We start from the raw sequence: 138,228 nt of genomic DNA on the forward strand, positions 1-138,228 counted from the left end.
CTGGTTTCCTTGAAAACCTCCAAGAAATACAGTCAACTTTCATGGTAGTTGCTCGGCCGATCGAGCCACCTAGTGGCTTCCTTGAAAACTTCTCAGGTATACCAGTCAACTCGTTGGTTAATTTAAGCTCATGGTGTTTCTGCTTTCCAGCTCTCTCTCTCTCTCTATCTCTCTGCTTTTTGTCTTTTTATCGACTGGTATTAACCAAGAGTTTGATTAAATAAACCTTATTTTGACAGCACATGTTCTTGCCTCGACAAATTAAATATACATCCTTAAACTAGTTCTGTGCGTCAATTAAAATCAGTTTTTTTAATAATTTAAAAAATATATTCTTGAATTATAAAGCTTATCAATGGCTAACCACCTAAAAACTTGTAGCTCTATGATTCAGACGCTGCAGCACTAGTCATGGAGCCAGTAGCTCATCACATTTTAGTATATTAGCCCTAACTTTTTTCTCTTTTCCCATGAGCAAGGATTGGACTATCCTCGAACCAGCTTTCACGTGCAAAAACTAGTTTATTCTCTCTGTTGATTTTTAAACTATAGTTAAAGCCACAAACGTGTCCTCCTCCTTTTTTCTTTTCTAAGAACGTATCAATTCAACTTGGTTGAATTGAACAAGACTAAGCCTTTACGTAGAGAGGCTCGAAGTTTCAATTTAGGTCAGTGCACTGCCAGGAAAGTGCACAAACAAATTGGAATACGGGAAAAAAAAATTAGGTACAGAAGTGGGCAAGAATTCAAGAGTACCATGAAGAAGAACAACAAGGGATGCAAAATATTTTTTTTTTTTAAAAAAAAAGAATAATTAAAGCTTAAAAAATACACATGACTAATGGAGCCTACTTGCGGATCCCTCAATAAGATCACAATCCAGAAGCTCATAATTTTCTTAAAAGAATTTGTTGTTATCTGCTGTTTTATCTTTATAAACCTGTAGAATGGAAAACCAGAGGAAAAAGGACAAAAACCAATGTAGGCAGCAATTGACTAATTAGTATCCATTGTCCACAAGCAGCATGGACATGAGAACTGCTAGCATACAGATACAAAAAATTTTACATGGTATAGAGTCTTCAAGTACATGCCTTGACATGGACTCCAGATGATGTAGGACTCCATCAACAAAAATGACAAGAAGAAGAAGAAAACCAATCAACCAAACAAAAATTTCAGATCAATGCAGCAGTCAAAGACAGATTATAAGAAGACACCAGTTCAACAAAATGGGTAGCTGCTAAAAAGTTCGAATGGAAAGTTGACTTCATTAATAATTCAGTTTTCTTCCTGTTATGTGCTCCTTCTTATTGGGATATTAGGTCCCAGAGCACCACAGGACAACTCTGCAGCTCGTTCAAGCGGCAAACTACCATCGTAGCAACTGAAATATTTGCCTTGGAAAGCAAATATGCCCCTTAAAAGAGGTCGGATGCAATTTGAACAATCAACAAATCAAGTTAAAACGACAAAACACCATTAGTTTAACAGCTATATATGCTCATGGAATGCAACGAGTGCCGATCATAAAGCAAGGATTACACTTAGAAGCCTGATATGTCAATGCAAGGACCTTCTTTTTTTTTCTTTTTGCTTAGGCCAAGATGAAGCTGTCAGCATAAAGAATGTAAAAATTGATTAGGGATAAATTGATCACTTCTTTTTCAACACAACCATGAACACTTCTTCAATGTAATTGATTAACAAAAGGTTGATTAGGACTTTTGGGGGAGAGAGACTGCAGAGTAGATAGGCAGGACAGTTACAGCACTACTATGCCTCCATACCAAAGGGTAAACGAAGAAAATATAATGATTTAAAATAATATAACTTGGCATTTTTCCATTCACTCTCCCTCAATGGCTTCTCTTCCGGTCCCAGCTTAAAGCATAGTGTTTGACTGAGGTTGAGGCCCTTAAGAGGAGAGCAAAAGGAAGCCATGCCTTTCCCTCAATGAGAAAAAGGAAAGGGCATAATTCTTAACTGTGAAAGGAAAAAATAAGGCAGTAAGTAGAGCGGAAGGAAAACATGGTAACACTTTCTTTTTCTCATTCCATTGGCAAGTGTGAGCAAAAAAATGTAAACCTGACCTTTACATGGAACTGTTATATACCTCATTTCTCTCTCCCTTCTCTTGTTTTGTCCATAGACCCTCGTCAATGTGATATCATTTCTAAATTCTGACTACCACCAAGCAATTTCACTTCTGCTGACACCTATATATATCAACTAAGTTGCCTGAGCTCCATCCATTAAGGCCACTTTCCACCTATTTTCAATCAATGAACTGCTACTAAATCATGGAAATGTTTCTGTTTGTGCCAGCCAGTCATCACAGACCATCCTGCCTTCCCTTTTATCTGTTACAAAGTTCTGGTGCTTTTCTGTCAAATCCCTGGTGGTTTCCAATGTTAGCAAAAAATCAACTTGTGCAAATCATTCGAGGAAACAAGAATAGAAGAACATCAAGAAGACAAACAAAACCTAGACAGAAGATAACAAGCATAGGTCAACTACAAAAAAGTCATATCCATTACATGTCTGTTATAACATCTATTATGGGTAGATGGGTCCAATAATATACAAACTCAACAAAAATCTTATAAATTGAAAACGACAGTTTACATCATTTATAATCAGACATCCTGGCAGTGGTAACATAAAAACATTGTTGTTCCCTTATTTGCAACTTGTTGTTCTAAAACTTAAAACCTGTCCTTCCAATAACATTTGTAAATCCTTCCGATAACTTTCAAAATTATTTTATGCTCAAAACTCGAGCATTTATCCCCAAGATTAAGGCTGCCTTCACATGACAATGATGTTTGTGCCGTCACCATTTAAAGAGTTATACAGAGTCATTGAAACCCTACTCAGAAAGTTCACCTTGTGTTTTTTTTTTTAATCATTAAAAGACACCCATAATAGTTCTCAGCTTCTTATGCCTTGAAGGTCAAGTCATTCAAATTCAAACAAGAAAGCAAGCTAAGAAAACTTCAAGGCTGGCAAATGTCACAAGAACCGATCAGATTAATGTCCCTTCGGTTTTGATCTGGGCCTTATCGTTCCAGAGTCTGTTCAAGTAGGAATTTTTGAATGATCAAAAAAGTTAAATTTATGATTCTTGTTTCCACATCTACTTGATTTACATGGCAACATGATTCAACTCAGCACTCCCTTTACATCTACAAGGAAGGTTTCTGATGTTCACCAAAGCATTTTTTAAAAGAAAAACAAAATCAAATTAATGCACCATCAGATAATTTTTAACACTTTTACTGTGAACTAATTAAGAGTAAGCATGCACTTACCATTGAGCTTAACAGCTTCATGCAACAGGAAATCCAGAGAATGGATAACTTGATGGGAGCCATCTTCAAGTGTGTATTTCCACAAAGTAATTTACATCTCAACTGGAACCTCCAACAGGTTTTGATAACCAATAATCAGGTCCTCTTCTCAGTATCTCAGCTTCTCTTGCTATTTGAATGTCCGAAGGCCAAAAATGATGGCGTACAAGTTTAAAAAGAAAATGAGGGAGCAATCCAATAACTATTGTGAGAAAAATGGTAAGCCAATAGGTAGGTGACTTTGCCAGATGGTAAATGGTCCTGCCAAAGGAAAATTGCATGCATTAGCTTATGTGAATAAAGCCCAAATAAAAGCAAAATTTATACTTCTAATGACACCAATAATACTAACCCATAATTAGGGAAGATAGGTATAGAATCCAATACCACCACACAAGCAAATGCAACTATCACAGATCCCCAAACAGCAATATGAGTAATAGAAACCCAGCGTCGAACATCCATTGCCAGGTGTACATTGACAATGATAACAACAGCTACTGTCCACAAATTGCCCATGCTCCATATATCAATTGTGCTCTCCTTATAAACGATGACAGGTATGCCAAAGAGAACAAGACTCTGCCACAGTGTATCAGCCATTGTGACCCAGAATAGGCGTATATTGTAGGCCTCATGTCTATACCCCACACCATAAATTTTTGGATACCGTAACAGTGTCCGATGGCTTAAGTCCTTGTCCAGAATACCAACAACAATAGTAGGAACAGAAGTATAGACAACAGAATAAAGAACACTGCTCCAATCTGTCAATGCTGAAGTTGTTGAAAAAGCTGTGAACAATATATACCTACAGGTGCCAAAAACAGAAAGACACAGTGACTTAGGACACAAACTCAGATAGTTATGCATAATATACAATTCAAAGAAAACAAGAGTACGTAGTTTAGAATTTTAAAGATAAGACAAATTCATAGTTTAGAATTTATTCCAAAACAGACATCTTATTCAAAGTAAATTCTACACAAAGATAAGCACTTGAACAGCAGATACACAAACCCCAAGCAATATAGGACTTCAACCATGAACTGTAGAAGTGGTACTAAAAAGCAAAGAAACCTCCAATCAACCTACCGAGAAAGGAGTTCTAAATAGGCCCAGCCAATGAACCTAAAATTAGAATGAGTGGAGGGGCAAATTTTTGGATAAACAAAGAATAGAACCCTGTTTCAGATATCTTCTAGACCATGCAAAGTGATCTCGAAAAATGGCAAGGAAATAACAAGCGCCAATATCATCCAAGAATGGCGTCTTATTCCTTGTAGTTGCAAATAATTGGGGATTAATAGCTTGATTCTAAGCTATTACATGATTTAACCCCATGAACACCAGAAATCTATCCCATGAACAAGCATGAAACAGAAAGAAATCAAGAAATAAAGGGCAACGGACTTAGGTGTACCAGAATAGCATCAATACAAAAACAGCATTGCGGTAGAAGTTGTAGAGAACCAAATAACCCATGCGTTGATAATTCCAGTGTCCATGTACCAAAAGTAGTCTGTTCAGAAACCGAAACTGTCCCATAGCAAAATCTGATGCCATAACAGCTTGACGCCCTTCCTGGCCACATATTCCAACACCAACATCCGCCATTTGGATCATTGAAACATCATTAGCTCCTACAAAATGCCAATATTCAGAGGGAGTAAAAGAAAATTCATTTGCTTGTGCATCCAGATTAAAGAAAACAAATAGCTCAGAGACATAAGCATTCAACCATTAATAGCAGCTTAATTAAGGGTGAGTTCTTTGATTTGGTTCTGAATAATTTCAAGGGATAATCAATAGCTGCAACGACAATTAAAATATCTAACCATCTCAGTTCATAGTGATTACATCTTGCTTTGTCTCCTGGATCTAGATACTTCTGTCTGTCTTAAAACAACCTATTTGTTTTACATACCTTGTTATCCTATCAAAAACACAAAAAAATTCGAGGTAAAAAACATTATTAACCTAAAAAGGCCTTATTTAGGAAGCCTTCAATAGTGCCTTCAACCATACCTGAGATAAGAATCAGGAAGAGAGGTGCAATTTTATAGACTCCTACCATCTCCCTCAATGGAACATTTTCCATATGAAATGAAAAATGGTCTCATGCATCATCTATCAGCTGCCACCAAAACAGGAGTTGCCCCAAAATGAGGTAGCTTGCCCTAACATGAAAACCTAACTAAGATGTTGCACGCATTATAACCTAAAGTTGCAACATTTTCCTAAAAAATTAATTATTAATATTCTAGATAAATCTAATGTAGAGACTAAGAGATTAAAAGTTGACCAATAAATTCAGGTAATCTATTTTTACTATACGAGAAATTGAGTTTTGGAAAGAGGATTTGACATCAACAATTTGCAAGTCTCTGATTCCTTAAACTCATTGTCTAGAGATTTTTTGGCCTAAGGATTACTCTTGACCACCTCTTACGGCCATTAGGCTGAGCATTAAAATAGGTAGTTATGATGAATAAGGGAAGGCAGTTCTAAAAGAAAAGAAAACACTTGTAAAGGGTATACTTGATATTCTTAGTCTAATTACATTTATGTCCCTTACAGAGCTGATGAATTTTCTATTATTAAACTTCAAATATCTGAAGTGTGAGTAAATGAGTTCTAACATATGAAACTAGCAACCACGAATAGAGGCTTTGTGACATTTAATTAACCCTTCATGTTTCCTTCCTAGTATGGCATTAAGCTCACTAAAAGATTAAAAAAAAAAGGTTGAATAAAGCACTATTCTTTCTGTCTGTCAATGAAAAAATCTACTATTTCCTATGAAAGGGAGGCAAAAATCTACACAAATATACTTTCCATAACACAAGTGTATATCCTCCTAATCTTCTACTGTATAGAGTGAAAAAAATGAGACAAATCAAATACGCAAGACATTTGACAATATGGCCAGAAAACTGACTAGGGAGTGAGTTCGGCTGCAGGGTAAGGTAATAAAATACATGTAACATTTAATTTGAGCACCACATTCTGGACAGAGGAGACAAACCAAGCCAAAGCCAGATGTTAAATGATGGAGCATTACCCCTTGCTGTTATCTTAAGATTTTGGGCCGCGCAAAACATGGAGACCCACTATTTTTTTTTTTTTTTCAAATGACATGTATTAGTAGTTAATTAATTGAGAAAAAAAAAGCTTAAAATAAAACTGATCCAGATCTTAGATGTTGGAGCATCACCCCTAGTTGTTATTCTAAGATGTGGGACCACAAAACACTAGATGTTGTATTTTTTTAATTTTATTTCAAATGTTAAGACATTCGTAGTTAATTAAAATGAAAAAAAACTAACTAATAATCAAGCTGAACAGAGCTTGCCCTGTACTAGGAGAAGGACAGGAAGTGCTCAAATCATCTTTCCATGACAAAGGACACTGCACTTGCCTTTCCAAGCAAGCCTAAAACATTTTCTTACAAAATAAAATTCTGCAAGATAACTCACCATCACCAATAGCCAATGTCATATCATCTGTTCGGCTCTTGATTAGATCAACAATCCCTGCCTTCTGTAATGGCGCAACACGACAGCAAAGCACAACCTTACAATAAGTTGCGATGTCAAAAAGCTGTAAAGGGATCATAAAAGAACTGGTTATTAACAATATCAAATTTATACCAAATAGGCTAAGTTCTACAAATATAGACATGGAACTCAAAGTATCAAATGCCAGAAAGTATAAATTGAAGTACGAAATCAAATCCAAATGTTGTATAAGATGTAGGAGAATAATTTTTACTTCTGACTCTAGTTCTTTCTCCAAAATGTACACCAAACTGTTCCCATCAATTATGAGAGATATTGGCGCTTCCTCCTTCCTTTCTGGCCTCTCAAGGTGGTCCATTTCAGCATTCTTGTTGCATGTCAAATATTGGCTTCCTTTGTTTGATGGTTTTAAACCACACTTGGCCTTCGCTTCTGCCAAAAGTTTTCTGCATTCATTCTCTGAGTTGCCATTTATAATAATTTGTTCCATATCCGGCGCCAGGAGTTTGCAAGAGAGGCCAATAGATATTGCTGTCTCTTGCTTATCACCAGTCAGAACCCAGACCTTTATCCCTGCTTGCCGGAGGGACTCAATGGCTTCTGGCACACCTTCCTGTAGCTTGTCTTCGATTGCAGTTGCACCAAGTAAATTCAAGTCGCACTCTACGAGGGCTGCTGTTTGACGTAGCTTTGCTGCTCTGTCAGTCAAAGACGTGCTTGCATCATCAAACTTGCATTGCCACAGCTCAAGTTCTTCCTCTGTAAGATCCCTTGCAGCAATCACAAGTGTGCGTAAACCTTGTGATGAATATTCAGTCAAATGACTCTGTGTTGCTGCACGCCTGGCGCGATCATCCATTCCTGAGTCTTTTGCTAAAATACTTAACACTGAAGTATCAGCACCTTTGACCAGCACCTTTACAGCATTGTTAGGAAATCTGATCACAACAGACATTCGTTTCCGGACACTATCGAATTCATGCATGCCCAACACGCCAAACCTAAATTTCACAGAATACTCTTTATTACCATTTTCTCCATTGCTAAGAAATAAAAAAGTATCTTCAAATGACAGGAGAGATGGTTTGAGTTTTGTTCTTCAGAAAAGCAATTAATGCATGATAATAAGAGAATGGTGGTGTGGACTCAGGAGAAATTCTGTACCTTAATTTCTCACCATTAACATCAATTACTATATGTCCAGATGTTCGCTCGAAGAGAGTATAACCATAAGCAGAGGCTGCAGCAACTAATGCTTGCTCATCAGGAGATTCACCCTGATAGTCAATGGTTTCTACATCCTCAGAAAATTGACAGTCTGTGCTGCTAGAAAATCCATCATGAGTACGAATTGGGACCACGGTGTTACAAGCAGCTAGTGCAAGGAAAAACTCATGTGCAGCAATCCTTTCATCTCCAACTAAATCTTTGTGCAACAACTCCAAGAGTTCTGAATCAACAGCAATTGTAGATTTAAGTTTCCATCTCTTATTGGTGGTTGCACCTGCAAGTGATAAAAGGAAAATGGAATATCATAAAAAATGAAATCCTAACATGCATTACGATGATGAAATCTATTCTAATAGCTCACTAACTGAAAAGTACACAGTATTTACACGATCATCTTTGATAAGTATGATAAATGCAAAATGCAATGATAATGCATTGGCTAGATCAATATATGCCATAACAAGGATAGACAAGCTTCAGATTAAGAATTACATTTTAACAAGTACATAGTGGGAAAAAAGAGGTGAATTTGAATGACCTGAATCCATAAAGGAAAACCGAAATATAATAGACTGCCAGTGCAATACGTCAATGTCGCAACTTCTGATTAAATGGCAAAGGGTACAACATATTCTCAAGGTGTAATACATGATCTAAAAGCAAGACTACAACAAACTCTATCCTGTACTGAAGTTGATAATCAAGTGATGCAGAATTTACTACCTGAAACATTCTCTTCCTGCATTTGATCAGCGGTTAGCAAAGAGCCTCCATAACTTTTCCCATTTACACTTGCTCTTTGAAATTCCATTTTGTTCTCGGTAAGTGTCCCTGTCTTGTCTGAAAAAACATAGCGTATTTGACCCAAATCCTCATTTATATTCAAAGATCTGCACTGAAACCTTGAGTTAGAGCTACTGTCATACATGTGCCTGTCTCCAATCATGAAATAGGACTGCCCTATACGAACCAGCTCCATTGTAATATAAAGAGATATGGGAATCATTATCTGAAATACTATGATAGAACTCAAAAATGAGAAAAAAATCTCCATAGGAATCCCATAAAATTTGTATCTTTTCCCATAATCCTTCCCAGGGGTTAAGTATCTCTTTCTGTAATAAGGCAAATAATCAAGCTGGTTCTCATATCGTGCAAGCCAAAGACCCATTCCTACTGCGACAACCAGACACATCATGAACAGAAAAATAGACAACCATAGAGTCTCCCGGTTCATGTAAGCTTCAAGTTTGCTTCTTTTGGAAGGAGAAGCTGCGCTATTCAACATTGCTTTTGTTTCCTGGCCAGCATACACCACAACACCAATTATCCAACCAGTGTTCTTCAGCTGACAGCCACGCAAAACAATGTTAGATTGACTAAGGGAAAACTTTTGCCCATTGAACTCCATGTTGGCTGTGAACTCATAAATATTCCTGTTAGGCTGCTCACATCTTATAAGCCCTGAAATTGCACCCCCTTCCAATACAGCTAAAGATGCTTCCTGCTTAGCAAACCTTGTCTTCAAGTTTGACTCACCATCCAAATTCATTGTTTGTATGTAAGCAACACCACTAGGATCACTTGTCCCTAGCAAAACCATGTCACAAGGAATTGTCTCATCAGCACTGATCTTCAAAACTTCACCAGCTCGTATCCTTTTCCATTCCTTCGATCTAAATTGGCCACATTGTAGAACTAGAGCCTCTCGGTTATTCTCGTTGCGGTCAGATCTATGCCTTCTCCAATCCTCATAACCATCTTTTATCGCCGTGACACAAAGTACAAACAAGAGAGGAAAAAGGGACACTGTTCTCCCAAAAACTGCAAGAGGAGGAAGCTGATTGAGAGCAGCAATGGCCAGAAAATACAGATAAGCAACCCGATGGAACTGAATGAAAAGATTCTTTGGCAAGAAGGTAATCAAAGTATATTTGCTGGTTCGGATCTCATTGCCAGTGAATTCATACTGGTCATTGGTTCTCCTCGGATCATTAATGTAGATGAACCGAGCATCTTCTTCCCGCAACACACCTTCATCAAACTGCACACTTTTCCGGCGGCTCCTCCCTTTAGGCTTACCCAGGTTACCAGAATCCCTTGAAATATCAAAGCTAGCAGAAAAGGTTGTGTTATTGTCGTTGTGCAGCATTTCCTTAGCACTTGAACCCCACGATACGAGGTGTTTGCTTGGTTGCGTGGCGCATTGCAATGAAACTTCCTCAAAAAACTCAGAGTCGAGAGAATGGAGCCTCTTCGTAGTCACAGCCGAATTGAAACTTTCTCCAGCTGTGTTCACACTATGGAGGTTAGTATCACCAACAAATCGAACCTCGCTTTTATCCTTCTCCAAACAATCTACCTCAAATGGCTCTCCTCGTGCAAGATGGAGGATAGAAGTATTGAAAGAACCATCTGGGCGAGATATGCCCAAAGCACCAAAACTGCCTGAAGGATGAGGCAATGGCTGCCTAGATGCAGGAGAATTATCCAGAGATGAAAGCAATTCCCGGCCTGAAGTCATAAATAATCCTCCAATGACCACATTGGAGAATCAAACAAAAAACATTGCCCACTTTCAGTCACCATTAAAAAACAAATCCCTTATCGAAATCCAATCAAAACAACCGTTCATTTCCAAGATTGGCAACCCCCATTAACACCCACAACAAACCCGTCGTTCTTCTACCTCAAACATCCAAAACCTACTAAAATTTTCCAACCCTTTTTTTATACAAACAAGCCCTCCTTCCTCTTCTGTGCCTCTATCACCTCGGAACTAAAACGCAGGGTTGATAAATAAGCAAATGGGGTTTCAAGAAATAACAAAACCTGTGATTCAATCCAATGTTGACAGATCCCTGATCGATCCAGACAATACAGTCTCCACTGATTTGTTTCCCTCTTACATAAGACAAAACTGAAGACACAAATGAAACAACGCTACCCCAGTTATTATCGAAAAAAGAAAATCATCATTACAGCTAACAAACAACAAAATGTGATTAATAAAACAGGAAAAAAAATACCGGAGCGAGGCAGAGAGGGGGGGGGGGGCGCGGAAGGGAAAGGGTTTTATCGTCTTGGGATTAGAGAAAGGAAGGTGATGAATGCACTGAATACTAAATGATGGTAAAAAATGGCAGAGCCAGAAGAGAGACAGAAACAATGTGGTTAGAAACGGGTCAGATCTCTCATTTATTACGCCATAAACGACGATTTCTCGTCGTTGCTGTCTCTTTTGTTGTCTATTTGGTCGATCATTTATATGTTGTCTGTCAGAAGAAAGAAAGAAAAGAGGAAACGGAAGGCGGATGGGATGGCCGATGATGGAGATAGAAGAGAAGAGTACGAAAAACGAGGAAATCGGAGGGAGAAAAGAAGGATTGAATAAAATGGTGTGATGGTACGCGATTGATTATTTATTCCTAACACAAGATATAAAACCACAATCTCTTACCTTCCCTCCGCTCCTCTCTCTCCCTTCCTCTTTTCTTCCTGTTTCTTTCCTACATACAAGGAGACATGGTTGTTCCACGATAGACTTCGAAAAGAAAATGGAACATCTTGGTTAAATATTTTTATTAAATTAATTGTGTTGTTTTATTATTATTATTTTAAAAAAGATTATTATTAGTTTAACCCCGTTTTTAAAACGGTTGAGTTATCGTATTTTATTGAATTATTTTTTTAAATATTAAAATCTTGTTTATTAAAGATTAAATATTTTATTATTTTAAAGATTAAAATCTTGTTTAAAAAAATATAATATTAAAATCTTGTTTATTAAAGATTAATGAGTTCAAATATTATTATTTTATTTTAATTCTATAATTAATATTTCGTTAGTTGTCTCATAAGAAAACATAAGATGAACTCAACCCAGTAGAAATCATAGGTTAATGTAAAGACTATAATATATAATTATATTCGTAAGAGTATAGTATAAAATGTTGTTACTTTTTTATATGGGATTTACGTATAATGCATCCGTACACGTATATTATAATGAGTGGTCAGATTAATCAGGACATGGTCTTAGGAATTCAGAGGGCTAGGGCACATGACAAGAAGAGTGACCTGTGCAGTGTCAAGGGTTGCTGTCTTGTGACGTTTGACAGTAAAGGGAAAGAGACCCTTCAGATTCTGGGGTTGTCCTTTCTCTCTTTTAGTATAATTGTTTCTGTGTTGAAAATTAATAATTTTAAAAATTTTAAAAACATTATAACATAATACGTTAAAAACAGTGCCCTGAGCAGACGATGTGTTGTAAAGTCAGCAAGGTTTGTCTGATACCTGCTGGAGAATTCCTCCCTTCTTCCATGCATTTTGGCCGTTGATGCTTGAGAGTACAAAAGTACATCTTAGATCGTGTGGTGATGCAGAGAGGATTCCAAATCTCTTTTTGCTGTATTATTTTACTCGGAATAGAGCCTCCTCCGACATGGGACATGGGCGGCGTCAGCAAGTTTTCTGTGTGATGATGTCTGTGCTCAGTTAAGTTGCACAGAAAGAGAAGGCTACTTGTTCCTCAGATGTTTTCCTTTGCTGTACCCTTGTAACTTAATTTGGTAAATGATCTTGCTTTTGCCCCAATTGCTTATGCTTTTTGGTGAATTCTTTTGAGTGTAGCACGGTTAAAATTTTTTTAGAAAATTAACATTGTTTTGAAAATATTAAAAGAAATAACATGATAAGCCGCATATCTTATTTGGCACTTGTAAAAAAAAAAATCTTATAGTATTAAAGCATTTAATTTAACTACATCTAAAAATTATCTACACTACATAATATTGTCCAACTCGAGAATGAGTCCGTAGCGTCCATGCAATAATCAATACCAAAATCATCATAGCTTATAAAAGGATCTAGAATACTCAGGGACAAGCCTGGTTCACTTATGGGCAGCCATACCTTCCTAACTATATGTCCTCGATTCGACTCACAAGTCGCAGATGAGGCATGTAACTCATCAAGGAGTTTTTTTCAACCATTGAGCTTTAGGTATATTGGCTTGTGCTATAATTGTTGATCAATTCTTTAACATTAAAAAGAAGAAGAAGAAGAAGAAGAAGACAAGGAAGAAGAAGGCATTGTTAACATGTCTTCTATCAGGAAAAAAAAATTTAATCATGTAAGGATTAATAAAACATGAACTGATTGACTTTGTGAGTCCAAAAATAATTTGGACGACAAAAAAAAATAACAATAAAAATAAATGTTTGCAAAATTAAGCATCAATAAAAAATAGTAGGATGTTTTATTTAAAATTTGATAACTACATGAATAGGAAAAAAATTATAAAAGAGTCCAGTTGAAAATAAACTAAAATATTTAATGATAAAATTGAAATAAAAAAATATCAAATAATAAAATCAAAGAGAAAAACAAAAATACTATATATATATATATATATATATATATATATATATATATATATAAAAGCACATGCACGCAAACTTAGGTGGCCTCCAGTGATTAGGCCTTAGTAGAGAAAAAGTTGAGAGGTGCGTAAGTCTATTAACCCATTTCACATGCTTAGACCTTCATAGTTTTACTTTTTTAAGAGGCGGGTAACATATTGTTTTTACTAAGCTTGTTTTGAAAAAAAAAAAATATATATATAGCAGGTGACCCAGATTTTCTTTACAAGGAGGTCACCAAAAAGTTAGGGTAGGGTACACCCATTTATCAATTTTCAACATTTTTTAACCCAAAAATACCTCAAAAAAACACCATAGAACCTAAACAAACTTATTTATATCTTCAAACAATCCAAAAACAAGAAATTTAAAAAACTTTTCATTCTCCCGAGAAATTTAAAGGTGAAAAAAGACCATCAATGAAAATCCTTTTCATTGAATGAAACTTATTGATATTAAAATCAATTATTTTGATGGGTGAAATCAGTATTGACAAATATTTTTCTCTCTCTACCCTATGAAATTCAATGATTTTCTTACTCCTAACTCAAATTAGAATATGACAAATAAGAAAAATGAAGTTCTGGACAAAAAGAGAGTTTTTTTAAAAACTAAATGGGTTAAAAATGGATAAAAAGTTGTTGAGAAGACCAAAGTCGACCTTTTGGGTCAATTTTGAAATAACAACCTGATTTCTCTGTATTTTTTAATTTGATCTTACGCCTTTTAATTTTGTCCTTGTTTAACAAATTAGAAGCAATTAACTTTCAATTTAACCATAAAAATGATCCAATTGAGGAGGAAAAAAAAATTAATGATCAAAACAAAGAAAAAGAAAAAATAGCATTGTGGATTTTTGCAAAAAAATGTCCACGAGTTTTAGTTTATTTTTTGATTTGTAATGTAATATGCATAATTTTTCAAAAAATTTTTTAATATTTTAAAAAATAGATATTTGTTTCGTCTGTAGCAAAATGTTGCGACATTAACTGGTATGATTTATTTTTTTCTCTCTAAAATAAGGATGAAGAATTTTTTTTTTTCAAGCCCAAGTATTGTTTTCTTGTGTTATAACCAGGCGATGTTCTTATATTAATCCATGCACATTAAAATAAAATACTAGAAGTATTCTTATTTTTTTATATCTTTGTACATCATTCACAATATATTTCGAATGATCTTCATTTCAAGACTACATTGGCTTTTTTTTTTAATAGATATCTTTCGGGATGTAAATCTCTTTTTAAACAAAAATATGCACAAAGTTTTTTAGGAGGTGTTGATGTGTAAAAAGACTTTAAAAAAAATCAAATTGATGCAATTTGGTTAAAAAAACATTTGAAACTTGATCACATGCTAAATGCAAAGACCTCCGTCAACATGACTAGGTACACAAGATGTTTCATTGGATCAATAATATATGTGCGTGTTATTTTTTTTAATTAAATATAGAATAGAAAAAATATCTTTGATGTCAAATCAATATTAATTTCAAGGCTCTTTGAGCTGTTTCAAACTTTATTTCATAGAAGTAGAATTATGTTTCAATTTTTTTTTTTTAAAAAATTCAAGTATCTTAAAAAACGTTTAAATGTATATATCTTATACATATATTTCAAATATTTTATTCTTATTTATAAGTGATATTATTTTTTTTATTTAAATTCAGCTAATGAAAAATTATACAAATAATTGATCAGATTAATTAAATAAAAACGTATCTTTAGATTGAATAAGTGCAATGTAAGATGATTTTATCTATATCATCATGATCTTGTTTTGTGATATAATAACATGTACTTGAATAAAAATATTAACATATTTCTTACCCATAAAATATTTAACATAGATTTTATATAATTTTTGCAGTTTTGGTTTTTTCCAACTTGGTATCAACTAAGTATTTTATTATTAATTAAAAATGAATTTAGAAAATTTATATCCCAAAACTAAAATCAAAAGGTAATAATCTTTTTAGAAGAAAGTATGATATATTTTATTTCTTTGATGCCTATCAAATTTAAAATTTTAATTATTCTTGAATTTTTTTAAAGCACTTCTATATCATTTGATTTTTTAATTTCATTAAGAAACATGCCTTAATTAACAAAAAATAAAGAATAAAATAACTCATAGGTGAACTTTTATATTATAATAACTTTTGAATAACTTGAAGGATCTTAATATGGGTTGATTTGTTTTTTCCTGTTTTTACATCTTACCAAAAATATATTCAATATGCATCTTGGATTAAAGCTCATGACATGAGCTTTTTATTGGTTTATAAAATATTATGGGTGATAAAAAAACAGAAAAATTAATTAAACCGATAAAAATGGAAAAAAAATAACCGAAAAAAACCGAATTGTGAAAAAAAAAACCGATTAAAATTTTAAAAAACTGACTAAGTTCAGTTTTGTTTTTTAAGCTTGAAATCAAAAAAACCAAACCGAACCAAAAAAACCCAAACCGGTTTGAACTATTTTTTATTCTAAAAAAACTGAACCGAATAGAAACTAGTAGGTTTGAACTGGTTTCGGTTTTTTTTAAAAAAAAAATTTGGTTTGATTTTTTTTATATAAAAACCGAACCAAATAAAAAATAATCATCTCTTATAAAATATTAATAAATTGTGATTTGAATTTTTTATTTGATAGATTTTCATCATATATTATATTTTTTTTTTATTTTTTGTGTTATTTTTGATATATAAATTACATATCAATGAGTGATACCAAGAACTTAATAAATGTAATTTATTCTATGTAAAAAATTCAATAAGTACGATTTGAAATTTCAAATATTTTTAGCTATTTTGGTCAATGAAATTGAAAAATTATGTGTATTAATGTATGGGATTTTACATAATCATTATCCTCTCACAATAGAGATAAAGAATTTTAGAATTTTAACTATCTTGTGCTCAGTATAATAATTTCAAGGAGAAAAACAACATTATGGAAATCATAATGAAAATATAATACCTCATTGTTATTTCCCTAATAACATAGGATTGGAAAAGAAAAGACTAAATCATAAACAAATCTAAAATATAAGGGTAATATTTATAATTTATGAAACTGAATATACTAAATAATTACTTATATACAACTATAGGGACCAAGTTATAATTTGCTCATACCTATTTCGGTATTTCCCACCCTTCTCTCATTATCTCCCTATATATGTGTCGTCGTTAGCAAATAACCACAGCAAAACACATCTTAGAAATCTTCAAACCCCAAAAGCCAAGGCCTCTGGAGACAGACAAGGGCTTCTCCAAACTGCACCCGCCGTCAAAAATATCAAAAACCCACCACTCTATAGATCCTTTTATTCTGGTACTGTTCAAAGTTTTTATATTTTTTTTTTCAGATCTCTCCTTTTTTATCGGGTTGCAATCTCACCTACCTGTCAATTTAATACTGTTTTTTGAAGAAAGAATTTATAAAGTTTGATTCTTTTTTTTTTGTGCTTTTAGGCAGAATCAATTGAGAATGGAGAGGGAGTTGGTGGAGTTATTTGATAAAGCAAAAAAAGCTGCAGATGCTTCTCTCAATGACGACACGTCGTCTAGTGGACCGGAGGTGTCTCGGTGTGTTGATTCGTTGAAACAGCTCAGGAAGTTTAAAGTTACCAGTGAAATTCTGGTTTCCACTCAGGTAATTAATGAAGGGTCTCTTTTATTTTTTATTTACTTGATTTAACTTTAGTTTTTTTTTTTGTTTATTTTGTGTAAAACGAGTTAAAATCTTGTTTTTGTGTGGATGTAATCGATGTTAGATTGTGACTTTAGTTGTTAATTAAGTGATTAAGCATGAAATTGATTGGACTGGACGGAGTTTGATTTAATTGAAGAATTTGATTAGAGTTGTGAAATTAGGGTTTGGACGTGGTTATGGATGATTTATTGGATTATGGAATCTGGGGGTATTTTTTTTTTATTTTTTTTTTGTGATAGATTAGTGAAAGAGAAAAAAAGTAGTAAACTTTTATTTCGAGCAAGGAATTAGATCTCGATTTTTTTTTTCTTTGTTGCTTTTTGGTGTAATTTGAATTAACCTTGAACGGGTTGAAATATGAAAAGTCTCACAAGGATTATGGATTGAAATCTTGTTAGTTTCATCTGGAACCGATGTTGCCTCTTACTGTACATGCTCAACCCAAGCAATATTATTGTGTCACACACCTTTAGTTGTTGATGCAATATGTAAAAAAAAGCTTAGTGGTGCTGTGCTTGATGTCTCTCTGGAATCATAAGTTTCATGAATCAATGGATTATCTTAATTTGCATGATATTGGCTTTCATTCCCTTGATTTCAGTTTATTGGTTGGTGGCTGGTAGCCAAGAGTTGAGTTGCTTTGCAGGATAGAAATTGTGTGGCTGTTTGATGGACTGAATTTTGTGTAGCATTACCAATTAATGCTAAGGATTTTTTGTAAAGCAAGCGTGGTTCCTTGTGTGAATATTGAATCATGCTGCAATGTTATCTTTTGCTTGCCTAATTGTGTTGTTCCAGTGATTTTACTTTGGAATGGTAGGTGTCTGCTTTGGTGTCAAATGGTAGTGGATCTAGTTGTAGATAATCCATGAAAATCCACCTTAGAAACAATGCTAGTGGAAATTATATGCCATTATATTTGAATTCAGTTTTTGGTACTTTCCCAGCTCAATATGATTTGCTATCTTCATTCACTGTAATTGCTCTATCAAGTTTTGTTAGACTCTACTCAGGTAATTTTTGTGTCTATCTCCTGTTTTTGTTTATTTGTGGGTTTAAATTTTAGGTTTTTTTTTAATATATTGTAGAAAGGAGTTCATTTTCTGTACTTTTTTGGGTCCAATTGATATTAGTATGTCATGCTAATTGCCAGGTGTTGTTGATCAAGTAATTAAGTATGGAATGGAGTGAGATAGATTCTGTGGAGACTCAGTGAGATGTTTGCCCTTTAACCATACATACTCAACTCAAGCAATATTGTGTAACATGTATTTGTTGTGGCAATGCATGAAAAGAGTGCAGTTGCATGTTAATGGTCTATCTATAGCAATCAATTCCATGAGTTTCTGAAGTATCTTCCAACCTGATTTCTGCATTCTCTCGCAACTTTTTGTCCTCTTTTCCATGTTGCACAACAGGCAGCCAAAAATTGAATTGAAGTAGTTAATCTAGTTATTACATGGTTGTTTTGTTGGATGGAGAGATATTTGTAGTACTCAAGTGTAATATTGGCTGTTCTGGGATTGGATATTGAAATTGTTACACAGTTCCTTTGATGCATTATGATACTGAAATTTGTTACACAGTTCCTTTGATGCATTACCTGCACATCAAATCATGTTGAATTGTCGTATCTTTTGGACCTACTTTGGTTGTTCACTATCTTTACTTTGGCGAAGTGGGCATCGGGTTTGATATCTGCTAGAAATGGATCTTGCATGTATACAGTCCATGTAGATCTAGACTAGAAAACAATGTCAATGAGTGCTAGATGCCATTCTATTCGACCTCTTAATATAGGTTTTTTTTTGTTTGCTTTACAATTATGTTTCTGAAGCTCATTATGTTTTTGGTTCATTTCCAACTGACTTGTACTCTGCTTTCTTGTACTGCAATTGCTTTACTTTTCAAGTTTTGTTTTTGTTAACCTTAAACTTGTGATTGAAGTGGCTATGTTGGTATGCTTGATGGACTGCCTATGACATTGTGCTTCTCTATGTATCTCAGGTTGGGAAAAAACTTCGACCCCTTGCAAAGCATCCTAAGGATAAAATCAAAGCTGTGGCCTCTGACTTGCTTGAGACGTGGAAAAAGATAGTCATTGATGAGACTATGAGAAAGCAAAATGGTAGCATTGACAATAATAGTTCAGTAACAGCTGAGGTATCAAAATCAGCTTCTGTCAAAGTTGAGAAGCTTCAAAAGACTAGTATGGTAAAGGTTTCAACCTCAGAAACTGTCAAAGTTGAGAAGATGGATCAGGATAAGACCGTCAAGGTTGTGAAGACATGCCAGGAGGAAATCCTGACTTCAAGTGTGAAGAAACCATCACAAGCACCTACTGGTCCACCAAAGCTGAAGACACTGGTTAGATGCAATGATGCTTTACGCGACAAAATTCGTGAACTTCTTGCAGAGGCTTTGTCCAAAGTTGCCAGTGAAGCTGATGAGGACATCAGGGATGAAGTAGAGGCATGCGACCCAATCCGAGTTGCTGTCTCAGTAGAATCTGCATTGTTTGAAAATCTGGGTCGTTCAAATGGAGCTCAAAAATTGAAGTACAGGTCCATAATGTTCAACATCAAGGACCAAAAGAACCCGGATTTGAGGAGAAAAGTTCTTCTTGGACAGGTTCAACCACAGAGGCTTGTTACAATGCCCCCTGAAGAAATGGCAAGTGAACAACGGAAACGTGAGAATAACCAAATTAAAGAGAAAGCATTGTTTGATTGTGAACGTGGTGGTCAAGCGGAAGCCACAACTGATCAGTTTAAGTGTGGTCGTTGTGGACAGCGCAAGTGCACTTACTATCAGATGCAGACCAGGAGTGCGGATGAACCTATGACAACTTATGTAACATGTGTAAACTGTAACAACCACTGGAAGTTCTGCTAATCTGATCTTATTAGGTAGGACTGCTTTTCTGTAGAACAGGCATGGAGCTGGTTATCTGGGAAGCTCCTGTTTATAACGAAGTCATCATTTCAGTTTGTTGTCTTAGGTATTTGGTAGTGTATTTCATTCATTTCCATTTCTGTAGCCTGCAGGAACATTTTGTTTTGAGGTCTGTCCGGGCTTCTGGTCTTGTCATTTGATGACTTTAGCCAGACCTGAGATTGGAACATTCTGGTTAACTCAACTTATTATTTTAGTGTAATTTTATTTGTTGTTTTACAATTGAAGCTTTTCTTCCTTTTATTTACTTTTCTTTGGATAAAAAGAAAGGCCTAGACCTAGATGACATTATACAAGGATATGATAAAAGGCTGCCACTATATCCGTTCTTTGTTAACGCGCTAGTCCCCTCTTGTGCATCTGTTTTCCCTCACCGTTGCCTCCTTTTTCTGCTCGGTTGCAGAAGCTTTGCTGAATGTGCTCATGGAGTTTTTTACGACAAGCCTGCAGGCAGTGCCATGCAGAGTCCCTCCCCAAGCAGTCTCAGATTTTATAACAGAACTGCGATAGTGTGAGATTTTTTAAAACTTCTAGGAGCGTATAAAAAAGAGATTTTCATAGTGCTCAACATGTTAAAATATCATTAATTATAAAGATTTATAGCAGATGACATAAAAACCAGGCAACAGTGTCTCCTCTGCATGTACTTTCCCAGTCACATTCCTAATGTTTTTCCTTCTTTTTTTTCTTAAAGCTAATCCCGTGCCACTAACAGTAGCTGGAAAATTCTCCATCCATTTACCTATCTTTTGAAAATTTTCTAGATTGCTTTTAATGGGATTTAAAAGGAGTTGCGCCATGCATGCAGTAGGCTATCATCACCATATTGGGGGTTTGATATACAATAATTGCAGGATGATAGGTGCAACTGCTGCTGCTAAAGCTTTTACAGGCAGATATTGAAACACAACAAGAGTCACAACCAAAATATTTTGCTGGATAACTTCGAGTGCAATACCTGAAAAACCCTCATGCTTTCCAAACAATTTTGTTAAGCAGAATGCATAACCAGAAGCAGAAGCAGAAGCCGCACAATAAAACTTTCTGTCGTTGTTAGTAAGGTGAGCTGACAAATCATGAACCCTGAACACAACCAAAATCATTTTGCCATGTCATTCTCGATGTTCTTGAGATGAATTTCCTGAACATGCTTGCGTGCCGCAGGTTCCATAGCACTAGGATATCAAGTGTAAGAAAGGAATCGACAAGTGCAAACAACGCCCACAGAGTTCAACTTATTATAGTATCTCGAGAAAAATAGATCACTAGAAATTTGATTTCCTTGTTACAATGCTTAAAGACGAGGTAGAAAATCCCGAACAGTTCTGAACAGGACAGGGGAATCCAAGTCCATGCAGCATTTGTTATAATACATTAATAATGGCGCATAAGGATGAGTGACACAACATTTTTGCTTGCCATAACAATATGAGCAAATATTTCATAGGTGGCATGTAGGCACAGGGCTACTTCTTAACCACGAACTGTTCTGTTTGGTTAGCACAATACATCAAGCTCCATACAACAAAATTATCTAGCATTGCAAGCGTACGGCTAATTTCTTCTTATTCTTGTATCTATCTTAGCAAGCTCCATGAGAAGCAATTTCTTCAATTTAGTAAGATCATGCCGTCGTGGATGCAGTGGCCCAGCTGGAAACATAAATCAAGTTATATGAAACAACTCCCATGTATTGTAGCAATTTCTTTGAAAGAAGGTCTTAATTTGAGAAATATCAAAGTATAAGTTCTATGATGGTATCTTGAACATCATAAAGCAATTCTAAAACAGATACCAAGTGCAAGGAATTAAATTTCGTGTTAGTTAAAGGTTTTTTGATTCTCTGAATGACAGGAGCAGGACTTGAAAAAAACTTCAATCCCCCTATTGTAAGAGAGTACTGATGAGCTAAGCACTCATTGCTCAAACAAGTACTAGCATGCATCCACACAAGCAAAATAGGTGAATTACCTTTTAGTTCCAAAGCTTTCTCTGCAACCTGACTATATTCAACACAGTTTTCACATATAGCCAATCTTGAATATGGGTTGTGAAAAGGAAGAAGGCATGTCTCCATGGTCCGTAGAGCAAAAAACTGTAGAGCAAAAAACTGCCTTGAATCCTGTTGCAAACCCAAGCCCCATACCCAGATAGAATTCCTGGCTTATTTGCCCATCATTAGTGACATTTTTTGTTCCTTCAAAGATCGATGAATGATGAGCTTGTTCTTCAGGAAACTTATTCAGAAGTTGTTGCCCACAAATTTGTGGATTCTCCATGAATGAAGTGTTATCAAAGCTTTGGAGTTGAGTGTTCAAGGGAATTTTTCCTGACAAGTTGTTACGTGAGACAGTTAGACGCCGGAGGAGATTCTAGTCCCAAGGCTGTTGGAAATAACAGAGTTGATTTGTGGACAAATCAAGAGATTCTAGTGATTTCAGCAGGCCAATGTTGGGAGGAATCATCCCTGTCTACTGGTTATGTGATAAATTTAGTCCGATCAAGCCTGGGAGGCTTGTAATTCTATCAGGGATTTCACCACTCAAGTTATTGCATGAAAGATCAGAAAGCTCTTTACTAGCCAAGAGTGTTTCCATATTTAAGCTCCTTTCCATTCAAAACAGCAATAATGCTGTCAACATATTCTAGTTCGAAATAAGCACCAACGTTAAGAAACCTGCTATGAGAAAAGGTGTTGAAGGCGCTCCAATAGTTTGCCACTGCAGAGAAATTACTCAAGCATATGTTGCTATAGGAAAGGTCAGGTCCAATGTTTATAGGTAATCTAGATGGAAAAGGTTCAAATGCATGGTTCCATGAAAGCGATTTGATCTTAGACGAAGAACAATCAACTGTGTAAGATTTTCTCCTATCCATGCTGACATTGTACCAGACAATCTGTTCTCCTCAAGGTCTAGAACTTCCTTTCTTGTACAATTGGTTAAGGAAGGAGGTAATTCTCCAGATAAGTTTTTTCCCTAAACTCAAAGTTTGAAGGTAACCTAGTGACCCAAGTGAGGCAGGGATACTCCCAGAAAAGTTACTGTTTCTCAAATTTAGGATGCCTCATTGCTCCAACTACATCCAGCAATCAGGAAGTCGTCCTGATAGAAAATTATCAGAAAGGTCTCTAAATAATATACCTTTTCAACTCCTCTTGGACATGAGATGGATACTTAAGGTACATGACCTCATTGTTAAGGATTCAATCAGGAAAGGTGAAACCCAACTCGAGCTCAAGGTCAAGTTGAATGAATTGAAAGAAACATCCAACTCCTTTAACCTGACTAGGTTTGAAAAGTGGATCACTGAGATTACACCAGTCATGAAATTGCATGATAGATCCAATACTTCAAGATTGGAAAGTAGGTTGTGTTAAACTCCAGTTTAGTTTATTATATCCAAGTTCTAACTCTCTCATCAAAGAACAATTCAGTAGACTGGACAGACCTCCTGTTAGTCTGTTAGAATACAAAAATAGATGATCCAAACTATAAATATTCCCCAAACCTCTCGGAATGTCACCTTCAAGGTCAACCAGAGAAAGATCAAGATGTTTAAGAGAATCCATTGCTATAAATCCATCCGGAATTGGACCTTGTAAGTAGTTCCATTGCTATAAATCCATCTGGAATTGGACCTTGTAAGTAGTTCTCACAAAGATCAAGATATTCAAAACTATTGTTAAGGTTAAACAAACTTGGAAGATGGAAGACTGTTGATAGAAAGATCAATGTCTGCAAGTGAAGCAGAGGTGTGATTGGCATGGGAAGGGGTTGAAAGAGGAACAACCAGAGAGAGTTGACAATAACTTAAATGCAAGCTGAGCTGAGAAGGAATGCTATTAATTGCTTGGAACCAATCTACTGCCTGACTGAGATTTGAACCGCTCATATCAAGATGCTTCAAAGAAGCATCATAAGAAAGCCTCATAAGACATTCAGCTTCGAGAAAGTCGGTGTAGCTGAGATCTAGAAAAACCAACCTGGAGAGATTTTCCAACTGACGAGGAATAGCTCCTCTAAATGCACAGTGGGACAACCTTAGATACCTCAAATTTTGTAGTGAACCAATGAGCACGAGGTTGAAGGTTCCCAAAATTATACCCAGGTCTAGGAACCTCAAATGTTGCAGCTCTAGTAATGAAGAGTCTATCTGCCCTCAATTGTTGACCTAGACGTTGACAAGAGTCTTGTGATGAACGAAAAAAAGAAAAAGAAGAATTACAGTGAAAATGATTTAAGTTAATGTTGGGCACGAACCAGTTGGACCTATATATCTTGACAAGAAAGAGTGTAGAGAGAAAAAATCCCATCAACAAAACCTTATTGATGGATTTTAGTAGGATATGAGTTCTGTAATTTATCAAATCAAAATTTCGATGGCTGACACTGGTTGCAGATCAATCTGCCTCGGTGTTTCATCTCTTTTCAAGCTTTGCCATTTTTTGTTATCGTAACAATGAGTCGCATTCATGTCACAGATTGACTTGATACCTCCATAGAAGAGTTTGATGGAATTCTGAGAAGTGGCATCAATGCAAAGCATCTTTTGGTTGGTAAAAGTTTCACGTTGCCTGGTTATTACTTCCATTGTGCCCATGTCTTGTGACAAAATCAGGCACAGTTACGAGTGAATGCCAGTATACAAGTCCTGAGTGCCATATGTAGCTGGCTTCAACACTGCCTTCTCCACTTTCTTTCACTAGGCAGCCTATATAATTCTTGTTTTTCAAAAAGAGAAAGAAAGAAGGAAAAGATGGCGTGTCTCAATCCAGCAGTGTCGGGTCCCAATTTTGAACAGAAAAGGAAAAATAATGAAGCTCTAAAAGTCAAATATAGCGGCTAATCATGATTTCAGAATTCAAGATTCAAACTATTAACTACTATTTTTGCTTTTTCAAAACCATCTTCCAATTCTACAGTGAAGCAGTGTAGAAGTGAAAGAACAGAGAACAAGAAAAACTTGATGATAGAATCCACAAAACCAAAAACCACAAATCAAAACACAATTACAGTTGAGAAAAATCCTCACTTCACAGCAACAAGTTGAGACGAAACAGAATTTGCTGAATCCCAACTTGAACTTGGACTCTGCATTGCATTGTCTCCCACTGATTCCTCCAATTCCTCAGTTTCCTTTTCAAGTGGTTGCGCTTCACTCATCTTCTTTTCATGTTCCTTCTCCCTCAGCGTTCGAATTGGTGAAATTCTCTGCTTCAAAATATAAACAAAACAATGAGATATATGTACTAGTTACTCCACGGTATTTTCGTGTTTCACACTCATCAAGCAGAAGAACTTACCATAGAGTAGGAATGGAGTTCCTTCAATCTATAAAGTCTATCAACTTCAATCTCTAGCCTCTTCTGAACTTCCCCTCTCTGCTCCAGCTCCTCCTTTTGCAAATCCAGCACCATTGCCCTCTCTTCAAGCATCTTCTCTGTTCTCTCTTTGTCCAACCTCAACCTCTCTAGCTTCTTCTTGATGGCACTAAGTTCTTCTGCAAGAGAAGAATCCAATGGCTCAACGATGGGTTTTGTTGGGGTAGTGGTGTAGATAGGATGGTTCTCTTTGTTGGAGTCTTTAACAACTGAGAACTCAGTCCACTCTTGCTTTGGTTTCAAGATTTGAATCTGGGTCATTGGAGTTGCCAGTGAGTTCTTTGGTTGGAGTGGTTTCCGGCCAGATTTTGGCCGGAGGTCCTTGTCTCCGGTGAGTGGAGATTGGAGCTTAAGCATGGTTTTGCTGTTTTTGTGTCAGATGAGAAAGATGTGTGTGAGAGAAGAGAGGGTTTTGGTAAGAAGCAGAGAGTAAAGCTTGGTTTGAATTTGAACGAAGACAGGCGCTAACGGCTCTTAATATTTATATATGTGGCTGGGGAGGGTCAGAGAGGCTCCTTGGTGACTAACCTCGATGCCCGTGTTCTTAACGCGGAACCTTTTTTTTTTTTTTTTTGTAAAATATAATATTTAGATACTGTAAATATATTTATTTTTAAAAATGTGTGATTCAGAGTTATAAATCATATTACATCTGATAAATTGATTTTATTTCAATTAGATTTAAAAAAAAAAAAAAGCAACAGTAAATTAATTAAATTTAAAAAGAAAAATAATTAAGATAACTCGAGAAAAATTTTTTTTTTTAAAAGGATAAATAATATAACTCAATTTACAGTCCATTTAAAAATATAGAAGAACACGATGAGATTAAAAAAAACATAAAAAACCAATCTTGATCTATCTAAATTAGCATGATAAACCTATAACTCTGATAATTAGGGCCAAGACAACTCGGGATATTCTACCAAACTCGCAGTTCAGATAATAAAATTGAAACAACTCGAAAAAAAAAAAGGAGCTTTACAAAGCCATTTAAAAAAAAATAACACGTGTTAATTTTTCAAACATGTGACCCGAGTATTAGACTCGAAACCCGAGTATTAGACTCGAAGCACTTATTTAGAAAAACTATGAAATCCAATTTCAAATCAATTAAATATTGAAGGATAAAACTAAAATTAAAATACAAAATAAATTTATATTTGATTAAATGGTGAACTTGAAAAGAAAAATAAATTTAGTAAAAGGAATAAAAAAATCAAAAGAATGAGATCAAAATTGACATAAATAATAAAAACAAGTTTTTGATTGAAAGGTGAAAATAAAAAAAAATAATAACTTTTACAAAAGAGTCAAGAAGAAATCAAAACAACGAAGATCAAATTGAAAAATATAATACGATCAATTTGGATTGAAAGATTATATTGAAAACTAATAAAACTTTTACAAAAGGATAAAGAAAAAAATTAGAAATCAAAAGATTAAGAAAAAAAATACAAAAATATAAAATTTAATAAATGGAGATTGAAGAATAAAATTGAAAACAAATAAAACTTATATAAAAGTGCCAAGAATAAAAATTAAAAATCAAAGAATAAGTAATGAAGTTAAAATATCAACAACAAAGAGGACCAAGCTCTAATTTTTAGGGGATGAGAGAGAGAAAAAAAGTCAATCGGTAACAAATCAAACTACCACTACCGACATAAACCACACCATTAGGAAGAAAACACAACAACTCTAACAACTACATGGAGAAAGAGCATTTTTGGACGCCACGAGGTGTCATATATGTTATCTGAAGTGCACAAGCACCTCCCACACATCTCTAGGTGTTGTACATGAACCTTTATGAAAATATGAGAAAGCCCTTTGAGGCTAGGTTTAAGTTTTTGATTTTTAAGAGTATTTTGGTCATTTCACTATATTTCTAATTATTTTATTAATTTTTATATTTGATCAAATACAAAATTGTCCTTCATCTTACATGACAACAACAAAAACAATCATTTTGAGAATACCAAAATTTTCTTTGATGCTAATATTGAACTTTTTGTTTGTTTTTGAGGGTATTTTTATTTTTTCATTGTGCTTTTTTTTTTTTTAAAAAAAGACCATGCTTGCCTTTGATTCATTTGATAATAACTAATAACCATATGAAAAGATTTTAATGCCCTAAAAACTAGTTTGAAGTTTTTTTTGTGAGAGTGGCAAATGCAACATTAGACTATTCCAGTGAATAGTGTTAAAGAGCTTGCACCTAAAGCATTTTTCAATCCATGTTTAGTTTTTGTTAATTATAATATTTGATGTTGAGATTTAATATATGTTTTGTATTTGTAGTTTTTGCATGTTATAATTTGAAAAAATAAATTTTAAAAAGGTGTAAACTATAGATTTTTGGTAACCAACATTTCATGAGAGAGATTTAGAGAAACTTATGCTAAATTGTGATATATTAATTAACCAAATACTTTCAAAACTATAAACATAACAAAATATATTTTCAACCGCATCTCATCACAATACTAAACGAACTCTTAATAAATAAGGGTTTACTATAAAATATTAAATATTAGATAAAAAACAAATTAATATTTTCATGTTTCAGATGTATGGTAAAACATATAAAATTTTAGATTTTTAATATGAAAGACAATGTCTAATAATTTTAAATTACACCATAAAATAATTATTTTGTTGACTTATTCAATTTATAAATCCTTGTTCATCTTAAGTGAAGAGGTCTACATTGCTTTTATTGTTGACTATTTCAATGATTCTTTCCATTCAAAAACCTTCTACCCAAAACTTATTAGGCAACTCCTTCTCAAGTAATATATATCTAGCCATCTTTATTGCATATTTGTTTCTTCTTTTACTAACATTATTTTGTTCTAGAGTATAGGGGCAGTGAATTGATGTTCAATCTCAACTTCTTCACAAAACATATTTTTTAAAAAGCAATACAGAATCTTCCAATTCAAACCTTTTTTTTTTGTATTTCCAGAAAAAAAAAAAAAAAAAAAAACTGATGCTCTTATTGTGGCACAACCACTGGCATATCACGTTGTGAAACGGTGCCTAAATCCAATCAATATACAGACCATGGAGGTCCACAGCATTGGCAAAATCATATGTATGGAAGTGTAGAAACCCACAATCTTTCAGACGATTTTGGCTCTAGATCTGTATGCTCTCCGAGCCAGTAATTACTCTCACGAGAGTCGGCGGCGTCTTGCAGGTCCCGGACCTCGACGGGTCATATTGCAGAGATGAAAGCATGCACACTTCAAATAAACTTCTGGAAATGAAACTGTTGGAAACATATCAAAGGTATAATGCATGTTTTTTTACAAATAATTACATGTATACACACAGAAATACAGCATATATAGCTCGAGCTTCAGGGACAAGTCCTTGAACATGGTGGGCTGGGAGTCCTTGAACTTTGCGAAAGAGAAGGAAAAAGAAATAGACACGAGACTTGAGGAACTGCAGTGCGCCGGACGGCAATTGAGTGCATATATACATGCTGGGAGCAGCATCAAAATACTGAAATATCACAAGAAATCCACTGGAATTTCCCAGTCATTTTCATTCCTATATATATACATGTTTCTCGTCAATACTGACCAACAATGGAGTATATACATGATGAGAGCAGCATAAAAAAACTGAGATATCACAAGTAATTAATCCACTGGAAGTTCCCAGCCATCCTCACTTCTGTTTCTTTATCTTTCTGAGTTCTTGATGGCTGTAATTAATTCAAAGTTCTTTCCTCTCTTCTCCTTTTTCTTGAAACCCCAGTTCGCTAGGATTCTTGTTGGCTTTTGTGCTTGAAAACTTTAGCCTTCCATTTCTGTTGACGCTTAAGAAGTTAACAATTGAATAAGGTGGTTGTCTTAATTTTCGAGGCTTGATGACAGAGAAGGGAGGAGGAGTAGAGGGAAGAGAAATCATACATGGTGTTAACCGGGCTTAGGATGAGAGACCTAATGTTGCTGTCAAGAAGACTGCGCTAATATAGTTTCTGGATAAAGCTTCAGAAAAAAAAGCAAAAGAAAACAGATAAATGAATAATTATAATTTGAGAAATAAATCATTCATTGATGGGTTGTTTAAGAGGGGAATAAATGTTATACATTAAAATTGACAAAAAAGTTATGAAGTCTGGACTAGAAAGAATATATCAAACTTGATTGTAGTCCAAACTTGAATGTAAATGGTGAATAAAAGGTATAAAGAATCTAGTTGGTACAAGATCTTATCTTTAAAACAAGAAATAAGTGGGCAGTTACCTTGAATATAGTGAGTGGATAGCTATTAGAAATTATCTTGAATAAAGTGAGTGGATAGCTACTAGAAGTTATCTTGAATGTTTTTATTTAAAGAAGGAGGCAAAGCAATTGTCTTACATATAACTTTATAATTTTTAATATTGGAACAAATAAAATATTGTTTTTTGATATTTTTGAAATGCAGGCCATGTTCTCATGACGTTAATAAACTGGTTACTAAATTTAAAAATACAATTAAATATAAAAAAAAACTATTTTTGTGATTTTTTTAATATGCTAAAATATAAAAAATATAATTTATTTTGAGAGAGTTGACCATATGCAAATTAAAATAAAAATTATATTTTGAAAGAAAGATTTTTTTTGTTATTGTTTTTATGAAAGGGAACCAATTCATGTAATACCAAAAAAAATATCTTGTACGTAGGTCATAATTTCAAATATTAAATATGTGAGGGTAGAAAAGGTGAAATAATTTAAAATTAATTGTAAAATGATCAAGAATTTATTAAAAATTGAAGGAAGATCGTGTTTGGTAAGACATAAATAACAAGTTTTGTATCAATGCTATTGTAACCATGATATCAATTCCAAACAAATTATCTTTCATGAACTCAAAACCGAACAATGCTAAACATCCACACAAATCTTATTAATTTCACGAGCTTCATTCAAATTTCATGCTAATTCAAATAAATCAACACATACTCAAACATAAATCATGAACCAATATTTAACGTCCGAAAAGCAATCACAACCCAAAAATAAACTCGCAATTCAACGTAAATTATCAAACCAAAAACACATATGAACTCAAATCAAATAATCTCAAAATAGTCTAAAAACATAAACAATAATAAATAATTTGTCACAAATTTAACAATGTTATAGCAATTTTTGCAAAAAAAATAAAAAGTTTGAGTTTATAGATCGACCTTATGAAGCGTTTGAGATATCCAGGATACATTAAAGTCGACAATGAAAGACCATTGGAACAGTGGCACCATCATTGTTGGCGTGTGAATTCTAACACCGTCGCTACTAGAGGAGCATGGGTTAGTGGATCTAGTATGCCTTTGTCTTCTCTTTGCTCTTATACTGACGATGAGACAAACAAACATAAGAGGAAGAAGATAGATCTATTCCATTGAAGGTTCAATCATTTCTCTCTTTTCCTTATCTGGGTTAATTTCTTTAAATCCGTCACTTTTACTTGCATTTATTGATTATTGTAGAGGTTGAAAGAGAGGATTTCAATTGTGTAGAGACTGTTGGTCTTATTTTTTAGCCATATGTGTGAAGGTTGGTTTTGGATTGATTGAGGGGGTTGATGGGTTGAGAGAAATGAAATTTTAAAGAGGAAATCTATTGGGTCTTTGACTAAAGAACACTATGATTTTAAACAATGTATTTGGATTTTGATGCTAATGAGTAAGGGCTACTGGACTAGTGGGTGTTACCGTGTGTAGGCTGAGAGTGGTTGCTGAGGTTCTTAATTGGAAGAAGAATTACTATTGGTTATGACAGCTTGGTGTTAGCTAATAGCTATAGAGAAGGATGGTTCGTAAAGGCATTGACATGGTGGGAGGAGATGAAGAAGAGATTATTGATAGTGGTTGCTGATTGGAAGAAAGAAACGATTTTGCTGGTGGAGATATCTTTGGCGTGTGTGGAAGTCAAAAGCAAGAGGTTGTTGTAGTTTGTTTGTTACTGGTGGCTGGATTTTATGGTGGTTAGCTGGAACGACCATCAATTTAGGAAGACAATCCCCTTCCCTTATATGCACAATCCTAATCTGCTTTCGTAGTAGCTTACAAGTAGAACTACTAGATAGAAAGTACTACTTCTCATTGATATATGATATTGCCATGGAGACGCACTAGTAGGTCCTAGCGAACCTTCTTTTGAAATAACTCACTGATAAGGAAAGGGTTACATCTACGAGAGGGGTCCTCCCTGTGAATTAGGCTCCTTTGATTAGGGGCCTCTGTATCACACTATATGTAGCTCTACGTGTAAGCCTTAAAGAATGTAGAGCTCACAAGGGAAAGAATTTGGATCTAAACATTAATTGGTCGTGTATTAGCGGACAATATATGGGTCTACGATGCATTGCCACGTGAAATCAAGATATTGGGATTGGACTTACCAATCGATTTATAACCTTTCAAACACAACCACTATCGATTCGAACTCCTTTTACTTGTAAGAGTACGTCTTGGATCTGTCGATTATTTTATGGCCAGAGTTCTACTCACGGTGACCTGGTTGAATTGGCAACTCCAACATCAGTAGCGTGGAAATGAAACCCACCAATTTGGTGTTTTTCGGTAGCCATAATAATAGAACTACAACTAAAAAGACCTGTTATCCAAGATATAACGTTTTAAGGAGTTAATGCCTTTTTTTCGGCATGACTCAAGGTTATCATAATAAAGGGTCGGTTTACCAATTTATCTTTCTTGATGATGTTAAGAGTGCGCCAATTAATTTGAAAGTTGGTTGTAACCTGTACCAGTTCTTTATGAGATAGGTCGTTTTAGAGAGAGTGGGAAAGTTAGAAAAGCTGGTGTCTTTCGCCCGAAGAATAGAGAGAAAATCCCTTTTCTTTTCCTTATTCGTATGATTTTTTGTACCTATATTGGTTGGTAGTGAAGAAAAAAATGGTGAACGGGAAATTTGGATCGACAAAGTCTTTGTTTGCAGGTGTTTTGGGTTTTGTTGGAAAAAAAAAATGGTGGTTGCAACTAGTAGGATATGAGATTGAAGAAAAAGAGACAACGAGAATGGAGACAAAGAAAAGCAGGTTCACGGTGGTTCAACTAAATAAGGGTGGCTCCTAGTTATTTTGGTAGGAGTTATAGCTCATCTTTTACAGCTGGGTGATCCCTGTTATTTCTTTGTAGTTGATGACTAAGTTGTAAAGATAGGGTTAAGGTTGTTTTTTTTTGTAGTTGTATAAGTGTGTGTGAGTTGGAGAGAGTTTTTTTTCTAGTATTTTTTTTATTTTGTTTTTGTTATGGTCTCATCTCTCTCATTGTGTGAGATTCCTTCACTATTTATAAGCAAAATTACATGTTCTTTTCTTTCCTTCCCAATTGCTTAGCCTTTAAGCCAACTTGTTGACCAAACAACCAAAAATCACTTTGGTTACACATTTCTTTTCTTTGCAATTCGGTCTTCTTGTCTAAATATCTTATGTATTTTGAAAATGTTTCGAAAAACAAGGGGTCAAAATTGAGTTATGACAGAAATCAAAAACTACACAACTCAATAACTCAACAAAATAACAACAATTATATTATAGTTCAATTAAGTTCACAAGATCTTCAAAACTTGTTTATCAAGTAGGCATATAATTGTAGATTGATAACTAGTAAATGATAACTTGTATGCGGTAATTTTATTGGTGATTAAACAATAAGAGATAACTATGTAGACAACAATTGAGTATATTTGCAATTTACTTTGTAATCAGCAAGCTTGCAATTTCAATTTCATAAATTAAAAAATACTAAAAAGATGTTCCATTATCCAGGAGTTTCAATTTATGGATGTAAGCAGAGCATGAATCACTATATGAATGTAAGTATTTTTTTTTTATAACTTATTGAGTTTATTTTATATTCAAGTTGTTTTAATTATTTGGTTACTTCTTTAGTTGAATTATTATATGTACGAAAGTGAATCTAATCATATTGATACTCTTGTAACCCTGTAATATAAATTTGAAATTATATGAGTAGATCTAAGACTGAATCTGGAGTTCAAATCAATTAACTTAAAACTCCAATTTTAAGTTACAAAATCTTCTTAACTGAGACAAAAATAAAAGAACTTATATCAAACAAGGGGTTCATTGAAAAAATATTGTTTAGGATGAAAAATCATAGATTTTTTACAATTTATTTTTCACTTAAGTTTAAGCATAGGGAAAGCTTTACAAATTAACCTCTAAATTATAGATTAGTTTGGTTAATAAATAATTAAGAGTTGGTTAAGATTCATTTAATACATAATGAGCAATTAATTAATTTTTTTTAATTATCAAATGAATTGAAGTTGAACACAATTTTCAAAGTATGATATTTAAGATACTTATACCATATAATAATAATAATAATAATAATATAGAAACAATAGGATATATTATTGACATGTGATAATTTACATATATTTAAACTTGAGAACTTTTAATGTTGTCATACGCTCTATCATGATATCATGTATGCTTCTTTTTATCGTTTTTAAATTTTTGGAGAGTTAGATCTTGATTGGCAGGGGATGCATGCAATTTATGTATACATGCATTTGCTTTTCTCATATTATTCTGAGAGGCATGCCATGGTCATAAATGAATTGAAAAAAAAAAAAATAGAACACACATGCCCCATATTATTTACTTATTTATTTAAATAATAGTTATGAATTTATAATTTTTTAAAAAATTACGTGTAAAAATATGTTTTAAATACCCATTTCAATGAATATTAATGAATCCTTATTTGTACCTTCTTTATTATTATGAAGTTAGATTATCATTAATTAATTGAGAAAAAAAACTCTTGCCAAACAATATACTTATGGTAAAAATGCAAATACTTGTTTTGCATTTACTAAATTTATTGCACCAACAATATACATACATATATAAAACAAATCAATGTGAATAAACATTTATTGTTTTAAATTAACAAATTCATTGAACCAAAACTAAAAACACTAATAATTACAATGTTTTTTAAGTTAAAACATCATTGTTTTGATGTTTTTATTTTCTAAAAAAGAATTTAATTCTCTCTATACCTTCTCAAATTCATGATTTAGATCATATAAAATTTTATATACAAATCTTATTTAATTTGATTCACAAAACATATCCATTTCTTTTGGAATTCAAGAATTTTGAGGGAGAGTGATCTACACACTATGAGACTCTTATCCTAATAAAGTAATTATTTATGTTTTATAATGTATATTGACATTCCACTACAAAATAAATTGTTAATTTATCATAATATTATATTTTCATATTACATTGATATTATAAAAAAAAAAAGTACTATTTGCATTAGTAACATACTTATTTAGCATATTAGTAATTTGTATGACTTTTAAATATTATAAGATTTAAATATAAAGAAGGAAATTTGGTTACTTCATGAAACTTTGGAAAATAAAAAATAATAATAGAGGAGTGCAAAGATAGGGTAACAGTGGCTGTCATCCACCAGCCCAAGCGCAGCGTCGGGTCTCCAAAAAAAGCATATTCCCAAAATCCAAAGTTGGGCCACAAGGTTCGTTACGCCCCCGTTCATCTACTAAAATAACGCCACGTAATAGCTGTAAAAAATAAAGCATCACCCGTCACCGCTTGTCGACTACAAACCCTTCACGTAAGCATTCAACGCGCAACCTGTATAAATAATAAAAAAGGAAAGGTTGGTTGCCTCACGCTTTCTCCTCGAGAGCTCTCTCTCCTTTTAAATCCTTCCCTAATTCAATCTCCCTCTGCATCCTCTCTAGGTTATCAAAATTCTCTCTCTTTTTTTAATCAAAGTTGAGTTTTTTGCTCCATTTATTTATGTATTGTAATTACAGAGAAACTTGATTTTTTTTTTCTTTTGCTTAATTTTGTAGGTTTAGGTTTAATTTGATTAATTTTTTAGGATATCTTTTTGGGGTTTGAATATGATTTTTTTGGGTTTCTCTGGTTTGTAAAATAGAAAATAATATTGAGAATTATGTATGAAATACGTTGATTTTATACATAAAAAATGGTCAAAGTTTGCAAATTTTGTTATTGTGGATCTAATTGGGCTGGCATTTGATTTAATTGAGTTTTATTAATAAAAAACAGAAATTAAATCTGGGTTTTTTTTTCCTGATTTGGCATGAAAGTTTTAGTCTTTGTTTTTTTTTTGGATTTTGTAACCTAATCCGGTTTGGAAAAGACTTGGAGTATTAATTGTAGAGGAATTTATCTTTCGTTTCCATTGTTTGGTTTTATATTAGTGATTCCTGTTCAGTGTAGGTTTTTTCGGTTTCAAAATATGATTTTTGGAGTTTTCTATGATTAAGAGAAATTAATATATGAATGATGAGTGGATCTAATTAAGGTTTAATTTGATTAATTTTAGAGGATTTTTTTTGGTGTTTGAATATGAAGTTTTGAGGTTTCTTTGGTTTGTTTAATAGATAATATTGGGAATTACGTGTGAAATATGTTGATTTTTATATATAATACTGGGAATTGATTGACTAATAGAATAAAATTGTGGTTGTGGTTATTTTTTAATATGTTTTTTCTTTCTTGTGGGTGTTGTGTTGAATTTTGCAGAATTGACGGACTGATCTTCATGAATTCAAGTACCACTGGAGCATCAACCGTTTCCTGCAAATCAGGAAACAAGAACAACCTTTTCTTCTGGATTCTATTTTGCCTTTTGCCAAAGTTTCTCGGGGCTTATGTTGCATACGTCAACTTCCTTTTGATTAAGGCCATTGATAGGTGTCCCTCAGTAGTTTGTGTCTTGGATACCTGTGGAGAAATCGTGCTTTAGCCGTTATAGATTTGGCCTTCTGCAGTTGGCTTCTGTGGTAGTGGTAGATTTAGGTCAGCTGCAGTTGGCATCCTGGTGATATTTGGCATTTTTGCAAAATGGTTTCCTCTCAATTGCCTGGTTTGACAAAGAACCGGTTGTTGTTTCCTGTTAATCCCTCTGATACTGTAGTATCAGATCACGTTGAACTTGATTTCACTGATGTGTTTGGCCCTTTGCCATCAATAGATGTGAATTGTGGTGATCCTCTGTCTGTAGGAGATGGTAGTGAGCTTATTTTTGATGACCCTGTTGTTGTTCATAACCGGTCACATTCGTTGGTTGGCCCCTCTTCTTATGTTAGCCAATCATTGAAGCTCAGCAAACTTAACTTGCAAGAGACGGAAGATTCATTGGAACTGGTTGAGTGTGTCCTGGTCGAGACTATTAAAGAACTAGAGGAGTCTTTCATAGATGATGATGCTGTTGAGAAAGACATGGAGGATGTCAGTGGAGATACTTTGAAGGTTCAAACTGTTGGCATTGAAGATTTTGAGGTTTTGAAGGTTGTTGGGCAGGGTGCATTTGGGAAAGTTTATCAGGTGAGGAAAAAGGGTACACCAGAAATATATGCAATGAAGGTCATGCGGAAGGACAGAATTGTGGAGAAAAATCACGTTGAATACATGAGAGGTGAAAGGGATATTCTAACAAAAATAGATCATCCCTTCATTGTCCAGCTCAAATACTCCTTCCAAGTAACTATCCATCTGATCGTCTGATTACTGCATTGATTTTCTTTAGATCTAACATGCTTCCAGCCTTTAGTGATGAAAGAGATTCTTTTTTAGGAATTACATTTTCATGATAATCTTTCCAGACAATAGAATCTTAATTAGTAATTATGTATTTTCACATTTCTTCTCTTTCCCATTGACACTACTGAACAATTTATTTTGTCTGTCACTGCTATGCAGACCAAATATAGGCTATACCTTGTGTTGGATTTCATAAATGGGGGCCACCTTTTTTTCCAGCTCTATAACCATGGCCTTTTCAGGTATCTGAAATCTTGTTGATATGGATACTTTTTACTGAAGATTAGAAGTAGATTGATAAATATTAAGATGTCGTTATTCTATTTCAGGGAGGATCTGGCACGTATATATGCTGCTGAGATTGCTTCTGCAGTTTCTCACCTTCATGCAAATGGCATAATGCATAGGGATCTTAAACCAGAAAATATCTTGCTGGATTCAGATGGCCATGTAATCTCCCCCCCTCTCTCCTTATATGGACCTGCACGCTCACTCATTGACACATTCATTTCAAAATTAAAAAAGCAAACAGATTGTAATGTTTTATACGATCTCTTGTATAGGCAATGTTGACTGATTTTGGCCTGGCAAAGGAATTTGATGAAAATACAAGATCAAACTCAATGTGTGGAACAGTTGAATATATGGCACCTGAAATTGTTCAGGGAAAGGGTCATGATAAGGCAGCAGATTGGTGGAGTGTGGGAATTCTGTTGTATGAGATGCTAACTGGCAAGGTTGATTCTCCTCACTAAATCCTATCTAATTTCTCCTCATGTTACCCTCCTTCTATGACATACGCTTGTCTCTCAGTTGCTTGCTGAAATTGTTGAAACTTCATCCTGGTGTGTCTTTGTGCGCACCTTTGCTTGCAAAGCATTTTCTTTAATGATTTTGACCCAAGGGTTAGTTCAGATGCGAAGTTTTGGATGTTGTTTGAAAGTGTAAGATGTTGAGAAAATCGCTTGAAATGGCAATGGTGAAAAGTTTATTCTATCATGTGTACGTTTATGCATATGTTGGATACAAGGTAGTATCCACATTTTCTCCTCATCTTGCTGCCTGTTCGTTGTCAGTATGAAGTATGAACATCTATGTGTGTGGGGTCTGCCATGTCTTTCAATATCAGTTACAGCAGGTTATGTTGCCTAATTATTATGTTTGCTGCCTTTTGCTCTTGCAGCCTCCTTTTACTGGTGGGAATAGAGACAAAATTCAACAGAAAATAGTCAAGGATAAGATCAAGCTGCCATCGTTTTTGTCAAGTGAAGCACACTCTCTGTTGAAAGGGGTAAATGTTATGTTCTTATATATCATTTTTGGGGCTTGAATTTTGGTTGTAGTTTGCATAAAAATAAAAGAAGGGAATGAAATAAAATGAAAGATCAAAAAGGAGAGAAGCAAACGTGGTTTTGACATAACTGTTTTTCTTTAATTTTCCTGTTTAAGATGTACTGACACCCAATTCTTTATACGGGAATCTTACCGATGGTGTTTGGTTTTGGGTTGGGGGGGGGGGAGTTAGGATTGGAAGGGCGCCTGAGGTACTGATTATGATATTCTTTACTAACACTAAAGCTAAGAGAACTTGTTTGGTTTTGTTTTAGCTCTTAAACAAGGATGCCGCCAAGCGCTTAGGAAGTGGATCATTGGGAAGTGAAGAGATTAAGCGACACAAGTGGTTCAAGCCAATCAACTGGAAGAAATTGGATGCCAGGGAGATCCAGCCCAGTTTCCGTCCAGAAGTGGCTGGGAAGCATTGCATAGCTAACTTCGATAAGTGTTGGACTGACATGAAATTACCAGATTCTCCAGCTGCCAGTCCCAAGACGAATACCAATCCCTTTGTGAACTTCACTTATGTTAGGCCTGCGGCCTCTTTCCTTAAACAGAATAGCCCCCAATGTTAGAAAGCCATACATCAGATCACTGCTTCATCTCCCAAGATATGTGGTTTAAGCTTGAAGAAATTTATTTATGAAGTGTCAAGATATCATTTCGTGAGTTTTTGCAAAGAATGCTTTGCCTATGGACAGAATGTATTTCTTCTGTTGGATTGTGTTGTCTTGTATCTGCTAGTTCTTTTGAAACATGTAACCAAATCATGGTTTGTGGATGTTGTCTCGCCTTTAAATTAATGAATTAAAGCGCTAATGCTAGGGTTCCTGCTTCCCAGTAGGCTCTATCTTGTTTTTTCTTTCCCAATGGTAAATTAACGGTCTTGTTTGCTTATTCATATGTTTTAGCTATGTAGTGGACTATAAAACAGAATTGAAGGCATTTTATACAGTGAAAAGGTATGATTTGCAAGTTTACGAGTTTATCCTTCATGGGTAAGCCCAAAGTTGTCTTGTTCAAAGGAAAGAAGGCAACCAAACAAAACCTTTGGCCCATTATCAGTTTGTGAAATACAATAGGCATGGAACGTGGGGGTGTGTCTTTGTCCACGAATTTCCTCCTCAGTGGATAAATTTGTGTATGGCATGTTGCAAAAGATCAGCCTTTGCTGACATAAAACGTGTTCTTGAGAAACTGAGTTGAACTCACAACATTAGAGCTGTCTCCCGTCTAAAGTAGCACCATGGCTTCTCTGATATCTCCAGTGACACCTGCACCTCAGCAGAATCCTAAAATTATTTGCTTTTCTGCTTTCAAGCCCAATTTCCATAATGATATATCCTTATTCACTAACCGTTTGAAAGGTAACTCAGGCAGGTGTAAAGCTTTCTTTGGCAATATCCCAGATGATTTATTGGAGAACACTCTTCAGCTGGACCAATTCTCAGTTTTTCAATCTGGGTTGCTGCAATTTCAGAGTGTGACTGAGGAACTCTCAGATACTCAGAAATGGGGTCTTCTGGTTTTTGCTGGGGTGGCATGGATTTACTTGACTGCAAGGCCTGGTATTCTCATAGGTGCCATCGATGCATACCTTCTGGCTCCTTTGCAACTTGGTTTGGACAGTTTGAGTGGAAGGAGGAACCTGAAGAGGAGTGATTTCCTGGTTGGGGATAAATTGGGAGAAGGTTCTTTTGGTGTTGTTTATTCTGGGGTGGTTGTTCCAAGGAATGCAACTGTAGACGAGAAGGTGCCGAAGAGGGGGACAGGAAGAGCATTGCAGTTGAGTACGAGGTTCAAAGAAAAGGTTATACTAAAGAAGGTAACTTCTATTTTTCCTTGCATAATTGAACACGAGTACACAACTGCTTTCCCTTATCTATCATTGATATACATCCTTGCAAGATTCCAAGAATTTAAGTTCTTAAAGAGTAAACTGCAATCAAAAGATGAGTTCTTACTCTTATACCTGGTCTTCTCCATGTATATAATTTCTCAATTTTTTGAAATGTGTAGATGTGATGGTGATATTAATGGGAATGTGCAGGTGAAGGTTGGAGTCACAGGAGCAGAACAATTCGGCGAATATGAGGAGTGGTTTAATTACAGGCTGTCAAGAGCAGCTCCTGAAACTTGTGCTAACTTCCTTGGAAGTTTTGTTGTTGAATCTGACAGAACAAGTTCACAATTTACAAGGGGTGGAAAATGGCTTGTTTGGAAATTTGAGGTATTTCAGCCAGCTGGAAATCTTCCAAGAACTTTCGAAACACTAGATAAAAAGTCTTTCCTGTTCAACTTCCTAATGTGTTGCTAGTTTTTTACATAGGAGTTTGAACGGTGTTGATATTCAAATACCAGTGAACTTCTGCAGCTTCATTTATTTTGGATCTTTGAATATTTTCTAATTCACTTAGCTTCATCAATTCAATCTTGATGCACAGAATGTTTTACAGTTCTAGATCCATTAAATGATGCAACAGTTGCCCCATTCACTAATTACAGGGTTGTTCTTCTGACAGGGAGATCAAACCCTTGGCGATTACATGAAAGATCGCAACTTCCCTTTTAACTTGGAGTCCATCATGTTTGGAAGGGTCCTGCAAGGAGTTGATTCTGTTAAACGAAGTGCATTGATCATCAAACAAATAATGCGCCAAATTATTACTTCGCTTAAGAAAATCCATGATACTGGGATTGTTCACAGGGACGTAAAGCCAGCCAACTTAGTGGTGACAAAGAAGGGAAAGATTAAGCTCATAGATTTTGGGGCAGCCACTGACCTCCGGATTGGCAAGAACTACATACCTGATCAAAGTCTGCTTGATCCGGACTATTGTCCACCTGAACTATTTGTGCTGCCAGAGGAGACACCAAGTCCTCCACCTGAGCCAGTTGCTGCCCTTCTTTCTCCAATTTTATGGCAGGTACTCAACTATCCAATCTCTTCTCCACATGAAACCAGGTGTACCGATTTTTCACTAACTTTTGCAAGTATATTATTGAAATCACAACAAATGCTGTTAATTGATGAGGTTAAAAAGTTCGTTGGTTTTTAATGTATCAAAGTCATCTATGTCTTAATGAGGTTTCAGATTCTAAGCTGATCTGTTGACAGACTTTGTCTTTTAACTGAAATTTTCTAGAATGCTGAATGAGATTTGCAACCATTGCTGCAGTTAAACAGCCCTGATCTATTTGATTCATACTCTGCCGGGATTGTTCTCCTGCAAATGGCAATACCAAGCTTAAGGCCTGTATCAGGCTTAAAGAATTTCAATACAGAAATAAAGAAAGCTAGATATGACTTGAATATATGGAGGGAGAGCACTCGATTGAGGCCAGACGTGACAATTCTTGAACTTGACTCAGGTAGAGGGTGGGATCTAGCTACAAAACTGATTTCAGAAAGAGGTTATCTTGGAAGGGGACGTTTATCAGCAGCTGCAGCTCTAAGGCATCCTTATTTCTTGTTGGGGGGTGATCAGGCAGCCACCGTTCTTTCGAAGCTTAGCTTAACAAAATAGTTACCGTCTTGATGATTTGAGTCTATATTCTGCTCCATTAAATCTTTTATTTTCATTTCTCTGTACATATTTTGTATCTTTTTTCCTTGCATCAGTAATTCTCATAGCACAACATGTCAATCAGGCCTGCCATATACAATTCTGGGGTCTCTCTGATGGATGTTACTTGGTGTATCATCCACCAAGAAAATCTCAACGAATTAATGAATTGAAATTGGTGATATATTGTTAATCATCCGTTTGTCTTCATTTTGATTGAAGGTTTTCCTTGGGATCTCCTAAAACCCAGAAACAATTTACCTCATGGTTCTGCTGCTATCCAGACCCTGTGGATCTGTCTTAAATCATTATATTGCTAGCATTGCATGTCAGAAGACTCAAGAGAAAATGCTTCTAAAAAATCCAGGTTATGAGACCAAACTTTCACATCTTGTTCCCTTTTTATTCGATAATGAGAACGTGGAAGAGGCTCAACACTGTGAACTGCTTGATTTATATTTTGTGAACATTGCTGTTTCTGCAGTCTGTGGCCATGGTAATTGATTACTTATTGTATGCACATAGCTATCTCAATTTTATTTTTTTTTTGTGGCCCTTGGGTGCTATAAGAACAGCCTAAAAGGCCACATTTCCATTTATAGATATCTAGTTAGGATGGAGTTTTCTTAAGATAAAAAAAAAATTCTTGTCTCTTTGCAATAAAATTGCTCATTCCAGCTTCTGCTAATCTTCTGGCCTTCTGCAATCTTGTTTGTCTTCTCTATGTATATCATCGTGACCATCATTAACTAAGTAATATCAATTTATGTATGAGGCCTACCATGCTTTTTTAATAGTCTATCATGCCATGTCTGAGTAAAAACTGATTTATGCTGAACTTTACCAGCCAGTGCGAGCACATTGTAATTTTTTAGTGGACATGCGATAAAACAATTAGGAATATATTAGAGATAACTTGCAAACATACAAAGAAAACAAGTGCTGGACTATTTTTCTGAGAAATTCAGAGGAAAATCAATTGAATCGTTTCTTGCTAAATCTGACTAATCTATAATGGTTTCTGTATGACTTGCTGGAAACAGCTATCAATTTAGCTACTTAATTATCTCTATTCATGCACAACTGCCTGAACTAATACAACTGACAAAAACCAAGGACATAGAAACTAAAGAACATCTTAGAAACAATGGTGACTAAGACAGCTGAGCATAAGGTGCCAATCCTTAGCACTGGAATCACACAGCTGATGGGTTAAAAGCGCGGCGGAAAGAGGTAGTAAAATCCTAGACACAACCTGATGAACATCAGCCAAACCGTCGGGCAGTCCTAGTATGCCCATATGGCAAGTTTATTACTAATATGCACGTGGTAATGTCAATAATTTCATTAAGAATCCTCCTTCCAGATGCTCTGTGAGCCAACCAAGGAAGATGAAGATCATCCTTTATGATAGATTATTATGATGGAAGATACTTTCAAATTTAGGCTGTGGGAATGGATTGTGGGTCTGTTTTGTTGAGTTCTTCATCTTTTTTAAGCTTTTAATCTTGCAGCATGAAAGCCGGAATATGTTTTTGTTACTAGTGACTAGAATCCGAGGAAGCGGGACATAATACAGAGACTGACAAGAAAGAACTTTGTAACAGACAACTTTAAAGGAAAAACCCAAGTGGAGGAGATAAAATTGCTTGTCTGATAATACAATAACAGCTTATAAAGCCATTTTCTTTATTTAATACCACCAGTATTCATGTTTTTGGAGGTACAAAAACAAGGGTGTATTATCATAACCACTGTACTTCTTCCTTTTCCTGTTGTGACCGATCAACTACTTTTACAAATCATCATGGTAGAGGAATGCCTCTAAAGGATTCCTCTTCTTGCAGCCCCATTTGCATTTCCATGAACACATGGAATTGACGATTGCGACTCGTGTTGAATGGAGGGAAATGATGTTTGATGTGGAAGGAGATTTTGATAGAACAATTGCATATCCATCATCCATGTAGTCTGTCCCGTCAGGGAAAAGCTGCCACAGAAGGCTCCCAGCTCCACTCCCACCTCTCTTGGTTGAGTTCAAGAGGGTCTTGTACACTGTGTTAATTAGTGTGTCGCGGAATGATGAGTTGTATCCAGGATCTTTTGAAGATACACCAAACTCAGCGAACACAACCGGCATTCCCAGATATTTCTCAGCATCCTCTATGTGAGCTTCCATCCATGACTTGGTGAATTGGATATGAGAATCCGTAATTGTTTGCGAAATCCTTCATCCATAGATTTAATCATTTGTTTAGACCCTAAATGAGAACAAGTTTTCTTTGTCATTGCTGTGCAGCGAGTACTTACCAGGAGTCTGCATATATGTGAACAGAAGCAAAATCAACACCGAGAACCTGATGGTTCCTGATAAAGTCGGTTCCAACTTGCGTAGCATATGAGTTTGGATTGAACTGAGCCCTATCAGGAGCCGATGGTCCATAAAATCCCTCCAATCCAATCTCTACCAAGTGCTTTGCATCCAGGCTCTTCACATAAACTGCCATGTCTGTTATCCATGACTACAAAAACAAAGACATCCATTTGCTTCAGAATCGATGGCATAAACAGAATTCTTCCTCAAAGCACTACCAGCTACAGGAATATATTGTATAGCTGCAATGCAAAATCAAGTGTCGAAGATCAACAAACCTGCAGTTTATCGCCAGAGGGATCTGAGGTGCATCGAGGTTCATTCATCAGCTCCCAAGCAAATATTGTAGGGTCATCCTTGTAGGTTATGTTCGTGATCGTGTTGACTCTATTCAATACCGCCTGCATTCAGTGAATAAAGAAACTGTAAGGCCAACTGTCAGATGGATTAATCTTCGGAATTCGATTAGATTGCACAAAAGAAATGTTGGTTGGAGCAGTGGTCTGAAAGTTGCCTTGACATGAGCCTTGTAGTAGCTTCTGAGAGCTGGATGAGAGAAGAAATCATCATCAGATGTCAAATTGAGGCCAGAAGCTTTTCCCCATTTAACATATTGTGCTTTTCCACCATATGCATCCCAATTGTTAGCCAATGATAATATGAGCCTGATCTTGTACTTATTTGCTTCACTGACCACAAAATCCAGGGCCTACAGCTCAAACAAAATAATGACACATAATAAAGAATGCATACCAAAATAACTTGGCATCCTAGCTATCAGTAGCCTTTGTAAGCTCAGAAACCAGGTAGCAGTTAGAAATACCTTGAAAACATCTTCATCATAAACACCTGGAGATTTTTGAAGAGCTCTCCATTGACCATCGTTAAAAGCCCAAGTCCTGCAGACTGATAGACCAACTGAGGATGCTTTTTGGAAAACCTCAGTGACCTTTCCTCTGGTAGATTGATCAGCAGCAAACACCATCAGCCAGTATGTGTTAAATCCATTGACATAGAAAGGTTGGTCATTGATCACAAACTGGTTTCCTTTCTTTGCCACCATTAGCCATTCATCTTCTTCCACATCATTCAACTCATAAACCCTGCACATTTGAATAATCAAAGCATAAACGTAAAAATCATGTTTTACAGAAAAATGGATGAATTTCTTTTTTTTTGTCTTCCTTTATGGTTACCCTTGACTTGAGCTAGAAGATGGTAGATGATTGTCTACTTCCTCCACCATTGTTTTAAATTGTTCATCATCCATAACACCAAAGCTGCTGCATTTTGAACTTTCATTAAGAAGAATAAAAACGGACACCAAGAAAATGATCTTGAACCCAAATACCCTCTTGTGGGTATCCATAGTATTGAGTCAGCAAACCAAGGGTTGCACATCCCACTTCACTGGACCCCCCATATTTATATGCATGATCATCTAAGGCTGTAGCAGAAACTGTGATATGCAAGAAGAGTGTTGAAGAGGGGATCTACACCATGGCTTTAAATCCAAGAAAACTTCAATTCATATACTCTCTATGCCATTTTCTTTTCTTCCAAACGCAGATACATAGATGGATTTACACAAGCAAAAGCTACAGACCTAGGTCTAGTTGCATACTTAAACAAGGCTTCAGGTATGACTCCTAAGGTAAGTTTTAAGGGTCCTACAAGACAATGAGACCCTTTTAAACCTAGATAACTTGTAGTTCAGATGACACTGACATTACTTCAAGGTCACTGCATCTTTCCTGAAGAACATGTTGACATGTCCTAAAACCAACAAACTAGATTGGTCTCTACACACACATATACATGGACAAACACGGAAAAAATAAATCCATGGAAAGAAAGACGAAATCGATGCAAGCCATTTCTCTGCAAAAAGCAATCTGGAGAGAAGGAGATTGAAGAAGTATAGTGGAGCTGGTAAGCAGGTAAGCAGAACTAAGCTGATCTGTTGCAAGCTTAACTTGAATGTTCTGTGACACATCATATATATGTGGCAGACCTAGAAAAAATCCTGTTAAGTAGCCTGGCAACCTTTGATTGTCCAAACACATAACCTGTCTGATTTATCAACTATCATATGCTTTTTGTTTCTGTCCTGTTTTTGGGTCAAAGTAACATATTTGTGCTCTGTTGCAGTCTCAAAGTTCCCATTAACAACTGGAGAAAACTATCTTTAACTTTGAAGTAGCAAAAGGTAGCTCCCAAGGAATCTAAGGTCCTGCTTTAATCATAACAATGTATTTGATATCATTATGTATCCTGGTATGCCTTCAAGAGTTTATATTTTGCATCATTTTGCTTTGGTTTTATTGAATCAAAAACCTAATATTGGATTAATCAAACTTGAAATTCAAAATTTTCATGGAAGATATGAGCTGAATTCAGCCATCAGAAGCTTAGATTTCGATCCCTTGTTTTTTTATAATTAAAAAAAAAATGTCTACCATGCAAAATGTTGTATCTTAGCCCAGTTTTTTTTTTTTTTTAGAACTATTTTTGTTGGCCCATTATGAAGCACTCATCTTGCATGGCTCTGGTTTTTTTCTATTTCTATCTGGGCCTTGCTAGAATTGTCACCCAAAAGTTCAGGATTTTTATTATTTTTCTTGTTCTTATCAAATTAATGCACCCCTGTACTGCCACTTGAAGGTTGATTTAATCAAATTCCATTGACTAGTTGATGGAGTCAAATCCAAGTGATAAATGTTGAGTAATTTTTAAATAAAAAACCATATAATTTTAAAGTTGACCTAATAAAACAATTACCCAAACCTTAAATGGGACTTATTATTGAGACTCGTGCGCACCTGTGTTCTGCCTATTATTAACAATATCAATTAACATGAAATATAGGTACTAGGGAGAGGGTTTTTCACGGTAACAATTGGTATAATTTACTGTGGATTCCTATAATGAGATTACAATTTTATCCTTGAGTGGAGCAAATGGAAGGTTTTATGATAAGGGTAGTTTGGTCTTCAAAACTATTGACAAAGGGTTTTCGCTCATATGTTTTTTTTCTCTCGGTCCTCATTCTTTGATTTTTAATTTTTTTTTTGTTTTTTTGTTAAAGTTTTGTTAATTTTTAATTTCATCCTTTATTCAAAATATATGTTGTTTTATTTTTTACAATTTGACTGTTATTTTTTTTATTTTTTTCTTGTCTTAAAGTTATTTTTCAATTTCATTTAACCCTCCAATTGAAATTTTTTATATGCCCTCAAATTTATTTTTTATTTTGATTTTTATCATCATTCTTTTAATTATAATTTTTTTAGATCATTTTGTGTATTTAATTTTTCTTTTTCTTATTTTATCATTCAACATTTGATTTGTTAGGGATTAGGCTTTACATATTTTTTCATTTCTAATGCTTCCGGTTTAATGACCCGAGTCGAATTTAAAAATATAATGTCGTTTGATATTTTTTTCTAGATCATTTTCTTTTACTATCTTATCATTTTACATTATTTTTTTAATTGATTTTGTTATTATCTTACAAAAAATTCTAAAAATTTATCCCGATATCATGATTTAGATGATTGATTTTGCAGGCAGAATTCAATCAAGAAATGCTACTACTTTTTTTTTCAATACAAGTTTTTTTTTAAAAAAAAAAATTATTTGAATTTTTAAGATATTATTTTAATTTAGCTATAATTATTTTTTTTTTATAAAAATGAACTTTTTTTTTCAAAATAAAAAATATTTATTTTTAAATAAAATTTCTGATATGTTTGGCCTTGTGTAATATATTTTTTAGGGTATGAGTTTATTTAATTAGTTTTATTTTTTTAAAATTTCTATTATCATTTATTGATTTAAATAAATAAGTTTCACAAACACAACTGAGTAAATATCTTATTTTATATAATTAAATATCTTAATTTACATTCATTTTTAACATTTTTCAATTTTTTTTAGTTATTGTTAACTATTTGTTTTTTTACTTTAATCAGATACCTACATATACATTTTGATATACACTTTGATTTTTTTATATATAATAAAAATATACTAAAATAGTCTATATACCTGATTTTTTTAAAAAATAAAATTTATATCCCGCAGATCACGGGTTAAATAGCTAGTCAAGGATTAAAGTTAATCTGCTGAGTGCTATTTACTTAAGTTGTACATCAATTTTATTTTTTTTCCTTTGGCAGGCCCATGATTAATAGAAACTTAGCCAATTTGTTCAATATTTTACATATAGCGTACAAAAAAAAATAAAAAAAAGGCCATTAGTCAATATTACTTACACTACAAGTTAAAAATAAATAAATAAATAATCATCAAAGTTGAAAACCACTTTCAACTACTATTTATCATCATATGCACAATAAATAAATAAATAAAAACTTTTCGTGGTTCCTATCAATTGCAAGAGGGTGGAGCCCTCATGGATGATGACTAGTGGCATGCATGTCTAAGAAGATGGAATTTTCATTTTCCTACATTCATGCAGTTTTTCCAAGTGTATTTAATATTGTGTTGTTTTTTTATTACGGTTTTAAAAAATTATAAATTATAATATTTTTTATAATTAAGGTTTTAAAAAGAAGTTTTAAATATAATCTACATATAAATTTAATTGCGTTTTAATTAACAAAACACTTTCAAAATTATGATTTAAAACAAGATTTAATTTTAACCACACTTCACCATATTATTAAATAATTTTATATCGGCAGATATTAATAGTAATATTAATCTATTAAAATTTATTTATATATAAAAAAACAGGGTTTAATGCATTGAATTTTATTCAAGATTCTCAAAAAAAAGGCCAAACAACTAATCATCTATAGAAAAATGATAAAGGAGCAAATAATTCATCACAGCTTGGTGGGGGAAGGGCCTCAAAAGACCAAACGCGTTAAAACGGTCTGATTTGAACGCGTTTTAGAGAATCTCTCCCTCCGCTACGACCCCTTCATCAGTGATCTGTCATCCAATCACAATTCCATTTTCCACCGTAAATGGCAAATACTGTAATTACTACCTCCTCCAAGGTTATTTACGTCGTTTTATCTAAACAGGCTAGCACCAAGGGAAACTACAAAAACAATAAATAAAACATGAGGAGACTTCGGTCCCCTAACTATCTACGTACTTTCAATTTAGTTCTCAAACAAAACATTTTCACGATCTCCCACCCCACTTCTCTGATATCCCAAATCAAATTCCCTCTCCTATCATATTATTAAACCGACCCGTCAAACTAATAACTCACTAGATTATCGATTTAAATAGTGGGTTATTAATATTGTAATATAGATATATTGTGTGGTATTAAGCCTAAAATTAAAAATAACAAAGTGGCAGGTGTTTAATTTTTGAAGGAGTTATCAAATTTTGAAATATTTTATCTCAAATTTAAATTATTATTTTTTTGAATTTTTTTTTTTTTTACATGTGGACTCAACAAACTAGGTTTAATTATTTTAACCGGTTTTATTAAATCCTATGAATTTATTATTTTTGATAGTTAGAACTTAAGCTTTTAAATTAGGTCTTGCCCACCCTATTAAGAATAGTTTAATTAGGAACTAAATTGTTAATTAGTTAATAGTACGAGGACTAATTTGAAGTTACAACAAAAATCCATTAAGAAGTTATTACATCATAATCATATGAAGAAACCCCCCACAAAACTAAGCAAGCGACTTCAAAAAAATTAATTGACTGGCAAGTGGCAGCTACTAAAAGCCAATACAAGGTGGTCTCTTTCTTCTAGTTTCTTCACCTTCATATTCAGGCGATCTGTCCGAATTGACCCAGTGAGTCCGTTTCTCTTTCAGGTTCTTTTCAGCTGAGTGTTTCTAAGAAGGTAAACTTTCACCTTCACCGACTCTAATCTCCGTTGTTTTGTTCCCCTAGAGCTCAAGAAAGATGGCTTGAGTTCTCTTTCTTTCCCTCTCTTGGAGTCCTTTATTAGTAGTGCTTCCTTTCCTTAAATGTCTTTGGGATTCCAGTGCTGGGATCTTAGCTTCTTGTAATCTGGTTTTTAGCTAGTTTTTCTTGTTTAGGAACTCGGTTTTTGGTGTTTGTTTAGCTTGTCCTTGATCTGGTCACATAAAGGTTTGAGCTTGATTTGAGTGCTTAATCACCTAGATCTCGGCTTTATTTATCCTTGTCAAGCTTCAGTTTTGAGCTTGCTTTGTTTCTGTTTTGGGTGTTGATTTCGTGGGTTCTGATAAAAAGAGACTTTATAGGCTGTTTTGTTGAGGTTGAGTCCATGAGAAGCATGGATAAGTGTTTCTGTGCTTCTGTTCTTGTTCTTCTTTGCTTGTTATCGTCAATTCAAGTTATTTTTGCTGCAAATTATGTTCCCACTGAGAAAACCCTCCTAGACTGTGGGGCCAACTCCGATGAACGTGATTTGGATGGTCGAGTTTGGACCTCAGATAAGGGTTCTTCATTCTTGTCTTCCTCTGGAAAATCATCCATAGCCACTGCTACTCCAGATCCTGCCGTTCCCCAAATTCCCTATCTAACAGCTCGCATTTTTCAGTCAAGTTTTACCTATAGTTTCCCAGTGGTTTCTGGTCATAAATCCGTTCGTTTGTACTTCTATCCTTCTTCATACAATGGCCTTAATGCGTCCGATGCTCGCTTTTCTGTTACTGCTGGGTCTTATACACTTCTTAGCAATTTTAGTGTTGCTCAAACCACGGATGCTTTGAATTTTGCTTCAATCATGAATGAGTATTTGATCAATGTGAATGGTGATACATTGAACATAACTTTTAGTCCGTCTTCAAATCCTTCAAGTGCTTATGCATTTGTCAACGGGATTGAAATTGTGTCAATGCCGGACATTTATAGTAATGCTAATGGAGTGATGATTGTCGGCCAAGGTGTCCCATATGTCATTGACAATACTACTGCCCTTGAGAATGTATATAGGTTAAACGTGGGAGGTAATAGCATCACCCCATCTGGTGATACAGGTCTGTTTCGATCTTGGTCTGATGATCAAATATATCTTTATGGGTCAGCATTTGGTGTTCCACAGAGTGCTGATCCAAATGTGACGATTAGATATCCTCCAGGGATGCCCTCATATGTTGCCCCAGATAATGTGTATCTCACTGCTAGATCGATGGGGCCAGCTCCTAATGTCAACGTGAATTACAATTTGACTTGGATATTTAGTGTGGACTCTGGTTTCAATTACTTGGTTAGGCTCCATTTCTGTGAGGTTTCAAATATAACCAAGATCAATCAGAGGGTATTTGACATCTTTCTCAATAATCAAACTGCTGAAGAAGGAGCGGATGTCATTGCCTGGGCAGGGGGGAATGGGAACAATGGAGTTCCAGTTATTAAAGATTATGTCTTGCTAGTTCCTACTGGGCCTCCACAGCAGGATATATGGCTTGCACTTCATCCTGATCTGAAATTAAAGCCCCAGTATTATGATTCAATATTAAATGGTGTGGAAATTTTCAAGCTAAGCAGTCCAAATGGTAATCTTGCTGGACCAAATCCAATTCCTGCTCCTGAACAGGACATCATTGATCCCTCAAGGGCCAGACCAGCTTCTGGATCTGGTCATTCAAAGAGCCAAACAGCGATTATAGCTGGAGGTGTGAGTGGTGGGGTTGTTCTAGCCGTTGTCATTGGTTTTTGTGTTCTTGCTGCATCCAGACGCCATAGACAAGGGAAGGAGGCAAGTTCAAGTGATGGACCATCTGGGTGGCTTCCTCTTTCTCTTTATGGAAATTCGCACTCTGCGGGTTCAGCCAAGACAAATACTACAGGAAGTTATGCTTCCTCTCTACCTTCAAACCTTTGCCGGCACTTCTCATTCGCTGAGATAAAGTCTGCCACCAGCAACTTTGATGAGGCTTTGCTCCTTGGGGTGGGAGGTTTTGGTAAAGTTTACAAAGGAGAAATTGATGGTGGAACAACTAAAGTTGCAATCAAGCGTGGTAATCCACTCTCTGAGCAAGGAGTGCATGAATTCCAGACTGAAATTGAAATGCTTTCAAAACTTCGACATCGTCACCTTGTTTCACTGATTGGTTACTGTGAAGAAAATACTGAGATGATTCTTGTTTATGATTACATGGCTCATGGAACATTGCGTGAACATTTATACAAAACCCAAAAGCCCCCTTTGCCATGGAAGCAAAGACTTGAAATATGCATTGGGGCTGCTCGTGGTTTACACTATCTCCACACTGGGGCAAAGCACACTATTATCCACCGTGATGTTAAGACAACTAACATTCTTTTGGATGAGAAGTGGGTTGCCAAGGTCTCTGATTTTGGGCTGTCGAAGACAGGCCCTACTTTGGATCACACTCATGTCAGCACTGTTGTCAAAGGTAGTTTTGGCTATCTGGATCCAGAGTACTTCAGGAGGCAACAACTAACTGAAAAATCCGACGTGTACTCATTTGGAGTTGTGCTGTTTGAGATCCTGTGTGCTCGACCAGCCTTGAACCCAACACTGCCTAAGGAACAGGTGAGCCTGGCAGAATGGGCTGCTCATTGCCATAAGAAAGGCATTCTTGATCAGATTCTTGACCCCTATCTGAAGGGGAAGATCACACCAGAATGCTTCAAGAAGTTTGCTGAGACTGCAATGAAGTGCGTCTCTGACCAAAGCATTGACAGGCCTTCAATGGGTGATGTCCTCTGGAACCTAGAGTTTGCTTTGCAGCTACAAGAGAGTGCAGAGGATGGTGGCAAGGGTATTGTAGGTGCAGATGATGAGGAGGTGCCATTCAATGTTGCCTATAAAGGGAAAGCTCCTGATGCTTCCCCTGGTTATGATGGTATTGTGACTGATTCAAGAAGCAGTGGAATCAGCATGAGCATAGGCGGCCGGAGCCTCGCTAGCGAAGACTCTGATGGCTTAACACCAAGTGCTGTTTTCTCGCAGATCATGAACCCGAAAGGACGATGAGCTGATCAAAATCCAGGAAGGCAGTTTGCAATCTACTGTCAATCGTCAAACAAACTCAATTTGGCATTTTTTTTTCTATAGTTTTTTCTTGTCTAATTCATTTAGTTACCTTCCCCCCTCGATCTGATATGTTTTGATCAGATCAGTTACTATAATTTGTATCTACAATTTACCTGAAGAGTGTAAAATAAAGTTGTGTAACTTCCTTTGGCATTTGTGATAGTAGCATCTACATGCTATCATATTGTTTTTTCTTGTTGAAACTATTTTCATGCCTTACCATATTTGAAACTCAAGTGGATGGATTTAGATAGAACAACAGTCCATGTATTGTGATGTATGCTTGCATGTGGTATTTTTTAGTCTTTGATGGTCTGAATTGCTGTAAATTCCGGTCTCTTACAAGTGGTGGGGTCCAAGCAGAGTGTTCTTAATACAAGGAAAAGGGCAGGGCAGGTTTTTTATGCCCTAAAACTGTCTGGTTCAACGAGTCATTTTGAATCGGCTGGCAAGAACGTGGGGAAGTGCAAGTGGAAGGGCTGTCGTAGGGTTTGTCGATAAATTGACTTTTGTGAGAGAATAAAATTTAACAAAAATATTTTATTATGTTATTATTATTCGCCAAAAGAGACGTTGGTTAGACAGATGCCACCCATTGAATGAAATTATGCACCCTGTAACATATAATTCAATTTTTATACTAATAAAATCTTTGAAAAAAGCTTATAAATCATGTTGTGGATTGATCCAAAAAAAAATAAAAAGAAATATTTTATTTTTATATATAAAAAACATATTTGATACGCATTTTAAACTGAAATCTTTAATATAAAATTTTAATTGTTTTGAATAAAAATAATTTACAATAACTATATGATAAGAAATTGTAACTTAAAGTTTCTAGTTAATTTTTTATTTTATTTTTTCAACTTTGTTTTAATCTTTTTTATATGTATCATGTAATAAGTTTTTATTAAATGCATGACATTATTGGTCAAAATTTAAAATTTTTGACGCATAAATAAATAACTAATGTGTAATAACTATAAAAATATACTTAAAATTGCACCGTTTTATGTTTTATTATTGTAAATAAATACGAAGATAGTTATAGAACATAGCTTTTTCTTCAAGATGGTCCCAAAGTGGCTAAGGTCCAAAATGTTTGCAATAAAATTATATCAATAAGTTGATAATACAACATTGATGCATATCCAACTAATCTTCTTTTGTGCAGAGAGATTAAATCTTTTTCGAGTTAAGTTTTATCCAAATCAATACATTTATGAAAATTTTATATTTAAACTAATGTATTTTTGATAAATTTTTCTTCACAGCCTTTTATTTATTTGAATCTCAAACAAATTCTCAAAGAATTTGTGATTACAGTATGTATGAATAAGTGGTCTAACCCAACCCTACAGATTAATTAGGACTCTTAGAACTCTTTTACTAGCTCCTTGTACTTACCAGGATTTAAATTAATCAGGTTAGAGTTTACCTAATTAACCTGACAGGTTATTCCATAATTTAATTCACTCGGTCAAAATCTAGTTCAATTTATTTTTTTAAAATAATATTGTTTTATTTTTTTTTAAAAAAAATCTCAAAACATCGTGTTGAATTTGATCAGGTCAATCAAGTTCATATCATGGGTCAGATCAAATTTATAAACTTTTGGAATGAGCACAAAGCATACATGCTTTAGGTATTTGGCTTGTTGAACATGTACTGCAACCATGTAATTTTTTTAAAAAAATTTCTTAAAATAACCTTGTATTGGGCTTAATTAGGTGAATTCGGATTAACCCACTTAATTAATTAATGATCCATATTGTAAATTATACAGAGTTTAATAACTTTTGGTGAGCACAAAACATTCATGCTTCATGTATTTGACTTGTTCCATCTGTATTGCAACCGTATAATACGTGAAAAATAACAGAAGCTCCAAGACACCAAACGACATGATTTTAGGATGCTAGAGGAACCTGCACGACCATATGATACGAGGGAAGGGTCCACACGGAATTGTAGGTTCAGTTGTACAGCTTGAAGTGCCAGAGAGGTAAAGATAGAACAGAAAACGTCATCCAACTCTTGACGACTCTTTCATTGTTCTTTCACATGCTCAACTTGGTCCCAAAAAGCTACAAGAGAACGTGGTGGTTGAAGGGGAGAGAGTCCAAATTTGTGTATTCTATTGCTTTCAAGGCATTCTAAAGATTATCAAGATATTCAGAAAGTGGGACTTGCTGTAGTGGGCACTAGGCGCCGGTAAACGGTGGAAAGTGCGTCCACAACACCGCTTTCCAAGAAAGATCTCCAGCCAATCATTACCAGTTCCTGGAAAAAGTTACGAAAACAGCACTGTGAGAATACATATTTCCATAGACTTTCTGGAAGAATTGCAGTGAAGTTGCTGTTCTTGGTCCTAAATATCTGAAGCAGAAACAATGTTCTTCCAAATGGGGTCATATTTAACCGACAAAAATCGAACTTATAGTCTTCCCATCCCTACTTGCTTCTGACAGCTCTTGATCCTGACTCTCTTTGGAGGCACTGAGGAGAAATATGCATGCAGTAGGCACTCATTTATACCAAGTATGCATTGATGATTTGCAGAGGAAAAGACACGATTTAATCCTTTTAAAATAGCTTGCAGTAGGCACTCATTTATGGTAATTTCCATCAGAAACACTTACCTTAGCCAAGCATTGCCCCATATCTCATATTTAGACAGCCAAATCAAAGATTTCCTACAGTTTAATTATATGATAAGGTGTCAGCAATTCATCACCAGGTGAGGAGAGGAGAGAGAGAAAATAAACTTTAAAGCAGAAGTTTATTGATGAACAGAGCTAACATTAGTTAACAACACTATAATACAAAGAATGAAAAGCAGAGGAGTTAGGACTATGTTCTGTCTACAGACATACACTTTAGTTTTCTCCTTGCTGCTTAGATAGAAGATAAGATGACTGTTTTTTAGACCATAGAGAGAAGACAACTGGAAAACCAAACCCAGAAAGACAACCAACAAGATGATCTAACCTGAAATATCCTGGTGGAGATTGGGGGTATGATGAAACCTGAGCAATCAACTTGGTCTTAGGAATTAGTATAGGAATTAATCAAGTACTAATCATCTCAGCAATTGTATTTTATTTTGTTTTACTACTCCCAAGTAAAATTTCTCGGAAATGAATTTTAAAAATTGATTGTTTTAGTTTAGCTTCTTTCATGTAATTTATTAATTTGAGTTCGTATGAAATAGATTAGAGAATTTTAAAGGGTTTTTTTTTAGTTTATAAAGTCAGCTTAAATTTTTAAATTGAGATTATTTTTTGGTATGATATTAAAATTTTAAAAATCAAGAATCACAAGTTTGAATTTTAATATTCATATTTATTTTATAAAAAAATCAAGCACAAGATAATATAAACCTGTATAAATTTCAAAGTTAAAAATTTTTTATTCAAAAAAATATATTAAAAAATAATATAAATCATCTATTTAACCTTATTTATCAACTTAAACTTTCAAGATAAAATTTTTAGGATGAGACTTGGGCTTTTCTTCTCACCTTTCATCTCCCTAAATTCTTGACTTGTAAACGGTTTCAAAAAATACCTCAAATTGCTATTCACGCAAGGTAACTTTTATTAATAAAAAAAAAAATAATACACCGAGATCTTCCAAAATGTTTCACAGCCTTATTCCACCAACAAAGCCTTCTAAAACAAAAATCCAAAGCTAAAAACATCAAACTCTTAACAGTATTCATTTGTGAAATTTCTCATTCTGCCGAAATATCAACAACAAAATGCTTGCATCAAATTGGTCATATCTACATGACAGAACAAAATTCACAGGCGGAACCACACGATTGAAGGGCTTCAATACTCAAAAACATCGACAGGATAATGTTCAATAGGGTCTCACAGACACCAGGAACCATCAAAGCAGTCATTTGGCACTAGGGGGCAATGAGTCTAAAATAGCAGCTATCTTCTTCTGTAACTCTGGCTTGTTGGCTCCCACAAGCTTGTCCAGCTGCTGCCCATCTCGAAGGAAGAAGAAAGTAGGAGTAGCTTTGATCTCCCATGAAGCACTGAAGTCCTGCAAACACACATAGTAACACACTAATTTTAACCATCATCCAGTTCAACACATTCCGCTGTAAACAAAACTTGTAGCCATATCAATATATGACGAGTTTCAAAATCAGGATTGAATTTCTTTTTTTCTTTTTTTTTTCATTTATATGACTTTTTATTCAATATCTATTGTGAAGACTGTACAATAAGTCGAGAGAGAGAGGGAGGGTGCATGTCATGCAATTAAAAGGATAGTTATGACAGTCCAACCTATGTAGATGAATGACAAGAGAAATTGGGATATCAGGAAGCGAGAATATAATTTACAACTTACAGATAGTTCATCAACATCAATCACTAAGAACATTAGAGAAGGGTAGTTTTCCGATAGCTCAATGTAGTATGGTGCAATCTGTTTACAAGGACCACACCATCTTGCACTGAAATTTGCGAGCACCTGTTAAACATCCATATTCAGTTCAAAATGAAAACAGATTACTAAAACACACTAGTCAGAAGATCAAATAAATTTTACATGAAGTCAGCTCCAAAGCCAGCCAACATGGTTGTATTGTATACGCTGCAAAATGAGAGCTGTGGGAAATTTTAGGGTGTAGGGTGCATCTATTTGATGGAGACATCATACCCAAGACGTATGATCTATTAATGAGGAAGGATAGTTGAACTTTTGTGTTATTAGATTTTATTTAGGTTTATTTATTGGGCTTAATTTAACTATTGTTTGATATTTTATTTGTGGGCTATAAATCCAATTATTTATTCTAGTTAGGTTTTAATATTTATATCTTATTTATCTAAATGTTAGACCTCTCCTTTTTAATTCAAATTACTGTTTCCAAAAAATCTAAATATTACACAGTTTTTGATGAATTAAATAAAAATTGCAAAGTTGTAGATTTTCTCTACCCACATTCTTCTCTTCTTCAGCTTCTTTGGCTTCTTTTTTTAAGTTTTTTCTTTTTTTTAGCTTGAAATCTCTTTTGTTCCACAACAGTTTTGGTATCACACTTTCATAAGTTTTATGATGATGGAGAATAGTCAAAACCTTGTGTTATTGGATTTTATTTAGGTTTATTTAGTGAGCTTAATTTAACTATTGTTTGATATTTTATTTAGTGGGCTATAAGCCCAATTGTTTGTTTTAGATTTTATTATTTATATCCTATTTATTTAAATGTTAGATATTTTTTGATAAATTAAATAAAAATTGCATAAGACTTTTTTTAATTCACATCCTTCTCCTTTTCAGCTTCTTTGGTTTCTTTTTTTCTGAGCTTCTTCTTACTTTTTTTATAAGCTTTAAATCTTTTATATCCCGCATCAGCACTATTTCGTCTCTTTTGGTTCTCAATAAGAAATTCGCTAACCTCAAGTTATAATTCTCAGTCAAAAGATATTAATGAGTATTGTAAAAAAAGGATATTGGAAGAAAAAAGAAATCCCGTGGATGGATAAAAGTCAAACTTACAATTTTGCCATCCCTGCTTGCTTCTGACAGCTTCTGATCCCATCTCTCTTTTGTGGTAATGAGGTGCACATTACCACCAGCAAGCTCGATATGTGGCTCATCATCATCCGCGTCATGGTTACGCTGCAAATAGCATGAACACTCAGAAAAGTGGAAGCCTAAAAGATAACCAGGGAATAATAACATAACAAGTCAGCTATATCTATATACAAAAAGAGTCCATTTTAGAAAAAATATTTAGCCAAAAGAATTGATTCTTTTTTTTTTTTTACATGTGAATAGATTCACTCGAGTGCCATCAGGCATAAACGAAGTAGATGGATTTGTTTTTTATTCTTTATTTCAAACAGAGTAGAATGCAAATTTCTATCCACAAGTTTAATATTTAAAGTTGAAAAGTCTCTGTTATTGTTTTACTACTTTTTAAGTGGTTAAGAGAGTTCATTATTCTTTGTTTTAGCAGCTCTATCCTCTCTAAAACAATAGGTAAAAATATAGTTCCCCTTTGTGGCTTGACTCTTCACGGACTACTTTAAAAGTTTTTAATCGTGACCTCAACATTTTTTGGACAGATGATACTGATTCGTGTTACATATTCTGTTGACATCTCAATTAAAACTGCCAGGGTGTGAAACTTGTTATAACTATACATGATGTCTCTTCCTGAATGCATAATGCATCTGACACAGACTTGCACCATTTTAACCTGGAAATTTTCTAGAAGCAATCAATCATTGACTTGACGACATTGTATCCATCTTAGTCTTCACCATCTTTTCCAGGCCGCAAATGAAAATCACATCTGCTGGGGAGCCTTTACTGAGAATCTGAGTAAACTAAACACTAAAAGGTTTCTCTTTTCCTAACTGACTACCATGGAAAAAAAAAATGTTAAAAATCAAATGAGCAGTCTCCTGGACAATGTTACTCCTGAAACTAACAGTATATTCAATACAATGAAATCCCAGAACACATGCTCTCCTATCAACGAAAACAAGTTTGTAAGTCTCTAACTTAAAAGTAATATAATTGCTTAGGTTGTCTCAATTTCCCATGAAAATGTTTTTTTCAGTAATTAGATACTTTCAGCCACGTTATCCCATGTTACCAACTACTTTAAGATCAGCCTGGGGAATCCTTTTCTGCAGTATCATACAAGCCAAGGACCTAACCTTCATTTAATCATAATTCAATACTACCTTCTGCTGCAGTCTTACAGACTACTATTTTGATCATTTCTCCATTCTAAACTATTCACAGTCCCTTCAAGAGAACCAGATTACATTGATAAGCACGATCTGTTCCAAAGTAAATCTTCCTTGTTATTGTGAAAGCAATATGAAGACAACAATATACTTAAATCCACATGGAATCTTGCACAGAAACCACAACACCAAGCGGGCATTGGTGGTTCATGATGGACGGGGTACAATTTGATTCCTGGGAACAGTGCAATAACATAAATTGGAAGCCTTAAGGATAGGTGGGGAGTAAGCCATGGAGTCAGCTAAATCTACATTTGAGTCCATTAAAATACTAAGCCAAACAAACTGATTCGTTTTTCTTTACAAAATTGAATAGATTCATTAGGGTGCCACCAACAGAACATAACAAAATTGACAGATTTGGTTATTGTATAACAAAAAAAAAATGCAGAATTCGATCCCAAGTTTCCTATTCAAAGTTGAAAAGATTTTGATAATGTTTTAAGAGCTTCAGAGGGTTGAGAGATTTTGTTATTCTTCATGTTAATAACATTTATCCTTGCACGGCAAATCCCTTCTGTGGCTTCACTGGTCACCCACAAACCATTAACAAAATCCTTAACTGTTATTGTCATGTTTTTAGGACACATAATAACAGTATGTTTTTTTTGCATACACAGTTGATTTATCTTAACCAAAACTACAAATTATGAGAAGCTTGTGATGGTTTTAGGACATATAATAACATTATGTTTCTCTTACTCAATGCATAACCATGACATTGATACAGAATTCCACTATTCTTAGAACTTTTCTACATGTAATAAAATGACAATAACAATGTTGTATTTATTGCATATCCTCTTTTTTCATTATTTTTTCATGCCACAACATCATATCAGCTGATGAGCCACGACTATCAAACCTTAATACATCACCTACAAAAGGATACTATTTCCCCCTGGTTACCACAAAAAACTGATACTAAGAATTGGATGAATCAAGTGACAAGTACAAGTGCAGTCCAAAGAACGAGGTTGCTCCTACAACTAACAATATACACCAACACTGTTAAATCCTATAGCCAATGCATGCTCCCCTATCAGCAAAGATAAGACTCCAAGTCTCTAACCTAAAAGCTCTTCATTTTTAAGGATACATCTTAGGTATCGTCTCATGTTCCCAAGAGAGTTTCAGCGAGAGAATATTCCGCCACATCATCCCTAGTACCAGCTAGCTCAAGGTTAGCTGTGGAATCCTTTTGTGCAAAATTATACCAGCCAAGTTCCTGACCTTCATTAAATCAATAACTCAACTATATCTAATGCTAAATTATTACAAAGAACTATAATTTTGGAAATGGCTCAGTTCTTAACTCCTCGTAAAACCTTCAAAGAACCAAATCCCATCAATAAACTTCCATTTTCACGACTATCTAGTAATATTTTTCCATTTGCAGTATCTAAAAACAACAAGAAAAACAATAAGAAACCTGAATTCCAAGCTTCCTCAGACACAAACAAAAAAGAGTAATCGGTTGCAATTATATGTAAGAAGATAAAATAATTAATTTCCATAGAAACTCTTACCTTAGCCAAGCAAAGTCCCATATCTGATTTCCAGACTTTAAACCCAAGCAGATTGATGTAATGTCCCAATTACCCTGAAAATGGAACGAAATCCAAAATCTTCAACACGCCTAAAGAAAAACCACTAAAATGCATATTGTTCTTAACAATTCACAGCAAGAACAAATAAAAAACAAAACGAAAAAGAATTTAACCCCTTCAATTCAAAACTGTGAAGCAGAAGCCTCTAAATCATATCAGTAAAATTAAATTTGGGTAGCAAGAAAAATGAAAAATCTTTCAAAACATTTCTCTTTAAATTACAATTAAGAACCAAAAGTAAGATCATTTACTTCAACAATCAGAATGTTAAAACTCTCTTCTTTCAATAACATTAACAGCACTATTCTTAAAGAAAAAACATTAAAAATAGAAATAATGAAGCATGGAGAGAAATTAAGACAAGAAGGGGGTCATCAATTATGATTACCTTCTTCTTTAAGATTCAAACAAGGAGATTATGAACCCTAGTCTTGATTTGCTGAGTAATGAAGGGGGGAGAGAGAAGAATAATGTTTACAGGTAGACGAAGGTTTGTGCTTTTTCTGATTAAACTAATGAAAAGGAGACAGAAATAACAAACAAAGGTGAAAGACATTCTTTTGTTGTTGGGTAATTGGAGTTGTTGCTTTGGTTCTTACTGTCCTCATATTTTGCTCCCTTTCTAATTTTAGAGAGGAGGTTGCACTCTAATTTATTACTTACCGTAATGGGCCATTAAGTAAGTGTTTAAGGTTATAGAAATGATTATTTTTTATTTGAAAATATATAAAAATAATTTTTTTTTATTTTTTAAAATTTATTTATAAGATCAACATATTAAAATAATAAAATTTAATATAAAAAAATTCAAAAATATTATTTGAATGCTAAAATAAACGCACTTGATCTAGCTAATATCATAATTTTTAAACTCAAATACTGAAAATACTTTTAATAAATCTCATTGAAAACTTTATTTCTTAAAAAATATTGATTAGATAAATATAATTAATTTGTAAAATTTTTTTTAAAACACAACCATAAAACCCACCTTAATATACAAAAACTTACCTCAATATCGCGTCCCATAAAAAAGAAGAAAGTAGATAAAGTTATGTAGATATAGAATCAATAAAAAAGTATTTATCATTTTACCTCAAAAGAATTTATTGTCTGCTCTTAAATACTAGTAGTAGTAGTTTGATTGTAATATTATTTATCAAGTTTAATTTGTTATTCTTAGTAACATAAATAAAAATAAATAATAAACTAATTATCTAGTAGATGATCTAGTTGTAAAAACTTAAGACTAAGAAATTTGCTTCCTTGTGGTTCTTAAGTTTAAATCATATGGTTGCTAATATAATGGTTACTGAAAACTTATATGGTCATTAACTTCAGGACTCGTGAGATTAGTCAAGGTATACGCAAACTGGTCCAGACACGCATGTTAATAATAATAATAAAAAAAAAATAACTAAGATTTAGATGTTACTCTTTGTAAGAAAAAGAAAGAAGAATTTTAACAAAAAGAAAGTTTTTGGAAAGATCAGAAGTGATGTCAAAATTATATATAGATAATTTTGAAAGTTAAATTTTGATGTTATTTTTAAAACAAAAAAGAAACGACTCTATTTTAAATTGAAATTCCTATGCTGGATTTACATGCTCTTATTGGCAGGTATTTGGTCAGTTTGAAGATGTCATTTCTTTTGTTTTGTCTCTCGCCAAGCATCACAAATATCCTAGATAGTTGTCAACAACAAGAGACAGCATAACTGATATCTGAGAGGTGAAGAACAAGAAGCTTGATTCTTCATGAAGTCGATGGTGCCTCTCATTCATATTTCACAGGAATTCACCTCGAAGGTTTTCAGTTGGAGCGCAAAACTCCACCCTCGAGAACCTTGAACAGAGATCCTTTTATCTGTGCCCCATAACAGGGTAAATGAAACAGAATCGCCATGACAATGAAATATCATTTTGTTCTATTTAAACATTCAAAGAGACAAGCCTAAAGTGATTTAAGCTTTTTCTGCCTCCATTTCCTATGATAATCTCTCACATTCAATCAAAGAACCTTCACAATTTGGTCTGGTGAGCAAAGTTGGGCGTGTTTGTTCATGAGGTGCACTACGCGATGCATCTCGTAAACAAACACACTTGAACCACAGATGGATGTAAAAGCTTAAAAATACTAGTGGAATGCCTCTTTCTATGTCTACACTCTATAGACAACTCGTATAAAACAAATGGCCTGGCTTTTACAATGGGCATGCAAGGTAGGATACAGAAAAATAAATGAAATGAAATGCCCAGAGGGTAAACAGTTAAAAAAGGCAGCAACAAGAAACGTCTAGATTAAAACGACATACTTTCCATATATTATTTCCATGCAACCCCCAAATCATAGTTTGGAGCTGCACAAAATATCATTCATTCTTATGAAATTCAAAACCTCACAAAACCAACCCCAAAAGAGTAAACAGACCATGTTTCAACACATAACAATAAACGCAAGCCATTTATACATTGTTTCCATAACCTCAGCCCATGGCATACTTCTGTGTCCAACTGCGAGCAGTGGCTTCATATTTGGCTCGGTCAGTCTTGTACATATGGGCAATCTCTGGTACAAGAGGGTCATCAGGATTTGGATCGGTCAGCAATGAGCAAATGGAGAGCAGTACCTGATATGCATCCATCAATTAGCAGTAATAATTAACAAATCTTTCTTTGACTGTGGTAGCATGGGAGTAAAGTAAAGAGACTTATGTGTTAGTTTCAAGATGAAATCTAAAGCGTCATGCTCACCCAACCAACCCACTGAACCATTCTGCTTTGACAGCATTGATAAATTAAAGAAGAAGAAGAAGAGCCCTGTTTGAATTTCAGCAACAGATAGCCTCGTGTTCTTAATCTATGGAACATGCAGCCAACTCATGTTTTATAACCTAAGAAACATTAACTGCAGGAGAACATTCAAGTTGCTAAGCAGGAGAACAGGACACGCACCCCTGCTATCTACACATACAAACATAGACTGGCAAGCAAATTTTACTGCCGTAACATTACACTGGGTCATTTCAGAATAACATTCTAGATTCTTGATGGACACATTTTGCAGACAATAAACATGGATAAAAATCTATAAGATGACAGACTCTTAGCAATAAGCATAACTAGTAACAATACATTTGGAAGAGAGTGATGTGAATGCCTGTATTCTTAAACTACTGCCACATAAACTATGTGATCACAAACTCTTCCATTCTCCATTCATACTAAAACAGATGAAAGTCTACAAACTTTACTCGAGCAAGCCATTGCTAGTAATAAACGAGAACTGCAGCACATTAAAATGTTATCAGCATATATTAACAGAGCAAAATCAAACCTTAGAAATGGTAAGAGCAGGACTCCACTGCTCTTTGAGGATATCAAGACAAATGCTTCCATTACTATTAATGTTGGGATGAAAGACCTTGGTCCTAAATGCAACCTGAAAAGAGTGTAAAAAAAAACATCATTATCCCTCCGGGGGGGGGGGGGGGGGGGGAAGAAAAGGGCGCCGGCGCGCAACCAACCAAACAAAACAAAGCCTTTTTATCTAACCACATACACAAGTCAAAATCTGAAATTGCTCCATTGACAGCAAAACAAATTACCTTTGGAGGCTTGAAAGGATAATCAGGAGGGAAATGGATGGTTACTAGAAACACCCCACCTGCATATGGACTATCAGCAGGTCCCATTATTGTTGCTTGCCAGTGAAACATATCTTCAGCTACAGGACCTATATATCCAATCAAAACCCAGGATTTACCAACCTCCAGATTTGAACAATCCCAGATAAAACTAATCATCCATTGCAAAAAAAGTTCAAGCAGAGTGGGCTTCAAGCCACAACCAAGCACAGTGAAGTTCACATAAACAAAAAGGAAAAAAAGCAGAAAACTGAAATTTTGCCAAATCAGAATAAATAAAGAGCTGGGCTTTCAGAAATTTTTTTAAAAAATTATTGCACACCTGCACTGCAAGAAGTAGGTGGATCCTTCTGTAAATCCTTGAGTTCCTTCAAGATACGCTTTGCAGCCATTATTTTTACCTCTCCTCTTCACCTTGTTAAAAACAAAAGAGAAAAAAAAAGTTACAAACAGCAGAAAACAAACAAAAAAAAAAGAAAAAGAAAGAGTACCTGAAGATGAGTGGTGGAAGGGGAAATCTGCGATCTGGAAATAAGTTGACGGTGGACCTACACAACCGCTGATTTCCCACTCCCCTGTTATCTGACAGACAAAGAGGTAGCCGCGGAGGAGGAGGAGGAGGAGGGTCTGCTTTTGGTTTTTTTCGGAATCTCCTTATATTGTGTTAGGGTCTGTTTGGCGGTGCTGAAATAAAAATTATGTTACCTTTTTAGTGTTTTTCCTCCGCATAGTCTTATTCTTTAGGGTTAAATAAATTTTTGTCCTTGTAAATATATTAATGTTACACTTCGACTCCCGTAGTTTAAAATTTATTAATTACTATTATGATTTTAGTGTTTATTTGCTAATATGGCGGGAAATTAAAAGGGTGGTATCGATAAAAAAAATAAAAAAAATTGAACTATAAGAGTAGAAACTGGATTCTTGCTCGTTGAACCAATACCTTATTTGCTTTAGGAAGGGTAGTCTGCGGTTGAGTTGATTTTTTTCTTGACTTGAAAAAATAATGTTAAAGTCATGCAAGCATGTTTTAAAGCAAACAAAAATTTTGTGACTCAAGTTATAGACATAACGAAGATGAGAGGACACTGAAAAAAGAAAAAAGTTATCTTTTATTTCGTGTTAATATAATAAATTTATAATTTAAATTATAAGACTATAATATCTTTATAGAAAGCATATATAAAAAAATAAAATAAACTCAATATTTAATAAACTCAAAGCTAAAAGCTGAAATCAATAAAGAAAATATATGTAAAAATAGATTAAAAAAAATATCAATATCAATGAAAGCTAACATCTTATAATCGTAACTTGTGCTTAAGATAGGGTTGACTGCATAAAAAAAAATGATAAAACTTAATTTTTAAAAATCTAATGCTAAAACTTGAAAAATCAAATTTTTAAAATGATAAAATAAAAATTAAGTAAAATAAAAAAACAAATTTAACATAAAAACAGTGAAAAAACTCCAAGTCAATCCGAGCCAATATGATAAATGTATGACCTGGACCCCAATACCAAAAGCGAAAAAAAAAATTGACGCTTTCTTTAATAAACTTAATGTTAAATTATAAAATCAAAAAATAAAATTGTTGAAAAAAAAAAGACCAATATCAATATAGATTAAAATTTCATACTTGTGACCCGAGTAATGAGATCGGGATCACAGCACTAAAAAAATTAATAAAGCCCAGTTTTACAAAAATTAAATATTGAATGATGAAATTAAAAAAAAAATAAATTAAGACAAAATATATTAAAAGAATAAAGGACAAGCTCGACATGAAAATTAAAATTAATCTAGTGATAATGGATGAAATTGATTTTTTTATATAAAATAACAATCAAAATAATGAAGATCAAATTTTATATTAATATAAAATATGAAAAAATGCTAAGGGATGGAATTGAAGAAAATAAAAAAAAATCAAAACAAATAAAGAGCAATCATAAAAATAAGGGACATAATTGAAATAAAAAGAAAATTGAGGATATCTTTTAATTTTGATTGGGCTAGCATGTTTTTTTGAAGGGGAAAAATAGAAAAAAGAAAAAAAGAGGAGATCCAATTGTTTGCCTAGCCACCTCGAAAAGCCTCATATGAGCCGCCTCGATGGCTCAAAAGGCATAAAGAGTGTGTTTGGTATTGCGGTAGCTATTGTGGTTGTGGTTTAAAAAAAAATTGTTTTTATAAAAAGTGCTTTTAGTTGAGTTTGATTTGAGAAAATAGGTGTTTGGTTAAAACTGTGGTTGATATTGAAGTTGAAGAAAAAGTAATTTAATGTGTTTGATTAAGAATGATTTTAAAATTGAGGTTATAAAATATTTTTTAAAATATATATTAGTACTTATGATTTTTAATTTAAATATTATGGATTTAACTATTGCTATTATATCATGAAAATAAATTATACTTTATATAAAATATTTTTTATTATTCCATGAAACCATTTATAATTCTATTACGTACGAAATTTATCTAACAAAAACTACAGTTTTCATAATATTTTTAGCATGTAATAAAATTAGATAAAATATTATCAGGTATAAAACTAACTCTAAACTAATTTTTTTAATAAAAAAAATAACTCACACTATAAAAAAAAAAAAAAAAAAAAAAAACACAGGCAAGTGAACAGTGCAAGAGAATTGCACAGTTCACTATTCTTAAGTGAACAGTGCAACTCTTCAGCACTGCTCACATCAACAGTATATAATATATATGAAATTACTGTTCACGTAATTGCACTGTTCATTGAACAGTGCAATTAACGTGAACAGTAGAAAAAAAGCATGAAATAGTTGCTTCTCATTTACTGCGTTAGAAACGCAGAATTTAAGTGGGGCCCATGAACAATAAAATGATTTTTTTCTTAACCAAACAGCTACGAGCTGCGTTTTAAATAAAACGCAGCCGCAGCCGCAGAGCCAAACGGATTCAAAGTGTCTCTCACATGCAAATATATGTGTTGCATGTCCTAATAATTTTTTTTTTATTTAATTTATTAAAAGACTCGACCTCATATGATATCAATAAGAAAACCATAGAAAAAATACAAAACAACCTCTTGATCTAAGCTATATATGTTTTGCTTCTAATAATATTTTAGTAATTATATCATGCTAAAAAAAGATAAAAAATCAAATTTGTCCCTGCAGATAAACAAGTTTAACTTTCAAGGATATTTTAAATATTATATTATGCAAATAAAGGATTTAAAAATCGCTCCATCCTCCTTCAATCTTATAATGAAAAATGAGTTTCATGGAGAAGGCAATTTTTCCACTAGAAGCAAGTTACAAGGTTTGAAGGGCAAAATAATAACTTTACAATATGAATTCATAGTGAACCGTGAGAGTTTATATGGTGTATTCTACTCTCTTTGAGCTTTTATTAAACAAATAAAAATAAATACTTAAAAAAATAAAATATTATTTTAATATGTTAATCATTTTTTTAAAAATAAAAATCTTCTAGTTCACTCAAAACCTAAATTGACTTGCCGATATCAACTTATAAAAAACTTCACCTAAAACAGGTGGTTTTAACCAAAAAAAAAAAAAAAAAAACCGTTGATTTTTTTTCTTCTTCCAAAGTACTTGTCCTGATACTAGAAAAAAACGAATTTTATTACAGCTATGCACGAAATAAATACCAAGTTTGAGCAACAATCACAGCCACCTGATTTGCATACCTGTCTTTCATCAGCCATCAGAACATCTCTCCTCTTCTTATTCCATCAACGAAAAGAAGCCGTTACCGCTGAAAGACGACAAGTTTTCAGCCTTTTCACTCTCCTTGAGAAGAAGGCGAATTCTTCAGTGCATCAGTATGTATTAGAGATCATTGCATCCGATCTCTATCGAATTTACTGATTTTTTTATTCAGATCTGATTGCAAGAAATGAAAGCGAGATCTTATATAATTAATTAATCAGTTAATTAATTTTGATCTGATTGCAGGTTTTCTTTAATTTATTAAAAATGGAGGAAGAGAAGAAGAAGAAGCGAAACAAGAAAAAGAAAAACAAACAGAACAATCATGCTAATAGTAATAGTAATCAAGCAGCGGAAGACGACGTGCCGGTTGATCATCATCACAACAACAACAACAACAACAATGGGCAGAATCATGGTAATGAGAATGATAATCAAGTAATAGAGGTATCTTCAAATGGTGATCCTGTGGACGTGGAGGATTTTAATACACATAATGATAAGCCCAATGGAGTAGCACCACAATCTGTAAGTTTTTTTTTAATCCAATTTTTATTGTTTTTTTGTGTTGTCTTACTAGGTGGGTTTGATTTGTTCTTAGTTTATTAATTGATAAATAAATGGTGAATTAACCACTTAGTTTTGTTAATAAAAAATGGAAAAAAAAAGATAAAGAAATTGTTAGACCATATGTATGATTTGATTACTGATATGTTAGAGGTGAAAATTTTGTGTTTTTTTTTTTTTCCATAAATTAAGTTAAGTTTTGATTAATAATGATAACCCGAGAATCGCATTGTCATTTGCTGTAGCTCTGCCACGATCACTGTAGTTTTGCTAGCAAGGGGTCTGGAAAAAAGTTTTTATATATGTGTTTCTTGCACTGATTGGTTTGGGTCACTCAGATGAACGTTTTGGTTAATTCAATGTAAGTGTGGCTGGCATAGTATTACTGCTCTATTTTGTGTACGATTCTCGTCTTGAAGCTCCCCCTCCTTTTTTTTTTTGTTGGCTTTCAGTGTTGTGATTATAAGAATTGGATCCATGATTCTCTTGATTTGATGTGATTGTAAGAATTGGAACCATGATTCTCTTGATTTGATGTTGCGGGAACTTCTCATTATGTCAACAAATTCAAATTCAGAAGCCTGGCAGCTTGCTTAAATTTTTGTGGCTCTGTCTAATTTTTGAAATCATTATTATTCATTTTTTCGTGTGGAAAATTTGTGGGAGTAGGCAAGATGTGACAATTTGTATTTTTTGTATCCCTTAATGTAAACTTCTGAGATTTTGGTTCATAGTGTATTTTAATGTCTTTTTGTTTACTTTTTTTTTTGTCTTGTGCTAAGGAAAGATTGGATAATACGTGTGACCATTTTCCAGTTGCTACGTGTTTTCAGATTCTTCTTCATTTTGCTACTTACATTTAGATTTTCTGTAGGATTGACTGCTGATAATGATCCCATCGTTTTAAAATTCTGTTTTGCAGTCCATCTTGGCTGAAGCAGAGAAGCAGTGGTGGCTTCAGAGAGAGGTGACACATTCAGTCAGCTGGCTTTTCATTCTTAATTCTTTCCCTCTTCTCTCTATCATTTATTTACATAATCGGATATCTTTGTTTTCAACATTAGTTTTAAATAGGAATTTTTTTCCCTTTTGTACAGGCTGCTTTACAAGATACAATTAAACATTTACAAAATGAAACCGATTCACTCATAAAGACACAGGTGCTGAATTATATTTTGTGAAAAACCATGTGCATGCGTGCTTGTGCAAAAGACTCTTCCTGGTGTCATGTTGACTTTTTCTTTTTTGTTTTAATTTAAGAAGTAACTTACTGCGTTTAACAGGCTACCTTTGAAGAGACAATCAAACAATTACAAGGTGAAAATGATTCACACATACAAAAAGAGGTACTTTGTGGTTAATCTAACTGTGGGAATGTACCTGCTAAAATTTTCTGAATTACTTCACACATTTTGTGTTGTAGTATTGAATTAGTTTCTTTGTATTAACATTTATGCAAAGCATGAAGAAACTCGCTGCATTCTTTTTTAATTCATGCAAGAAGTAACTTAATGCATTTAACAGGTTACCTTTGAAGAGACAATCAAACAATTACAAGATGAAAATGATTCACACATACAGAAAGAGGTAATATCAATGCATGTAATGGTGGGGATGAAATGGATTAATGTCCTGAACTTCTAAGAGGCTAGTTTTTTCTACTTTTTCCTAATCATGTAAGTTGTGTCCTTGTTTTCAATATTTTTTTTGCAGGCTTCCTTAGAAGAAACAATGAATCAATTAAGAAGTGTAAACAATTCGTTCGTAAAGAAAGAGGTAGCATAATTGTTAGATAGATGGAGAAACGCTCTGAGTTTATGTTTAGATAGAAAAATTGTGTTGAGAAATGTATTATGTTTGGATAGGAAAATAGTGTTATCTCTCCTCTTTCAATCATGTTACTAAAGTTCCAATCTTTTATTTTTTATATTTGTTGGGAAGAGGAAGTCACCTGACTATACCTTTTACAGGCTACCTTTGAAGATACAATCAAACAATTGAAAACTGAAAATGATTCGCACATGCAGAAAGAGGTGATATAAACAGGCAGCTAAATCTTTGTGAATTTTATATTCAATGTACTTTTACAGTCTGGCCTAAATGGATAATTTGCAGGCTGGTTTAGAGATGAAAATCATGCAATTGCAGAGAGAAAAAGATTTCTGGCTTCAGAAAGAGGTACTTTTGGTTTTATATAAGCTTATAACAAAATCTTCTCTCATTTGGAACATTTAACACATTCAAGGGCATATCTCGTTAACGTGATAAGCCTTGGAACCATCATTGAAAAACCATGTTTAAATATGCAAGTTGACTATATTCAGCTTCTTATAAGATTGCCAGCTGTGTTTTCATCTTAAGCATCAAACCATGGAATTTTAATACTGAATGCAGGCAGCTTATAATATGAGCTGTTAATGTATAGCCACATCAAATGCAGGCTGGCCTGGAGGAGAAACTTAATCACTTACTGGATGAGAAGGCTGCTCTGGGTTTAAAAGTGGTATATTTCTTGCCTGACAAGCTTTTTTAATGAAACCATATAAGAAGAGTTTAGATGATTGGCATCACATATTTCATTTTTGGTCTTTGGTTGTGCGCTCATGAGAACTATTGGTCGATTATTCTTTAGAAATTTTGTCTATATAGTTGAATAGCTTTGTGATATGTTCCACAGGCAAGCCTAGAGGAAAAAATTGGACAGTTAGATAGTGAGAAAGATTCTTGGGCTGTATCAGAGGTACCTCTTATTATGTGCATTGTGTCTGCCTTTTCCCCTGTTTTTTTCCCTTCTCGAAGGATTTTGTTTGGTTAATTAGTGAGCTGAGCTCTCACATACCTGTTGGATACTGGGCTGTTTCATCTTGTATCATATGCATTCAAGCGTGCAGGTGCTGGAATTGAAATGTGGTTGCGTGGAGATTTGTACTTGTTTAACGTTTCTTGGGTTTTGGTATATCTAGACCACTAGATGATGTCTACAGAAGGGCCTACCTTTTCCTTTGGTTTTTTTTTTTTTTTTCCATTGAAAATACAATGCATCACAGCATATTTACATATGGCCAACTTCAACTGCACTGCTTCCATTATAATGGAGTGTCTTGTTTTTCTTTTTTTGGTTTGTTCCCAAATATAGGTTCTGTTATTGAAATGGCAAAGTAGTATTTCTTTACTCTTTTATTTTACTTCTTATTGAGAATCAAATAGAATTCTCTATCTTCAAAAGTTTCTAATTTAGAAGGGTGATTTTGGAAAATAGATCAGGTGCTAAAACATTTTCATCAGCCATGCTTAGTGTATGCAGTTGGCTAGAAAGTAAAGCTCTTTGGGACAACTGCCTCTTATTCTCTTTTGATAAATGAAAAATCTCAGTTATATATGCATATAAAAAACTCTATACATGGCAAAGGGATAAAAAAGTGGTTAGGTGCTCATTGTATGTTGTTTACTTGGAAATGGTCCGAGGGTTCTTGCACAATGATGTTGTACTCGGAGAGGGATTTAGTAAGTAGAGGAGGGAATCAAGGGTAGAGAATTAGAGCAAATGAAATGGGAGAAAACTAGAAGAATTGTTTTAGAGGATAAACTGGTTAAATTTTTTAAGTTGGAAATGAGTTGGAGGGTTCTTCCACAATGATGCTGTACACACAGAGGGATTTAGGTAGGAGAGGAGAGAAGAAAGGATAGAGAAGTAGAGCAAATGAAACAAGAGAAAACAAGAATAATTGTATTGGAGGAGAAACTGTTTTCAATTCTTAACCCTTAATAATCAAAGTGATGACTATAAGAGATAACGTGGGCGTTCTCTTATAGGCAGCAAAAATGAAAGGAGGAAAAGAGAATCCTTACAGATCAATTATCAAAACTTAATGGGAAATAGAATAAAGTTTTAAACAGTATAACTTCCGACTAAATAAATTTGAAGGTCATGGTAAACTATAATAACCATAATTTCTAAATAAGAAATAACATGCAATAAGATTTCAAGAAAAACGAGAACAAATATTTTGAAGATGTTCTATTACTCCTGTATTGTTGAAGCATGTATCTACTGCAGTTTGTATATTTCCTTTTATAGTCGTGAGATTGAATTACCAAGCATTAATGTATATGCTTCTAATTTTGCATATCAATGATTCTACACAGAATACAACCAAAGAAATTGTTGGTAGAATGAATATCGACATCACAAGTCTACGAATGCAGGTATATAGTTTTATCCATGTAGTTATGGTCACATCACTGCTTCTGTTGTTGCAGCCTACTGACCTTCAAATGTGTTTGTAAATGTGGTTCTCATGTGCTATTCTTGTTCAAGCTAATTGTTGATATATTTGGTTATATCCTAGAGGCAGTGTGTGTAGGGCACGGTCATTATGCAGCATAACCTTGTTTTTGTTCTGATATGGTAATTAAAACAAAGCCTGGCAGGTGGTGGAGTTGGAATATTCCAGGAATAGTCTCGTGAAAGAAAACCAACAGCTGAAGGAAAGTGTCTCTGACCTGAAGTTACAGCTTCAAAATGTTGAGACTCAACAGAGCATCTCCTCTGCTAACACATCAGAACTTGGAAAGGTTTGTCATCCAGTGCCCTGCTTGTGAGCTTATTGGAAGTCAAATTTATCCGAGTTTTTGCTGCTGAACACTTCTGCACTGTACACTTTCATTCGTACATTGAGATGCTAAGTTCTTTTGTTGTTAACATTTCTGATGAATTGTGATTAAACATACTGAAAATTCGCTGTTTCTGATGTAGAATGATGCTGAAAAAGAGGACCTGAACTCCCAGATTGAAGCAGCTTGTGCACTGGTGGACAAATTGATCACTGAAAATGCAGAACTTGTTGAGAAAGTAATGATGAACCGCTTTCCTCTTTCTTTAATGAATTCCAATGCTTTTAATGAGGCTTTATGTATAGTCTTTAAGTGGGTTTTGACGATGATATGCATCGACCAAGTTTGTCATGTCCAAGAATGTGTGTGTGTGGGTTTGGGTGCGCGGTTTGCCTTTGCACTCATGTGGAATGTGTTAGCAAGCAGGTATCATGACTTCAATCATCTAACTCTATATTTGTTTCTCAGGTGAATGAGTTGTACATTAAACTTGACCAACAAAAGACAGCAGCTACAGCTAGTCTGTCTTCATCGGCCGGAAGTGATGTCATTCTTAGAAGTTCTGAACTTGCCAATGGAACTCCTCCCATGTCTGAATCAAGCGAGTCCGCATTGGACCTTAAGTCAGAGTCCTTAGACGCAGATCCCCCTGCTGCGGCGCTCCCACAATCTTCAGAACCTGACGCTGAAGAAATTGTGCAAATCCCATTGGATGATAATGAAGTTCCAGATGTGGAGATGCAAGCTGAAGATAAGAGCGGCGTGCCACTCACGGATGCTCCACTAATAGGAGCTCCTTTCCGGTTAATATCATTTGTTGCTAAATATGTCAGTGGTGCTGACCTGGTCAACAAAGATGATTCAATTTAGGGCTTGAGCTAGGATACATAATCTTTCATTTTATTTTATTTTTGCCCATATACAAATTTTTATGCAGTAGAGAAGGACCAAATTCGAGCCATTACACTGTATTTTTTAAACATACCGAACATGTTTGCTCATCAAAGTGAGATAACATGCAGAGTTGATAACTTGCCACGCACGCCATATTTTGTCTTGAATCTCTGCTGTTTTGTTTACTAAATGACGAGTCGTCTATGTTTTTTTATCTGGCACGACCTGTCGGCTAGCTAAATAACAAACGCTTCGATGGGCGTCGTGTTATTGCCGTCACGCGAGACGCGTCACATTTTCCAACGTTCTCACGTATAACCAATCAATTCTCGCCACATCATCACCAAGAAATAAAGAATTCTCCTACACGCTAGTCCTCCAAATAAAAAAAATCATGAATGTCTTCTATCATCGGCAACCATCGTGCACGATACAGTGAGTAACGTATGAGCAGCCAATGAGAAAGGAGAGGTGAAGCCGCTAAGCCAATAAGAAACAAACACGTGGAAAATTTACGTAGCAGTTAGTTGGAAGGCCGTTATGTTAAAAATGGTCAGTCTTTCTTCTCCACGTGATCACCCTTTGTTGCGAATTGCGATCTCTCTGTTTCTGCTTCTCTTTTTCTCAAAGAGAAAAATAGAAGCAGCCAAGTAATCGGAAAATGGAGGCACGCGGCGGAAGTAGCCTCCGGCGAGTCTTGGTGCTGGCCTTTTGCGTAGCCGGGATCTGGTCGGCTTACATATATCAAGGTGTTCTTCAAGAAACTCTGTAAGTCAGTATCCTCTACTATTTATTTATTTATTTAGTAATTATTAATAAATCAAATTTGAAAGCATTATTATTTAATTTTCAATTTAATTTTTATTTAGATCGACGAAGCGATTTGGTGCAGACGGGAAGAGATTTGAGCAGCTTGCGTTCTTAAATCTGGCGCAAAGTGTAGTTTGCTTAATTTGGTCTTATATAAGTGAGTATTTGTTTTTCTAATTTAATATTGTTTTTAAAAAAATTAAAAATGAATAAATTTAATTTGTTATGTTCAATTCAGTGATAAAGATTTGGTCGACGGGCAGCGGCGGCGCTCCGTGGTGGTCATACTGGAGTCCTGGCATTACAAATACAATTGGTCCTGCTATGGGCATTGAAGCCCTAAAGTATATCAGTTACCCTGCCCAGGTCTTGGCCAAATCATCCAAAATGATTCCAGGTCGGTCCCTCCTTCCCTAGTTGGGCACTTCTGATCCGGTGCTTCCTTCGCTCGGATAAAAGTGGGATCTAGTATGGGTGGTTGTAACGGTGGATTCCACTTTTATATGTGAGCGAGGAAGCACCTAGTAATTTATCTTGAATAACTGATGGGTGGATTGGGAATTTTGAATTGTGCAGTGATGTTTATGGGTTGTTTGGTATATGGAGTAAGCTACACTGTTCCCGAGTATCTTTGTACTTTCCTTGTTGCTGGAGGGGTGTCTACATTTGCTCTTTTGAAGGTGAGGAACAAATTTAATTAGTTGCTTTGTGATTGTTGTTGTTGTGTGACTGTTCTTAGTTCTTGCTTTTGGTTGGTATGATTTCAGACTAGCTCGAAGACGATTAATAAGCTAGCACGTCCAAATGCACCCATTGGATATGGTCTTTGTTTCTTGAACCTTGCATTTGATGGGTTTACTAACGCGACTCAGGATTCACTTAAATCAAGGTATGTTTATTTGTTCAGTCCAAACTTTTGTTTTTGTTTTTGAATTTTTTTACTATTTCAGTGCTGCTGGCTGTGTATCATATGGTTGTGATCTTCTGTCGTTTTAGAGGTCAGAAAGTTGAAGTAAATTGGTTCTGTTTTGTTTTTTCATCATTTTAATGAAGAAGCAATTATTTCCAGTAATTATTAGGTGAACTGAGATGCAACTCCTCCTAGGAAGATCTTTAGCTAATCTGTTGGAAAAATCCTCTCGTATGACTCTAAATTGATGCCCTTTCTGGAAAGAATCTTTTTTATTTTAATGGAGTGGGAGACTGTGAAGGCAGGCCATGTTGTTTCTCTCTGATATAGGGGTTTATCATCTTCTCGTTTAATGGCCTGTAACACTATCTCTAAGTTTGTTAGTGGTTTCAGCATCCCGGGAAAAAGTATTAAGTCTGGTGGTGTTTTGTAGACTGGAGCTTGCCAATTGAATGTTCGAGTCCTAAGTGCTTTGTAGGTGATGGTTATGTTTAGTTGTTTGATGTATGAGGGATATCTACTGAAGTGCATTGGTTCTTCAACATAACCAGGAAGGCTCTTGGTTTTGCGGATTTTTTCCTGCTTCAAATGTTATCTGTTTCTTGTTGATCTTTGGGTGGTGGTGCCATTTCAGTTACAAAAATAGGTTTTCCAATTGTGCCTTATTGTATGTCAGCAGGGGGGAGACTTATTTGTCGGGGAAACGTAAGAGCCAAGGGGCTTGGTTTTAGAACTTTAGCTCCTTGAACTCACTAAGCTTTTGAAATCTGAGTGATTGGTATTTGAATTTCTAAGAGTCGTAGCTGGTGTTCGAATCTGCTGTTTGTGAGCTCAGTTGTGTTGATTGTTATTTGCTGTTTGCATTTTAAGGCCATAGTTTCATTGCTTAGATCTCGGTGGAGTTTGTAAGTAGTTCTGTTAGGCAGGGCTTGAGTTTATGTCGAGTGGTGATCTGCTCTGTTCTCTCATTTAGTCGTTGTCATATTGGCTAAGGTCAGGCTTCCTCTGTGTAACAAGGCCATAATCTCATTGATCTCTTTGTGATCTTGCTCCTTTCATGTTAATACCTTCTGGTCACATCCTTGTGAAATAAATAAACCGGGGGGCGGCTATGAGGTTTATGTGAATAATGATATAATGTTGGAGAGTATCTCCAGAAGTTTCCTTTTCTTCCTTCTTCCTCTTTTTTTTTTTATTTTTATTTTTTTTTTTAAGAAAAAAAACTTGGGGATATATCACCCTCATTCATCTCTTCACTCTATATACATCTTCATTTATAAAGCATATCTCTCTGTGTTGTTCAGGTATCCAAAGACAAGTGCTTGGGATATAATGCTGGGAATGAATTTGTGGGGCACCATATACAATCTGATCTACATGTTTGGCTGGCCTCATGGTATTGGCTATGAGGCAATCGAATTCTGCAAGCAGCATCCAGAGGCCGCATGGGACATCTTGCTCTACTGCCTATGCGGTGCTGTGGGCCAGAACTTCATCTTCTTAACCATTAGCCGATTCGGGTCTCTTGCCAACACGACCATCACCACAACCCGCAAGTTTGTCAGCATTGTGGTTTCTTCAGTGCTTAGTGGCAATCCCCTGTCAGCAAAACAATGGGGATGTGTAGCCATGGTCTTCTCAGGGTTATCATATCAGATATACCTCAAGTGGAGAAAATTGCAGAAACTGCCGAAGAAGAGGAAGCCTATGTGACTCCAACAATTTTGAACTTAATACGTACATCTCTCTCTCTCTCTCTCATTAACTTTCTATATATATATATATATATATATATATATAATCATTCTGTATCCGTAAAGATTCAACAGTTGCAAATTTACAGAACTTAGTTTAGAATGCCGCCTTCGCACTACAATTTCAACCGATGAACTGCGCTGGCCTTGTTTGTCTTCGGACTAGCTCACCTGATTAATGCTACGAATACTAAAATCGTTCTGCCAGCTAACGTGTTGATATTTGATTGCTGCTATATCTTCTAAAATAAATAGGACAATTACACTAGTACTAAACTCTCAATTGAGTACATGAACTTTAATTTTTTCAATCATATCAAAACATGTTGTCTCAATCAAGTACAAGGATTTTATTGTCCTGTATTTTGGTGCACCGACTCTTTCGGCCATACCAATTAATTATTTTTTTCGATTTATTTACTTATTTTATAACATGTTTTAATTTTTTTTATAAAACTCATAAATATTTATAAGATTTTTTCTTAATTAATGTAAGGAAAAACTAACAGATTCTTATAAAATAATTGACTGGGATAATCGGAAAATTGGTGTACCAAAATGTGAAAAAAATAAAGCTTAGGTGTTTGATTGAGAAAAACTGAAAGTTAGAGCTCCACGTTGCGGAAAGGGTGTGCTTAAATGGAAAGAAAATTAAAATCAAGATATTCGAGTAAGAAAAGATGTACTTTATTCAGCAAACCAGTTCCCTAGCTCCGAGTTGTTAAACCTGGCCAGTTTGGCAAGTTGCCGTTGAAAAACGTGTTTTTTTGTGTTTTTATGACTTATCAGAGTTTGTATACATGTCAATAATGTTTTTTAATTTTTTAAAAATTATTTTTAACATTAGCACATTAAAATAATTTAAAAACACTAAAAACATATTAATTTGAAGTTAATAAAAAATAAAAAAAATTTAAATTTTTTTAAAAAAATTTTTAAAACACAAAAAAAAACAAATAAATCCCTTGATTGACTTTATTGGGTCAATTTTTAATAAAGCTGATTGATTGGAAAACCTACTAGTTGGTTCATTGACTTGATGACCGAAACTATTTTCCAGTTTAATCCAATCAAGATAAAGAGAGCGTGTGTTTTTATCCTTGTTTTTAAAAATAAATTAAAAAACATGTGTTATTTCCTTGTTACGGGTATTTTTAACGAAGAGAAGCTGAAACTACCCCCTGTTTTAGCGTCCTGCAGAATCTGGCATGAAAAAGATCTATTAGTTCGAGGAACAAATCAACAGTCATCAAATGTCTCCAACTGCTGAGCAGCTGCAGCAAGAAATTAAGTTGTCGTCTAACAAGTAAATTTGAAGGAGCTCACATTCAGTTAAGGAAGCCACCTCCAATAAATTTAACCAAGATCATTTCTCACCAGGCTACTTTCTCGGTCATTCCGGCATTGGATTGGCGGCTAATGCCATGGGGTTACGGGAAAGTTACCGTTGAATTAGGTAATCAGCTGGGTTATACATGCGTTTAGGTAAAAAAAACAAAAAAAAAAAAAAAAACCCTGCCCCAGAATGATAAGAAGCAGACTAAATATCACACCTTGATTAAACAGTTTCATAAGCCAAGGCAAGTATAAATTTTTGTTTTTTTCAGAAACCACTACTGTTACAATGATAGCTAGGAGGAAAGAAGAGCTAGTCACACCAAATTTGTTAACTAAAATTCTAAAACAATCGAAGTGCGAGGAACTTGGAATTAAGCACTTACATGAGAGCCTCTGTAGTCTTAGCCAGAAACTTCACCGCAAGATCGTCGTTCCGGAACTGGCTTCAAACAGAAATCTTAGCAGAAATCTCGATGTGGTAAGTGTGGCATATTAATTATGAGGTTTTTATGTGTCTGATCCCTTGTTCTCCTCTGATGATGGGCGGTTCTCAGATTCAGATGGCCCGACTTCTTCAATCATCCTAACTACTTCTTCCATTGTAGGCCTCGTGTCTGGCACCACTGCCACACAAGCCATCGCTATTTGAAGCATCTCTACCATCTCCTCTTCGATGTTCTGGTATCTCATTAGCTCCTCGTCAAACACTTCCGCTGTCCATTCCTCTCGAACAACAGACTGGACCCATCTTGGGAGATCAATCACATCATCGTGCCCCGGTGATTGAACTGGTGCTTTTCCCGTCAGCATCTCAAGGAGGACAACACCAAAACTGTAGACGTCAGATTTCTGAGTAGATTTTCGTGTATCAATCACTTCTGGAGCCCGGTAGCCTGCACTTCTTGATGGGACACTAGGGTAACTCAATAGAGGAGTTAAACCAAAATCTGAGATGCATCCGTGGAGGTCTTGCATCAGGAGTACATTGGAGGACTTGATGTTGCCATGAATGAATTTCCCTCCACAAGCAGAATGGATATAGGCGATGCCTTTTGCAGTTTCGAGGCAGATCTTTACTCTGGATTCCCAATCTAGAGCAGTTCGTCCAACTTCCCTGTTTCCTGCAGGTCACATACGGAGAATTGTGATGACAGGAGAAATCATACAATTAAAAATGATACAACTGCCATCAGAAATAGAGGAAGCCATTAGCCGTGTTCTTCATTTCAAATAATCCCAAGCTTAACACAATCATCCTATCTTTTCACCAAAGTATGATGCAGATTAAATTCTTTGCACTTGTTTTTTTTATTTAAGCATGCTATACAAAGTCTAGTTATCGCTGATCAGTACCGAAACATGCAAGAAAAGGAGCAAGTCTTGGAAAAGAAGGGAGAAAAGAACAAGATGGTAAGCGAAACATACCATGCAACACCGTGAAAAAGCTGCCAGATGGTGCATAGTCATAAACCAAGAGTTTCTCATCCTTGGAGTAGTAATAAGCGCGAAGAGGCATGACATGTGGGTGCCGGGCTACACTCGCAACAATTTCCATCTGTTGCTCAAACTCCTTTTTCCCAACCACCACTTCTTTCAACCTCTTCACAGCCACCGTCATACCCTCCTCCAAGATGGCCTTATAGGTTGTCCCATAACTCCCCTTTCCTAGCACTTCAGCTGAAGCTCTTAATAAATCCTCGAGGTCGAAATTGCAAGAACAACCTTCAAAAAACACCAGCTTGTTCTTCTCAGCTTCTTGCACCCCACTCCCAAAGTCTTTACTAGGCTTCTCAGTCCTTCCCCCCTTCCCCTTTAGCACACCATTACTTTCACCACTTTTTTTCTTCACACAGCAAACCACAATCATTACAAGTAGAAACAACAGCAATGCAGAACCTCCAGCTACAATACCAATGATATATCCCCTACTTAGTTTCTTCTTGGAGCCATCACTTGGTCTTTTAGTCACTGTTGGAGGTGGTGGTAAGGAAGTGGGGCTCGGGGAAGGTGAAGGGGTAGATACATTACACAGTTTTAGTGGTGGTCCACATAGCATATTGTTCCCTTCAAAGGAGGAGGTAGGAAACTTTTGGAGGGCGGCTGGAATAGAACCATTCAAGAGATTGTGGCTCAAATTTAATTGCGTGAGCCCTGATGTATTCAATTCAGGTATGGGTCCCGAGAGTAAATTGTTTTGGAGGCTCAAGCTAGAAAGGTGTGTTAGATTTTGTATGGCAGCTGGAATAAGTCCAGTGAAGGAATTGAATGAAAGGTCAAGCATGCTAGTCCGGGGAGAGAAGGAAGATGGGATGTTACCTGAGAAATTATTATGTTGAAGATACATGGAGTGGAGCGAAGGAAGGGAGAGCAAATCTGCTGGGAGATCCCCGCTAAGGAAGTTGGACCGGAGACTGAGGATCGTTAGGGAATCCAGTTTCCCAAGTGTTTTGGCTGGAATAGGACCATAGAGTCCAACACCAGGGAGGTGGACAGCAACCACGCGGGAGCCTTTTGTGTTGCAAGTGATACCAACCCAAGAGGTGCATATTGGGATACTAGATTTCCAGTTAAGTTTTGGGCTATGAGGAACTGCAGAAGCAAATTCAAGGAGGGCTTGTCTATCAGAAAGGAGGGAAGCCACACTATGGTGAAGGAAAAGCAGCAGTAAAGACCATGTCAAGGCCACAGAAAATGAGAGCATCATCATAGAGTCTGCTGATGAAATGTCCACCTGGGTGATTATCAATTCTCCATTTTCCTGGCACAGCAAAAATACTTCTACAAATGAACTAATGCAGAATAATGACAATATAAAACGTTTCCTAGTTTATAAAAAGCATGACTAACAAAGCAAAGTAACTGCCACTCAATCACATATTAACAGAAAAAGAGCAAGAAAGCATAAAAACTCATGAACATTGGTCTTATATGACAAATGGTGCTGTAAAGAAGTTAAACAACAGCTACGGGCATTGATGCCAAGAGTCGTCTTCACGAAAGCTAACCTACCCTTAAATAAAACTAAGACTCATCACTAACTTATAATCCAGAGATCAATCAACACTGACATCATCAAAAAGCATTTCGTATCCTTTTCCACTTGGATTCAACCGCCTGCTGTGAGCCCCATAATAACACTCAGGACCAAATGCTGTGAGCCCCATAATAACAGTCAGGACCGAATGCTTTGTTAGCCAGTAAAAGAAAAGCGGAAAAGGACATGATGTCATTCCAACATTTAAAGGAGCAAATCTATGACATAGATAATCGTAGCCAGGAAGAGTCTTTGCTTTATCTTGCTGAAATAGTTTTCTCCTATGTTGTTTCCACCCTTGAGCATCCGTGTGTCCAACATTGGACACTTGGATACGAGTATGGAAGCTCTGACACCCCAACTACATGGAAAAATGAAAGAAAACTTGAAAAAATAACCGAGTCAGGACATGGGTATGTGTATCAAACACACACACACCCCTGTCAAATATCAGATACCGGGTCCGAGCAGCATAGGTTTCACCTGCATAATCGTCTCAAAAGTTCTTCTAATTTCTAACAAAGTCTCCCTAAACACACACAATCATGCCACAAACTCCAATTTTTCAAGGACATGGATCCAATGCGTAAAAGTATGAAACACATCAAAATCACCTACTGGAAGGGACTAAGAAGAACAAAAAGAAAAAGCAAAAGAAATTCTCCTCCTTTCCATCCAAAATGATAAAGCAAAAGCAATTGAAGAACGTAATTTTTCAGCCTTCCCAACTTCTTCTAATCCTCAATTGCGTAAAGCCAGTTAGTAATCACCAATCCATGTGATCATAGAATAAGAATCAAAGCTAGCAAACTTCAAATTCACTTAAAGGACTGATTAATTTCTTACACTGTATATAGTAACCTTTCAGAGTGAAGCAATCGGGAAAATTCGTCTCTTTTTTTAACCTGAAATATCTTATTTATAGTTAAAATTTTCGGAATTAATTAAGCTTAATCAAACAGTGATTACAACAGCGCAGCAAAAAAAAGAAAAAAAGGGAAAATGTGGCAATCAAATTTCTTCAGTTTTCCTGCACTTTCTCAGTAACCAAAAAAGAAAAATTAACTTACGAATTCAAAATTCAAAAACATTAAATGCAAAGAATTTCTGTGTCAATCAAGCTTAATCCAACATAAAACACACATACACAAATACTTACATGCACACATAAGTATACTTCCACGTAAAAATACATACATACAGCCAAAAGATAATGCACAGTGTAGCAATCAAACTTCCTGCATTTCTCAGCAATCGAACATGAAAAGTTGCGATTTCAAAATTCAAACAAATAAAATGTAAAGAAAAGTTGTATTTACTTAATTAAGCTTTAACAAACCGAGACTATACACGCACGCACAATAATACAAAACGTCGTAATCAGATTTCTTCAATTTTCCTTATACACTTTGTCAGAAACCAAACAGAAAAACTTCCGAATTAAAAGCACAACCAAATTCAGAGAGAGAGAGAGAGAAGAGAGAGAGAGAGTTGAAACCTAGATACGGATAAGAAACGAGAGCAGCGCAGCAGTCATAACCGTTAGAGGTAGTAGGAGAAAACAGTAAGCATTCAGGCAGCTAGCAAGGTAAAAGAAAAGGAAGGTTGTGTAGGTAGCCGAAGCTAAAGCTGTAACGGCATTGCTTCATAAACACGCTTCCTGCTGATTCTGTTTCTAATATTTTTAAATATTAGGCTTCATCGTCAAGCTAACGCTGTGGGCATAAGCCAGTGAGTGATCAGATCAGTAGCTTAATGCAGATCTCAATGATTAATTATCTGTTTCCCTTAATTAAGAGCAGGATTAATCACCCTTTTTTATTTAATTTCTAGTTTGATTAATTAGATAAAACCGCGATAATTAAGCACACATTTAATGGGACTGGTGAGCATTTATTCGGTGTTTAATTAATAATAACAGGACAAACCACAGACAAGAGCTTTAATTATCGAATTGGCTTTGATCTGGTCACTTATCTATCACGGCTATATATAACCCGTCCAGACCGATTCGGTTCTTGGTCTAGGACTTAATAAGTCAACTCATAACCTAGTTGACTATGTTTATTTATTTTTTAAAATAAAATGATTTTAATTTATTTTTTAAAATTAAATTCCTAGCTAGATTAATCTTAAATTTTTTAATAAAAAGAAGTGATATTGTTGCATGTGATCTCTTATCGAGATAAGGTTACTTATCATATAAAGTACGCAGCTTTTGATTATTGTCTCAATTTAAAAAGACAAATATTATTTTATTAGAGACAATGATAGTTTTATTAGGTTCGTTCATATCGCCGAGGTTGATCGATCGAGCTGCCGCTAATTAGGCAACGCAGAAAGCATATAGAGAAGTTCCACCAGTCCAAGAAGGGTGGAACCTTGCCAGGCCAATTGAATAGCCATTTCCAAGATAGATACACCCGTAACTTGCTGATACGCCGCCGTATACAGTCGCACCGGTGTCGTATGACCATAGAATATTGCCAGTTTTGGCATCCATTGCATAGATAGGGCCGTTGGGAGCCACCGATCCTGCAAAAAGTACATCATTTACTATTGTTACGGGTCCTTGAGCAGCTTCGTTGCTGGGGTTTGCTGTGGACCACAGTATTTGGCCTGAGTTTGCATCCAGAGCTACCCATGCTCCTACTGTTGTTGTCTGGTTCGACAGCGCCAGTGTGAACCTCTCTCGATTGCTGTTGGCAATGTTCGTATACACTGTCCTCTCATCTGTAGCTGCCCCCCATATCCCTCCTCCCTCCAAACCACCTGGTCATGCCAGCTACATAAATAGAAATCAGATCTTATGAGCGAATGTTATGATCTTGAGAATGTACATTACTTGTTAGTGAAGAACCCTTTGGTTTTTCTATTATTTTTCATTAGTTTCGTGCTTACCTTAGACCAGACTATAGATCCATCGTCTCGATCTAGAGCCCAGGCAAAGCCACTCTTTTGTACAGCCACTGCAACGTCACGTCTAGTTCGGTTAGCGGTGATGGTGAGCAACATGGGTGCCTCTCCAAAATCTGCATCCAGATTAGGCCCTGGAGGGCAATCGGGGTTGTTAGGAACCAAACATGCAAAGTAAAAAACATCATAGCCACTCAGTTTCGTTGACCATTTAATCCTTCCAGTATCGATATTGATAGCCAAAATTGAGTCGAAGTGGATATCTGGCCCGATGACAGGTCTGGCTGGGCTGGTTTTGTTGTCTGATTGTTTTGTGCTTCTTGGCACTGGGTCACTTCTCGAGGAGCCGTGTAGAGGTTCCCAGTTCCGACGTAAACCAGTCTCCTAGTTACATCAATAGCGGGGCTGCTTCCCCAAATGGCAGCTCCTGAGTAGCCTCCCAATTGGCCTTCGTTATCAGGTAGCGTGTATGTTCGCCATATGGTGGTGTCTGTCCGAACATTTAGCTTTGCCATGCTACCTCGGAAAGTGCAGCACTGATTAGCAGGTAAACCTACTTCTAGTGACGAAACTCCAACATAGAAAGCTCTATGGAATAAAAACGGAAAAGACAATTGATTTCTTGTGATGTTAGTGGTTGATTGTAGCACTATAAATGTATGTACCTAGAAATATAGTTGTTCACATGACTAACCCGTCGTAAAATGTTCCGGATTGCGTAATCTGTGCTCGAGGGCGTGGATCTAGTTGAGTAGACCACACAAGTCTCCCAGTGGCCCGTGTGACAGCAATCACTACAGCAGGCCCATAAATTCCAACAAGCAAGAGATCGTCGGCTATTGTCGGGGTTGATCTTGACACGGTCACGTTCACTACGATTCCGGTGCCATTCAGTCCGGTTAGCTGACCGAGGTTCTGCTTCCATATTAAAGCACCGTTGAATGCATTAACTGCATACAAAAATCCATTCCAAGATGGAAAATATACAACTCCATTGGCTATTGCTGGAGTTGCAGATATGTCTTTACCGGCAAAGAACGTCCATTTTAGCTGCAAATTCTTAACTGTCAATCGATTGATTAGCACCTCTCCCTTTGCACTTCTTGTATTCCTAATATCAGCTCCATGATTTAGCCACTTCAATCACATGAAATTGGAGATTAGAATACTTGCAGCACGATAGATGACAGTAGGTAGCAATAACTTGGCTTCGTTAGTAAAAAGAAACGAATGGAGTGGAAAGGATATTAGCACTTACAACTGCAGTAGCATCATCCATTGCAGGAAATAGGCATAGAACGATGACAAGAAAGCCAATGGTACTGCTAAGATATTTCTTGGTCTCAAGATAAGCCATTTCAGCTGCAATATTCACCATTCAACGGGGGAGAAAATGAGAAGCTAGTTCATATATATATATATATATATATATATATATAAATGAACAAGTAACAGTTAACAGAATGAGTTCTGACTTTCCTCAAGGTTGGCCCTAATCAAGACATAGGGAGGCGCCAAACAACATAAACTTTACTGTAGATCTATAGACTCTGATCATTCCATATGACGTCTATCCCTTTTGAATCTATGATCATTTGACTCTAACTTGCAACTTGCGAGGCCTAGCAGGCAAGTTTTCAATGATTTCTAGCCCTTCTTTTCAGTCAGCTAGATAAATACAGTTACATTTCAAACCATTCCATGATCTTCCAGAAAAGCTCTCTTTGCTCTTCAAAAGACCTTTTTGAAACGTCTTAAAGATATGTTTATGTTAGGGATACGTCTTCTCAATCTTTGAGCTAACCATTTTGATTCGAGCATTAAGTCAATACGAAGTGATGTTGGTCTTATTATCGCTTAATTCAACCACCTAAGCCAAGGAGGTCCAGGGAGCTACTACTTCACTGGTAGAATTTGATGCAAAAGGTTTTGATCAATTGGATATAAATTATATTTTAACTAATTTTGTTATTTTTCTCTTTCTTTTTGAATTTTTAGTTTATTTTTGTTATTTTTTCCTATTTAAGTTAGGGTTTTAATTTTTCTATTTGTAAATGTATATTTTCTAGCATATTTAAAAAGTCATGAATCCTATTAAAAATACATACTTAGAGAAAATTATTTAATAATAAAATACAAATTAGGATTATGATTATGAGACCCTATTCTGATTTCATAACTATGTTAGCTGGTAATAGAATTATGTTAAAAAACCTAGAAAATATATTTTTACACTAGATAGACATGTCCTAACCTAAAAAGTACTCGGGTTGCACCTAATAATTTTTTTAAAATAAAAATAAATATAATTTTTAATTTAATTATTCCATTGCAATCAATTTTTTTATGAGAAACTGTTAGTCTAGTTCTATAATGATTCACTAACTACCACGAACTCAAATTTGAGAAGCCTTGAAATTAGACCTAGAAGATAAAGTTTATCACTTTTTTTATTTTTCCTATTTAATTTTATATTTTCAGCCTTAGTTTTCGATTTGTTTTCATTTCTATTATCTATTTACAGATTTTGGTTTTTCTTCCTTGTAAGGAGTGATTTCAAACCTATTTAAAAAGTTTTAATTCTTTTAAAAGAGACGTAGGATTGCACAAAGAAATTATTAATAAAACTATGATTAGGGATATCGTGTTCTAGAGACTCTTTTCTGAAATTGTCTCCCTTGTTCTTTAAATCTTGTTCTTTTAATAGTATTGAACAATTAGTGGTGCATCTATCATAATTGAATAATGTGGAAAACACAGCAAACTTGTTTATAGACTAGCATGACAGAGTTAAGTCAAGAAAAAGGCTTATTCACTCAAACAAATAGTTTGAAAAAAAATACCTCATAATTTTCAATTTGAAAGATCTTTAAATTAGGATTGAAAGATGTTGTTTGATATAATTTTGTTAATTTCCTTTTTATTTTTGAATTTTTAGTTTATTTTTGGACTTTTTTGTTGTTTTTTCTATTTAATTTAGAGTTTTAATTTTTGTACTTGTAAAGGTATATTTTCTAACCTATTTAAAAAGTTATTAACCTATTAAAGAAACAAAATACTTGAGAGAAAATTATTTAATAATAATATAAAAAATTAGGTTTCTGGTTATGAGATCTTATTCTGATATCATAGCTATTGTGATGTTTTGTAAGTTGTTTAAATGATAGGATTGTATGTAAGTTTGGGTTAGCATAGGTTTGGAACCTTGGAGGGAAATCTTACATATGTGCCGGTCATGGATCCGGAAATCAGGTCGTGACAAACTTTGTATCAGAGCTTTAGGTTAAAGAAATAATAATATAGTTAATTTCATAATAAGTGGAGCATTAGGATTCGTATCGTCTTGTTTGTTGTTTTTGAAATTTTAAATTCTCATCAAGCATGTCTTCTTCCTTGTGATATATATTCTTTCCTATAATTCTGTGATAATTATCATGCTATTGTTCTAGCATGACTTAAGTGCTCTCACTTTTATTTTAGAAAATGCCGAGGAATAGATGAATAGCTGATACTATTAGAGTAGATGATGATCAGGATGATGTCCCTATTATGCAGTTGAGAACTGCAAGACAGAGAAGGAGGCATGATGCACCCGTGCCTCAACATGTTGAGGAGGTACCTCCACCGGTGGAGAAAGAGCCTCAGGAGATAGAAGAGGAAGATATGGTTGATGAAACAGGTGTGGGGGTAGCTGACCCTGAGCCTGTTACAGAGGTTCAGCAACTTAGCCAGGTTGTGCGGACCTGGATAGAGTTTACTATGGAGAGAGATAAGATGAGGGATAGAGATATACCCTCGACATCCCACATTGTTCAGGGAGTTAATGTGCCATTGAATGACTTTATGAAGTTGGCACCTCCTATTTTTACTGGGATGGACAGTTCAGAGGATCCTCAGAGGTTCCTAGATGACATTTGGCGACGATGTGAACCTTTGGGATGTACAGACCACCGAGCTGTGAGTTTGGCATCGTTCAGGTTGGAAGGACATGTGGTTATCTCTTGGTTTGAGTCTAGGAAAAAAGCAAGACCAGTAGAGGCTCAGTGGACATGGAAGGAGTTTAGCTTCATGTTCTTAGACAGGTTTTTCCCTCAGAGCGTCAGGGATGCTCGACTTTATGAGTTTGAGAGGCTATCTCAGGGGAGCATGACAGTGGATGAGTATGATCTGAAGTTCACTCAGCTGTCTAGGTATACAGAACATCTTCTACCCACTGAGGAGTGGAGGGTGAAGAGGTTTATTAGAGGACTCAAATCCTCTATGTATATGGTGATGGTGTCACAGGTGTTTCCATCCTACTCAGTTGTTGTTAGCGCCAAGTTGATAGAGGCGCGAGAAATAGAGGACATGACTGCTGGCCAGTCTAAGAGGCCTAGAGATAAGGGTTAGTCTTTTAGGCAACAGGGATTAAGTGCAGGTCCGTTTAGGGGACGCAATGGGAAGAAGAAGAAGAAGAGAAAAGAGGAAAATTAGAAAGGAAATAGAAAGGAGTTGGAGGAAATAAGTAAAAAGATAAGATTATGTATAAATATGTGTTAATTAAGCTTTAATTTCGGTTTTAATGAATGTTAGGGTTATGAAGTTAGTTTTGTTGTTAATGCTGCGTTAAACTCTGATTAAGTTGTTTAAAGGATAGGATTGTATGTAAGTTTGGGTTCGTATGGGTTTGGAATCTTGGAGGGGAACCTTGCCTATGTCGGTCATGGATCCGGGAATCGGGTCGTGACAACTATTGTTAGTTGGCATTAGAATTGTGTCAAAAAGCCTAGCAAATAGATTTTTAGACTAGATAGACATGTCTAAACCTAAAAAGTAGCTTAGTTGCACCAAACGATTTTAAAAAAAAAAAAAATAGATATAATTTTTAATTTAATTGTTGGATTATAATCAAATTTTTTTTCCAAAATATGCACATCTGGTTCTACAATAATTGACTAACTATAATCAATCAAATTTGAGAAGACCATTACATTAGATCTAGAAAATGATGTTTTTTATCCCCTTTTTTTATTTTCCTATTTAATTTTATATTTTCAGCCTTAGTTTCCAACTTTGTTTTTTATTTCTATTATCTATTTACAGATTTTGGTTTTTCTTCCTTGTAAGGAGTGATTTCAAACCTATTTAACTAAAAAGTTGTAATTCTTTTAAGAGAGACATAGGAATACATAAAGAAATTATTAATAAAACTACGATTAGGGATCATGTTCTTGAGACCCTTTTCTGAAATTGTCTCCCTAGCTTGTTCTTTGAATCTTCTTCTCCTTAGGTACAGCGGCGTCAAACCTAGTGAAACTCGTTGCAAAGATTTAACCATCAAGAACAAATTTAAGCCTTCTCTTATTCCAACTTCCATTCAATGAAACCGAATACAAATCACAACAACAACTTTTAGCCTGCAAGTTTCCTGCTAATTTCAATAAAACACAAAAACAAAATATATGTAGTTATGCTGGCATGAGGCGCTGTGATATTGTGACATTTCTGAGGCAGACATTGCGTATATCAATATATCCCTGGAAACACCGACAAGAATGCGAAACATTAGATCCAAAGAAGAAGTGTGGCAAATCGAGATGAAAAATACGTAAAAAAGATGCAACACAACAATGATTGGACTTCATCACCCAGTTTCCGACTGCTAAACAGTGTCAAATGCCTCCCAGAGTTCCCCCAAACACTTCAGTGAGGAAGGGTTGCCTCTACCCTTAAACACGAAGAGTAGAATTATAGCCCCGGTGAAGTGGTCAGGGAAACTCCGGGGGACAGCTAACGTTCTTTGCGTTTCTTCGTTACAAAAACACAAGCCTAAACATGGTGAAGGTTTGTCTATATATCATGAACGAGGAGGGGACCAAGCAAATAAAGATGATAGAACTGAACCTGGTCACAATTTGGACTCGATGAAGATGGAAGTTTTAGTTACCTCTGAGTGAGTGCATGAGTGGCCATAATTATTTCACAGCATCTTATATGTATCCTGACACTGATCTTTCAACTTTATTTGATGCTGGTAAATTCTGCGATGCTGAAAAGAAAATTAAAGGTTGGAAAGAGATCAGAATGGAGAAAAGGGGATTATTCTCTACATTCAATGTTGCCCACCATTCTGTCTAGATTCACACCACAGCAAGAACCTATCCTTCCATCAATGCAAAGACACAGCCAGCTATCCTTGTCAGGAGGCTCCATTTTCACCGTAATAAGCTACTACAAAGTTAGAAACAATTTGTGTTAGCTTTCAAATAAAGTTTGACATACAAAAAACCAGAAAAGTAGTGATGAAAGAAAGCCAAATTGACCTCAGATAACACGTCCTGTATAAAGATTAATGGAGCCCGTCTCGGAAAAAATTATGCCTCAGCCTATATTCGAAGATGAGAGAAACCATAAGAGTTCAAGATTTAACCCATTCCGTATCGAATTAATCGTGGAGTGTGGTCACAAATTGTTCTTTTAAGTCTCCAAATATCTATCTTTTGTTTTCTTTTTTAAGATAAAAGCTGTTCAAATAGGGACTTGTCAAATTGGTGTGGAAAGAAGAGAATATTTGATCACATTTTTGGGTAGTGTATAAACTCCTAGAATCTGAAAGGGACCTGCCTAGAGAACCTGAAGAGGAAAGGCTGGTTAAAGACCATAGAAAAGAGTAGAGCTGTTCTCTCAGCCAGAATCTCCTATCCATTTAGCCCACTGTGGCGTCCTGGTTCACCCAGTTCTTAGCCAGCTGCTGCATGGAACAGCTCCTATAAATAGTATGGCTAATGTCCATGACTGAGCATATACTAAAACAACAAGCACTCAGCGTTGCATAGTCTAGCACTGATCAAGTGTCCCCTAGAGTTCCTCTGAGCACTTCATTGGGGATCTTCAATCGACCTGAAAGAGTATTATCATTCCTACTGAAGTGTTTGGGGGAACTCCTGGTGTCATTTGATGTTAATAATCCATTAATTGCAAGCTCAGAAAACACAGTAAGCAGGCTTCGCGATACTAAGGGAACTTGAGCAAGCAGAGTTTCTAGGTTTCTAAAACCTGCACAGGTTAGGCTTAACCTTTTCTTTTGTTTGTGCCTGCAGAACAACATCATCGCAGGTAACTGATGTTTTTTTCTTACCTAAAGTTCATGACATAACTGTGCATATATGTTATGTTTGAGGCTCTATATATGGGTACCGTGCTTTCACTATTTTTTTTTTTTTTTCAAGTCATCATTCTGACACAAATTTAAGAGCTTCCAATTGCTGCAGGAGCATTAATGAATTTGGATCAAATGCTTCCAACAGAGCTTAAAAGAACCTGAGCTCCCAAGGGAATCAAAAAAGCCGGAAATTCTCACGATAGGTCCGGATTTCAGTTTCAAATTCAAATGTGGAACTGTGATCATTCCAGAGCAAATTACTTGGCAAACCACATACCATTACAAATTTGTTAGTGTCAAGTTTCCAACTCATGAGATTATGCTTGAGTTGGACCTTCCTGCAAAGATAAGATTGTGAGCATTTTACATACAAATGTGCAGGCTGCTGAATAATAATTCAGCAGAACAAAAAATTCCTTCTGCCAGCATTTTGCAGCCTGCAAGACCGCCCTCTTCGTCAACAAACACCATATGCAGCTTTGACGTTTTTGCCTCTAAACCACTTGCACATGAAGAGCCTTTGTTAGTCAATAAATGACAAGATTTTCTTTAAGACCCAAATAAAAGCTGGCTTCCTTGGAGAACTACACGGATGACAGATTTTGCTGAAAGTCAACCTGTCGCTTGAAAAAGTCTCTGGTTCTTTGACATCCCTCATCCAAATCCTTCATCATTGCTCAAAATTTACATCAAGAGAGGAAGGAGGGGAGTACCTTAGTAAGATCTTGTGAAAACAGGTTTGGTTTGGCAAGGCTTCTGCTAGCAACACTGGGTCTACTGATCGTTGTACTGTCAAATTTGCCACGATAAAAGGGTAAGGGCGATGATCTACCTGCACTTTAACCATGGAAAGGTGGGTCAGGTTGCCGGAACTAGGAGATTAATAACTTTATCCCGGACTTAGACCTGGCCTTCAAGCTCACGGCGTAAAACAGGACCTCATCAACAGGCATGGCAAAATACAGACAACCTGGAAGTTGGTTGCTGGAGTTGGCTTGGGCAAGCCTCCCTTATAAGGTCCCGAGCTTGGTTTTGTTCTAACAGTTTTTTTAAAAGAGATGCTACTTTTACTCATCACCACCTCACGAATGTGCCTTTTTTTTTTTCAATTTTAATTTTAACATTGATTTTTAAAAAAAAAAATTTACTTTATAATTTGTTGGATATATTTTTTATTAAGTTATTTATCCTTCATAAATTGACAAGTTAATCTACCTTTGTTATTTTTTATTTGTTTTTTAATATTTTATTTATTTTAAATTAATACTTATATTTATTTTAATTTATTTTCTATAAAATTATTTTGTTCTCGTAACAAAGATATGAGTTTGGTGGATTAACTTTAGTTGGCTTGAGTCATTTTTTTATTTTTTTTATTTTAAATTAAATTATTTTTTTACAATTTCATCCTTTAATATTTATCTAATTGAGAATTGTGCTTTATAATTTATTTTGATTTGTTATCTATAATGGTATCCTAACTTCATGACCCGAGTCACGAGTTTGATAGGTTGACTTAGGTCATTTTTTTTGTTTGTTTTCTATGAAATTATCTCGATTTCATGATTCTTTTCATAGGTTTGACAGGTTAATCCAGGTTGACTTTGGTTATTTTTTGTGTTTTTTTTAATTGATTTTTTTCAATTTTATTTTTTAAAATTGAGTTTTATAATTTGTTTTTATTTGCTTTCTATGAGGTTATATTAGTCTTATGACTCAGGTTACGGGTTTGGTAGGTTAATTCAAATTGACTTGAATTATATATATATATATATATATATATATATATATATATATATATATAAGGTTATCTCAGTCTCATGATATGTTTTATAGGTTTGACGGGTTAACCCAAGTTTACTCGGGTCATGTTTTATTTTTTTTTTATTTCATTAATTATTTAGCATTGAGTTTCATAATTTATTTTGATTTGCTTTATATAAGATTATCTCTACCTTATAACCCAAGTCACGAGTTTGGCGGGTTAACCCGAGTTTACTTGGGTTTTTTTATAGATTATTTTTTAATTGATTTTTTTTTTAATTTCATCATTTAATATTAAGTTGTTTTGAGAATTATACTTTATAATTTATTTTAATTTTTTTTATGTGAGGTTATTATTATCTCAAAATCAAATTTATAGATTTAACATGTTAGACCCAAATCAATCTAATAAATTATTATTTTAATATTATTTTTAAAAAAGTATATTGTCTTTATTTTTTTTAATACAATCATATTTTTATTAATTATCTAAATTATCTTTAAACTTCTCACTGACCGAATTAAAATTTTCTTTCCTGCAAAAATATTAACAATATATATATATATATATATATATATATTAGAAATAAGTGATATGACTCGCAGCATAGGCAATAATCTAGTAGGAAACATCTCATACACTACGACGGTCTGGTTGAACCGACAAAAAAAAAACATATAACAAAAGGGTAAAAAACACTCCTCAAGAAATTTCAAGTTCAGGTTCAGATTCAGAAAGGAACTGAACCAGAATCAGCTCTAAAATCGAAAGGAAAAGATAAAGAACAGATCCAAGAGGTGATCGAATCTGGGTGAAAGCGCACCTGAAAGGAAACGAAGCCTTTAAAGTTTGAGAAATCAAAATCAAAGGAGGATTTGTCCTTCAAAACACAGTAACGCACAGACAAAAGCCATTGAACCCATAAATTGCTTGGAAAACAAAGGCTAAGCAACCAATCGAAGCATCTTGAAGAGACAACTGATGTGAAAAAGGAAAGATAAAGAACGCAGCCTCAATTCAGTGATGAGAACAGCGCGGCGAACAGTCTTATGAGAAGACAACCACTGAAGCAGTTTAATCATTGCAAAACAAACTATAAACAGTCCAAAACATATAGAAAGAGGGCAAGCATGGCGAAGAATCTGTCAATTCTTTGGTTTAAACAGTCCCAAATGAACTGATCAGCTATTCCCAGAGAAAAGAAAGAAAGAAAAAAAAAAAAAAAAAAAAAGCAAACCCCTAGAGATCGTAGAGCCAGTGAAGGCATTTAGTGCACAACTAGATTTATGACGGGTTAATTTTATTCTAGCAAAAAATGATATTCAATCAAATGATAATAAATTAAGTGAACCTACTTGATTAAAAAAATTAAAAATAGTAAAGCCCAACAAAATTAATTTTAAAAGATATACATAAAAGATAAAAACTCAAGTTAATTTGGGTTTAATCTACTAATCTACCATTGATGAAATAAGATTAAGATTAAAAAATTATTTTGTTCTTAAAATAACCTATAAAAAAAGATCAACGCTAAAAAAAAATCTAAATCACACTGGGTTAACTTAATAAACCTGTAACTCAGGATAATCATAAAGAAAAAGCATAAAAATAAGAAATTTCAAGACCTAATAGCTCAATGTTAAAGAATAAAATTAAAAAATATTAAAAAAAAAATTAAAACAACTTTTATTAACTTGACTAACCTGATGCCTAGGATAACACCAAAGGAAGGAAAAGGAAAAAAAAAAAAAAAACTTAAAGGCTCAATAATCTAATATCAAATGATCACATTATAAAAACAAAATAAGAAGATTGAAATTAAATCGTGTTAATCTTTAAAATCAGCAACTGTGGTCATGAGATCAAAATAACTTTACAAAAGACAAAAATGAAATCTTGAATAAAATTCTTAACTATAAAAAATTAAAAAGAAAACAAATAAGAATCAAAACAATAAGAATCAAATATAGTATAAAAACTAATAAAAAAATTTTTAAAAAAATTAAAAGAATAATGACCAAAGTTAAATAAAAAAATAAAATAAAAAATTGAGGGACAAAATTGAAAGAAAAAATAAATTAAAAAAGGATAAAAAAAGTAATTAAAAAAATAAAAAAAAAATTGGATAAAAAATAAATCAAATAAAATGTAGAGGGATAAGCCCCGTTTATTTTTTAGTTTCAAAAGCGCTTTTGAAAAAAATTGAATTTTTTATATTTTTTTCTTAACTTCAAATTAATTATTTTTTAGTGTTTTTAGATTTTGATGTACTGATATTAAAATAAATTTATAAAAAAACAATTAAAACATTTTCGAGTAAAAAATAATTTTTATCACACTTTCAAACACCTTCTTAGAATGAAAGAAAAAAATAAATTAAAAAAATAATTAAAAAAACAATTAAAATAATGAGAACTGAATCTAGAAAAAAAAATATTGAGGGATAAAATTAAAAAAAAAAAACCAAGAAAAAGATTTTACAAAATAACAATTAAGAGAATAAGTGTTATATTTGATATAAAAACAAAAGGCAAATCAAATGAAAATGAAAATGGAAATGGAAATGAAAATAGATGAAATTAAAAAAAAATTAAAAACAACCCAAAACAAATAAAGACCTATCATAATTGAAAGATAAAATAAATAGATATGATGATTGAGAAATTTTGGTCATCAAATAACGTTGCACACACTGCCTACAAGATAAAGGTAGAATCCACTCATCGGTGTGTGTCCAACATGCACTATTAGTTTTTTTATTATTATTATTATTTTTATTTATGAAAATATTAATTTGTCCCTAATACAAATAGAGAATATAAACCAAAAAAAGGGCCATGAGAAAAATATTAAAATACCCTTTGACCTATCTTTAATTTTATTGAGTTTAAGGACAACAAAATAAGTGTACTTTTTATAAAAATATGAAACTACGCTAAAGCCCTCTTGGCCTTTTTACTTTTTATTTTTTATTTTTTAAATTGTCTAAAAAAATATAAACTATTAAATTGTCTCCCATCACTTCACATGACCTCTACGTGTCATGGAAAATATCTTTCTACCCTTCAAGCATGGCAAAAACTTTATATATAGGAAAAAAAAAAAAAAAAAGTAATTATACTATGCCATTCTCGTCTTACGGTCTCCTATAACTGTAAATGACTCAGCTCTTTTTTCTTTTTTTTTTCTTTTTTTTTTTATAATAAGACCAGCTGGTTAACGAAGGGAGAAGAAAGAAAGGCGTGAAGATAAAACACACCGCCACACTGAAAACAAGGCAACAGAGAAGAAGAAGCAAGTGGAAAGGAGAAGAAAGAAAGCCACGGAAGAAGCAAAAAATAACACAAAAGCCAGAGAACTATTGAAGTCCACAGTGCAATGAGAGTGTATCCACTGTGTTTTACCCACATCTTAGTTTTTTTTCTTGTTTTTGTTAATTGTTAATAGCACAGATCAAGTGTCCCCTAGAGTTCCTCTGAGCACTTCAATGGGGATCTTCCATCGACCTGAAAGAGTATTATCATTCCTACTGAAGTGTTTGGGGGAACTCCTGGTGTCATTTGATGTTAATAATCCATTAATTGCAAGCTCAGAAAACACAGTAAGCAGGCTTCGTGATACAGGGAGAACTTGTAAAGCAGCAGAATTTCTAAAACCCCTCAAAATGGTGCACACGGGTTCGAATTAATTCTTTCTTCTGTTTGTGCCAGAGCAGCATCATCACAGGTAACTGATGTTTTTTCTTACCTACAATCCATGACATGGTTGCACATATGTTATGTTTGAGGTTCTATATTTGGCTGCCATGCTTTCGCTCAATTCTTCTGTCTGTCATCATTGTTTGACACAAATTTAAGAACCTCAAATTGCTGCAGGAGCATTGATGATTTTGGATATAGAGCTTCCACCATATCTTAAAAGAACCTGAGCTCCCAAGTAAATCAACAAAGCCCGAAATGCTCACGATAGGTCCAGATTTCAGTTTCAAATTCAAATGAAGAACTGTAATCAATCCAGAGCAAATTAATTGGCAAACCGCATACCATTAGGAAAGTGTTGGTGTCAAGTTTCCAACTCATGAGATTATGCTTGAGTTGGACCTTCCTGCAAAGATAAGATTGTGAGCATTTTACATACTTGCTGCTGAATAAGAAATCAGAAGAACCAAAAATTCCTTCTGCCAGCATTTTGCAGCCTGCAAGACCGCCCTCCTTGTCAACAAACACCATATGCAGCTTTGACGTTTTTGCCTCTAAACCACTTGCGCATGAAGAGCCTTTGTTAGTCAATAAATGACAAGATTTTCTTTTAGACCCTAACAAAAGCTGTCTTCCTTGGAAAACTACACGGATGACAGATTCTGCTGAAAATCAACCTGTCGCTTGAAAAAGCCTCTGGCTCTTTGACATCGCTCATCCAAATCCTTCATCATTGCTCCACAGTTACATCAAGAGGAAAAGAAGGGGTGTAACATAGTAACATCTTTTGAAAACATGTTTGGTTTGACAAGGCTTCATGCTAGCAAGACTGGGTCTACTGATCGTTGTACTGTTGAACTTGCCAAGAACAAGGCAATGACATTACCATGAATACACAACGGTCAATGCTTCATGCCAATTAACTGAGGTACATTATGGAGAAGACTAACATCACACCATGATTAGCGGCCAAGACCTTTACAGGCATGACAGAATATAGACAAACTGTAAGTAGGTTGCTGGACTTGGCTTGGGCAAGCCTCCTTTATAAGGTCCTGATCATGGTTTCGATTGAACAGTTTTCTCTTGTTATGCGTTGTAGCAGGGACTGGCTCCTGATTTTCTTGCCTTAATTAATTTAATGAATTTCAGAATTCACCAGTGTGTGTGTGTGTGAAATGCATCATGCATGTCCTATGCAAACAAACAAGGGATTAGCTTTCCTTGTATGTTTGATCTTCCTACCAGGTTATAATGTTATTTGTGTGCTCGTCGTTCCTTTGTCACATGATACCAGACATCTGCCTATAATTTGGTGAAGGTTTTTCTTTATATACTCTGTTAAGTGACAGTTGATGGCGGCTCATAATTGAGCCAAAAAATTCAGCTTCCAACCACCCTTGAAGTTTGCTTAGTTGCAAAACCAAGTTCCCAGAGCATCAAGTTTTGGACCTTTCCAATCCCAAACCAGCTTCCATATACCGATACACGCCTCACCTCCTCCCAATCTTGGTCCGGGAGCAAATCATAAGGTGACGAAGTAGAAAATTTACCATTACTGGTATGGTAAATCTCCACATTACTTGATCACACGTGGCATTAAGACTAGGTGTCTAGCGTCAAGCATCTCAACAGCCCTCTCATCATCAGTCTAAGTTGGTGGAGGGAAGAGAGGGTAGCCCAATTGGTGGGGATCCAATCTCGTCAGGACAAAACATTGTGACTTACAATCCCTTGTAGCGCAGAAAAACTCTTCAACTCAGCAACAGAATCTTCAGTGTCTGAAATATCGTAAGCAACACAATCGTTGGGAACCTTTTGATGGAGCTCCTCCTCCTTTCGAAGGATCATTTTCTCTAGTCTCCTCATTGTGATCACTGCCAGGTTTCTGAATCCAGTCAGGGTAGCCCTTGGCACATCTTGTTTCTCACACCCCATCTCCTCTTTCACAAACTCTCTTGTTTTCCCTGGTGATTTCAGTTAAAGTTCGAATGACATGTTTAAATAACGAGCCCTTCCTCTGGGCTGACACGGAGAGAAAGCCAGTTGCATCAATGTCAAAGATTACCTCTAGGCTCTAGGTGAGGTGCACCAAGTGCAGTTCAGTGGCAGGAATATCTTTCAATTCAATCTCACCAAGTCCAGTTGCATCCTGTTTTTTTTTGGGTGTTTAAGAAAACATAATTCATAATTCTTAAGAAAACAACTTGTAACATTTTTAAGTTCGTGAATTTGATGTGATCAAGAAATAGATAGATTACTACTGGCTTCAGGTTTTGCAAAGCCTAGCCCACTTTTATGGCCTGCTCTTTTTATACTTGTATTCTGGATTAAGTCCATCAATGCTCCAACAAGAAGTCAGAGCTACAAAGTTTCCAGTCCTGCCGGAGATTCTCATGATGAGGAACAAAGAAACTGGGTAGCTTTCACTTTTCAGACAAGCTGTGTAGAGTGTTGATATCCTGGACTACTGCCATCCTAGTAGCTTTTTTGGAAGTTCTTTTGGTTATTGAAACAAGAACCCTAGCTGCAAGCTCGGGGAAAGAACAGGATAGAAGATTGCAACTGATGCATCAGATGCTATATAGGGTTTTAAGCATTCACAAGCTAGAGCATCTATGTAAACAGAAATTCCAACACTGAAATCATCATTTCATTGCAGAAAATACACTCTTCACTTTATCAGTTCTTAGTGTTAGAAGTTTACATCATTCATTCATTCCAAGTAAGCAAATAAATTAAAAGGCACAGATTATAATTTTGGGTAAAAAAAATATTATCGAAAAAAAGCATCTTTTCTTAGATGTTATAATAGGCCGAAAGGTTCAGGCAGAGGCTCAAACCCATTATCAAAGAAGGGTCCTTGATCAGATTTATCATCAATACTGTGCAGCCAGTCCGTGTTCTTTAAATCCTCTTTGAGTAATATTGCATCATAACGAGAGCTTTCACAGATGTCAACAACTTCACTCAACTTTGCAGAGTATCGTTGTCCATCATTTGCTTCACGCCTGATTTCGGTAGCCCTGCTAAAGTAGCTTTCATTTTCCAAAACATCTCCATTTTGCAAATTTCCATTGTTGATGGATTCTGGAGCACTCCTGGAACGGGCAGAGTGGGTCTTGGGAGTGGCAGATCTAATGCTCTGAGGGAAGAGGGTGGTGCTTGAGAGCGATCGGGTGCTTCCTGTGCCATTTCTCAAGTCCTGCATCAGCGAGTTGATATACTGTTAGGATAATCTTAAAACATAGTTGAAGGCAGAAAAAAATAATGTTCCGTGCAACAGAAACCAAACACAAATCTTTTATTGCATTAGTAATAGCAGGTAATCAAAGCACCTCTTTCCACATATGTCAGCTAACCTAACAGACAATGCCATCATCAGTCCAAGATCTCGGCCAAAAGAACTGGCAATTCATCTCAGTCGCACCTCATAATTTTCAAGGTAAGGAATTTGAATCAACAGCCAGGGAATAAAATGTAAAAAGATCATGCTGTTAGTTCAATGGCAGCCAACAAATAAACAGCATTGTCATTGTTCAGGTTCTATTATAATGAAGTTAGTGGCATGGCATTATGTGATGCACAGACATTTGCACTTGTAATCAACATGGATGACAATGATCAAATCAATCATTTGAATTCCAACTCATTAGGAAGCCAGACTAGAAGATTATCAACTTGACAAAAACATGTTTCTCGGGTTCAGTCAAAATTTTCAAGAAAAAGAGCATTTGAAAGTTGATAAATGTTGGCACCCAACTAGCAAATTTATATCTCATTCAAATTGCATGCATGCGGGCATGCTACACTAACATAAAAAGCTAGTTTATCATAACATGGAAGGAAGAGAACCCATACCATATGCCTGATGGCCATATCCAGAGACTTCTTAGATATAGTCCTCCCAAACCCGGTGCTCTCTGAGGCTGTTGATGATGACTTCACAGGTTTTCTCATTCCTAATTCTGACACATGCGAGGCCTTGCGAGGCTCAGGTGCATCAGCAATATGTCCATTACTATGCACACGGCCCTTTCCAGATGGCTCTGTGAGTCTTCCCCGTGAGACAATTGGAGATGAGTGTCTTCTTGGTGCAATCACAGAGCCTACAGTTTCTGGGTTCCCCTTCATAGTTGCAAGAACATTTGGCCGGGACCTGCCTGCAGAAAGTGGCCTGTCTGGCAAAGTTGTTCTGAGGTTTGGAGGTGTGTCAAGAGGAAAATCAGGAGGAACAACTGGCTGTTGTGGACGGACTCGAGGGCTTGGGGAACTTGGTCGGGATGTTGGTCCAGGAATGCGATTATTTGAAAGAACTCGTCCAGCAGAAGTTGAAGGGCTTGAGGCAGTGGATGAGGAAGGTGCTGGGTTCCGACGTGTTGGAGTTGATGGACGAGAATTTGATCTAGTGGGTGCTGTACTCAAGTTTGCAGGAATTTGTCCCCTAGAACTTGGAGTTGAGGGTCTTGAATTTTGAGAGGGTCGAGTCTTGTCAATTGAAGAGCTGGTGGGGGCTGGACGAGCTCTTGATGGAGTTGAGGAACGTGATGGTGTCGGGCGGGCTGATGGTGTGGAAGGTCTTGCTATAGATGGTGTGCGGGAGACTGGGGAGGATGGTCTAGTATAAGATGAGACAGAGGCTGAGCTTGTATTTAGGATTGAAGAGGACCTATTTGAGGAATAGGTACTGTATTGTGAAGAAGATATAGAAGGTCGAGTCACTGAGCTGCTTCTAGTTGGCCTTGAGGAATGGTAACTCTCTGATTGTGAAACTGAAAGCTGAAAACACAGGTAAGAATTAGGCTTAAACTTTGATAGCTGATCTCGTGTCCTCCCATTATCAGAAAAACCTCCTTCTAAAATGAAGATACTATTGTTCAACCATAAGGGGCTAATTCAACAAGCATAAAATGATCTGAAATTGGGGTAAGACTGACAGTGATAGCTTAAAGAAAGAAAAGAAGCAGGGCATACCCTAGATGCCGCCTTGGTAGTAGAAGCTGATCTAGCCAAAGAACTGCTTCGTGGAGCCACTAAAGTTGGTTGTGATTCACTTCCTTCTGATGACGGAAAAAGAGGAGTTCCAGGGGGAGTGAGAAGCCTAATGACATAAAAAGAAATAAGTATGGATGACGGCATTTGAATGCTAGTTTTTTGGTTTGTGGAAGTAATAATTTCGATACAAGAGTAATAAACTTAGTCTGCAAGCGTTCATTCAACACAAAAGGAACATTTAACTACTATGATTTCAAGCCTAAATTATCAGCTAAATCCTTGTCAGCCAAGTATAAATAAGCAAATAAACAATGGGACAATGTCTTGGAACTTTAACTCATATTTAAAATGTAATTTTTCTTTTCTACAAGAAAGCACTTCCATGGAAACATTCTGAATCATATTTAAGTAATCATGTGATCTTCCATTGTGAGAGAATCTCCTGATCTCTTTCCTATCCTGTACAATACAATGTCTCATTATTTGAAATAAGCCGTGCAGAGTTGTCTGCAACTTTTAGAAGCACCAGAACAAAGCAGAGTTTCCGTTCTGAGTTCATCAAAGCTTAGAATGCAAAATTATATAAGAGATCCCAAGGTGCAGTCCACTTAAAACTCAGAATTCTATTTATTTATTTTTTAATCTTTTCAGCTTTTCTAAATTGTACTAAATTCATTACAGAAAGAGGTGATTATCCCAAGTGGAAGGACTTCCAAATTCCACGACAATGTGAACCTTGAGCAAGCTATCTTTCCTCTAAAACTATCAATCCAACATATCAAAAACGAATTTCAATCAGTTGAAAAAGTTTCAACTTTGCATCCAAAACTCGAAACGAATCGAATCTTATACCAGACACAGCCAGCATCAATGCTGTTGACCAAAAATAAAAAGAACAAAAAAAATTTGTAACTCTAACATGCAACTGCTAAATCCGGAAAGCATCAAAGATTTACCAATCATAATCATGCTTCCCTCCTTCTGATGATAACAGATCATCGATCCCACTCCTCACAAGTTTGGCTGATCCAACTGAAAGTCTCCCCAATTTCACTGAAACTGTAACCAGTAACCCCAGATCAAATCATAAGGCCATCAAATTATTTTCGTCCCCGCAAACAAAAAAGAAAGTAGACAAGCAAGATTCTGAGCTGGCTAAATCAAAATGGGAATTTAAGAAAATCCCAGATGAAAATCACCATAAATGTAAATTCAAAACCAATAAATAATGAATCAAATCCATTAAATCTAGGCACAAAAGAAAATAGTTCTTTGCTAGCAAAAGAAACGGCACCGTGTGCATTTCTTTTCCTGGTTCTTTGATTATAAGTATAGTGTTCATTAAATATAACATCGTTTTCATTTCCAAATCTCTCATTCATCAACAAAATGACCAAACCATCCTCTTCTTCATTCGAGCGTCTCCATGGAAGAATTGCAAAAAACACAGAAAACCACCGAGGGCATCTCCAGGAACAAAACTGGTTAAAAAAATCCAAAACATACCATCAGAAGATTCATCGGAGGAGGCGACAGAGAGACTGCGGCGGTTCTTGGAGAAGAGATCCAAGTTCTCATCCTTGTTGTGATTATCTTTAGAAAAAACTCCGCCGCCCGTCAAACTATGACCTCGGCGGTGGTACTGGGACCCCACCGGAATATTTCTCCCTCCCACTAAAGACTCTCTCAAACTCCCATTAACACTCCTATAACTACCGTTATTATTATTATTACTACTACTCATCATCATTTCTTTCCTTCTTTGTTTCTTTTTCTTTTTTCTTTAGCTAAGCTTCTTTCATGGCTGCCACATATTATCCTTTCTGAAGCAGCAAAATGTATGTCAAAAAGAAAGAGAAAGAGAATGATAAGATCTACTGCGAGAGGAAGAGGGAGAGGGAGTGCAGTAGATGCGAAGGTAGACAGTAAGTCACCTAGCTCTCCTCTGTTTTCTTTAATGTTTTACGTCATGTAAGAGCTTGAGAGACGGTCGGGTTTGGAATTTGGATCTGTGCGCTTTTTTTTTTTGTTGTTGAAAATGACTTCTTTGATCTATAAATATTACTTGATTCTCAAATGGGTCCCCAAACAAATATTATTTATCAATTGAGACACTATTGATAAACATTACCAGATTAATCCCCGCAGAAAACGTATAGTTTTAAGCAACTATCATATGATTCTCAAATGGATCTTCAAATAAATTATTATCAATTGAGTTTATATTTATCCAGCAAGATCAGATTAATCTCACTATACCATTTGAATTAATGAAAATACAGAGTAGTTTCAAGACAAATAAATCATTTTTTTATGAATTCTAATCGTTTTTCAAATCAATTTAATTAATTTATTTATTTACTTACTTGGAGTATATTCAAGAATTGAATATTATGTTGATAGCAAGATAGGGAAAAAGTTCGGGGGGTTAACTGGGTATCGTCTGATTGGTAGGGACCTAAATGAGAATATTTTGTGTTTAAGGACTTAAGTGAGGAGTAGATGATAATTGGGGAATGAACATAACCTTTATCCTGCTTATCTGTATGGGTATGGTCAAAATGTAATTAATCAGTGCTAAAGAGTCAGATTTAGGGAGATGGGTGCTGAGGTGTAATTTTGTTAATGGTGGGGGAAGATAATTAAGAGAGAATGGTAAATCTGACAATACATATTTTTTTTATTTAAATTATTTATCCATTTTTAAAACATCAGCTCTGTCTTTATTGCAACTGTATAAATCATGTGATGAGTTGTTGTCTTAGAGCCACATGCATGTCCCCCGAGTGAGGGCATGTGTCTTTATCTTTCAATAATCTTCATCTTTTTTTCTTTTTTTTTTTAGTTTATAGTTTTATCCATGGATATTAAACCCCGATTGGAGATCGCCTGGGCCAAGGAATCGGTCCTAGATTATAGGGGTAGACCTCAGTTAATATGGAAAAAAAATAAATTTATGTCACGTTTAATTTTTTTTAAAAAAAATAATACATAAAAGGATAGGCTATAAAAAAAATATTAATTTGCAACAAATAAAAATAAATTAATTTAACATGAGAAAAAATTAAATTGATTTTTTTGTATTTTATAATAATTTTAATTTTTTTATACTAGAGGGATGAATTTATAATTTACCCCATAGACTAAGTTTTTTTATCTTTTTCTTTGTCATTTTGTTTTTGTAACTTAGTGGAATATGTCATTTTAAGGGCTTCTAATCATTGTTTCACCGATCAATTAAAGACAAAACTAGGTGAAAAATTATTGATGACTCAATTAATCTAGGTCTAGTTGATCAAAATCAGATCATCAATTCATTTATTTTTTTATCAAAAAAATTTAATCAAATAACACCATTTTAATTTAAGAAAAAAAAATATAATCAACCCTGTCAACTTGTAAACTAGATCAACTCCAGTTTTCATTTTAAAATTATACATGTAATGTTATTGTAAACTAGCATGTTTATATCATGGTTTTTCTTCATTGGGTCATTCATAAGGGCGTGTTTGGAAGAACTACATTTTTTATTCTTTAGTTTTTTAAAAAAGTGTTTATAACTTGAGAAAAAAAAAAGATTAATTTTTGCTTAGTGTTTTATGGTAATTTTAATATTTTTATACTAAATAAATAAACAAATAATCCAAAAGAAACAATCGGAATGGTATTTTTCTTCCGCAGCTAATGATGGGATTGCTTTTCCATGGGACCTAGTCAACAAGATGAGGCTCCTTGGGCAGAGTGGAGTTTTGTAGACAATCTATGACAGTGGTCCCACCAAGATGACCTTACTTACTCATAAATGTTAGGAGTTTCCATGGTGATTGCACATGAATTTCGGCAACTAAGATTTGTTTTATCAACAAGAGATCATGGCCCTCTGATTTCACCCTCAGCCACAACCACCCCTTTAAAATAAAATAAAAATAAAAATAAAAACAATAAATAAATTGGGATTAGTTAGACACTTGATTGCTTATATTTCTGCATTTCATGGGACATTGCAACTACCATTGAGATATTAATTTATTACTCTGAGATCCCTCATTTAATTTTATTTATTTTTAAATAGAGCATATTTGCTTTAATTCTCTTTTATTCTTATTTGACATCCTCACAATTTTTTTTAAAATTAAGACTAATTTTAATTAGGATTCGTGACTGTTTCTCCCAATAAATATGCTTTTTAAAAATCAAATTAGTTATATATTGCAAATGAAAAACAAACTTTTTTACCTATATTAGAAAGTATAGGATAATATTTGATAATCTATACGAGGATGTAGTCCAATTAGCTATGTATTCAAGTAAAATTTAAAAAGAGAGAGAGAGAGAAGGAATTCCTTGATTTAAATTAAAATTAAAATTGGTAGTTGGGTTTTTAATTGAGTGATTGACTGTTGCTCTTATTACCATGTGTTGTTCATATCTAACAAGGATGCCAGGGCAATTATGCAAGCAGAACAATCATGCTTTTGTGTTAGGTCACCGACAGCATCAAATGATGATTTATTTTTCTTTGAAAACTATTTATGATATTAAAAAACTAAATAAAAACCTAAAACCTTGTAAATACAATAAAACAATTCCTATTGCCGATCATTCAAAAGAAAATCAAACTCTAGATATTTCCTGATTTTTTTCTCTGTGAATGAGATATCAATTCCAGCAATAATTTCATTAGACATTTTACAACTAGATGATGCGGCCTGTTTGGTTTAACATTTCAAAAACATTTTAAAAAAAAATTAAATTTTTTTTAATTTTTTTTATGTACTTTAAATTAATAATTTTTTTATATTTGTAAATCATTTTAATACATCGATATCAAAAATAATTTTTTTAAAATAAAAAAATATTTTTTTTATACGTTTTTAAATGAAAAGCACATTGAAAAGCAACCACGCTCCTAAACAAGCTTATTGGGCTTTTTTAAAAAAAAAAAAAAAACACTTTAAAAAATAACTTGTTTTGTTTTTTTGTGTTTAAGAGTGGGAGTCCTTTCTCTTATTTGGAGATGTGATAAAAATTATTTTTTGAAGTGCTTTTTGTTTAAAAATGTATTAAAATAAAAATAATTAAAAATTATTTTTAATATTAACACATCAAAATAATAATTCACACCAAGGATTAATACCTAAATTAATTTTTTATTTGATTCATAATCATATAAATCAGAAGAATATTTGGCTATTTACATCTAGCTCAAACTTCCTTCTCTCATGTGAAACCCTAGATTGATGCTGGAAGTGAAGGTTTTTAATTAAGAATAATGCCCCCCTAATTGCAACCATCTTCAAGGTCTTCTCTATTTCTTAAAGAAAAGAGAAGGCCAAGTGTAGTATTAGCAAGAAGATCTGAATTCTTCACAAATCGGACATGGCATAGAGAATTTCAGGTGAGATAACAAATCACATTGACCTTTCTTCTACCTTTCTATTTTCCTACCCTTTTCTGATGTTGAAAGACAAACACATTTAGCCGTTGTTCATTTATTTCTAGCAATCCCGAGATATCGGTTCAACTCTCCCTCTTATTGTTCCGGCCGGGTTTGATTTTGCTCCATTTATTCCGGTTTGGTTAATAAAAATTACGATATCTTTTTCATGGATTCTACTAATAACTCTCTTTTGAAATCTGGTTAAGGAAAAAAAAATTATAATTTATAAAAAAATTTTACATATATTTTTAAAATGCAACCACATAAACAAGGTGGAGAAAGGGAAACTAGTAAGGATCCTAGTCTCTGCAAGGAATATTTTTTTTCAGCCCTTTCCTTAATAATATTTATAGTTTTAACTTAAATAGTAAAACAACTTAAATCTATATACTTTTTAATTTTATTTTTTAGTTCTGCCCGCACATAAACTAACATGATGCCAAGTACATGTATTTTAGAATTGTATAGAAATAGTTTTATATAATTTTATTTGTAAAATGATTTAAAAATACCTCAAACATCCATCCAACATTCAAACAAAAAATATAGCTATATAACATGTCGAGAACTCTTGTATAGATCTGAAGTTTTTAACATGTTCTTGTACGATGTTAGCTCAACGAATTTAGAAAATTGTTTAAATATGCCCATTGTTTCGTATATATATAGGTTCCATAATAACATCCTAAAAATGATGATATGTTAAGTATTATAATAGTTATTATTATTTTTTTATTGAAAATATATTGAAATAATATTTTTTAATTTTTTAATATTATTCTATTAAAAAAATTTAAAAATATAAAAAACTAATTCAAAGCAAAAGGAATTATAAAATTTTATATTTTTAAAACTATTTTTAAAACATAAAATTCAGCCCTGAACCACTGTTCCCAAAGTTATGGATGGACCTGCAATAACATTCTCATCGATCTAGATTTTTATCCATGCATGGTACCCCACTTTTCCTGAATTAAAGGGGATGAATAATCATTTTTTTTTATTTTTTTTTTATTAATGTGGTGTCTGAACTAATTTAAATATACATTAACTAATCTTAAAGGTTCTAAAATTAACGATTATGTAAACCTCTAGTGGCTCTAATAAGATCTAAACTTGTAATCATTAAAAAACAAACAAAAAATTTGACTAGATAAATTATCCCTATAAATTTTTTTTTTTAATTTTAATTTGATGTTTGTGAGCATATTTTTATTGACCGTGATGGAATTTTACTTGTAGCACTTGTTTATTATTTTAAAATAAAAAAATAAAGAAATTTGTTGAGATTAAAAGCACACGTTGTTCTGTATTTTTTATTTTAAAAATATAAAGATTCAGTTAAAAAATATATTTATCTTATATCTTCACTCCATATCCTTCTTGTTAATATATATATATACATATGCAAATGCAAGCTAAGATCCTGCATTACGAAGCATCCGTCCCTCTATTTCATGCCTTAGATTTGAAGCATTAAATCATTTGCTACGAGGAGTTGATTGCTCGTAACATTAATTTTATTTGTTTTAATTATTTTTTTAGTGTTTTTAGATTATTTTAATGTTTCAATATTAAAAATAAATTTTTAAATATAAAAAATATTATTTTAATAAATTTTTAAATAAAAAAATATTTTAAAAAATAATCATTACTATAATATAAAAAAAAAAAACTCGTTTTGAATGCTTAGATGGGCCATGGCACGAAAACTTCAAATAAAAAATAATAACTGAAGTCTGAAGATGGCTGTCTTCTAATCAAATTGCTGGACCATTTGAGAAAAGGATGGCTCAACATACTGAGCCCAGCAGTTGCTCTTGTGTCATGTGATGGTTAATACTTTCTTTAAGAAAAAAAATAAAACTTTAATAAAGAACCCGACAGGATCAGCCTACATTCTAGACTTTTAATGTTTCCAAGGCTCCGTTTGTTTGCAGGAAAGTGAATTCCTTTTGGAAAGTGAATTCCGGGGAAAGTGAATTCCTGGAAAGTGAATTCCGGGAAAGTATTTTCCGATGTTTGGTAGTGTTATGGAAAATGAACTGGAAAACACTTTCCAGTGTTTGGTTATGTCATGGAAAATGAGCTGGAAAATAACTTATTAATATTTTATTTTTCTCAAGTTTATTAAAATAATGAGGAACAAATCTTACAAATTAAAAAGTTAAATGAGAATGAAATTGAAAAAAAAAATATAATTTCATAAATTATCTCAAATAAAACAAATAATAATCAAAATAATAGGGATCAAATCTAAAAAATTAAAAATAAATTAAAAATAAAGAAATTAAAATAATAATAATCAACATTTCATAAATTATTTCAAATAAAATAAGTAACAATCAAAAGAATGAGGATCAAATTTGATAAATAAAAAATTTCAATAAAAAAATGATAAGGAAAAAGCAAATAGCAATTATAAAAATAAGGACCAAAGTTAATATAAAAATAAAATTTTAAGAGATGAAATTAAAAAATAAATATTCAAAACAAAATATATATAGCAATTAAAAGTTTGAGGATCAAATTTGATATAATCAGTAAATAATGACATTTCTAAATTTTTCACAACTTCCGGAATTGTTCAGGAAAACACTTTCCTGAAAACCAAGCCAAATTTTCCTTTTACTGGAAAGTGTTTTCCATTGACCAACTTTTCTACTGGCAAACAAACACAAGAAAGTTTGGAAAGTGATTTCCCGGAAACCACTTTCCGGAAAACAAACACAGCTAAAGGAAAACACTTTCCTGAAAACCAAGTCAAAATTTTTTTTGACTAAAATTGACCGGAAAGTGTTTTCCGTTGACTAGAAAGTGTTTTCCGCTGACCGGAAATTGTTTTCCGTTGACCAACTTTCCTAATGACAAACAAACACAGGAAAGTTTGGAAAATGGTTTCCCGAAAACTACTTTCCGGGAAACAAACAAGGCCCAAATCTCCAATTTTATGGTTATGGTATAACGACGAATTAATGTTTAATAAATTAATATTTTTAATTAAATAATATTTTTTAATCTCAATGCAAGTCTAAAATTTAAATAATATTTGATTGATAAGCTTTTGTAGTCTTGAAAATTTCAAGCTTTGACATCAATCATAATTCATAATAATAATTAATAAGCATGTTCCCAAATCTTCATTTTTCTTTTCTTTTCCCCTCAAGGAATTATTAGTGATGGAAAGAGTTGATTTATGAGCGTGATTATATCCATGTTTTTTTTAAAAATAAATTATTTTTATTTAAAATTATTTTTTTATATTTTTTGAATTGTTTTGATGTGCTAATTTTAAAAATAATTTTTTAAAATATTATATTAATATATTTCGACACAAAAAATAATTTTAAAAAGTAATTTTAATGTCTATTCAAGCTTGGACATTGATTAAGAATCACATTTGCCAAGCTTCATTTTTTTCCCTCCAAGAATAAGTTTCATTTTAACCATATTTTCATGCGTGAATGAAAATTAAGGTATGCAGGGGATTTGAAATCTGGAATATTCGATAACAGGTTTTAATTTTAGATGTTAGGAGTAACATGCTAGGGTCGTAGTTATAAGAACATGAAATGATCCATGACCTGACTAGTCCATGACTCATGACCATATCCAAGATTTAAAGTGGATGGGTTGACTTGGATTACCGAGTGAATTTAAAAAATTATTGTTTCAAAATTAAAAAAAAAACTTTTAAAAAATCTCATTATATTTTTATTGAATCAGTTAAGTTATAAATATATTTATAAAATAAAATAAATTAACTCTTATTTAGTTCAATATAAAACTTGATTAGAGTAAAATTATAAGCTAATGAATTAATCAACTTGGCTTAGAGTTTGTTCGGCAATATAGTTACGGTTGCTTTTCAAATAACTTTTTATATTAAAATATATATAATAATATTTTATTTTTTAAAAATTATTTTTAAAATATAGAAACAAATATGTAATAAATGTCATTAAGTTTTAGTACAAAATTCTCTCTCTCTCTCTCTCTCTCTCTCTTAAGATATTGAAGAGATGAGTACTGATTGATTGATGCAATAAAAGTGTACACAAATTTTGCACGATCAAACCCCTCTTCCCTCATTCCAAAGTATTAAAAGAAAAAAATGAAAAAAAATAGAAATTCCTTAGGTCCCCATTAATCCTCCTGCCCGTGTTTGTGGATTTCAAGCCAGCCCCACAGATGGAAATAGCTCGACTCAAGGGTTTTGGTGGATCCATGGCTAGCTAGGCAGCAGCCATAACGGCTACCCCAATCGAGAGCTGGAAAAACGTTTGGCCCATCAGTTTTGACAGCGATGAAACGATTAGAAGAACAACTGTATCTCTGCAAGGTCACATGCAAAGTGAACAACTGGTTCTTAGTATCTGTACGAGAGTGTTTGTTTCTATGGTTGTTTCTGTTTTTAAAGTAATTTATAGAAAATAAGTGTTTGATAATTAAAGAAACGTGATTTACTATTTATAATTGTTTTATAACTTCTAAGACCATATAAGAGAGATAAATAAAAATAAAATATATGAGAATAAGGATAGTTTATTTATTTATTTATTTTATTTTTCCAGACATTTATTTCTGATTTAAAGACAGGCTCCCTGTTCGCATGGTATCGAAAAATAAGACGACGCTGTTTAGCGAAATAAACGAAGCCGCAAGGCAGGCTGAAAAGCTCATAACAATTTTCTCATCCTCTTTTCTTTCTCAATCCATCAATTTAACCCTTATTAAAAATATTTTCAATTTAACTTTCATGTATTCTAATTTCAATCAATTGAGTCCAAAACAAAACTTCCATCCCATTATTCCGTTATCTTGGATTTACAAAGCTAGAAGAGAGAAAGTGAACTAAGAGGATTGTCCAGCTAACCTACAAGTCACCGTATCAACTCAAATTAATTATTTTTTAAATTAAAATAATATTATTTTATGTTTTTAAACAAGTTGAATATAAATTAGATTTATCAGGGTCAAATAAATCATAAATTAACCTGTCAGATCAGCTTTGGTTTGCTGGTTTCTAGATCAATCCATTATACCGGGTTTGATAATTATGGATGGATGTTACATATCGGGCCTTGATTGACAGTCTTCATTTATATAGGGACTAAATAGACTAATAAGAGATAATACAGGGCTTAAAACACCGATATAGCCTTCCAAGGTTTCTTCTTCAACGAGTCAGTTCTCTCTCTATTAAAACTTTGTTTTTGTTTTTCAGAAGCAAAACACAGAAAAACCACAGAGAGAGAATGAGCAGAGGAAGCGGAGCTGGATATGATCGGCATATCACCATATTCTCCCCTGAAGGCCGCCTCTTTCAAGTCGGTACGTACTATCGTCTATCACTGTAACTGAAATTTCCTGTCTCCCTTTCTCGCCATTAATTGAAATTGAAATTGAAAATGAAATTGCCGGTGCAGAGTATGCGTTCAAGGCAGTGAAGGCAGCTTCCACCACTTCCATTGGAGTTCGTGGCAGCGATTCTGTATGTGTTGTTACTCAAAAGAAGGTTCCGGTGAGTTAATTACTCTTTTTTCTGTTTCTTCTTTTTAATTCTATCAACTGCCTTGATCTAGGGTTTGTATGTTTTTTAATAAATTTTTTTTGGAATGTGGGAGCAGGACAAGCTTTTGGATCAGACTAGTGTTACTCACCTTTTCCCTATTACCAAGTTCCTTGGATTACTGGCCACCGGCATCACTGGTCTGCTTCTTTGGCTTTTATCCTTTTCTTGTTAGCAAAAATTTTATAGCACAAGGTAATTGATATATCTTGATTTATTATTTTTTTGTAGCTGATGCAAGGAATTTAGTGCAACAAGCAAGGAATGAAGCGGCGGAGTTTAGGTTTAGATATGGGTATGAAATGCCTGTGGATGCATTAGCCAGATGGTATGTTTGTGATTTTCATCATAATTTACATTAGAACATTCAGATGGATACGTTTGATTATGTTCGAGTTTTTCAATATGTGGGATGAATATTTTTCTGTTTGGGTATTAATAGCAAGTAGAGGTCTCATCTTAACCGTGTCTGCCGTTAATTGAAAAAAAAAAACGAATTTTAACTGCCTGTTCTCGAGTTTTAACTGATGATATCTTGTCTAGCCTAGTTTGTTTTTCATCCTTGTAATCTTGAATTCTTCTAAATTATCTTTCGATAGTCGCATGGATTCCCCCCCCCCCTTTACTGCAACTATAGCCTTATTTAAGCTTTTGATGATGTTTACGTTTTGTATATAGGATAGCAGACAAATCGCAAGTTTATACACAGCATGCATATATGAGACCTCTTGGAGTAGGTAGGGGTTCTTGGTTTTATTTTTGCTGTTGTAGTTGTTTCGATTATTATTACATCTACATGCAGCACCTTCATAGCACGTATCTCAGTGTGTGTTGTGGACATTTACACCTGCTAATTGCTGCTGGTGGTCTTATTCTTTCTTATTTTGAAATCTTTACTGTATCTTTTCTATGAAGTTGCTATGATTTTGGGTATTGATGAAGAGAACGGGCCTCAGCTTTACAAGTGTGATCCAGCTGGCCACTTTTATGGTCACAAGGTATTTGACAAATTTGTGCATTTCATCAAAATGCGTTACATTATCGATGCTTTATGCAGAATGTGCCGTTTGTCTATTGTGTAATGAGTGCACTTGTGAATCCTGTGATCATATAACCAACAAAACTTGAATAAGTTGAGGTAAATATTTCTCTGAAGACATGCTTAAGCTATGTCCTCAGAAGAGAATATCTGATAATATGTGTATGATTTTGAATTTCACATGACAATGAAATTTGCCTCTTTTGTCAATCTCCTGCGTTTTTTCTAGTATTCCTAAAATCTGGCAACTTTTGTTATTTGTTGTTTAGCTAGGCCAGTTAATTTGCCATCCAGGGTGTGCCTACTAGATTTGGTAGCCGATGAACAGTGTAGAAATAAACATTCAGGAAGCTACCTGGTTCTATGATATGATCACTTAATCATGTATGATGCAACTCTGGAGTTATTGATCGCGTGTTGGTGGTTTATTTAAAATTTGCATTTTACATAATTCTAAGGGAGCATTTTGCTTGAGCAACTAACTTTATGCTCATGTTGCAGGCTACAAGTGCTGGATTGAAAGAACAAGAGGCTATCAATTTCCTGGAAAAGAAAATGAAAAATGACCCTGATCTCTCCTATGAGGAGACTGTGCAGGTACTTGTGTCTATTTCCTATTACTTGGAAGGGACTGTATTTATTTTGTTAACTTATTACCATGGGCCTCCAATTGGTTTGCACAAGAGAAATATGCACTTTGCTTGTCAACTATTAAGTTCTCTTACTTTCCTTCTTCTCAGTTTGGAGATACTTTAGTATGCTTAGGATTTTTTGGTCCATAAAATATGCAGTAGCTTTTAAGTACTTTTAATTTTGCCTCATAGTGTTAAAGAATTTCAGGGGTATTTATTGGAGATTCCCATGGTTTTATTTACAGAAATGGATTATTTGATTTCCTGGGCTATGAAAGGATCCCGAGCATGATAGAAAATAATTCTGAGGATAGATATGATTGTTATTTTGTTTGATTATTTGACTAATTGGTGCAAAGCTGCTTTTAGATTATTTCTAATGGGTTTTCTGTTTGTTCCAGACATAACATTCTATATGAGGTGCTAATATAGCATATTGGTTTTACTGTGCAGACTGCTATTTCTGCTCTGCAATCTGTTCTTCAAGAGGATTTCAAGGCTACCGAGATAGAGGTTTGATGTCTCCCTTTTATACATTCTGCAGTTAGTGATATTATGCCACTAATATTAAATGACTGAAAACAAAAGGATACTGGTATTAAATATACTGCAAGGGCAGATATTAAAAAAGAAAAAGAAAGAAACTTCAGTGTAATTTGTCTTCTCTGACACTTGTCCTATGATTGAACTCTGGTATTTCCACTTCTGTTAAGGTGGCTTTCCTTCTGTCAAGTTTCCACTAGAATTTGGAATATTTGCAGTGTTTGCTAAACATGCTTACCATTACAGCATGGGCATGAAAATGCTGTTTTAATAGATTTAAATATAGAAGTAAAATGGTTTCTCACGGTCAGTGTTTGATTTTCGGCAGGTGGGAGTTGTGAGAACTGGTGACCGTTTTTTTAGAGTGCTGTCCACTGAGGAAATTGATGAACATTTAACTGCTATCAGTGAACGTGATTGATCTACGGTGCAATCAGAGCCACCTGGGGAAATGTTCTTTGCTAGAATTTGAAGTTATCGAAACATTCTTACTTAATCATGGAGTTTGACAGGAAAAGGAAGAGTTGGAAACATTGTTTTGAATTGTATTCCAAGATTCCTCCCAAAATTTGTTAAATTGCCAAATTATGTTTTACCAGTATTGACATTTCTGCAGTTTTCTGTCTGCTGTCTTCCATGAAATGATAACAGGTCGGTTTAGGGAGAACGTTCTTAGTGATCCTAACTATTTGCATGTGTATGTTTGGGATTTTATGAGCACCTCGACTGCTCTGTGTTTTGGATTTTTGAAAATTTCCCTGTATTTAGTGAACCCATGCAGTTAGATGTTTTCATACTGGGTCTAGTTGATATCTATGAAGCCAGCATACAATAACTCTCTAATAGTTATTCTGAGTCACCTGGAGCAGTAATTATCAGAACTTATTTCAGGAGTTTACTTGTATCCATGTTCCATGCTTATTCTTCAACGTGAAGGTTCAAGTACTAGTTGGATTCAATATAGACACCTTTCCTTGGACTCCAAAGCTGCTGCTGTCACAGAAGATGACACCTCTTTGCTGTCAGGATCATCCAACCTCCTGGTAATCTTTCCATCAGCTACCCCATTTATTATGGTTGCTTTCTTGTACACAGCATTGACTAGGTTTACCAACTTTAAAAAGGATGCTACCAAGTGTTTGAATGGCAAATTTTAAAAATCATAAATTTGGCAATTCAAAGTTACATTGGGTTTTGACCGGGTTTAATTAAGTTAACTTCTACCCAGTTTAATTTTAAACCTGATCCAAGTTAGATGCCGGATCGATGTGTCATTGGGTTGACTTGCCACACCGGTAATAACTTTAGTCAAAGAAAGGAGACAACAGAGACCTATGGTACCACAATTGCATGCAACTGATTCATTATTTTAGTTACATCTACAAGCTAGCTTAGCTAGAAAACAAGATAGGAAGAAAACAGTGGAATCTGATGACAGAATTGCTTACACCATTGTTAATTTGCCGAGCTTGTCACCAATGAATTATTAACATCAAATGACACCACGAGTTCCCCCAGACACTTGAGTGGGAATGATAATACTCTTTCAGGTCGGTCGGTCGGTCGAAGAGTCCCAGTGAAGTGCTCAGAGGAACTATAGGGGACACACTTGACTTGATCCATGCTATGCCATGATGTTCCTCTCCTTGTTTTACCTGCTTAGTATTAATGGTCATTGACCATACTACTTACAGCAGCTGTTCTATGCGGAAGAGGGCTAAATGTATGGGAGATTGTCAGCAACAGAATAATCCCACTTCTAGATTATCGGTTATCACAATTCTAGATTATCAGTTATCACAATTCTAGATTACCGGTTGATAGAGAATGATCTGCAGGGAGAGGTTATGCTCCAAAACATTTTTATAATACCGAGCTAGTTTCATTTTAAATCTATTTGACAGAAGTCATTGTCATATATATCCCAATGTTTAGTGCCATGATGAATGATATGCTTATCATCTTTCATTGATTTTGGTCACGAATTATGCAGCCTAATTACTTCCAATCCTGATCCTCTCGAGTACTAGGGCATGCAGCTAGTCATTCTTCGTTTACCTCAGGTACAAGTTTCCACTTTCCATTGCCTCTTTTTCCTTGTTTCCCCCTCATGTTCATGCTACCATTAGTAGATTCATCTTTCACCGAGCAGGCAAGTTGATTTAGAAAATCCCAGTTATAGCACTGTTGATCAGGACCAGTATATATTGAGCTCCCCCTCAGCCTAGCTTCGCGTTCATGTTGAGCTGTGGCCGGCTTGCCTGGTCCGGCGATGTTAGGGTGTTTGGTCGGCTGGCCCTAAGAACATTATCCTGACACAAACTGATTTCTAGCTAGGGTAATAAAATAATTCTTTCCATGTTTTGATTTGGAGGCTAGTAATTAACTGGTGCATCAGCAGCATGACTTCTCTAAATTAATAAAAAAAGGTTGATGATAACATTCTTGGTCCAAACACCCTTTCTGCAGTACTGCTTCCTTGAAGATATGTTTCCCACGAGCCCATCAGGTTAATTGCCTCCATCTCGACAATCGGTCAAACTGCATGATATCTCGAGATAGAAGATAGAAGATAGAAGAGACCGGAAACATCTAGGAAATACAGAAATAGAGAGGAAAAAACTATATCATATACAAAATTCTATAAATTAATACATGATTGGTAGATTAAAATAATAACCCACACACACCAATTAGAAGAATAAATAGAAAGGTCTGACGATTGTGATAAGCAAACAAGTTTCGCCATTGCAGGCTCTCCGTTAATGGAAGGTAGTGCAGTGCCTGTCATTTGATGACTCATGTAAGTGCCTGGATGGCTTGAATATGCGCCGGCCGTCTTCTATTATATTACATTATCTCTTAGTAGCCAAAACTCTATGCTTATGCCTGACGGCTTAATAGCGCGGTATAACCCGAGTTTTTTTTTTTTAATTAAAATATTTTTTAATTTAAAATTAATATTTTTAATGTTTTTGAATTATTTTGATAACTGATATTAAAAATAATTTTTTAAAAATAAAAAAAATATCTTAAAATATTTTTAAACAAAAAATATTTTAAATTATAAACGCTAATAATATAATATATTTAAGTCCCCTGCCATCATCCATCCATTTTTATCCTGATCCAAGGTATAATTGGTTTTGAGTGACCCAACAAGGGTAGCCAAATTTTTATTCTTTTTATACGTGTTGAGACTCTAATCTTGTTTTATCAAATAATATTATTTTAGATCATGCACGATCATTAAACTAAATGTTATTACAATACCCAACACTTATGCTATGTTTGTTTTCGGAAACCATTTTCCAAACTTTTCTATATTTGTTTGTCATTAGAAAAGTTGGTCAACGGAAAATACTTTCCAGTCAACGGAAAACACTTTCCAGTCAATTTCCGTCAAAGAAAAATTTGACTTGGTTTTCAGGAAAGTGTTTTCCCTTTAGCTGTGTTTGTTTTTTGAAAAGTGGTTTCCGGGAAATCACTTTCCAAACTTTCTTGTGTTTGTTTGCCAGTAGGAAAGTTAGTCAATGGAAAACACTTTCCAGTAAAAGAAAAATTTGGCTTGGTTTTCAGGAAAGTGTTTTCCTGAAAAATTTGGGGGGAAAACACTTTCCGGAACTTGTGAAAAATTTAAAAATATCATTATTTGCTGATTATATCAAATTGATCCTCAAACTTTTGATTGCTACATATATTTTGTTTTAAATATTTATTTTTCAATTTCATCTCTTAAAATTTTATTTTTATTTTAACTTTGGTCCTTATTTTTATAATTGCTATTTGCTTTTTCTTTATCATATTTTTATTGAAATTTTTTATCTATCAAATTTGGTCCTCATTCTTTTGATTGTTACTTATTTTATTTGAAATAATTTATGAAATGTTGATTATTATTATTTTAATTTCTTCATCTTTCATTTTTTTTTAAATTTTTTAGATTTGATCTCTATTATTTTGATTATTATTTATTTTATTTGAGATAATTTATGAAATTATATTTTTTTTCAATTTCATTCTCATTCAACTTTTTTAATTTGTGAGATTTGTTCCTCATTATTTTAATAAACTTGAGAAAAATAAAATATTAATAAGTTATTTTCCAGTTCATTTTCCATGACATAACCAAACACTGAAAAATGTTTTCCAACTCATTTTCTATTACACTACCAAACATCGAAAAATACTTTCTCGGAATTTACTTTCCAAAAGGAAACTACTTTCCAGCAAATAAACGGAGCCTTATGTTCATCTACCTTTGTGTAACTAACAAGTTTGTTTCTTCCATCTTTGTAATTTACAAGTTTGTTTCTTTCATTTCTAGTTTGAATTTTTAAGTTCGGATATAAATATTTGAATCTGAATAACTCTTGAAAATAAATGTTATTTATCCAAAATATCTCAGAAAATAAATATTAATATTTTTATTATAATTGTAAAATTTAATTCAAAAACTTGATTAACAAGTTGGGAGGATTGATCTCTTATAGTTTTTTTTTTAAAAGATGAAAATCATATTATTTTAACAAAAATAATGAAATTTTTTTTTAACTAATTAAGAGCTAGATTTTGATCAGATTAAGCTCGGGTTGGCCTAATCATCTAATTTACTTGAGTTTTTTTTTTATTGTTATAGCCAAGTTTTTTTTTTTTCTAACCTAGATCAATTTAAACCCATAATAAACTAGGTTTCGAGTTGAATCACCGAGCATTAGTTTTACGATTATAATTAAAACCGTGGTGATGCAATATAGTTGACTTTTGGCTTTGGATATTAATATAGGTGTTAAGTGTTTAAAATTAGTACTTGATATTTAAAAAAGAGAAGAGCTAGGTATAGGTACGTGGGGGTGATGGCACAACCCATGAGAACTATACTTTGACATGTAGTTGTTAGGTAGGCGCTAGCAATTTATGGTGTGGCTATTGGTGGGGGTGATGGCACCAGTAACATGCAAGTCTTAATGGTAGGAAATATATGTCTTCCTAGCTAGGGTTTCTAGTTTTCAATGTGCTAGCCAATGGCCTCCTTGGCAGGTGCTTTCTTTGGATACACAAGATCCCAATCACAAGATTTCACTCACATAATCTTCCATTTTGTCAACACTTTGGAATAAAAGCTACAAATGCTCCCCTTTTTACTGTTACTAGGTCTACGTTGGTGTCACTCTCCTCTTACGGCCTGTCACTCTCCTTCTACGGCGGCCTGTTTGAAAATGCAGGGGAGGTTGCGATGACAACCGCGTTCTCCCCTTTTATTATTATTATTAGGCCTGTATCCATGGCACTCAGCTGCTCGTTTGGAAGTGCAGGGGAGGCTGCGATGACACCCGCACTTGCTGTTTTTCCATGCTCAATTAACTCTAATGTTATATAATAAAACAGAATTTTCTCATTGTACTCGTGCTTTCATTCATGAAAAATATATCAATTTTTAACTCTAGGAAAATTAATCTTCAACAATTTCTTACATGTAACCTCCATATATTCCGTGAGCACTATAAAACTCTAATTATATTATATGCTGCTAGATTATATAATATTAAGCACTGCTTAACTCAATCTAGACACTCATCAATCTCTCTTTGCTCCCCTTAGTTGTGAAATGGCATCATGCTCAACTGCTAGAAAGACTGTCTGACGCAATAATGCTGCGAGGGAGCTCCCAACCGACACGCGGGTACGTTATGGCATGATTCACTGACGCCTGTGCCTCCACTTTGCTGAGTTTATGGGTTCTGACTCTGATCCCACCTTTGTAGTAATCAAACATAACTACGCTCTGAACCTCTGATGATCCCATAAAACCCTGGCGGTTGATTCCTCTTCCACTCTAGTGCGGCAGTAGGGGTTAGAATGGCCCGGCCCTTTTCCGCCTCATTACAGATCTTTCTGCTCTCTGACGCCACCCGCACCCAGATATGCATACACTTGCTACATGAGGTCTCTCCTTGAGGTATTTCTCCCTCTCTCTATATATAGCAGGGAGATTCACATCCTAATTGGCACTCGCTTCTTTGTTGCTCAAGATTCTCTTGCTGACTCCCTTTCCAACAAATTATTTTGCCTTCCCTCCAGCAAACTTCGACTCAATCTCATTTTCGAGTCGCATTTCACAAAAAACGTCCTAATCTCCTAGTTTTAGACCCAGTTTCCACCCACTTATGGCTTGCGCAGTCATAATAACGTTACAACATAGGTGAGCTTGCTATCTTGTTTTTGGAGCAATTTTTATATATTGCAGGTCTATATTTTGTTTGCTCTCACTCCCAGCCTAGCACAAGACTAGAAGAAGAATCTTCTTGGAAATGTGCATATATATATATATATATGAACTAATCATAGACTTGTAGCCATCCAGGCATAAGTCAGCCCACGGCATTGTGCCAGGCTGAACATGCAAATCCTCCTGTGATTGTGCCGGCAAGTAAACTCAGTGGAAGGTTCATCTAACCTTTTACCAGAAAAATAAGATATTACCCTTTCAACATTTCCTCAAGTAATCTTTTCTCCTAATCAATCCAATATTTCGTATCTGATTAAGACATTCAAGTTGAAAACCTCAATTATAAATAGTATTATTCTCTGTTTAAGACCTTCAAATTGGAATTTTCAAATTTAACAGTAGTTGCCGAGGAAAAAAAAGGAGTACGTACTGTCTCCTTGAAGACTGACAATTTCCTTATAATTTTAAACCATGGTGTGATATCTATGCTTAGATAAAAATATTCCTATCTTAAAGATTCAAAAACATGATTTTGTTACAGTAGATATTCCTTGTTCTTCCTCCAAAACCACATGGTGTAAAGCCAACCTTTGCACTCAATAAACAACATTTTGTTATCTAGTTTTGAGGGTCACCTTTACTCTAGGAATATGGCCTTGCTTTCAATCGACATCTTCTCCCTGTGTTTTATACTTAGCCTTTGCTTTCCTCTACGTTACATCAAGGTTCTAAACCCTATAAAATACTAAAGTAACAACTTTAAAAATACATATGAGTTTTGGAATTTATAGATATAGTTAGACTAGTAATGTACAAACTGAGGAAAAAAAAGACTTGGCAAAGGAAAAGGAATCAAGTCACGCCGCGAGATTAGATAAATAAAAAGCTGGTGAGCTTGAAGCCGTGTCAAATCAGGTGTCCAGCGTAGAACTTTCCGAGTCCTCCTCAAAGCCTTTTCTCAGCAGTTTCCATAATAATATAGATTTACACCTCTTCTTACGTTATTCCTTCCCATCATCTCAATGTCATCGTACTCTTTTCTACTTCCTTATACAAATACCCTCGCGTTTCCTCCCACATCCCTCCTTACCTACCCATAATTTCCTTCATCCTTCCTGTCTGTGTTTTGACTTTAAAGGGCACCTCTTGTTTTACTATTTTTTATTTGTAAGTATGTAAACTAATTAATTAAAATCACTCTAATGTGACAAGTTTTATTTCTCGTTAACATTTGTGGGGTGGTCTTTTTTCTTTCACTGATATTTATTTTGTTCTGATTGGAGTAGGAGCAAGAACATACTATGATTAAAGAAATGGTGCACAGATTACGGGAGATGTTGTTATTTTTGTTCCTAGCGATCTTTTCCAAGGCTACTGGGGTTAAGGCTTATTCGCGTGGCGGCGTGATACAGGAAAGTGCTGCCTATTGCCTGAGCTGGAGGTTGGCTGTGGAGACTAACAATGTGCGTGCGTGGCGCACGGTCCCTTCTCAATGCTTGCGATACGTTGAAGCTTACATGCTTGGAGGACAGTATGAAAGGGACCTTAACTTGATTGTGGACCAAATCTTGAGTTATGTGAATGGGATAGTTCCTTCTAGTGATGGCATGGACGCTTGGATCCTAGATGTTGATGACACCTGCATCTCCAATGTCTTCTACTACAGAGGAAAGAGATATGGGTATATGTGTGCATGGTCCTGTCATATATGTATGCTCTATTAATTAGTACTGTAAGCTTACTAATCAATGGTGTTTGTTTCCTGTGCTGTAGGTGTGATCCATACGATCCAGCTGGTTTCAGGGCATGGGCATTAAAGGGAGGATGTCCAGCAATTCCTGCTGTTCTTGGATTGTTTGAGTACCTAGTTCAAAGTGGTTTTAAAGTATTCCTAGTCACTGGCAGAGACCAAGAAACTCTTGGCCAAGTCACTATTGATAATCTGCATAATCAGGGTTTCATCGGCTACGAGAGAATAATCTTGAGGTAAGATGGTACAACCAAACATTTCATGGTGGCCAGAGTACCTTTTCAGGCCACAAAACTCTAATTGAGGAATCAATCTTCAGTAAGGCAATTGATTAATCATCTGAGTGGATAATTTTCCTTGGATTTGAAATAACATATAGCATATATTCTCCTTCAAAATGATTACTCAAATAGAAATCACATGGAAGAATACCTGATAGTGACAGGCTTTCATGGCACACTCCAATGATTAGGTATTTTGAAAAAATGACTGATCACTGCTTGGTTCCTCTTATTTGTAGCATTGACTTCGTAGTTGATATGTTGAAGTTAATGCCATCCCAACTATGCATATTTTCGGATGCCATTCGAGTCAACATCAACGCCAGAAAGCACTCCTGTTCCATCAGAATCATAGGCTAGTCAGGAGGCACTATCCCTTAGCTCAATCTAGAATCAAGAAGACACGAACCCTTTACGAGCCTAACCAAATTGACAGGGAAACTAGGCTCACCACCTAATACAAAATTGCCTTTCCAAGATAAGACTAGTTGTGTGGATTGCCAGCCGTGGATGGAATTTTTGGAAATTCCATGTAGGCAGGATTGGATGAGCTAACAGATGTGTATGCATGTCAGCATTATTATTACTGTTTAGATGGCTTATGATATACCCTGGATTTGTAATCTTCTTGTTCTCTCAATCTCCAACAGGACAGCAGAATTCATAGGACAAAGCGCAGTGGCATACAAGTCAGAAATAAGAAGGCAATTAGAAAAGGAAGGGTACAGAATATGGGGGAATGTGGGTGATCAATGGAGTGATCTTCAGGGAGAATGTTTAGGAAACCGGACATTCAAGCTACCAAATCCAATGTATTTTGTTCCCTGAAATCCAGTGGAACACTACTTCATCTATTGTCTCTCCAAATGATCATAAGACAAGAATTGTAATGTAATTATCGTGTTGCCAATGAAATAAATCATGATTCAGTCAAATAAATGGCTGAAGCTTGCTGCAAATGAACTTATTATTATTACTCTTTGAGCAGTATTTAAACAAGCATTAGCATGTCCATGAAATGGTCATACCAAAAAACTTAATCATGGGAGAGTAAATCACATTTTTACATGACTATATTGATTTTGGAAGTGAATGAGGTTTCCCTGTCAAAACCCATTTTTAGCTCTGCTGCTGCCTCCTTGGTGGTCAGAAGAGAGAGAGAGAGAGAGAGCTGCAGCAAAACAGCAAGAGCTGTGAGCATCTCAAAGAGTAATATGGTAGTTTGATGGACGAGTTTTGTGTGGGATTTCATCAAACATGTTAAGGATGCAGGAGAGTAGTAAAACGGATCAATTTAACATCAAAACGGCAACGTTTATTTAGTTTTTGGCGCAAAGTACAAAGGGCACGTGTTACCGTTACAGGATCCGCTAAAGATAGAAATCTTTGGATTTATTCAACGAAGTTTCGCAGAAAAAACGGAGGAACCCCTTTTCCTCTTTTTTTTTTTCCCATACAAATTCTTTATTAATTTTCTGCAGCTGCAGCATTTGGATAGAAATCCCCAGATATTTGAATTTGAGGACAAGAACAAGAAGGAAAGATGAACGATGCAGATGTGTCAAGGCAGATACAGCAAATGGCCAGATTCATCCGTCAAGAGGCGGAGGAGAAGGCCAACGAGATTTCTGTCTCCGCCGAGGAGGTTTCATTAATTTTGTTTGATTAACACGATGTTGTATTATTACTGTTCATGATCATACCCTTTTTTAAAAAAATGTACGTTGTCAGGAATTTAACATTGAGAAGCTGCAAATCCTGGAAGCTGAAAAGAAAAGGATCAGACAAGAATTCGAACGGAAGACTAAGCAAGTTGATATACGGAGGAAGATGTCAGTTCTATTACCATTTCTTGTTTTTTCTTTTTTTTTTTCCAGAAATCTTGAATTTCTGTTGTTCGGATTGTTAATGAATTGTTGTCTGATCTTTGCTATGCAGCGAGTACTCGATGCAGCTGAATGCGTCGCGTATAAAAGTTCTTCAAGCACAGGATGATATTGTGAATTCCATGAAAGAATCTGCTAGCAAGCAACTTCTGCGTGTTTCGAACAACAAGAAGGAATACAAGAAGCTTCTCAAGGATTTGATTGTTCAGGTAACTCGATAAGTCCTCGTATCGATGTCTTACGAGGAATGATATTATATACGAAACATTATTGTGCACTGACTTGATACTTTTGTTCAATGTGATCTGTAGAGTTTAATCCGACTGAAGGAGCCAGCAGTTCTGCTCCGATGCAGAGAGGCTGACCGTAAGATTGTCGAGTCGGTTCTGGAGGATGCAAGCCGCTTATATGCAGAGAAAACCAAAGTACATGCTCCTGATGTTACCATTGACACCACTGTATACCTTCCGCCACCTCCGAAATCTTCGGACTCTCACGATCCTTTTTGGTAATAGTCTCTGATTTTTCCCGCAAAAGTTTCTCAAGCTGAGAATGTTGTTTTCTTCTTGAACACAAGTCAATGTCATACCATTTACATTGTTTATGCTTCCTTTGTCAATTGCTCTCAAAGTTCCGGCGGAGTGGTAATGGCCTCAAAAGACGGGAAGATAGTTTTTGAGAACACTTTGGATGCAAGATTGGATGTTGCATTCGGAAACAAACTGCCAGAGGTACGTTTTCGCTTACCAACTCAACAAAAGGTCTCTCCTAAACTTCAGAAATCATCCTGTCATGCTTGCATTTCGTAAAATCATGTGTTTAGCATTCGCTCTGCTGTTTGTGACTTCCCTTTACAGTTTTTTGTTTTGGTTTTTTTCACTTGGTTTGTTGCTTGCAATATCACTTCCACCAGAAAAGTTTCAGAATGACTGAATTGGAAGTGGAAAGTAGCATTCTGTTTCTAGCTCTGGAAGTGATGAACCTTAGACTAATTTCAACCATTTGTTTGTCTCTCTGCAGATCCGAAAGCAGCTTCTTGGAAAATTAGGAGCGTGATGATCTGGATTTGAAATTTGCAGTGACAACAAGGCAGCATGATCTTCTTTGTAGATGTAAAGCGTTTCAGCTCCCGGACCTTCTGTTTCCATGATTTAATAAGCTCAGCAAACTTTTCAAGTTTCATTCCCATGGAACTTCTCCCTTTGAGATAGGGCATCACATTGTCATTTAATTTTTGATTATTTGGATTTACCGAAAGAGTGAATGGCAGTATCTCTGTTTTATTTCATACGTGGAGATGTCATTCAATAATGTGCTTCATGTGGTTTGAAGGCTTTGCATGCATGCTTCATAGTCTGTAATGGAAGTGTTTTGCGACAAAATAACTTCATTGCAGAACCTGTCACCAATCCTAGGTGCTGCTCTCTGGTGCATAGTATCAGTTGGTGATGTCGAGCTGTGCAAATGAAGTATCAGATGCGATAAAATTTAAAATTTTCTCCAAAATCGTGAATTCATATACATCAAGAACCATTGTGATTCCTTGAAAATACAGACTGTAAAATACACACGGAAGCTAGGACATGGAATACCGGCGACTCCTGCCAGTTTTCCCCTCTGGCCCGCGAGGCTTTCTACCGGATTTTTGGTGCCTCCCTCCTCCTGGGCCGCTAAAAATGCCAATCCTTCCGATTCCCTTCGATAGTGAGGTGAAGAACGTTTTTCCGTTTCCTGACTTGTCAATCATCCCCTGTTTCATGTACATCTGCTCCTTCTCCAACTCACTCAGTCTCACCCGCATTCTTGATATCTCAAGCTTTAGTTCTCGGTTTTCCCTCCGCAGAGAAGCATAATTATCTCGAGGCGACATCGCTGCGCTGGGTATGCCACTGCTGATTCTCTGTGATAGGAACCCGTCTCCTGAGCTTCCGGACAAGGCGTTCTTTAAACGTAGCTGCTCGGAGTAGAGAACCTGAACTGTCATCTGCACTGGAAGACGATCATTCTGTGCAGCATGATTGCACGCTTCTTGTGATAGCTTTTGGCAGTCTATCAACTTGCAAAGCTTCTTACATTCATGCTCAGATAGCAATGGATGAGCCTAGATGGAAAAATGAAGAGCACATGTGATTTACAACAGATAAACAGAGAGCAAGTGAAACATCTTCCTCCCCCGACCCCCACGAGCAAATTAAAAAAAAAAAAAAAAAAAAAAACTTTTGGTTGAGATGTCATTCGTGATATCAAGAAGAAATCAAATATATTTGAACCTGTCCATAATAAACAAGATTAATCATATGGAACTTTCCTCAAATCCTGTATTAAAAAATCCACAGAGCTGAATACTTGGGATTGAACCTATTCTGAATGCTCAGACAGTAGATGTTGGCATGATTAAGAAGTGCATTGGGTGAGTTTTAATGAAATTCTAAAGCTTTGGATCACGGGAACTGGAAAAAATACCTTCAAATATATGTCAATTGCTCGATAAAGCCCATCATCAATCACTCGAGCATAATCAGGGAGTATCTCAACTATGGCAGTGAATTTCTGCAAGCTCAAAAATGGATCAGGAGCAGTTTCGGCGAGATATGAATCGATAAGCCTTCCGACTTTCAATAACGAACCATGGCCAGGAGATCCAATGCCTTCAGATTCATACCCACAATCTTCATTTTCTTCTTCCTCAACACGCTGCAGAAAATTTAGTAGTATCCGATGGACAGTGTCGACATCAAATAAAGAATCCCCGCTCCGGACAGATGGTATAAGAAGATCATCAAGTGAAACCATTTCCAACCTAAAAGCTATTCTCCTTTCAAGCTCAAGCCTACATGCAATAGCAGCATCCAACATGATGGCCATCCTTAACATCCCGAACAGAAAATTCAGTGGAATGGAAGAGCTCTTATCTGTTGGCATTAGACCAACAAGAGTTTCTAAAATTATACTCTGATCATTTTCCTCCATGTTAGGGCTTGATTTCATCCTCGCTGGATTCCAAATCTGAGATTTCCCAACACCCTTTAATGATATCTGGGCATAATGCATTAAAGAGGCAACAATGCTATCTAGCCGGACTCCTACACTTCCCATGGCACAGATTACTCTCTGGTAATAATCAATCCTTAGCACCGAGAGATCCTCAACCCACCACTCTAGACAGCTACTCTTAAGTTCTGTGGATTCACTATTGCAATCTAAATGGGACAGGCCTGACACCAACTGCTCCTTGCAAGCATTGATGGCGATGGCCTCTATACATCTGTTTGGAATTCCCACTTCCTCTGCTATGGGAGGTAGCTGCTCACATGTAGCCAGGACTTCAACAGACCTTTCAAGACTTTGCACCACAAATTCATTCAGATAAGTCTCCGTGCGGGCAATGAGGTTTTCTTCCCGGTAGTCTTCAGTCATTTCCAGGTATTCAGCAGCGCAGCGCAGATCGGCAACATTCGCAGTTGTGATCTCAAAGTTCATACCATAACAGAATTTCATGGCGAGCTCAAATGTATGAGGCCCACCGGGTAGGTTGCAGAGCTCCAATTTCGAAATATTTGAGTCCTTTGCATCTGCAACCATTTTCCGTATCTTTCCACTTCGGGACACAAGGGGAAACTGCAGCAAACAAGAACCCCAAACTCATCACAGAGAGCAGAAATTGAAATCATTCCAATGTAGAACACGAGTTTCCAAAGCAAAAACCTTACCTTATGCAGTAGAAAAGACTCCCCATCCACAACAATTGTAATGTCTCCTGCAACATCTGAAAAGATACTGTATGGAAGAACAGACATCTATTACGATGCTGAAGATCAAGGATTCTGAAGAATTCAAATCATGGGCACTGCTAGCACCTAAAGAAGGTCCAGGAGCACAAAATAATTTGAGATTTGGGATTCTTTTCCTTTTCCTTAGCCCTTCTTTTTCGAAATGGCTTATAAGTTTTAGAACTGAAGAGCTAAAAATGCAAAAGATGATCAACCATTCTCTCCAAAGACAATCTACACACTATTGCATTTATGCGCAATTAGGACTGTACAAACCAAATAAAACAAGGACACTGGGAATCTTTGGTTAATTAAGTATAAAAAACTGATTAAGTTATTAATTTTTTTTTACAAAAAAAATTCATAGTTTAGAATAATTAATACCTACTCTAGCTAGTTAAAAACAAAGATGAACACTAATAAAAATACACAAACAAGACAGCATGCAGATCTCCATATCCAAGCCTAAGCATAAACACACACACACACACACAGAGGACAAAACATAGATCTTTATATTATAATCCCAAAATCTTACCACCTAGCAAATGGAAATCTTCTAGCAGTAAACAAAACCCTCAAGAAGAAAACTAATAAAACATTTTGCGACAGCCCACCAAACCTTATATGCTCTCTATATGCATGCATATGCACATAAAAATGTTGAGATATATGGAGGGAAACAAAAAGATGGGTTTATTACCGAGTAGTGAAGGAGTTGCAGAAGTTAGGAGTAGTAGGTGATCTCTTAGAAGAAGAAAGAAGGTTCTCAGACACCATTTTTTTTCCTTTCAGACAAAATAATAATCTTAGAGCAGTCTTTGAGCCGAGAGGCAGATGATGATGATGGTGGAGGGAATATGAACAACAGCTTGTAGTTTACGTAAATAGCCTTGTCATCACTGCTTATTTACCAAGAAAAGTTGCTTTTGTGCCAGGCCTGCTAAAGAATTTCGAGTTACTGTTATGGTCAGAGTTGAGCTCAGAATCTGTCAGAGATGATGAGGCTGCGCGGGCGACAAAGACTTCGATATCTGAGCACTGGACTTTACAGGACCGGACACTAGCTAGGTAACATGCTCCTCCTTCTCCTCCTCCTGCTCCTACGTTGTTTAATTTATGTACGGTTGGGAACATTCAATGCTATGGTGATGGAGTCAATGCAATGAGTGTTTTGTAGTTTCTGCTTAGATTTTACTTGGAATTAAGTTTATTTATGATGCATTCTTGAAAAGTACATATATAAGAAAATTAATTTGATTTATTTTTTCAGTTTAAGGTATTTTATAATTCACTTCAAAGGCATTGTCAGATGTGCAAATTAAAATTAAAATTAAAAGTAAAAGTAAAAGATTATAGCTTGAATTAATTTTTCTTATATTCAAATTAAAATTATTTTTTTAATTTCAATATGTTTTAGAAATTATATTTATTAAACATGTAAATTAATATATTTTTTAATAATCAAATTAAATCATTTACTTTTATATATATATATATATATAATTAATATTGATCAAGATTTAAAGTGTACATTATGGAGTAATGATGGGGGGGAAAAAGGCATGGAGAGAAGTAAAAGCTATTCAATTTCAATTTCAAGAAATTTCAAAAGATAAAGGAAAAGGAAAAGGCAGTCAAAAACACACTATTGGATGGTGGCGATATCGTTAATTCCATGAAGTCCATGGGCACATGTCTGTTCAAAGCAAGAGAAAATGTTATTGAAGAAGGAAGAGGAAGGCGTGGAGTGATTGGACAGATGATGGCACGGAACTCAATAAAGAGAGCAATTATTAGAGAGACTGTCCTCTCCTCTTCTCTTTTTCATCATCCATTGAATACAACAAATAATCTGAATCCCAAAATATTCTCCCTTCCTTCCGTTTGTTTGACCCATCCATATCACATTTTCCAACCTCATTTCAGTCCCTCATATGTTGCCTTCTTGTCAATTTAGTATCCGTTTAGCATCACGGTGGTTTTTGCTATTTTTCAAGGCGCTTTTCAGATAGCTTCTTACCTGCGAAAGCATCATGGTTGTGCTTATAATTGTAATAATGGTTGCTTTTCAATATACTTTTATTTTTTTAAAATTTATTTTTGATATCAGCACATTAAAATGAGCTAATGTTGCTTTCTTGTCAATTTAGTACCCGTTTAGCATCGTGGTGGTTTTTGCTGGTTTTCAGATAGCTTCTTGCCTGAGAAAGCATCAAGGTAGTGCTTGTAATTGTGATAACGGTTGCTTTTTAATGTATTTTTATTTTTTTAAAATTTATTTTTGACATCAGCACATTAAGATATGCTGATGTTGCCTCCTTATCAATTTAGTTCCCGTTTAGCATCGTGGTAATTTTTATTGCTTTTTAAGGCGCTTTTCAAATAGCTCATCGCATAAGAAAGCATCAAGATAATGCTTGCAATTGTGATAGCGGTTGCTTTTTAAGGTGCTTTTATTTTTTTAAAATTTATTTTTGATATTAGCACATCGAGATGATATGAAAACACCCAAAGAAATTAACTTGAAGAAAAAAAATCATTTTTTTCAATAGCATGGTGATGCCGCAAAAACAAACAATGCCTAAATCGATGCTTTTTAGATGTTTGTTCTATGATTTCAATGTGCTAATATTAAAAATAAAATTTTTTTAAAAAAAAAACTATTTTCATGCGTTTTTAATTAATTAAAAAAGAAGAGGTTTTAAAAAGAGTTGTCCCAAGTTCATGCTCTCCCCCTTTGCGTTCCTCCTTTTTCTCTTTACATGGATGGTGCCTAAAGGCTCAAATAAAACAACAAGGAAGACCATTCATTCTTTACAATTTCTTAATATAAGATTTTTATATCAACGAGCATGCTGTGATTTTACAATTTTATTTTCTGTCTTTGGATATATATAATTATACACGCGTCTCATGGGCATTATGTGCGTTTGACATTGTGTTTTAAAAGTATTTTTAAAAAATTAAAAAAAATATATCTTAAATTAATATATTTTTAATATTTTCTAAATTATTTTGATATGTTGATTTAAAAAATAATTTAAAAAAATAAAAAAAATATATTATTGACATCTTTTCTAAGTAAAAAACATTTTAAAAAATAACTAAAGCCACATTTTAAAACATGTTTTAGATTAAATAAATATTTTACAGATGGACAAGAGTGAGATCGCTAATCATCAACATCATCCACCGTACGTGTTTAGGACAAGATTGAGAAGTTTAAGGCTTAATTAATGTTAATAAAATAACACAAGGAGGTGGTAGTAATTATATAGACTGAGTTCCTGCCCTGTATATATATATATATATATATATATATATATATATATATATATATATATATATATATATATATCCTCCTCTCTCTGGACATGTAACATTCCCAATGGAGACCAAATGCACAGTACACTTTCCTTTTGTCGGCTGCTCTCAGACATTATTCACGAGGCCATGTCATTGCCCGATTGGCATCTTAATTACCAATCATATGCCCAACATTTGTATTGATTCCTCCTCTCTCCCTCTCTTTGAGCAGGATGTTGGTTTTGTGTCTCTTTTTAGTGTTGATCTAAAAACATATTATTTTCATATATAAAATATTAAAAAATATTGTTTTAATTTAAAAATATAGTTCACAAATTAGTCGTGATGTGTTATGTCTCTTGTGTATAGTAGGGGCTAGCAAAAAAATTATCAAATCAAAAAACTAAATTGTAAATAACTTTTATTAAAAAATTTAAAATAATTCAGTTCGGTGCCATCCCTAACATTGCAGTCGCCCCCTCCTACTCCTAAGCTTCTACATGCCACACCCAACCTCTGAAAGTTTCAAATGTAGCAAGCCATCATCCCCCTCCGGAGCTCCTCCGCGCCACACCCGACCTTTCTATATATCTTCATTCTTCAATCTGCATATGAAGGGAGGCTGTCTCTACTCTTGAAAGAAAATGGGGTGGTGGCTGCTTTAACTAGGTGAGCTCCGGTATGGATGACGTGGAGGAGATGAGGGAGATTGTGGTGTGGGTTTGCAATTTTTCTTGGGAGGAGGACGATGAAGAGAGGAAGTAATTCTCTGGGTCATGAAGTTGGCTATGGGTATGGTTTACCTTTCAATCACACTGAGATTGTTGTAGCTAGTCTGTTTATCTTTTATATATATTTTTTATTTTTTTTCTCCATTTACACTGTACGTATATGACTAAGGTGGGTCCCTTAATAATTTCTTGTTATAATAATATCAATAAAATATCAAACCTTTCATTTCCACACAAATTAATAATAAATAAATAGGATGCCTACACTAGTAAATTATATACAATTAAACCCTTTTTTTTATTATTGATAAGTGTATTTGGTATTGTGATAGTTGTAGTGGTTATGGTTTGAAAAAAGTTATTTTATAAAAAGTACTTTTGATTGAGGTTGATTTAATATTTATGTATATTTGGTTAAAACTGTGGTTCAAATTGAGGTTAAACAAAAAATAATTTAATGTGTTTGGTTAATAATGTTTTTGAAATTAAAGTTATAAAATAATTTTAAATATATATATATATATATATTAATATTGATGGTTTTTAATTTAAATATTGTAGATTTAACTATTATTATTACATCATGAAATAAATAATACTTTATATAAAATATTTTTTATTATTCTAAACTATCTATAATTCCATCACGTATGAAATACATCTGACAAAGACTACAATTTTTTTTGTTTTTTAAGTGCGCAAACATAAGGTAAAATATAATCAAGAACAAAATTGGGATTGTAATCAAATTCTGCAAATGCTATGTCATCAAGCGATCTCTATCTAATTTATGTAGTGTCATTGAATATGTTAAATACTAGTTTTTTGAATAAAACACAATTAAAAAATAAAAAAATAATTTTTATTTTTTATTTTACCAGGTCGGACCTAGTTCAATGTATTTTGAGCTTTGAACCTGAACTATTCCGACCGGAACAGTATAGCTGGATACACTGTTCACGCAAATAGTGTAGCCATGCTAATTAATTAGCATGAACAATGCACAAGAATAGTGTTTCTAGACGCGCCATTGTTTATTGTTGAAACAAAAGTAGCGGGAAGCTGCTTTATAAGACTTGTGTTCGAAACACAGTAAAAGGTGGGATCCATGAACAGTAAAAACCCATTTTTTTTAACCAAACAGGCAAGAGGCCACGTTTTAAACAAAACGCAGCCACAACCGCGTAAACAAACACAACCAAAAGATGTGTTCTTTTAAGGCATATACTAGAATTATCCTATAACTATAAATTAATCTTTTGTTTATATATAAAATCAAAAATCAATCTCACAATTTTAGATTTTACTAATATATTGTCCTGTACTTCGCCGCGGGTTACTATTAATTTTTTAAAAAAAATATAAAAAAATTGAAAGTATGGAGAATTTCTTAATAGTGTTATAAATATAACCAAGTGAGTTAATTTTGAAATCTCCCGACTCAACTCTTTGTCTAATTCAAGTATTTAATTAAATTGTATGAGAGCTAATTGACTTAAATTGATTGATTTTATAGGTCCAAATGCAACCTTGATGTTTGATAAAAACATGATTTAGCGTTTAAAAAACCTTTAAAATGAAAATTTTAAAAAAAATTATTGAGACGATGACAGATTGGGTCGTCGCCCTACGACCCGGGTTATAGATTTTATTGGGTCTAATAACTTTTTCATATTTTTTATTTAATTATATGATAAAAATAAATGCTCACAAAAATAAGCACCAACCTAAAAATAGATATTTATTTGAGACAATTATTCTTAGAAAGTAAAGAAAAATCAATAATGCAGTTCATTTCCCATCCAATCCAATATTAAATGATGAAATTAAAAAAAAATAAAAATAATTAAAAGATAAAAAATAAAAGCATATTATATTGGGGGTAAACTTATCAAACCTGTGAATCAAGTAAGCTAGACTGGTACGCCAAACCTATGAACTAAGTTATGAACACAACTAAGATTATGTTTGTTTAATCTTTTTTTTTTTTATTTAACTACATGATAAAAAACAAAGGATGATTGCAAAATCAAATATCAACCCAATACCGAGATTTTTCTTTAAATCATGATAACCTCATAAAAGGTGAAACGAAATCAATTATGAAACTGAATTCTCCATTAATCTAGTATCTAAGGATTAATACAATATCAAATGATGAATTATCACCATTATTATAACAATTGCTATTCATATCGTTATTATTATCATTCCTAATATTGTCATTATCATTACAGCTACCACTATTACCACTATTATCAATAAGTAAAATCATATTTGTTATTAGTATTATTATCGTGATTACTATCATCATCATCATCATCGTTGTTGTTGTTATTATTATTATTTCATTAATGTGGGTGTTCGGGCCAGTTTGCGCGCACCTCGACTAATCCCACGGGTCCTAAAGTTAATGACTATGTAAGCCTCCAATAAGCCTAAGGTTTGTGGGACTTGAATTGGTGATCTCCAGATAGCAAACCTAGAACCTGATCAGTTGAACTACATCTCTCAGGGTTTATTATTATTAAACTACTACTACTACTATCACAATCACAATCACAATCACAGTTACCATTAACTATTACTATATAACAACAACAATTATTACTGCTGCTACTACTAATATTATCAATAAATTTTAAAAAAAATATTATTACTAAAAAAAAACTATAAATTTAATTTGAAAGATAACATTAAAAATTATTGTTGTTGTTGTTGTAGTAGTGGTAGTAATTATTAGTACTATTACTATTACTACTATCACAATCACAATCACAATCGCAATTACTATTAACTATTAACTATTATTATTTTCATTTTATTAATATAATTATTACTAAATTTGAAAAAAATATTATTATTGTTGAAAAAAAAACCATGAATTTGATTTGAATGGTAAAATTGAAAACTATAAGAACTTTGAAAAAAATCCAAGGGAAAAAAATAAAAAATAAAAAATAAAAGGAATAAATTGAAAAATATAATATACATAAATTAGAATTGAAAGGCTTAATTGTAAACAAATAAAACTCAAACAAAAAAGAAAATGACCAAAATAAAAAATCAAAACAAAGAGGATGTATTTTGAAACACCAATAAAAAATAGGAACAAATTTAGAAGGATTGAAATTATAAAGGGAATAAAAACAAAATAAGAATTAAAAAATGAGACCTGAAATGAAAAACAAAACATATAAGAAATTGTAATTGAAAGACAAAATAAAAAAAAAAACTTTTATAAAAGGAATAAAGATGAAATAAGAAATTTAAAGACTAAGGACTAAAATTGACAAACAACAAATAAAGAGGACAATTATGTATTTTAGTTGTTAAGAAAGAGAAAAGAAAAGA

At 34.6% G+C, this 138,228-nt stretch overlaps 18 protein-coding genes across 45 annotated transcripts; 9 read left to right on the top strand and 9 right to left on the bottom strand.

The window, feature by feature from the left end:
• Positions 1 to 805: 805 nt before the first annotated feature.
• Positions 806 to 11,699, bottom strand: LOC118047205 (phospholipid-transporting ATPase 1). 4 transcript variants are annotated; one of them, XM_073405382.1, is made up of 10 exons: positions 11,134 to 11,637; positions 8,828 to 11,024; positions 8,039 to 8,378; positions 7,128 to 7,875; positions 6,833 to 6,956; positions 4,777 to 4,996; positions 3,706 to 4,164; positions 3,315 to 3,614; positions 2,117 to 2,398; positions 806 to 1,986 (listed from the first exon to the last, which is right to left on the bottom strand). In XM_073405382.1, exons 2-8 carry the CDS (start codon positions 10,626 to 10,628, stop codon positions 3,413 to 3,415), a joined length of 3,894 nt encoding a protein of 1,297 aa, XP_073261483.1. In that variant the 5' UTR covers positions 10,629 to 11,024; positions 11,134 to 11,637; the 3' UTR covers positions 806 to 1,986; positions 2,117 to 2,398; positions 3,315 to 3,412. The 4 variants fall into 4 exon arrangements, with proteins under 4 accessions (XP_073261483.1, XP_034912323.1, XP_034912324.1 ...); XM_035056432.2 differs by lacking the exon at positions 806 to 1,986 and having other exon boundaries at positions 2,027 to 2,398; positions 11,565 to 11,699; XM_035056433.2 differs by lacking the exon at positions 806 to 1,986 and having other exon boundaries at positions 2,027 to 2,387.
• Positions 11,700 to 16,723: 5,024 nt separating this feature from the next.
• Positions 16,724 to 20,426, top strand: LOC118047204 (transcription elongation factor TFIIS). Its single transcript, XM_035056430.2, has 3 exons — positions 16,724 to 16,868; positions 17,009 to 17,189; positions 19,257 to 20,426. Exons 2-3 carry the CDS (start codon positions 17,025 to 17,027, stop codon positions 20,142 to 20,144), a joined length of 1,053 nt encoding a protein of 350 aa, XP_034912321.1. The 5' UTR covers positions 16,724 to 16,868; positions 17,009 to 17,024; the 3' UTR covers positions 20,145 to 20,426.
• A 4,640-nt stretch (positions 20,427 to 25,066) lies between these two features.
• On the bottom strand, positions 25,067 to 26,052 carry LOC118047203 (uncharacterized). 2 transcript variants are annotated; one of them, XM_035056428.2, is made up of 2 exons: positions 25,510 to 26,052; positions 25,067 to 25,420 (listed from the first exon to the last, which is right to left on the bottom strand). In XM_035056428.2, exons 1-2 carry the CDS (start codon positions 25,942 to 25,944, stop codon positions 25,235 to 25,237), a joined length of 621 nt encoding a protein of 206 aa, XP_034912319.1. In that variant the 5' UTR covers positions 25,945 to 26,052; the 3' UTR covers positions 25,067 to 25,234. The 2 variants fall into 2 exon arrangements, with proteins under 2 accessions (XP_034912319.1, XP_034912320.1); XM_035056429.2 differs by having other exon boundaries at positions 25,067 to 25,417; positions 25,510 to 26,050.
• A 9,172-nt stretch (positions 26,053 to 35,224) lies between these two features.
• LOC118047201 (serine/threonine-protein kinase AtPK1/AtPK6) lies at positions 35,225 to 39,382 on the top strand. The gene is made up of 7 exons (XM_035056425.2): positions 35,225 to 35,378; positions 36,193 to 37,152; positions 37,372 to 37,454; positions 37,542 to 37,662; positions 37,776 to 37,949; positions 38,396 to 38,503; positions 38,820 to 39,382. The coding sequence occupies exons 2-7, from the start codon at positions 36,514 to 36,516 to the stop codon at positions 39,120 to 39,122; spliced, it is 1,428 nt and encodes a 475-aa protein (XP_034912316.1). The 5' UTR covers positions 35,225 to 35,378; positions 36,193 to 36,513; the 3' UTR covers positions 39,123 to 39,382.
• A 140-nt stretch (positions 39,383 to 39,522) lies between these two features.
• On the top strand, positions 39,523 to 42,309 carry LOC118047200 (serine/threonine-protein kinase STN8, chloroplastic). The gene is made up of 4 exons (XM_035056424.2): positions 39,523 to 40,372; positions 40,598 to 40,777; positions 41,070 to 41,474; positions 41,727 to 42,309. The coding sequence occupies exons 1-4, from the start codon at positions 39,794 to 39,796 to the stop codon at positions 42,072 to 42,074; spliced, it is 1,512 nt and encodes a 503-aa protein (XP_034912315.1). The 5' UTR covers positions 39,523 to 39,793; the 3' UTR covers positions 42,075 to 42,309.
• A 1,416-nt stretch (positions 42,310 to 43,725) lies between these two features.
• LOC118047202 (mannan endo-1,4-beta-mannosidase 6) lies at positions 43,726 to 45,897 on the bottom strand. The gene is made up of 6 exons (XM_035056426.2): positions 45,684 to 45,897; positions 45,311 to 45,590; positions 45,002 to 45,196; positions 44,766 to 44,888; positions 44,424 to 44,635; positions 43,726 to 44,341 (listed from the first exon to the last, which is right to left on the bottom strand). The coding sequence occupies exons 1-6, from the start codon at positions 45,854 to 45,856 to the stop codon at positions 43,909 to 43,911; spliced, it is 1,416 nt and encodes a 471-aa protein (XP_034912317.1). The 5' UTR covers positions 45,857 to 45,897; the 3' UTR covers positions 43,726 to 43,908.
• Positions 45,898 to 50,162: 4,265 nt separating this feature from the next.
• Positions 50,163 to 53,638, top strand: LOC118047185 (receptor-like protein kinase FERONIA). The gene has a single exon (XM_035056392.2). It carries the CDS (start codon positions 50,744 to 50,746, stop codon positions 53,423 to 53,425), a length of 2,682 nt encoding a protein of 893 aa, XP_034912283.1. The 5' UTR covers positions 50,163 to 50,743; the 3' UTR covers positions 53,426 to 53,638.
• Positions 53,639 to 57,064: 3,426 nt separating this feature from the next.
• LOC118047199 (thioredoxin H-type) lies at positions 57,065 to 62,542 on the bottom strand. The gene is made up of 5 exons (XM_035056423.2): positions 62,278 to 62,542; positions 61,809 to 61,882; positions 59,015 to 59,137; positions 57,860 to 57,982; positions 57,065 to 57,547 (listed from the first exon to the last, which is right to left on the bottom strand). Exons 2-5 carry the CDS (start codon positions 61,827 to 61,829, stop codon positions 57,395 to 57,397), a joined length of 420 nt encoding a protein of 139 aa, XP_034912314.1. The 5' UTR covers positions 61,830 to 61,882; positions 62,278 to 62,542; the 3' UTR covers positions 57,065 to 57,394.
• Positions 62,543 to 64,186: 1,644 nt separating this feature from the next.
• On the bottom strand, positions 64,187 to 66,228 carry LOC118047198 (ubiquitin-conjugating enzyme E2 28). 2 transcript variants are annotated; one of them, XM_035056422.2, is made up of 5 exons: positions 66,028 to 66,228; positions 65,859 to 65,944; positions 65,498 to 65,625; positions 65,227 to 65,331; positions 64,187 to 64,519 (listed from the first exon to the last, which is right to left on the bottom strand). In XM_035056422.2, exons 2-5 carry the CDS (start codon positions 65,926 to 65,928, stop codon positions 64,376 to 64,378), a joined length of 447 nt encoding a protein of 148 aa, XP_034912313.1. In that variant the 5' UTR covers positions 65,929 to 65,944; positions 66,028 to 66,228; the 3' UTR covers positions 64,187 to 64,375. The 2 variants fall into 2 exon arrangements, with proteins under 2 accessions (XP_034912313.1, XP_034912312.1); XM_035056421.2 differs by having other exon boundaries at positions 65,859 to 65,950; positions 66,028 to 66,227.
• A 2,862-nt stretch (positions 66,229 to 69,090) lies between these two features.
• On the top strand, positions 69,091 to 75,498 carry LOC118047190 (uncharacterized). 13 transcript variants are annotated; one of them, XM_073405129.1, is made up of 15 exons: positions 69,091 to 69,369; positions 69,503 to 69,784; positions 70,746 to 70,790; positions 70,921 to 70,983; positions 71,107 to 71,169; positions 71,348 to 71,410; positions 71,537 to 71,563; positions 71,794 to 71,856; positions 71,939 to 72,001; positions 72,249 to 72,326; positions 72,501 to 72,563; positions 73,970 to 74,029; positions 74,255 to 74,398; positions 74,580 to 74,675; positions 74,906 to 75,498. In XM_073405129.1, the coding sequence occupies exons 2-15, from the start codon at positions 69,524 to 69,526 to the stop codon at positions 75,305 to 75,307; spliced, it is 1,491 nt and encodes a 496-aa protein (XP_073261230.1). In that variant the 5' UTR covers positions 69,091 to 69,369; positions 69,503 to 69,523; the 3' UTR covers positions 75,308 to 75,498. The 13 variants fall into 13 exon arrangements, with proteins under 13 accessions (XP_073261230.1, XP_073261235.1, XP_073261238.1 ...); XM_073405128.1 differs by having other exon boundaries at positions 69,092 to 69,369; positions 71,537 to 71,599; XM_073405130.1 differs by having other exon boundaries at positions 69,092 to 69,369; positions 72,264 to 72,326.
• Positions 75,499 to 75,889: 391 nt separating this feature from the next.
• Positions 75,890 to 79,012, top strand: LOC118047191 (UDP-galactose/UDP-glucose transporter 3). Its single transcript, XM_035056406.2, has 6 exons — positions 75,890 to 76,099; positions 76,201 to 76,298; positions 76,380 to 76,538; positions 76,718 to 76,821; positions 76,909 to 77,030; positions 78,356 to 79,012. The coding sequence occupies exons 1-6, from the start codon at positions 75,993 to 75,995 to the stop codon at positions 78,762 to 78,764; spliced, it is 999 nt and encodes a 332-aa protein (XP_034912297.1). The 5' UTR covers positions 75,890 to 75,992; the 3' UTR covers positions 78,765 to 79,012.
• A 1,282-nt stretch (positions 79,013 to 80,294) lies between these two features.
• LOC118047187 (probable inactive receptor kinase At5g58300) lies at positions 80,295 to 84,937 on the bottom strand. Of its 2 annotated transcripts, XM_035056393.2 has the most exons (3): positions 84,676 to 84,937; positions 81,569 to 82,901; positions 80,295 to 81,264 (listed from the first exon to the last, which is right to left on the bottom strand). In XM_035056393.2, exons 2-3 carry the CDS (start codon positions 82,848 to 82,850, stop codon positions 80,651 to 80,653), a joined length of 1,896 nt encoding a protein of 631 aa, XP_034912284.1. In that variant the 5' UTR covers positions 82,851 to 82,901; positions 84,676 to 84,937; the 3' UTR covers positions 80,295 to 80,650. The 2 variants fall into 2 exon arrangements, with proteins under 2 accessions (XP_034912284.1, XP_073261228.1); XM_073405127.1 differs by lacking the exon at positions 84,676 to 84,937 and having other exon boundaries at positions 81,569 to 83,135.
• Positions 84,938 to 85,442: 505 nt separating this feature from the next.
• LOC118047193 (uncharacterized) lies at positions 85,443 to 87,477 on the bottom strand. The gene is made up of 4 exons (XM_035056407.2): positions 87,352 to 87,477; positions 86,788 to 87,230; positions 86,079 to 86,681; positions 85,443 to 85,962 (listed from the first exon to the last, which is right to left on the bottom strand). The coding sequence occupies exons 1-3, from the start codon at positions 87,469 to 87,471 to the stop codon at positions 86,288 to 86,290; spliced, it is 957 nt and encodes a 318-aa protein (XP_034912298.2). The 5' UTR covers positions 87,472 to 87,477; the 3' UTR covers positions 85,443 to 85,962; positions 86,079 to 86,287.
• Positions 87,478 to 101,316: 13,839 nt separating this feature from the next.
• LOC118047189 (uncharacterized) lies at positions 101,317 to 105,653 on the bottom strand. The gene is made up of 5 exons (XM_035056395.2): positions 105,199 to 105,653; positions 104,649 to 104,751; positions 103,672 to 103,798; positions 102,559 to 103,476; positions 101,317 to 101,902 (listed from the first exon to the last, which is right to left on the bottom strand). Exons 1-5 carry the CDS (start codon positions 105,440 to 105,442, stop codon positions 101,504 to 101,506), a joined length of 1,791 nt encoding a protein of 596 aa, XP_034912286.1. The 5' UTR covers positions 105,443 to 105,653; the 3' UTR covers positions 101,317 to 101,503.
• An 8,652-nt stretch (positions 105,654 to 114,305) lies between these two features.
• Positions 114,306 to 117,543, top strand: LOC118047195 (proteasome subunit alpha type-6). The gene is made up of 9 exons (XM_035056415.2): positions 114,306 to 114,466; positions 114,562 to 114,656; positions 114,763 to 114,844; positions 114,936 to 115,032; positions 115,383 to 115,441; positions 115,620 to 115,702; positions 116,245 to 116,340; positions 116,829 to 116,888; positions 117,247 to 117,543. The coding sequence occupies exons 1-9, from the start codon at positions 114,391 to 114,393 to the stop codon at positions 117,337 to 117,339; spliced, it is 741 nt and encodes a 246-aa protein (XP_034912306.1). The 5' UTR covers positions 114,306 to 114,390; the 3' UTR covers positions 117,340 to 117,543.
• Positions 117,544 to 117,820: 277 nt separating this feature from the next.
• On the top strand, positions 117,821 to 126,137 carry LOC118047194 (acid phosphatase 1). 9 transcript variants are annotated; one of them, XM_035056411.2, is made up of 7 exons: positions 117,847 to 118,981; positions 122,520 to 122,601; positions 122,684 to 122,877; positions 123,000 to 123,120; positions 124,434 to 124,828; positions 124,921 to 125,133; positions 125,829 to 126,137. In XM_035056411.2, the coding sequence occupies exons 5-7, from the start codon at positions 124,449 to 124,451 to the stop codon at positions 126,004 to 126,006; spliced, it is 771 nt and encodes a 256-aa protein (XP_034912302.1). In that variant the 5' UTR covers positions 117,847 to 118,981; positions 122,520 to 122,601; positions 122,684 to 122,877; positions 123,000 to 123,120; positions 124,434 to 124,448; the 3' UTR covers positions 126,007 to 126,137. The 9 variants fall into 9 exon arrangements, with proteins under 9 accessions (XP_073261328.1, XP_073261326.1, XP_073261327.1 ...); XM_035056408.2 differs by lacking the exon at positions 123,000 to 123,120; XM_073405227.1 differs by lacking the exons at positions 122,520 to 122,601; positions 122,684 to 122,877; positions 123,000 to 123,120 and having other exon boundaries at positions 117,821 to 117,961; positions 118,912 to 118,981.
• A 461-nt stretch (positions 126,138 to 126,598) lies between these two features.
• Positions 126,599 to 128,354, top strand: LOC118047197 (V-type proton ATPase subunit E2). Its single transcript, XM_035056420.2, has 6 exons — positions 126,599 to 126,823; positions 126,910 to 127,010; positions 127,117 to 127,273; positions 127,376 to 127,572; positions 127,696 to 127,795; positions 128,085 to 128,354. Exons 1-6 carry the CDS (start codon positions 126,722 to 126,724, stop codon positions 128,118 to 128,120), a joined length of 693 nt encoding a protein of 230 aa, XP_034912311.1. The 5' UTR covers positions 126,599 to 126,721; the 3' UTR covers positions 128,121 to 128,354.
• Positions 128,355 to 128,541: 187 nt separating this feature from the next.
• On the bottom strand, positions 128,542 to 132,027 carry LOC118047188 (BTB/POZ domain-containing protein At3g08570). 2 transcript variants are annotated; one of them, XM_035056394.2, is made up of 4 exons: positions 131,538 to 132,027; positions 130,775 to 130,841; positions 129,528 to 130,682; positions 128,542 to 129,165 (listed from the first exon to the last, which is right to left on the bottom strand). In XM_035056394.2, the coding sequence occupies exons 1-4, from the start codon at positions 131,612 to 131,614 to the stop codon at positions 128,641 to 128,643; spliced, it is 1,824 nt and encodes a 607-aa protein (XP_034912285.1). In that variant the 5' UTR covers positions 131,615 to 132,027; the 3' UTR covers positions 128,542 to 128,640. The 2 variants fall into 2 exon arrangements, with proteins under 2 accessions (XP_034912285.1, XP_073261325.1); XM_073405224.1 differs by having other exon boundaries at positions 130,775 to 130,921.
• Positions 132,028 to 138,228: the final 6,201 nt, after the last annotated feature.

This window comes from Populus alba, chromosome 16 (assembly GCF_005239225.2).
Source record: "Populus alba chromosome 16, ASM523922v2, whole genome shotgun sequence".
NCBI classification, from domain to species: domain Eukaryota; kingdom Viridiplantae; phylum Streptophyta; class Magnoliopsida; order Malpighiales; family Salicaceae; genus Populus; species Populus alba.

Coding starts and splice junctions, on each gene's coding strand:
- LOC118047205 (XM_073405382.1), bottom strand. CDS start 10,628: ATGACTTCAGGCCGGGAATTGCTTTCATCTCTGGATAATTCTCCTGCA. Junction 4,165..4,776: donor TTTGTATTGATGCTATTCTG/GTACACCTAAGT, acceptor TGGCACCTGTAG/GTATATATTGTTCACAGCTT. Junction 3,615..3,705: donor CCTATCTTCCCTAATTATGG/GTTAGTATTATT, acceptor TTCCTTTGGCAG/GACCATTTACCATCTGGCAA.
- LOC118047204 (XM_035056430.2), top strand. CDS start 17,025: ATGGAGAGGGAGTTGGTGGAGTTATTTGATAAAGCAAAAAAAGCTGCA. Junction 17,190..19,256: donor AAATTCTGGTTTCCACTCAG/GTAATTAATGAA, acceptor TATGTATCTCAG/GTTGGGAAAAAACTTCGACC.
- LOC118047203 (XM_035056428.2), bottom strand. CDS start 25,944: ATGCTTAAGCTCCAATCTCCACTCACCGGAGACAAGGACCTCCGGCCA. Junction 25,421..25,509: donor AACTCCATTCCTACTCTATG/GTAAGTTCTTCT, acceptor TATATTTTGAAG/CAGAGAATTTCACCAATTCG.
- LOC118047201 (XM_035056425.2), top strand. CDS start 36,514: ATGGTTTCCTCTCAATTGCCTGGTTTGACAAAGAACCGGTTGTTGTTT. Junction 37,455..37,541: donor TATAACCATGGCCTTTTCAG/GTATCTGAAATC, acceptor ATTCTATTTCAG/GGAGGATCTGGCACGTATAT. Junction 38,504..38,819: donor CACACTCTCTGTTGAAAGGG/GTAAATGTTATG, acceptor GTTTTGTTTTAG/CTCTTAAACAAGGATGCCGC.
- LOC118047200 (XM_035056424.2), top strand. CDS start 39,794: ATGGCTTCTCTGATATCTCCAGTGACACCTGCACCTCAGCAGAATCCT. Junction 40,373..40,597: donor AAAAGGTTATACTAAAGAAG/GTAACTTCTATT, acceptor GGGAATGTGCAG/GTGAAGGTTGGAGTCACAGG. Junction 41,475..41,726: donor TTTCTCCAATTTTATGGCAG/GTACTCAACTAT, acceptor CCATTGCTGCAG/TTAAACAGCCCTGATCTATT.
- LOC118047202 (XM_035056426.2), bottom strand. CDS start 45,856: ATGGATACCCACAAGAGGGTATTTGGGTTCAAGATCATTTTCTTGGTG. Junction 45,197..45,310: donor ATGATGAAGATGTTTTCAAG/GTATTTCTAACT, acceptor TTTGAGCTGTAG/GCCCTGGATTTTGTGGTCAG. Junction 44,342..44,423: donor CACATATATGCAGACTCCTG/GTAAGTACTCGC, acceptor CTATGGATGAAG/GATTTCGCAAACAATTACGG.
- LOC118047185 (XM_035056392.2), top strand. CDS start 50,744: ATGAGAAGCATGGATAAGTGTTTCTGTGCTTCTGTTCTTGTTCTTCTT.
- LOC118047199 (XM_035056423.2), bottom strand. CDS start 61,829: ATGGGACTTTGCTTGGCTAAG. Junction 59,138..61,808: donor TGGGACTTTGCTTGGCTAAG/GTAAGAGTTTCT, acceptor TGCTATTTGCAG/CGTAACCATGACGCGGATGA. Junction 57,983..59,014: donor CAAGCAGGGATGGCAAAATT/GTAAGTTTGACT, acceptor GATGTTTAACAG/GTGCTCGCAAATTTCAGTGC.
- LOC118047198 (XM_035056422.2), bottom strand. CDS start 65,928: ATGGCTGCAAAGCGTATCTTGAAGGAACTCAAGGATTTACAGAAGGAT. Junction 65,332..65,497: donor ATCCTTTCAAGCCTCCAAAG/GTAATTTGTTTT, acceptor CACTCTTTTCAG/GTTGCATTTAGGACCAAGGT. Junction 64,520..65,226: donor CTGCTCTTACCATTTCTAAG/GTTTGATTTTGC, acceptor GATGCATATCAG/GTACTGCTCTCCATTTGCTC.
- LOC118047190 (XM_073405128.1), top strand. CDS start 69,524: ATGGAGGAAGAGAAGAAGAAGAAGCGAAACAAGAAAAAGAAAAACAAA. Junction 71,600..71,793: donor ATTCGTTCGTAAAGAAAGAG/GTAGCATAATTG, acceptor TACCTTTTACAG/GCTACCTTTGAAGATACAAT. Junction 72,327..72,500: donor CTGCTCTGGGTTTAAAAGTG/GTATATTTCTTG, acceptor TATGTTCCACAG/GCAAGCCTAGAGGAAAAAAT.
- LOC118047191 (XM_035056406.2), top strand. CDS start 75,993: ATGGAGGCACGCGGCGGAAGTAGCCTCCGGCGAGTCTTGGTGCTGGCC. Junction 76,539..76,717: donor ATCATCCAAAATGATTCCAG/GTCGGTCCCTCC, acceptor TGAATTGTGCAG/TGATGTTTATGGGTTGTTTG. Junction 77,031..78,355: donor CAGGATTCACTTAAATCAAG/GTATGTTTATTT, acceptor TGTGTTGTTCAG/GTATCCAAAGACAAGTGCTT.
- LOC118047187 (XM_035056393.2), bottom strand. CDS start 82,850: ATGATGATGCTCTCATTTTCTGTGGCCTTGACATGGTCTTTACTGCTG. Junction 81,265..81,568: donor CTTTTTCACGGTGTTGCATG/GTATGTTTCGCT, acceptor TGTGACCTGCAG/GAAACAGGGAAGTTGGACGA.
- LOC118047193 (XM_035056407.2), bottom strand. CDS start 87,471: ATGGTGAATATTGCAGCTGAAATGGCTTATCTTGAGACCAAGAAATAT. Junction 87,231..87,351: donor TGGATGATGCTACTGCAGTT/GTAAGTGCTAAT, acceptor ATGTGATTGAAG/TGGCTAAATCATGGAGCTGA. Junction 86,682..86,787: donor TCCGGAACATTTTACGACGG/GTTAGTCATGTG, acceptor TTTATTCCATAG/AGCTTTCTATGTTGGAGTTT.
- LOC118047189 (XM_035056395.2), bottom strand. CDS start 105,442: ATGATGATGAGTAGTAGTAATAATAATAATAACGGTAGTTATAGGAGT. Junction 103,477..103,671: donor CTACCAAGGCGGCATCTAGG/GTATGCCCTGCT, acceptor CTGTGTTTTCAG/CTTTCAGTTTCACAATCAGA. Junction 101,903..102,558: donor ATATGGCCATCAGGCATATG/GTATGGGTTCTC, acceptor TCGCTGATGCAG/GACTTGAGAAATGGCACAGG.
- LOC118047195 (XM_035056415.2), top strand. CDS start 114,391: ATGAGCAGAGGAAGCGGAGCTGGATATGATCGGCATATCACCATATTC. Junction 114,657..114,762: donor TTACTCAAAAGAAGGTTCCG/GTGAGTTAATTA, acceptor ATGTGGGAGCAG/GACAAGCTTTTGGATCAGAC. Junction 116,889..117,246: donor TCAAGGCTACCGAGATAGAG/GTTTGATGTCTC, acceptor GATTTTCGGCAG/GTGGGAGTTGTGAGAACTGG.
- LOC118047194 (XM_073405227.1), top strand. CDS start 118,952: ATGCAGCTAGTCATTCTTCGTTTACCTCAG. Junction 118,982..124,433: donor TCATTCTTCGTTTACCTCAG/GTACAAGTTTCC, acceptor TGATTGGAGTAG/GAGCAAGAACATACTATGAT. Junction 125,134..125,828: donor TACGAGAGAATAATCTTGAG/GTAAGATGGTAC, acceptor AATCTCCAACAG/GACAGCAGAATTCATAGGAC.
- LOC118047197 (XM_035056420.2), top strand. CDS start 126,722: ATGAACGATGCAGATGTGTCAAGGCAGATACAGCAAATGGCCAGATTC. Junction 127,573..127,695: donor GACTCTCACGATCCTTTTTG/GTAATAGTCTCT, acceptor TTGCTCTCAAAG/TTCCGGCGGAGTGGTAATGG. Junction 127,796..128,084: donor TCGGAAACAAACTGCCAGAG/GTACGTTTTCGC, acceptor GTCTCTCTGCAG/ATCCGAAAGCAGCTTCTTGG.
- LOC118047188 (XM_035056394.2), bottom strand. CDS start 131,614: ATGGTGTCTGAGAACCTTCTTTCTTCTTCTAAGAGATCACCTACTACT. Junction 130,842..131,537: donor TGCAACTCCTTCACTACTCG/GTAATAAACCCA, acceptor TCTTCCATACAG/TATCTTTTCAGATGTTGCAG. Junction 130,683..130,774: donor AGTCTTTTCTACTGCATAAG/GTAAGGTTTTTG, acceptor TGTTTGCTGCAG/TTTCCCCTTGTGTCCCGAAG.